At 50.6% G+C, this 121,896-nt stretch overlaps 2 protein-coding genes across 12 annotated transcripts; both read left to right on the top strand.

Annotated features, from left to right (window-relative positions):
- Positions 1 to 360: 360 nt before the first annotated feature.
- MAP2K3 (mitogen-activated protein kinase kinase 3) lies at positions 361 to 98,595 on the top strand. 11 transcript variants are annotated; one of them, XM_075899701.2, is made up of 14 exons: positions 56,252 to 57,384; positions 57,564 to 57,687; positions 70,221 to 70,253; positions 71,689 to 71,758; positions 73,992 to 74,040; positions 84,786 to 84,899; positions 85,599 to 85,718; positions 86,291 to 86,407; positions 86,704 to 86,755; positions 88,205 to 88,332; positions 89,345 to 89,422; positions 92,998 to 93,137; positions 94,377 to 94,422; positions 95,757 to 98,595. In XM_075899701.2, the coding sequence occupies exons 2-14, from the start codon at positions 57,672 to 57,674 to the stop codon at positions 95,838 to 95,840; spliced, it is 1,047 nt and encodes a 348-aa protein (XP_075755816.2). In that variant the 5' UTR covers positions 56,252 to 57,384; positions 57,564 to 57,671; the 3' UTR covers positions 95,841 to 98,595. The 11 variants fall into 11 exon arrangements, with proteins under 11 accessions (XP_075755823.1, XP_075755817.2, XP_089625428.1 ...); XM_075899702.2 differs by lacking the exons at positions 56,252 to 57,384; positions 57,564 to 57,687 and adding an exon at positions 23,394 to 26,777; XM_089769302.1 differs by lacking the exons at positions 56,252 to 57,384; positions 57,564 to 57,687; positions 70,221 to 70,253 and adding exons at positions 23,395 to 23,597; positions 23,777 to 23,898.
- Positions 32,458 to 34,740, top strand: LOC149523559 (uncharacterized). The gene is made up of 2 exons (XM_089769305.1): positions 32,458 to 33,138; positions 33,659 to 34,740. Exons 1-2 carry the CDS (start codon positions 32,649 to 32,651, stop codon positions 34,117 to 34,119), a joined length of 951 nt encoding a protein of 316 aa, XP_089625431.1. The 5' UTR covers positions 32,458 to 32,648; the 3' UTR covers positions 34,120 to 34,740.
- Positions 98,596 to 121,896: the final 23,301 nt, after the last annotated feature.

Raw genomic sequence — 121,896 nt, 5'->3', positions numbered from 1 at the left:
ACTAGTGAAATTTACATGCCCCTTCCGGAAAAGGGGCCAGTGTAGACGTAGCCTAACCCAGTGGTTCCCAAACTTGTTGGTATCACGCCCCCCTTTTTGACTTTTGAAAAACCCTCACTCCCCCCCTCCAAATAGCAGCAAAACTTGTTGAGCAAAAAAAAAGGGGGGGGGGGGGAGGTGTATGATGGGGCTAACCTGCCCCCACACTGAGCAGGAGGAAGGGGAGCCCATTTATTGGGTAGAACACGCCCCTCCCCCACAGCCCTACTGGGCATGCTCGAAGTGCAGCCTCGCTATAAAATACTGCTGGGCTGCTCAGTTGGGGCAGACCGCTGGGGAGGAAGGAGCTCTGGCCCAAGCTGCAGGCCTGCCGCCAGATCCAGAGCTGGAGGAGACGCCGTGGCTGCTACCACCAGCCCTGGGGCGAGCCCGACCCCAACACCGACGCCCGGCAGCCGCCCGCCCCGCTGCAGAAGATGCCCCCTGTGCTGCTGCCCCAGGGACAAGACCAGCGGACGTGGCCACCGCCGACAACCCAGCATCGCCAAGTGGGACCTCTGTAGGCCACCAGATTGGGGGTAGGAAGCAACCCAGGGCAAGAGGCTGGGAACCCCCCCCCAGTGGGCTTGGCATGTTATGGGGGAGGACCCCCCCCTGCTGAGCCGGTGGTGGGAACCACCCACCACCATTAGGGCCCAGGGTTGGGGTCCGGTGGAGAGGGAGGGCCTGGACCCCCCTACCCCAACCCCTCAGTGCTGGACTAGGCCTTTGGGCCTGCTGCGAGTGCTGGACTAGGCCTCTGGGCTGGTGGTTAATGCTTTGTTCCCAGGAGAAAGGGGGTGGCGGGCGGTACCCGGCCACAGGGGGGAACTGAAAAGGGCAACAAAACTTGATTGGGGGAGAGCCTGGTCGCCTCATCCCCTGGAATTTCTTCATGCCCCCCCCCCCAAGGGGGCATGCCCCCAGTTTGGGAACCCATGCACTAACCCAGTAGTCCTGAATGCTGTGCCCACGGGTGCCATGGCGCCCGCCGGGGCATTTATGTGCATCTGCTGAACAATCTGGGCCGGCCCTGGGCGCCCGGCGCATGAGCGGCCCCGGCTGCCCCAAAAGGTTGGGGACCACTGTTCTAACCTGTCATATGCAGCAGTATTCCCTCTAAACTGGGGGCAGTGCAACTTCACAGGTGATTAATCAGCCCTGCTGAGTCAGAGGCTCAGGGCTCCCTGCAGGGAGCTGACTCATCACCTGTGAGGCAGTGCTGCCCTGCAGCTTAGAGGGAACACCTGATGTGCAGTCCATACTTTTCCTGCAGTTGTTGCACCGGACAGCCTCTACTTACGTTAAAATAAGGGACTCAGATTCGAAGCTTGATGCAAGTTTTGCAGGGGGCAGCCTTCTGTACAGTGAATGCTTTAGTATGGCAACAGGGGATTTTAGATCTGACCCCACAAAAGCAGGAGCGTTTCCATGTTTTCAGTTTGTATTTTAATGTAGGGTGTATGGGATTCATTCGAGCACCAAGGCATAAATAAGCTCTCCCTCTGCACTCACGGTGCAGCTGAGTATCATCAGCTCAATGACTATTTCACAGACAGGAAGAACTTCTTTGGAGTCGGTACAACATTTTGCTTAGACAGCCTGTGTCTTTAATTGTGTGTGGATGCTCGGTTTGACTGGCTAGCTGGATACTACTTAATATTCATGAGGGCCAAACTTAGCCCAGGATTTTGACTGTGATGCAGGTGGAGGTGAGAAGACTGTGTGTTAAGCATTTGTTTGGCTGTGTAGTGTCTTCAGTTGTGGGATAGGGCATTAACTGGGCTTGGCTATCCCTGTCCATCATGCTGTTCCCTGGAATGGCTACAGCCTTGTCTCTAGAATGGACTTTTTAATTTTTTTTTTTTTTAAAGAGGACCAGTTGTTGGTCTGTCACTTAACCCCACCCTGGAGGACCAGTGGACTGTTCTTTGTCTGGCTTGGTTGGTCCTGCCAGCATAACTCTCAGGGAGACTGGGATGCACATGCCCTCCCATTGTATCAAGGTGCCAATCCCAAGGGGAAAAATTATAACCATTGGACCCTCCTGTTCTCTTCCCACCTTGTCAGGTCAGAAAACAGCCACCCTTCCTCTCCATCCCAGACTTCCTCTGCACCTGGAACATGTGAGACAGGAAGGTCTTGTCTTCCCTGCTAAAAACTGTGTTTTTTTTTTTTTTTTTTTGTTTTTTAACCTCCGAGTAATTAACATGCATGAGCAAAGATGGGAAAGGCCAGGCATGTGAGAGTTCTTCCTCACGGTCATCTCCCCCCAGGCACAGGGATGGTGCTAACCTTGTACTGTGCCTTGGCTGTGTTTTTTGTCTCAGGATAGCACCTGAGCGTTGGTTGCCCAAAGGTAAAAACCACAGCAGAGCGGGCAAGCCCTGAAACCGTGGAGTCATACTGCATGTCAATGCACATCCCTTGAAAAGGGCAAACATTCAGTACAATCTTGCTGCTGCTTTCATAACACTTTCTAAATGAGAAATAGGAAACCATTTTTGATTCAGAGATTTTTTTTTTTTTTAGCACATGATCATGTGGTCTGAGGTCCTGTGTTCCCCAGGCTGGAGAATTTCACCCAGGAATTCCTCTGTTAAGCCCAGTGGGTTGTGATTGAACTAGAGCAGACTATGTAGAAAGACTCATGATCTTAATGTTAAAGATTCCAAGAAATAATCGCCATGTTTCTTTTTATATAGCATTGTCCATCAACTGATCTCAGTACTTTGCCTCACCATGCTCCAAGAGGTATGGAAGAGCTATATTCTCTATTTCTACAGGTGGGACACTAAGGCTAAGGGACTCAACCAAGGACACACACGGGCTGTGGCAGAAAAGAGAATCGAACGGGGTGTCCCACATCCTAGATTAGTGGCCCAATTACTGGACCATCCTACCTGTTTCATAGAATTCAGTGGTGGAGTTTAGACTCTTTTCAATTATCTTTAATCTAAAACATTCTTCCCACCTGCAAACACTGCCAACTTAAATTGTTATCTGATTTGCGATGTCTCTGCTCTGGGTTCTGGCAGCAGCAGACTGGGGGAGAAAATGACACAACTTTGATACTCTTCCCATTCAGCCTCCCTTCTTATGGGACAGCATCGTGACTCTGTCTACCAGGAATCAAGGAGCAGAAAGTCTGTCCATGATGTACAGTGTAAAGGTGATTTCCGGGCTGTGGCCTGCTCTGGTAGAAACTTGAAATAAGACAAGGCGGGGTGCATAAAATGAGTGAAGTAGTAACACGCACTACAACCTCCCTCCTTCCCTTCAAGGGTTCATGGACTCTGTAGAGGCTATTGTGTAGACCTGGGTAGGGAACTCTTTTTTTTGTATCAGGCCATTGATGCACTAGAAAAAAATCAACAGCGGGTTGCAGAAGTTGAATTCACCTGCCCAGGAGAGAAGCATGGGGCCCCAGCCCTGTGAGAGGGGGGACGACACTGAGGCTTGGGGCTTCCTGCGGGGCTGGAGCTGTGAGTGCCAACTCGCCCTGCTGCGGGGGAAACCCCAAACCTCCGTGCTCCTTCCCGTCTCTCCGGGTGAGTGAATTGAATCGGTGCGGCCTGCGGGCCAGATGAAAATGAACAAGGGGAGAGATCAAGCCCCCGGACCATAATTCCCCATCCCTGGTGTAAATGCTCCCTAGATATTCCGGGCCCCATATCTTAAAACTATAACAAGATTGCAAAAGACATCTGGTTAGCTGAGAATTAGTTAACTCCAGGTTAAAGAGTGTCTAGAGTAAACCAACCCCCAATGGAAGGCAAGCTTGGGAGGAAATAAAACTTACGATATAGGTACCTCACCCCCCCACCACAAATAATTCTAGTGCTGGAAAGAAAGGAACCTCCAAAGTACACGATGCAAGTAATTTCCCAGAAGAGGTGGCTAACCGTAGGCTGTGGGTTTGGCATCCGTGTCTGTCAAAACTGAGTCCAGCTGCGTGTGCCAGATAAACTTCAGGAGTGTGATGTCTAAGTTGCATGTTTCCAGCAACGCCAGGGCTTTCCTTGCCCAAGCAGCTGCTAGGAGTAGAGACCTCTTAAGGCAACTTGTGACTAGGGATGTGAACTGGTTACAAGGTGATGTTTACTAGGCAACAGTTAACTGGTGCTCGAGAGTAGCCCCCTGCCTGCTGCAGGTGGAAGACTGTGCCAGGCCCACCGTGCTGCAGGTCGGGGCAGGAGGAGCCAGTTGCGGGCTGCTCCAGCCAGGTTGGAGCGGTCCCCTGCCTGGGATCCTGCCGAATTGGTTAACTGGCTAAACCTAATATTTAACTGGATAACTGATTAAACAGGGTTTTACATCCCTACTGGTACTGCATGTCCTGTTTGTATACTAGGCTAATGTCCTCTTGTCTGTCAGGTTGGCTTGTTGGTTGGGGGCACCTTTTAGGGATTAAAAAACGGTAATGCAACTTCTGATTTTTCTGGAGCTCTTTGTGCACCGAACAGAGCATGAGGATAAATATCTGATCTAGGGTGGGGCCTAATATTGAATCAGACCCTGATATTTGGGTAGCATTGGGTAAAACCTTCTGCTCCTTTATTTTTGGGGAAGGTGGATACCATGGGCACGTCTATGCTATGTGGAAGACAGATGTTGCCGCATTCGATCTTCTGGGGTTTGATTTAGCGGGTCTAGTATAGACCTGCTAGATCAAACACAGAGGGCAACCCTGTCGGCACCGGTAGTCCTGCTCCTCATGAGGAGCAAAAAAAGCTGACAGGAGCACTTGCTCCCTTAGGCCTCCTGTTGTATGGATAGCGGAGAAACGTGACGTAAGAAATGTCAACCTACGCTATGTAATTTACACAGACGGAGTTGCATATCTTATTCCAACCTTCTCATGTAGTGCAGACCAGGCCTATGTGAGTGACATGCAGGTGAAAGTCTTTTTAACACTGGGAATTGAGCTACAAGTACGGTATTTCACCATTGGGATCCTACACAGGATATGGTATCTTAGTTTTGGGTAGAGTAGTGAATGTGCAAGAGATCTTACCTGCATCTTCCTTTTCCTAGAGGCTAAGATGTGAGAGGATAAAGAGCCCTGCGTGGTTATAATAAGCCCTGATCTACATGCTGCGTTCTGACTGATTTGATTGTATTTTGGGTAGGAGTCCTCTTTTTTTTTTTAATTATTATTATTTTATCACCGCTTGTAGTCTAGTCAATTTACGAATAAGCTACACCAGTATACGCAGCTATTTACTGGTTTAATTGCAATCCACATTAATTGATTGTGCCGGCACCACTTTCTCTGTTCCTGCACCAACACAATTATGTGTGTAGACCAGTCCTCTGTAGCAGTACATCTGCTGGTTCCTCTGGTCCAGTTGGAAGTCTCTGAAATGAAGTTTCAGGGATGGAGAACATCTGAATGGAGTAGAGGGAAATGATCCCATAGTTGGGACCCTCCTTTCAGGTGATGTCGTGGTATCCTCTCTTTCAGAGGTTTACCTTTCTTCAGGAGGGAACTCCAGTTATTCAGAAAAGACAGGTGTTAGTAGTGGGGGAGATGATCATTAGAAACATAGCTGGGTTTGCGATGACCGAGAGAACTGTATTGTGACTTGCCTACCTGGGGTGAAGGTTGTGGATCTCTTGAGACCTTTAATTTGTGTAGTGCTGGGGAGGAGCTGCAGCTCTGCAGTTTAAATGTAGTAGGAGCCAGGTGTGCAGGGCCGCAGCGGTGATAGGTCTCAGATCAGTGTGAGCCGGGACTGCTGCAGCTCTGCATTTTAAATGTAGTAAGAACTGGGCGGTTCTTACTGCAGTTCTGGCTCTCGCCAGGTCCAGCAGTCCCTGTTCGCGGTGACCCGGGTGCCAGTGTCTCCTGCCTCCCTTCCCCCCCAGGCAGCAGCAGCATCCTTTTAAGCCAGCTACCCCCCAACACCAGCTCCTGTTCTCCCCCTTGCCCCTGCTTGCTGCCTATGGAGGCAGCGGGGGAAGGGGGGAAGCAAGTCATCAAGTACTCGACTCAAGAACCTGATAAGTTTAGGCTTATCGGGTAGTCAAGTACTCACTGACATCCCTACATGTAACGTCAGACAGCTAAATAGACAAGTTTTAAAGGTATTTATATTCAACCTCTCTAAGCTTAAATAATAAGATGGGTGAACTAGAGTGTCTAAATGAGGTTATTGATATAATAGCCATCACAAACTCAGTGGAAAGAAGATAATCAATAGGACACAGTAATACCGGGGTGTACAAAATAGGGATGCTAACTAACGATTAATTTACTAGTTGAGAAGTCGATGGAATTTCCATCAGCTACTCGACTAGTCGATAGGCACTTCCTCATGGGGCTCTTGTACATTTCAAAGGAGGAATGTGGAACTCTGCAGCCTGGGCCAGTGGGGCTGCACACAGGTATGCCTACTTTGAAATGTACAAGAAGTCCCAGCTGATTCCAGGCTGCATGCGTTGCTGCCGCTTTGAAATGCCAAGGCAGCATTTCAAAGGGGCAGCACCGCACAGCTGAGCCGCATGGAGCCCGGGGACAGCTCCTTGCAGTGCTGCTTTGAAATGCCAAGGCTGCTTCTTTAAGGAACCCCTTCCCCCACCCTCTTTTGCTGCCTCTGATAGAGGCAGGAAGGGGGGGGGGAATCGACCAGTCCTTAACATCCTTAGTATATAATAGATCAGAAGGTCATGCTGGTGGGGGAGTGGCAGTGTGTGTGAAAAATCATAGTATCAAATGAAATAAAAATCTTTAACTAAACTGTTCCATAGAATCTTTATGGATAGTAATTCCATGCTCTACTAATATGAATATAGCTTTAGGTAAATAATACCAACCTCCTGATCATGATGGTGATAATGACTATGAAATGCTAAGGGAAATTATTGTATTTTTTATTGTATAGCCTTTGTAATGGGGATTTCAACTAAAAGAGCACCCAAGGGCAATAAGATCATTGTGGAGAAACTAAGTGAATTCTTTGCATTGGTTTTCATGGGTGAAGCCATGAGGGAGTTTCTCAAACCTGAGCCCTTCTTTGTAGTTGACAAATCTGAGGAACTGTCCCAGATTGAGGAGCCATTAGAGGTTTAGGCTTATCTAGTAAACTAAATAGTAGTAAGTCAGCAGGAAGAGATGGCATTCACCCAAGAGTTCCGAAGAAGCTCACCTGTGAAATTGTGGAACCACTAACTATAGTACCAAATGACTGGAGGATAGCTAATGTGACACCAGTTTTTGAAAAGGGTTCTAGAGGTGATCCTGGCAATTACAGGCTGATAAATCTAACTTCAGTACCGGGCAAATTTGTTGAAACTATAGTAAAAAAAAAAAGAATTGTCAGACACTTAGATGAACAAACTTGAATACTGCATGCATATGTGGATACCTTGTCTCAGAAAATACCTTGGCATTGCAAAAGGTTCAGAAAAGGGCAATAAAAATGGTTAGGGGTATGGAATGGCTGCCAAATGAGGAGACTTTTCAGCTCGGACAAGAGATGACTAAGGGGGGGAGATATGATAGAGGTCTATGATGTTGTGACTGTTGTAGAGAAAGTAAATAAGAAAAAGTTATTTACTTACTCCTATAACACAAGAACTAGGGGTCACCAAATGAAATTAATAGGTAGCAGGTTCAAAACAAACAAAAGGAAGTATTTCTTCACGCAACACACAACCTGTGGAACTCCTTGCCAGAGGGTGAAAACAGGACTTTTACAGGTTTCAAAAAATGGAGGTTATCTAGCTCTAACTTATGTCCATTAATGGCTACTAGCCAGGATGGGTAGGAATGGTGTCCCTGGCCTCTGTCAGAAGCTGGGAATGGGCAACAGGGGAGGGATCACCTGATGATTGCCTGCTCTGTTCATTGCCTCGGGATCACCTGGCATTGGCCACTGTCGCAAGACAGGATACTGGGCTAGATGGACCTTTGGTCTAACCCGGTATGGCTGTTCTTATGTTCTTAGCTGATCGTGGCCTTGTGACTAGTAAAGACAATGGACCATGGCATTGCACCTGCCCACCCCCCCCCCCCCCCCATAGCTTCAAATAGCACAAAACAAAGGCTGCGGAGATGATGTTATGAAAGGGACCTGTTTTGCCATAAGAGCTGGCAAGTGGTTGTAATATGTTTGACACACACAAGAGTGTGCTGGGTCAGGTAATTGCATGAGTCAGCCTGCGAGCTGTCTGGGAAATATCTGCAAGTCTAGACTAAGTAGTCGAATAAATATCATTTTCCTGCGTGGGTCAAGAAAATCCATTTGGGCAGGTTTGGCTACAGGGGTGACTGTATCCAGGAGGGATGCTCTCTGGACTCCCTTGCTGTGTGTCTGCTGATAGTAATTGTTCAAGAACAGCCGTGCATCCCCTGGGCAAGGCATTTGTCTGTCTGCAGATCTCAATGCTGTCATGTAAGTGTCTGCTCTTACTGCCCTCTTCCCTGTGCTTGAGTGTCTCCTTCGTCTTTTGGAGCTGGGTCTCTTCCCTGGAGCCATCCTAAGTGTCAGATCTTGGGAGTGGAATAGGCTTAGCACTGGATGGGAGACAGCAGGGATCAAAGCAGGAGAGGGTGTTGATCGGAGTCGCTTCTTCTGAGCCCTGCTGGTACCAGTGCTTAGCATGCTGCGCTTCTGCAGGGAGCTGTGATGCAAGGCAAAGAGTGTTTCTTACTCCTTGCTAGTAAAGATGACACAACTCTCTTTCCGCAAGAGACCAATATGCTGACCCCAGTCTCTTGAAAAAGCACAGACTGGCTAATTAAATTCCCCCTCTGGGCTGTGGTAGTGGTCAGTTCCTGTCCCATAGCATTGCTACAGGTTGCATCGCAAGAATGAGTGAAGTGGGTTGTGATAAATCTCTTGACTACCCAGGGCTCAACAAATCTTTGAAACCCTTTGAGCTCCTTTGCATGGCGTCCTAGAAATGCATTGCTGTCACAGCTGCCTCCTCTGCCTCAGAAGGCACAAATGCAGCCACTGGACAGCCTCCAGAAAATCCTTTCCATTAGCAATAGTTGCATCCGGATGACTGTGGGTTTTATTTTTATTGGCTGGCATACTTGGCTTTGCTAGAAATAAAGTGGGCCCACCATTTCTGCCCAGCCTTGCCTGTTTAAATCCTGCCCTGTCAGCAGGCTGTCCTTCCTGTATTTCCTGTTGACTCCCTTCCCCATTGGTTGACAAGCTCTGTGTTCAGAGAAACCAAATAAAGCAACAGTATAAAAGAGGCTGCAAGCTGCCCGGATGAGTGGTGCGTGGGTGGAAGGGCTGTGAATGGGATCGGTGCAGCCCAGAGCGGAAGAGCCTCTGCCAGCGTTGCACTTTATCTCTCTGGCAGCGTTTGGATTTTTTAAAGCTCGAGGCTATGCTGCTATTCTGGCTGCTGATTTCTCCCTGACTACGTCTACACTGGCCCCTTTTCCGGAAGGGGCATGTTAATTTCAGAGATCGTAATAGGGAAATCCATGGGGGATTTAAATATCCCCCGCGGCATTTAAATAAAAATGTCTGCTGCTTTTTTCCGGCATTTAGAAAAGCCGGAAAAGAACGTCTACACTGGCCCCGATCCTCTGGAAAAGGGCGCTTTTTCCGGAGGATCGGGGCCAGTGTAGACGCTCTCTTCCGGCATTTAGAAAAGCCGGAAAAAAGCGGCGGACATTTTTATTTAAATGCCGCGGGGGATATTTAAATCCCCCATGGATTTCCCTATTACGATCTCTGAAATTAACATGCCCCTTCCGGAAAAGGGGCCAGTGTAGACGTAGCCCTTGTGTTTTAATTATTTGGGTTTACAGTGCTCCCTTAAGGGAGGTGACCGGTCTCCAGCCTACACAGTCCCTTCCTTCATCCTTTGTTACCTTTTCCTACAGGTTTATGGTCTCTGGCATTAAGTGTGGGGCTTACCTCTCAGCATGCCGCATGGTAGAGAGGGGCAACCTCAGACCTGAGAGCTGCAGCTGCCAGTCCAGTTCCTAATGTGTCCCACTGAGGGCCATGCATTCACTCTGAGCTCTTTGCTCTCATGCTGCAGTAAAAATAGGCCCTTTCCCAACTAATGCTTGTCAGGTACTGAATAGATCTCCACCACTGCCTTACGCAAGCATCTGAAGTCTTGGTCAGTAGCTATAAACTAGGGGTGTCAAAGGTTAACTGGTAAGCCTGACCCTTAGACAGTAAGACTTACTGTTTCTGGTTAACGGTAGGGGCTGGAGCAGTTCCCTGCTTGCCCCAAACTGGGGGCTGCTTCAGACCTGCAGAACCTGCTGGAGTTGTCCCTGTTCATGGTGGCCTGGCCCAGCCTCCCCACTGTAGGTTACACACTGGCTCCCCTGCTGCCAGCCCACTTCTAGGGAGGCTTCACTGCAGGCCCCACAGTATAAATTTTACTTAAGCTTTATAATGCAGAGCCCGTAGCGCGTGTACCTGCTATGAATTTTTAGCGGTTGCACGGTTACAATGCTTAATGTGTTTTTACATCCCTATTATAAACACGGGCAGATGGCTTGAGGATAAAAATGTCATGGCCAAAGGTATCTGAATATAAGCAGGGGAAAGTTGTGAGGGAATTTTGTTGGAATCCAAACGTTATTGGCCTTGGCCCGTTCCCCATTTGGACACCTACCACATTCCTTTGCAGACTGGTTGTCCTTCTACCCCCATGCGCTTTGTCACGTGTATCTGACTCCTTTTTTGTGTGTGGAGTCCAAGTTGCCAGGGAAGTTTTGCATGTGGATTTTGGCTTCACACAGAGTTTCTTGTGCAGTAATTGTGGGGTTTCCCACTTGGGATTTTACACATGGCTTCCCCTCATAAGCTCTGCCTGTAACAATTGTATGGAAGAAAGCCAAGGTGTGCGTTTTCACTTTAAAACATGGACTCTGTACATTCCATTCCAGCACCATCTCTTTATTCCAGTATCACATTCCTCCTTGCAGATCTGCCCCTAATTCTGGGCTTCCTTCATATGGGAGGCATTTTCTTTTTAGCCTCTGCATAGGGCTTCCCAGGTGTTGCAGGCTGCAGCCAAGAAAGCTGTGCTGACTCACAGCCTGCTAGACCTTGACCCAGGATGTGAGCTGACATGTTGGGACTAGTCTGCTTGCCTGGCAGAGGATATTTCCACAGAGCAAAGTGACAGGAACAGCTGTGTAGTTGGGATTTAATACAAAAATACCTGCATAGCTTATTCCTGCTTCACTGTCGAAGAACTCTCTGTTCAATTAAGAGGTTGATTTGAGAGACCGAAGCGATATAGGTGCAGGAAATTGACTCTGGCACGGTGAACTGCATTGCTCGCTATCCTCTTCCCCCAGGTGGTGAACCTTTTTGGCAACGGGGGCTGCTGAGCCACAGAAAAATCAGTCGGGGGCTACACACAAGTAAAAAAGCAAAAAACCAAATGCCCCCCACTGACGTGGCCCCGGACTGAGAAGGAGAAAGACGCTCCCCACGATCTTCTTGCAACCAGAGCCTAGGGGGCCCAGGATAGCAGGAGAACGATGGGGGGCTGGAGCAGCAGTTCAGGGTCCCCAATTCTGGGGAGGATCCCTGAGCCTTAGGGGCCAGATCCAGGCAAGTTGGGGGCTGCATACAGTCCCTAGGCCTTAGGTTCCCCACCCCATCTTAATTTTTGTTGCCTCATGGCCGATAAGGCACATGCACTGAGCTGGTCACCTACCTCTTTTATTGAGACCTGGTAACATTTTCAGAGGTTAGAATTAACGCCAACAACCTGGCAACAATTGAAGCAGGGCTTAGTATATGGGAATGGAAATGCTGATGTCGTAAGTCAGTGAGGAGCAACCTGGGCTAGTGAGTGGTGCGTATCAGTGGCCTCCTCCATCTCCGTGGACTGCAAAATTGTTGTACTGCCTCCCAAGATACGGGAGTTTTGCAAACAGTGCTTTGTGAGTGCACCAAGCATTTGCAGTGTGCACTAATTGAACCGTAGCAGCACTTTGACTGGTGTCAGGGGGAGCCCACAGCTCTCACAATGTCATGTGCAATCAGCGCACCGCTCACTTCATATGCCTTTGCTTTAAGTGTGTGTCATTTTGCTATACCAGTAGGAAAAACGATATGGAACAAAACCAGCAGAATCTGGCAACACTGTGCATGGACAACACTGTGCATGGGCAACAGTAAACAAAATATCTTGCGGGCCACATGTTGAACTCTACGGGGAAGGCCAGTGGCTGTTTACAGAGAACATTCTGTCCCAAATCCTCACTATCTCCTAAATGAGTCAGGGTTCCTCCAACCTCTGGCTGCACCCAGATGATGGGGGATATAGAGAACCCTCGTGAAAGCTTTGTGGCGAATTAGGGACTAAATGGGAATTCTAATTCCTTTTTCCCTCCATTGTGCATAGATCCAAGTAGAACTTGGTGGATGAGGCTTGACAGAGCCTACGAAAGTAATTGTGCAGAAAAGCCAATTAGAATGTAGTGGAGACAGGAAATTAAGTCGCAGCTAGTTTGATACGGGAAAAGAGGAAGTGTAGTAGAGCTCTGGTGTAAATGTGGTGGGAGTTGTACAAGATATTGTCAGTTATAAATTAGAGACATTTCATGTGGCATTGGTCTGTTGTGCTCAACGAACTGAGTTGTGCATCCCACTTTGAATCCTTTCCCTCTGTCATATATAGTTAAAGCCACTTTCTGCCTCCACTAGAGAAATGATGCAGCAAGATGAAAATGAATATAGTTTGTCCTCAGAAGATGTGAAGTGAAGTTCTTGGAGTTATGTCTAAATAAAAGTAGTACTGATTCGTTGGGTAGATTATCACTGGAAACAAGGAAAAAAAAATCCTTTGTAGTAAAACAATTAACCAATGTTCCTTCTCCATGCGCAGAATAAATTTTACGTGCACTGAGGCATGTGTGGATGTGCACTACCAGTAGATACACGTTACTGCTTCTGGGTGCTCTGTTAATCAGCTGGGCAGCATTTGCATCTCTCCTGGGTGACCTCCCGAGCTCACAGCTTAGAGGGAACACGGCTGTTAACGAAAAGACTTTCACTTGTGGTGAGCTCTGTTTGGTTTGTAAGTCTCCGTCTCGAGTTTTATGCACGAATGTACTAGTTGCTTCTTCCAGCCTTTCTTTTGCAGCAGGACCCATCTGCCTGTGAGAGTGAGCTAAACCCTGCACTAGCTTGCGCATTGCTGGAGGTGGTGTGCTGGCCCGGTGAAGTCATGAAGTTTACAGTGCCAGCAGTTAGAGACCAGACTAAAATGTGTCTAAATTGCATGTTGGAGCGAGAGTGCTAAGAAGCAACAACCACAGAGCCCAGTGACGTCCGTTTCCCAGAGGCGGAAACTTCCCTAAAAGCGCCACGCAGCTGCCTGCCTTGTTCTTAGACTGGAAATTGCTTTTTCTGAGGAAGAGCCAGACTCTGATCTCGGGCCCAGACAGAACACCTGTGTTTGTTTTTACTATGCCTCTGACCCACTTTCAGGGAACACAGCTGCAGATGGGAAAAGCTTTCTTATTTTTCACTCGGCTTCATTTGCTACTGCAGGTGTCCGGTCCGCTTCAAACTTGTAGCAAAAATGAGAATCCCTCTCTGCCTGCCCTTTTGGAAGGAGTCGAGATATAAACGAGCTTCTTGCTTTTCATACCACACGTTTCTGGTCTGCGAGAGCGTGCACCCTTAGTCTCCCTTGTCTTTGCGTAACAGTTAAGGCCCATTTGGGCTGGGATTGCTTTCTAGATTGTTGTCTTGCCCCATTTCTGCCTGCAGGTTCCCTCTTCCCCAAGTGTGTGTGCAGCTTGCTTGTCTTTCAGTCCCAAGTCTCTTAACTCTGAGGCGATTCTACTCTTTAGACTGGGGTGGGGAACCTTTTTTGGGTCGGGGGGTCACTGACCCACCGAAAAATCAGTCGGGGCCACACAAGTGAGAAGCGCAAAAGAAAAAAAAATTCACTGATGTGGCCTCTGACTGAGAAGGAGAAAGACACTTCCCATGTTGCTCTCTCACCAGAGCCTAGGGTGGCCTAGCCTAGTAGGTTTGTGTGCCAGTGCAGGCTCCCCAGTTCTTGGGGGGGAGCCCTGAGACTCAAGGGCTGAATCCAGGCAAGCCAGGGGCCATATCCAGCCCCAGGCCTTAGGTTCCCCACCCCTACTTTAGACTGAGTTAGCTGTTAGGTAAGTGTGGAGTCTAGAGATTGTGGACTAGTCATTGCCCTCGCGCACTCTGGGCTCTGTTTCCTGACTAGGCCTTGCTCTGGGGACCTTGAGAGGTTGGGTTCTGGAGTCAGCCTCTTCGGGTTGCTGACTTCCATGCCATAAGCAAGCCACCTGACTTCACAATAAGCCCAAGTCCAACCTCATCCCTTTTCAAAATAAGGCCAAAAAAAGCCACTCCCTAAATCGGGGGTAGGCAAACTTTTTGGCCTCCATTATGCATAGATCCAAGTAGAACTTAGTGGATGAGGCTTGACGGAGCCTACAAAAGTAATTGTGCAGAAAAGCCAATTAGATTGTGGTGGAGACAGGAAATTAAGTCGCAGCTAGTTTGATACGGGAAAAGAGGAAGTGTAGTAGAGCTCGGGTGTAAATGTGGTGGGAGTTGTACAGGATATTGTCAGTGTTAAAGGGCTACCTTGGGGGGGTTCAGAAATAGTAGGGTGGCCTGGGTAAGGAAGGCTAGAGGAGGCTGTGCCTCCCCTAACAGCCAGGTGCAGCCTAGCTCCTGCTTCCTGCCCCCTGACCGCCCAGTCTGCTCTCCGCCTCCTATCCAAACCTCCCCATCACAGCAGTTCCCCCGGGACATCTATTGGGCTAGCCGGGCCAGACAGAAGGGTCTGGGGGGCCAGATGTGGCCTGCAGTTTGCCCCCCTCTGTTCTAAAAGAACCTCAGCACTCGGTGTGGCTAGACACCCCTCTCTCTCCCTCTCCCCCCTCCCGGCATGCAGTCTGGGACTGTGCACCCCGGAATGCTCTCTCCTTGCCTGTGAAAAAGTAGCTACAAGTGCAGACCTAGCCAACGTGCATTCCCAAACCCCAAACAAGCTCACTTGCTACGGTTTTGACGTGGATTTGGCAATTTGAAGATGCTGAACTAGGTCTCTCTGTGAGCTTCAAGGAGGGGGCGGGGCATGCCCAGCTGGTTTGGGGGTGGAATGAGTAGAAGTGGGCTGGGGTTTTAAAGCTCTAGTGCTGTGCTGCTGGTGTAGAATGGTCATTGAGGTCACCTGGATAAGAGTTGAGTCAGAGTCCTGCTCTTTTGGGGAAAGGGATCTCCTGCGAGTGCCTTCCTCTCGGGGACCGAGCACTCGCTTGAAAATCCAGTCACGGAAATGGGCGTTGATGTCAGGAGGCATTGAAAGAACGCAGGATGCAGATGTGGGGCTGTCCTGTGTGTTGCAGGGCAGGTTGAGCTGTGGTTGGCTCTCTGCCTTAGTACACCCTAGATATTATCTGCCGTAGCTATTTATCTGGTCATCTTACTGAGGTTTTGTATAACCCCTTATTTATAAAGCTGTTTAATTCTTAGCATGTGTAGAGCAATATGGCAAATATAAGCTACTGTAGAAATGCCAGCTAGTGATTCCTCACTTCATCTCCTCCCAGAAGGGTGACCGGTCTCCACTACAAGTCAGAAGCTTCCTCACTGCTCTTCTCATCCCAGTAGTATACTCGCAGACCTATACATGCCATAGTCCTACAGCTGCAGAACCACCTCTGTGCTTGAGAATCCCAGCTTGCCTTCAAAAAACCAAACCAACAACCTCTTTTCCTAGCGCTCATGATTAGGCAGGTTGTGATACTGTGCCAGTGTATTTTTCATGGAAATGTGTTTTGAGTATGCTTTCTGCCAAATGAGCTAGTGAGCCCCTGAGTGTGTATAGTCTATTTGCATGCATATATCACTCTTGAATATGAAGTTAGAAATATAATTGTAAGCCTGTTTATTAATTTAGGTTTTCTAGTGAAAGCCATTAGTTATACTTAAGGAACTTAAGAGCTTGGTGTTCAAGGCAAGGATCTGTGAATAGTCTTGTTTAGGCTTACAGGAAAAACTGTGGTTGGTCCTCCAAAGATATGTGACCATGCTACCTGGTGCTGGAATCCATCTTAAGTTTGATCTTTTTCTACAGGGGCATGTGGGGGGAATGGGACAAAGACTTCCTGCTCTGGGGACATTCTATATAAGGGGTGGTAAGACCTGAAAAATAGAAGAACTCTAATGAGGGGAGAAGCTATTAGACCCAGGTCAGGAAAAAGATCAACTCCGGCCTGAAGACCTTCATTTGCAATGAGGTCTAGGGTGACCAATTATGACTTGTGGTAATTTCTCTTAGTGTATTCAGTTTAGCTGGAATGTTTTGTTTGTTTTAGCTTAGTAATTTACTTTGATCTGTCTGTTATCATGTGCAGCCACTTAAATCCTACATTTTATACTTACTACCATCACTTTTGTTTATTATTAAACACAGTGTAAAGAATTGTTACTGAGGAGGAGGGAGCACAACAGCTGTGCATATCTCTCATTCATTGATTGGGGGGGGGACTTTATAAGCTTACCATGTATAAAAGTTTTATACAGAAAAAGATGGATTTGTTTGAGGTTTTGGTCCCATTGGGGCTGTGCTTCTGGGTGCTGTCAAGTCCTTGTAACTGAGCCTCCTCCCAGAGCTGGGCTGTTCTCAGGGTCTATGTTACTCTGCTGTTACCCCCAACTCCGTGTCTTTGCTGGGGGAGACCAGAGCTTCTGGCTTAGCGGGACAGGGTGGTGGCGGTGCCCCAGAGGGTAGGTAGGCAGGCTCAGTGGTATGATCAGCCCATCAGGTGCCAATCTCAAGGGGATGTCTGTGATCTAACCCATCGGGTAGCTTGGACACTGAGAATGTTACCAGTGCACTGGGGTCTTCCTGGTAGTGCAGATGGACCACACCAGTAGCTCAGACAGGTATTACCTGCTCCACACATCTTGATGAGGCATTAACTCTGAAGCCTAAAGCAGGCAATTTCAATTTAAACATCAGTATTGTGAACTACGTTACTGCTGGTCACATTGAGCGAATGTGTTTATCCCACAACCCGGTGCTCCTTCCCAGTCCCTAAAACTCCAGCTGCATCTGCCAAAATCCCCAGGTTTCCCCTGACTTCCAGCCCCTGCCTTGTGGTCAGTACTGTCCCATGATCTGTTTATACTGAAAACTGGGAGTGTGGGCACAGCATAGCATTGGCGAGGCTATCCAGACCTCTTACTCAGAGATGACTGTATTTTCACATTGGAATCGCTTGAATTAAATAGCTTCAGGGGGTAGCCGAGTTAGTCTGTTACAGAAAAAAACAACAAATGGTCTGGTCACTGCTGCAGAACTTTGCATCCGTCACACTAGCGTGCAACAGAATCCACGGATTGAGGTGCATCTTGCCAGAGCACATAAGACTTCAAGTGTGACGTGTGAATTGTTGCATTTATTTTGCATGGGGGCATACTTGGGCCCTCAGGGGCATGAATGTTGCATCCTGTACAGAGAAAACTAGCTGCCTCATTTACACAAGTACCCTCCTTTTTTTTTTTTTCCCCTTTATAATACACCCCTACCTCGGTAACTTCCACTCCAGTGTATCTGATGAAGTGGATTTTACCCATGAAATCTTATGCCCTAATACATCTGTTAGCGTCTAAGGTGCCAGAGGACTTCTTGTTGTTGCAGCTGCCTTGTAGTCTGTATGCAGCGTTAAGTGCCTATTAGATTGTTAGAAGCCTAGTGCAGCAGTACATTTTGTAACACTGGGGATTGTCTGGAGCTGAGAATCCCCTCTCTGACTGCTATTTGGGAGGCACTGCATTTTTATTGGAGGGTAGAAAGATGTTGAGAGGTTCTGTTAAACACAGGCCCCCTTTCCATAAGTGGAACAGTTTTTTTGTTTTGTTTTTTTATTACCCATTTCTGTGTAGTTATGGGTTCTGAACGCAGCCAGCTCTGAGTAGGTATAGACGTGGAAACTGAATTTTCAGCTATGCAATCTCTAAAAGTGACCTTGCAATTTTGATAGTCTTTTAATTTCAAGGTCTTTATCCCATCTGGAGTTTGGGTCTGTGTTGTGGCTTATTCTCTTGCTCAACCCTGCTTGATGGTTTAATCCTTCCCCATATAATCAACTCCTCCGTGTATGGTGATAGCAACCAGCACCTCCAGGCTTAGACACCGTTGTGCTAGGCCCTATACAAACCTAGCATGAAAAGATGGCCCTGTCAAGTTAGTCTAAAAAAATTCCTGTGTTTGGACATAGAACTGGATGAAATTTTGGTCAAAAATGCAGATCTGGGTCAACTACAGCCTATATTGGAACAGGATACCATACTCCAAGAGGCTCTGGGAGACAGACCCATAGTCTCCTATAGACAACCACCTAACCTCAAGATGATTCTTACCAACCACCACAGGACATACCACACTAATACCAACCCTGGTACCTTCCCTTGCAACAAACCCCGTTGCCAGCTTTGTCCACATATTCATTCTGCTGATACCATTATTGGACCTAACCAAGTGAGCTATAAGATCAAGAACACATATTCCTGCGCATCCAGAAATATAATCTATGCTATCATGTGCCGAAAGTGTCCATCTGCTATGTACATTGGACAAACATCTCAGACACTTCGCCAAAGGATTAATGCCCACAAAACAGATATCAGACAAGATCACAAAGAGAAAACAGTTTCTTGCCACTTTAACCAGAAAGGACACTCTCTAAATGACTTAGCCACCTGCATTCTGCTACAAAGACCTTTTACATCTGCACTTGAAAGGGAATCCTCTGAACTGTCATTCATGTTAAAATTCGACACTTACCAACAGGGACTTAACAAGTCTTTGAACTTTCTCACCCATTACCAAGACAGTTTCCCCAATTATCACCTGTAATACCATTAACTCACAAACATCCCACTCTCCCTACCTTTAATATCAGCAATTCACAGACACTTACCTTCCTTCCTCCCCCTTCCCACCCCCCCGCATCCCCCTTCTGTTCTGCAATGTGATTTGTCCTTTTCATATTTGTTCATTTTTTTAAATTCTATCCTTTGGTATATATGGTTGTGACTACTTTCTTCCACTATTTGATCTGAGGAAGTGGGTCTGGCCCACGAAAGCTCATCATCTAATAAACCATCTTGTTAGTCTTTAAAGTGCTATATTGTCCTGCATTTTGCTTCAACTACCCCAGACTAACACGGCTACATTTCTATCAAAAATTTCATGAATCTGTCAGATTTGACCAGTTGAAAATGGGGTTGGGGAAAGGGAGGAGAAATCAATTTTGACTTTTTTTTAAACAAAACCTTTTGATTTGTTAGTTTTAAACAGTTTATTTGTTTTGAAGAATAATTGTTTTATTTAAAAAAGTAAAGAAAAAACAGCCCCTCCCTCTTCCCGTTAGTCAAAAAATGTTTTAGATTGAAATAATTGTTTAGTTTGACACCAACAGAGTTAGTTACTTTTAACGTTTTGGTTAGTGAACTGAAATATTGGCTACCTGCACCACTGGTGCTGGTAGATCTGTTTAGCATTACTTGATGTTTCTTCTTTTAAGGGACTCTTAATCAGTGTTCCCTCTAACCTTGTCCATCCATGGGCAGAATATTTTTTTTTTAATCTGTGCTGAGGCTCGTGCCTATGTGCATCACCAGTAGAAACAAAACCTAGCAGTGGGTGCTCTGCCAATCAGCTGTGTGGCTTTTGAGTGGCAACACAAGTGCCCAGCTTACAGGGAACACTGCTCTTAATTAAAGGATGTCAATATGTCGTTGATTATTGGATTAACTGAGAAGCCTAGGCTTATCAGTTAATTAATCTTGTTGACTACATGCATTCACCCTCCCCCCCCTTGCTGCCTCTGTATCAGAGGCAGCAAGGTGGGGAGCCAGTGCTAGGGGGGAGCCAGCTTAAAAGCTGGTTCCTCCCCAGTTCTGCATTGCTGCCTGCCCCCACCCCCTGCACTACCACTTCTGTCAGAGGCAGCAAGGGGAAGGGCAGGGGAGGTTGCCGCGAAGCAGCCTCTGTCCATGGTGGGCCGAAGTCCACATCCCACGGAGCAGCCTCTGTCTGCAGTGAGCCTGGGCCCGCTGTGGGCAGAGGCTGCTTTGTGGTAGCAGTTCCTGTCCGCGGAGGGGCCAACCTAAGACCCCTCCCCCTCCACGGACGGTGCTGTTGCCACTCCGTGCTGCTGCCTCTCTATTAAGAGCGCGGTGCAGCAGGCAGCCGGTCTGCATGGGGAGCTGGCTTTTAAACTGGCTCCCCTCGGAGACTAACTCCCTCTGCCACCCTGTGCTGCTGCCTCTGATACAGACAGCAGTGCAGGGCCGCAGGGGGCTCCCTGGGAGTGGGTCTGGGAGCACACTGGCTGCCGGCCCTGCCACTGAGGACTATTGAATAATTGTGGAACTGCTAAGATTTCATGTGATTACACGATTGATTATTCAGTTATCTGCTATCTAGGATCCCTGCTCTTAATGTGTTTCCCTCCCAAACATTTAAGGGGTGGAAAAGGGACCCTTCTTACCATGCTAAAGTTGTTGGTGTTAAGGGGCTAACCATTACTACTCTTTCTGAGTCTTTCCAAAGCCTCTGCATCGTCCACATGTGTCTTCAATTATCCTTGATTAGGTATGAACCCTGTCTCAGTATTTCCAGAGGCATATTTGCTTGCAGTTATTTAGAAGGGATTGGTGGTGGAACAGGCCTTTGTTGGGGGAGAAAGCTCTGTTTTAGATCACTACTGTGTTTAGAGTGTGCTCTTCCACTTATTGAGCGTTGACAATGTACACGAGGTAGCGTGGACTTTGACAGCCAAGAAGGCTGCAGTCTTGTCTACTGGTTAGAGCAGACTGGCAGGATGGCAACACCTTTTAACCCACCCGTGCCACAGTTTACCCATCTGAGAAATGTTGGATGCCTTACTCGCTCATGTGTTGGACATCACATGGCTTAAGTAACATTAAAAAACTTTAAAATACCTTTTGTTCCAGGGCCTAACTGCAGAGCAGTAAATGTTGGATGATGCATGTCAAGTTACTTTGCATCCTTTGTAGTGTAGGAGTCTGCAGAGCATTCAATCCTTTAGACTGGTAGTTTGTGACAATAGTATCCGTCTCACTAACTAAAGCATTGACTGAGACTCTTCTCAAGTTCTTCTCATTCACTAAGGTTGAAATTTTCTCAGCTTCATCCGGGCATTAGAAAGTAGATCCGGAGCGTCTGCCCATTGGCTCATAACACAAAACCAAGAGGACATTTAGTGAAATTGGATGTGTGAAATTCAAAGTGATTAAAAAAATGCTTTTCACACTGGATGTAAACAGACAGTGGAATTCATTGCACAGGAAATTAAGGCCAAGAATTTGATAAGCTTCAAAGATGGATGGAACGATTACATGGTGTAAGAGAATGAGAGTTATAATGGTTATGGCTCAACGTTTGGGAAGGGATTCTAAACCCCATGCTTCAGGCTCATGTGAGTCTCCATGTCAGATTAGGATGAGCTCACGTGTGAAAGGCAGGTTATACCACATCTTCCTCTGGAATCCTCCACTGCAGGCCGATGTCAAAGACAAGACTGGATTAGATGGATCTCTGGTTGCATCCAGTTTGGCTGCTCCTGTTTTAAGAAGCTTTAGAAATCTCAGCTCGAATCTATAGCCAGGGGATTTAACACTCTTCCACTCACCCCCCCACACACCTGACGAGAAAAAATCCTCTTTGGTCTTTCTGGGTTGGGGTTGCGGGTCCTTTTTTTGGGTTGAGGGTGCTGACCTACAGAAAAATCAGTTAGGGGCCACACATGAGTGAGAAGCGCGCAAACCACACCCCCAAAAAAACAACCTCTCACTGACATTGCCCCGACTGAGAAGGAGAAAGACACTCCCTCTCCCTCCCCCATTCCTCTCACACACCAGAGGCTAGGGTGGCCTAGCCTACTAGATTTTGTGTGTTCCAGCTCTGTGGGGGGGGGGGGGGCAGGAAGGGGGTTGGAGTGGCAGCACAGGTTCCCCAATGCAGGGGGGAGGAGCTGAGCCTCAGGGGTCGGATCTAGGCAAGCCGGGGGCCACATGCAGCCCTCAGGCCTCAAGTTCCCCACTCCTGCTATAAATGCTGCTTAAAATTAGAGCAATCTTGTTAAGCATGTAGAGTTGTCTCCATCTCTGACCTTTCTTCCTTTTGGTGCACGTGGTCCAGCATTGTCCTCATAACTAGCGAACATTTCACGAGTGACTGAGGCCCATCTTTCTATTCCTAGTGTAAGGTAAAGAAGGAACTTCGTGCACTCCCTTTCCCAGGCTGACTCATGGTGGAAACCAATAAAAGTTTGAATCAGGCACGTAAGTACGGGAACCGGAGTTGGCTTTGGTCAGTCTGGTTTGAGGGACCGGAGAGAATAAACATGTTTCGGCACCTGTTTTACATACAGGGGTGTAAAAATACTGCAGCTCCTGCTACCTCCGCCCCTTCCTTTATAGGCACTGTGATTTTTTTTTTTTTTTTTTATTTCTTTCTGCGATGCCACCCCCGAGGTCCTCCTTGTCGTCCTGGTATTGTAATGGAACAACGTTTCCACTATTTGTTGTAGTAATAGTTGTCAGAAGCACAGTAATTTGACTGTCACCTGCTCTATAAATAAATGCAAGCATCTTTCTCTCAGCGGACACGCACCCTGACCATAATCAGTGGTGTTGAAGTTGGCTTCCTTCAACATAACTACTGCAGGACTTGGTGCACCTTCCTCTTATTAATTTTAAACAAGATCTACAAGATCTTTGAGTCTTCTTCCCGCCCCCTCCACTGCATTGTTATTCATGGCAATCATTTGCTGTTCTTCGCTGCAGAAGCTGGCACTTGCCTGCTCCAAAAAGATTTAGTTTTATTGTTGACACAGTGTGGGCCAGATTGCAAGCTCTGGTAGGTAGGGTTGCCAGATGGTTGGAACAAAAATACCGAACTCTTCTCCCCCCCCCCTCCAAAAAAAAACACCGAGAAAAAATTATGGGGGGGGGGGGGGGACCAAAGTTGTTGAGCAAAAAAAAAATGATTCCAAGACCATTTTGTGCCTTGCAGAACCAGATAAGCATGGGGGCTGGGGGTGTTTGGAACCGGGAAGGAGGGGGGGGGGAAGCAAGTTGCTTCTCAGTTTAAATCTCTGTGGTAGTCACAGAGATAGGATCACTGCTGGGGTTACCAGGTAGTTATTTAAAAAAAAAAAAAAAAAACCCAGACACTTCATGGGGGGAGGAGCAGGAAGTGGGAGGAGCAATGGGACTGGCTGAGGGAGATGCAGGAGGTGACGGGAAGCAGGGCTGGTTGGTGGTGGGGGGGGTCGGGCAGAATGGGGCTGGCCGCAGAATATTGGGGGGGGGGGCGGTGGGGCAGAGCTGGCTGGGGGAGCTGAGGAGGAGGGGAGAACTGCACTTCTATGGCCTCCGTAACTGGCTCCCGTCCAGTTTCCTGTTTGACATCATGTGCTATTTCACGGCTGCAGCTTTTACAACTGCTCTCAAGTGTAATCTGAGCTGAAACGGGCCAACTTCAGCAGCTGCCTGTGGAGGAACTCTGTATGCTGCCATGTCTCTCTTTTCCTCTCGCGCACTCTTTTGCTGCGAAACTTAGAATGATCTAATTGCATCTAGTCCGTGCATGGGGTGTGGAGGGCAGGAAAGAGAGATCGGTGGAAAGGGCTGTTGAATACTTTGTACCATGCGTGCTTTTTTAAAATAAGCGGTACTCTTTGCAGCAAACGCTGTGGATCTTGCAGACATCCCCCCCCCTCCGCTCGCTCCCTTCCACCAACTGCTTCAAGGCGTGCCGTTTCTGTTCTTCATTTCTGGGAATTGGAAACCATGGACAAGAAACAAGGTATATGTTGCAATTTCCAAAACACGTATCGGGGAGATCTAAAGAGCCATTCAAATGGCAAAAGGGGTTGTGGAACTTTTGTTATGTCATTCCGTGTGGTTTTGCTTTGTGTCCTTGCTCGGAGGGGCTCTCTATTTGTGGCCAGGTAGCTATTTTGAAAGCTAATGGAAACTTGCATGCATTGGGTTGCAATACCAGCTGTAGGTGCACAGGCCGGCATGAGGACAGAAAAATCTGCAGCTAAGCTTGTCTTTTTTCCCTCTTTTAAGCATTTGCCAAACACAACTCTGTGTGTGTTTTTGCACAAGTCCTGTTGCACTACAGTTGAGTGCCCAACTTGGAGCCTGCTGCTGTTCAGAGCTGAGATTCAGCATAGGTTAACAGGTGACTTTTTTTTTTTTGGTCTGCAGTCGGCTCTGACTGGAAGGGGCTTTTTATGAACTGCTTTTTTCCTCCTCCTGGTTCACTGCTTGTGCCTTGTTTTCAACTTCTGCAAAAATGCAACAAAGCCAGCTTCTCATAGGAAATGCCCGGGGAGGGGGGGGGGGTGACCGACTCCACTCAGTGTTCTTTTTCCACTGCTTGGATTGCTCTCTTCAGGCTGCAGCATGGTGCAAATATTGCCCTGGCTTCTCTGCAGGGAGGCAACTCTTGTGTCTTTGCTTCACCTGGGCTTGAACAGAGACATTAACTGGATGTCCCATGATAATGCCAGACTTCCACACATTTAACGCCTCATTTACATCCAAAGTAAGTATGGAACACTCCCCGCCCACTCAGCCTCATTAGCACCGGCACTACAATTGACTGGTACCCCTCCCCCTTTCTTCTATTATAAATGCTGAGTTCCTGTCCCCCTCATCTGAAGTGGGTTTTGCCCATGAAAGCTCATGATACAATCTACGTATTTTGTTAGGTGCTGCTAGACGATTCATTGGTTTTTTTTAAAAGTTTTTACTATCTACTTTGTTAGTCTCTAAGGTGCTACTCGTCTTTATGTGAGGAGATTGTCACCTGATCTGTTATCTTGCCTTTAAAGCAGACTGTTATCTTACTGTTCCTTCGTGGCTTGGATGGAACAGCGGGTTTCCCATCTAGCCACCTCCTTCTTTTGTGTGGTTTTTTTTTTTTTTTTTTTTTATGCCCAAATCAGCAATCTGACGGAACAGAACGTGTTGGATGCAAAACCAAACCCTCTCGAGGTATCACTAACTTCCTTTCCCCCACCCTCAAGCCACCAGTCTTGTTAATGCTTCAGTTCTCTTCCCGGTTCCCCGTGTATGGTAGGGTTCTGTAGTGCTGCTGTCTTTCCTCTGCGCTGTGTCTGGGGCTGGCACATGGGAGTACAGAGGCTGTGAGGCAGCAAAGGTAGCATTTCAAAGGTCAGCTCAGTCAAATAGCTTTATTTACAGTTCTTAAGATTTTCCCTGCTCGGTTCCACCCACGTCAGCCCGTTGGGAGAGGTACCACACATACACGGAGGTCAAATTAAACCGCTCCAGGAAACACAGTTGTGGGCAGGGAGGATGTTAACTTTATCAAGGTTATGACAGGAGAAATTCAGTCAGTGACTTTTTCTAGGAAGGGAAATAGTTCCCCTCTCAGCATAAAGGGTGCAGAGATGCCGCTTTGGTGACGTACTGGGGACTGGAATTCTTTTTTACACAAGGAATTTGTGACCACTTTTCTCCTATACTGTTGCGACTAGTGGTAGGTCTACTTAGAGCAGCGTTCAAGGACATGGTCGTCAGCATGCCCGTTCCTTATTTGCAATGATGGTTTTCTGTCGGTAGCATCAGAGAACACTTTACTGGTGGTCCCTAAGGCAGCAGGTAATGAGGGCCTGGCTGCTGGACAGTTTCTCTGGAGCTGGCAGAATTAGATGAGGCTCACGAACCTTTTGAGCTCTGCTTCCCTGAAATCACATCACTCTCAGTGTGTCTAAACTACATCCCTCTGTCGAAAGAGGGATGTAAATTGGGCAAATCAAAAGTGCAAATGAAGCAGAGATTTAAATATCCCACGCTTCATTTGCATAATTGCATCACAGCGCTTTTTAGAAAAAGGGTATTTCTAAAGTGATACTGGAATTTGATGACCTCTTACTGTCATGTGATTCAGCTTGTTGCAACGGGGCAGCATTTTGAAAGCAATACGATGACACTCTGATGATGCAACACAGTGATGCTCTGTTGCAACGTGATGTTTTGCAGCACCGTGACCATGTTCTGACACGGTTCAGCTCCCTTTTTGCCTCGTCCCAGTGCCGCTTTGATGCTCAGCAGCAGTGTTTTGCTGAGAGGCAGCCGTGTTTGGGGATTATGCCTAGCACTTTTGGACGTGGCACGGTCACATTTTGCTGCAACGTGGTACTGATCTGCCATAGTGGACGGGCCAGGAGGGGGGGAGTTGACTTGTCTTAGGCCACGTTTTCGCATGGCACGTGGCCACTGTTGCACCAGGCTGGCTACGGTGCAATGTGCTAGCTGATCTTGCCCCCTTGGACCAGCCTCCCTGTGGTGGATGAGTGACTATCTGGGGTCAGGAACCGGGTCCTTTGTGGAATTTTGGGTAGAATTTTCGGGTCCCCGCCCCTCAGCCTCCAGTCTGGAGGTCAGCACCCTGTGGCTCAGGAGGGCGTGGCTACGGCGACAACGCCCCCTTCCCTGCAGGGACCCAATAGCGATCGAGTTCCAGCTGCGGAGGCGTGGCTGTCTGCGCTCCGCCCAGCTGCTTGCCTCATCAGTCCCGGGCTGAGTTTCTTGCTGTGCGCCAGCCGGGGACATGCTCCAGCCCCCGGCCTCCGCCAGCGCCTAACCCCGCTCAGCGCAGCAACCGGCCCGCGCCAGCCCCGAGACCAGCCATGTCCCTCCCCAGAGGTAGGAGAGCTGGGGGGAGGGCGGTTTCTCTCCAGCTGCAGCCCCTCGCCGGGTTACGGGCTGTGGGTCTCCCGGGGGTCCCCCCTGCCCTGTGCTCTGCTTCTGGGTTACAGCCTGGGGGCGGGCTCCCCTTTGTGGATTCCCCTTCCTGGTTACGGGATTCTCCTGCCCTCATTGCGGGTGATGGGCTGGGGGTCCCCCCATGCGTTGCTCATGGGGGGCTCCCTTGCCGTGCAGAGTTGTGTCTGGGGGTTCTCCTTGCAGTTCCCCTTACAGGTGGCTGCAGACCTTCCTGGAGCCAGCTTCCTGGGCTGGGTATAGTCTGTCTTTCACCCGCTGCCCCATCTGCATTCATTGTAGAGCCGAGGCGCCCTGCCAGCCTGCTCTCTGGTTCTCCTCCTTCCTTACAGGGCTGCCCAGCCTGCGGCCGGTTCACCTAAACTCCTCTCCCCACCTCCTCATCCCCTGTAACTGCATGGTGTTTATATTGGCTCTGCTCCAAAGCTCCTGGATTGACTACACTGCAGCCAGTGGTGCGGGGTGTGGATTCTGGTGTAAGCTCTGACAGCAGGACACCTGCCGCTGCTATTTGCACCTGGTGGCAGGTGTGTGTTTTGACATTTCACATCACTTGTTGTTTTACTCTTACCCCATCAATACTGGAGAATGGGAGGGAATTGGCTACCTGCAGGTGGAATACTGCTATTGTACAGGGCTGAGATAGGGTGCCCTTCTCAGTCTCAGCTGGTCTCTTGTTGGTATGGGGAAAATGGCATTCACTGGACAGGATCAGCCAGCGATGGAGGAAAGGGCTGGTTCACAGACAAGGCGAGTGACCAGCATGTGCCTTGACACTGCTAATCTGATTTACAGGGACAGACTGTAATAAGAGACCTTGAATGCAAAGTGGATTCACAGGGGGTATTGGTATTGCTTGCTCCTGGATGGGGATGTCTCTTGTGGAAACTTTTGCAGGATTAGCAACCAGAGTTGTAGCCTGGTTACAGTGAGTGAAGTCTCTGCAGTTCCGGTTGGATCAGACTAAATGTTTTCCCTCTGATATTCTTTGGACACTGTCTGAAAACCAAGGGCTGGAAGTGGTGGTTGAAGGAGCTATGGCATTTCTGAAGCTCTGGGCTTTACATTCATATTGAATGCTGTGTCAGAGTATTCAGCTGGAGGGTTTTGCATTGGTTTCTTTCTGGGTGTAGAGAGAGCGAGACAAGAAACCTTTATAAACATATTCCTCAGTCCTGATTCAGGCATTGAAATATGGATTGGATGGCCTGTGTATTACTTGTATCGAGTTACATAAGCTGGGAAAATACCTGATTGTTGTTGACTAATCTTTCACGTGTAACTTACCTGTTATCTGCATACTTGCTCTGCAGCCAGCAATTGATAGGTAGCAGTAGTTACAGCTCTCTTTTACTTTACCTCAGTAATGTAGAATAGAATCTTGAAAGTTCAATTCTCTTGGAATCAAGTTGTTTTTAAGGAGTCTGGCATGGTTGTAGTTCTGCATAAACAAGTATGTAAAGTCCTTGGAACAGGGAACCTATCTTTCAGTCTTGCTGTCACTTACATAAATGCATAACTTGAAGCAGGTGAATAGTTTTATAGTAACAACAAGCAGTCCTCTAACAAAGGTATAGGATAGTGAGCTTTTGTGGGTAAAACCCACTTCATCAGATGAATTGGGGAGAATGAAGTGGGTTTTTACTCACAAAAGTTCACGATCCTATGCCATTTTTAGTCTCAAAGGTGACACAGGACTACTCGTTTTTAAAGTTACTGACCAATACGGCTCCTCCCTCAGAGTTCTATAGTAGTCAGTGGGGAGGGGAATATGTGCATAGCACACACAAATATTCATAGGCTTGCGGCCTAAGGTGTTAGAAAGCTGCATATAATTAAAGTTGCTCATAGAGAGAGAGACTCTGATTGAAAACCTCAGAGCTTTGGTTTTACTGCATTAAGCTACTTACTGCTTTGGGTCAATTGCTTCAGTAAATTTGTGGCTGAATAAACAGCTGAGCGATTTCCATAGATGGATCAAAGGGGCAGTGTGCTTGGTCTGTCTGTCTGCTGAGGTGTTGCATATGTTCCAGTATAAAAATTGAGTAAGAATGACTCTGGTTTTTATTGGCAACGTTAGACAAAAATGCAGTAAGTAAGCCTACTGATTAAACAATTTGCTAAACTGAATAACTGTCTGCTAGAGACAGTATCAACAATAAAAACAAAATACGAATACAGTAGTAAGCGTACCTTGGTATATCAAAAGTTAGGGTTTGTATTGAAGTGCACACAAAACAATTGTCATCACTCTCTTTTATTCTGATCAGTTTGTAGCCAAGCTTGCTCAGCATTTTTTGTATGGCCATCATAATGCAGAATCCTTATTGTTGTGTATTTTGTATTTTTAAGAAAAATACAATGGAGAGTCAGGCCAATTTGGTATTCGGTCCCAAAGACTTGTTCATAAGTTCTGGAGGAAGTGTTCACTTGAATAGCATAGGCAAAAGTGCAATAAAAATAGTGTTTATTATGATATTACTTAAATAGATCTGTGGGAGAGATCTATTCAACAATTTTTTTTTCAAAAGAATCTCTGTTGCAGCTTAGTTAAATTTGCAGTGTCCTATGAATGTACATTTCTGTGGATGTGTGAGATTCAGGTGATGTAACTTTAATAGTGTGAGACAGAAGTGCATGTAAAAGAACATCTGGCTTTTGAGCAGAGCTGTGCTAGATATTTCACTGGATCTGACATAGCCTGGCTTTACACATGCACATCTGTAAGGCCTTGCCAGCATTGCCGCATGTGTACTTATGTGCAGCTGAGAAACGTGAGCATGTGTCATGAACGTTGTTATTTGTATAGGTCCAGTGGTATGCCTTGTGCCTTATTGATGAGTAAGAAGACAAGCTCTCTGGCCTGAGGTACTTGCAATCCTAAATTAGGCGACTTACATTTTGGGTACTTTGGTGTTCCGGGGTCTCATAAACAATATTTTTTTTATGCGGAACAGCTATGAAAATTTTCTTCCAGGAAAAAAAATTCAGACAAAAAAAGACACAAACAAAAGTGACAAAAACAAAGAAGAGATTGTGGCACACCTGCGAGTTGTTCACAGAACACCAGTGTTCCACGGAACATAGTTTAAGAAACACAGGCTTACATAATGAGAATTGACATTGGGGTGGGTTGAGGAGGAAAGGAAAGGGAGTAGGTGGAGCTGGAGAGAAAAATGATTCATGATCATTTTGGTGATGTCTTGCCTTGTTAAAGATGAAGAGGGAGCAGATGACATGTTAGTGATGGCCAGCAGGAAGGGAATACATGAGATTTAGTTGTTACTTCTCATTTGTCACTGGAATAAACTGGATTTAGATTTTTGGGGGACTTTTCTTCTCCCAGGATGATGCACAGGAAACTTAAAATCAGGGCTCATGTGAGTGGATGAACAGCACGTAAATATGACTTTATTTTAAATGACTGTCTGAAACGACTGTCTGAAACGGGGAATGCGGCCTTGAATTTCCTGTTTGCTGTGTAACCCTGGTATGAATCAGCAATGCTATAATGGTTCTGAATGGAGCTGCTGACTCATCTTCTAAGGAACATATGCTAGAACAAAGCTTCCTGGATGGAAGGAGGTCCGTCAGCTCAGCTGCTTAAAGAGGCAATAGTGAGCTGGCTTGATGAAAAGAGGGGCTCACCGCCCCTTTCCATTATCAGCCTTTCTGTCTGATGATAGTGCTGAGAGTCTGTTCTTTGCTGAGGAGCTGGATTAAATCTAGGGAATGAGCCCTGTAAGGGAGAAGGATTTGCAGGAACCATGCACTTATTGGCAAGGTTCTTTGCCTGTAGGCAGATACTGAATGCAGGGAGTATACTTCCTTCAGCACATGCCCATCCTTGCTTTGGGGAAAGCGGGTATTTTAAAACAGTCTGCATTTCAAAGCTGCTGGCTGTACAGATTGACTTTTCTAGTCTTTTGAGAAGAGCTGGTGCCTGCCTGCCAGTTGCTGCTAACATCCTTCCACGTGCCCTTCAGAGACATCTAACATATGCATAGCCTGTTGCTTTCTAGTATGTGTGGTTAATATTTTGAGTCCATTCAAATTACCCGGTTCTCTTATTGGTATGAGATTCACAGCTCCATCTCTGGCCGTTTAATTTACCGCCCTTTGTCTGACCTCAGGCATTTTCTTTGTCTGCTTCCTCTGTCTCCTCCAATACTGCGATCTGTGTGCGGATCAGCTGCCCAGTTAATTGACCAAGAACCTGCGTCCTCTACTCTCATTTCATGAGTGCTCAGCTACCGCCACTTTAGATCAGTGGTGGGAATCCTGCAGCCTATCGGGGTCCTAGGTGTGGCCCACGAGACACTGTGGTTACCGCTGCCCATGCACAGGCTTGCCAGATTCTGCTGGTTTCCAGCTAGTAATGCAAAAGTGACGTGCACTTAAAGCAAAGGCACGTGAAAGTGAGGTGGGTGCTGATGGCTCCCAACATTGTGAGAGCCGTGTGCGCCCTTTGCAGCCAATCAAAGCGCTGCTACGGTTCAATGGGAATATCCCACAGATTCTAGATATGCCAGCGCAGTTAGGAAAACTCCCCCGTGCCGGGAGAAGGACACTCCTGTGGCCCACTCGCTAGCCTAGGTTATACCTGTTCATGCCTTCAGGACCGGGGTTTACTGGTAGGTGAGCACTGCTCACCTGTTGTCTGGTGACATGTGTTTGCTCTATAAGAAAGGCTTCCTTTGCACATGCTGCCTTTGGGCGTTGGATGACTGTGGTTGTCCTACTGGGTAGGCTGAATTTCCAGCGTCCGCTTCTGTTTGGGGAAACTCGCTGAGTAGAGATTGATCAGAGCCAGTTTCCTCTTGTCTATTGCTTCCGTTTCTTGATCTTAATCTGATCAAGATATGAAACAGGGCCCATTTCTTTGTCACCCTTAAATGGGATTGTTCCAAATGCCCCATCGCAACTTTCGAAATTAGCTGACTGTCGTTTCTGTTTACTCGTAGCATCTTCCTCTGCTTCTGCAGGTTCTTTAGATGCTGGGTAACGTCAAACTGTTGCATGCCACCCTTGTGAATGGAAGGAAGCTGAGTCGGGAGGCTCTGTCCAAACATAAACACCTTGCATGGACTATGTATAAAGTATAACTATGCACTCAGCTTTGCAATGTGTGTAATTGACCCTTCCGTACACTTATATGGGACGCTGTCACGACGCAGCTTGCTTTTTACTGTGCTTTATTTTGGAAATCCATACTGTCCTTTGTTCTGCTGTGCAGATGCTTTAATTAAAAGAAGCAAGGCTGTCTTTGGGTTCTAAAACTGAGGGAGGGGGGAAGCAAAGAAAGTGCTTTTGTGTGCTCTGAGAAACAAACGTCCTGGTAGATGTCCCCCTATAAGATACGTACAATGTTACAGCATGGAAGGAGGAGAAATGCATCTGATATCTGGAAGAGAATCTGTAGGGGTATGTCTACACTACTACTAACGGACGTTAGTTCGAACTAACTTTAATAGGTGCTACACTAGCGCTCCGCTAGTTCGAATTTGAATCGAACTAGGGGAGCGCTTAGTTCGAACTAGTAAACCTCATTTTACGAGGACTAACGCCTAGTTCGAACTAGCTAGTTCGAACTAGGGCTGTGTAGCCCTTTAGTTCGAACTAGTGGGAGGCTAGCCCTTCCCAGGTTCCCCCTGGTGGCCTCTCTGGGCACAACCAGGAAAACTCTTCTCCTCTCCCCCAGCCCCGGGCCCTTAAAGGGGTAGACTCTGGCCAGACGGCACTTGAGACAGCCAGCCCTGCCAGGAGTCTCTGCCCCGAAGCAGTGGCCCCACCATGAGCCAGGCAGCCAGTGGGAGTGACATGTCCCCTGCCCAGTCCCCCAGCACCCAGGGGCCAGCCAGGGGCCGTAGACGGCGCGCGGCCTCCTGGACTAGTGCGGAGGTCATGGACCTCATTGAGGTTTGGGGGCAGGCCCCCAACGTCCATGATCTCCGCACTAGGAGGAGGAATGCGGCCGTCTATGGGCGCATAGCAGCCGCCATGGCCACCAGGGGACACAGGCGCACCCAGGAGCAGGTGCGCATTAAAATTAAAAAGCTGCGCCAGGCGTACGCCAGGGCCACCAGGGGTGGCGCCACAGCAGGGGCTGCCACCTGCCCCTACTTCTCTGCCCTCAACCGACTCTTGGGGGGCAGGGCGGTCCGTGCCAGCCTGGGGGACAGCGAGCCGGGACTGGAGGGCCCTGACCCGGGCACACCGGAGGGGCCACCGCAGGATGTCCCAGCACCGGAGTCGGCAGGGTCGTCCAGGGAGACCGTACCGGGTAAGTAGTTTGAATTAAGTAGTTCGGGGGGGGAGGTGGCAGGGAGACCAGGGACCGCGCGCGTGGGCCATGCCTTCCACGGATCACGCAGACACCTGTACACGTGCGAGCACGTGCCATGCCACCCTTGGGCAGGTGGCTCCAGCTGCGTGACACCCAGGGGCCATTGCCCAATAGGCACATGCTTGTGCAAAGAGACGTGACATGCTCCCGACCCCGGGGCAGGACCCAGCAGGATGATTTCCCTTCACATGTCCCCTCTACACGGAGGCAGGGGACATCTCCCCTTTCCCCCCACCGCCCCGGCCACACTATACATGGCACAGGGACATGGGTGCGGTCTTGGGGCAGCTTCCAGTCCCGGGGAGAGCCAGACATCCTGACCATGGCCTCTGTACAAGCACAGCGGCTGTGACGGTGCAGGACATGGTCACCCTCACGTTGCGGAGTTGGGGAGGGGGCTGGGCATCATCCTCTGCGTCCCCAGGGAGAACTGACCCCTTCTCTTCTTTCTCTACAGCTGCACCAGCTGCTCGTGCAGGGCGCACCACCCCGCCTGGGACATGCTCCCGCACCCGCGGCCTGCTCCGGACTGCCAGCACGGAGCAGGAGTACCGGGACCAGCACCTTGGGGCCCTGCGAGCGGTGCACCGCACACTGCAGGCCTGGATGCGGGAAGACCTGCAGGTCCGCCACGAGCTGCTGTCTGAGGTCCGAGGGCTGAGCACCAACCTGCAGCTCCTGCTGCAGAGCATGGTGCCCCGTGCTGATCCTGCACCAGCTGTCCCCCCAACTGCTGTCCCTCCTCCCACTCCTGCTCCCCCTCCCACCTCTCCCTCCTCAACCCCCACAACCTCTTCCTCAATGTCCACACCCCCCACCTCAACCTCCGCACCCTCCACCCCATCGCCCCGGGGACGCCGAGGCCCCCTCCCTCGCTGTACTGGGAGGCGGTCGGCCCGGCGAGACCCCCACCCCTGATCCTTCAGTTTCCCCACCCCCTCCTTTCCCTTGCTTCCCCCTTTCAGCTCCCTCCTCCCAGTTTTCCCCCTCCCCTCTCCCAGCCTCTCTCTTCCCCTCTCCCACCTCCTTTTCCCAGTTTCCCCGAGTTTTGTTAAATAAACAGAGTTTCTATTTTTGAACACATGTGTCCTTTATTTTGTACATCAATAAGAAGGGGGGCTAGGGAAGGGTAAGTGGAAGGAGGTGAGGGAGGAATGGGGCACGAGCCCCCGATGGGGAGGACTGGGCTGGCTCTGCGGGTTCTGGGGGTGGAAGCTCTCCTGCAGCCCCCCGATTGTCCCCTCTCCCCAGATGGCAGCATGCGGCAAGTGCAGCCGGGCTGATGGCCGAGTGGTGTGATGTGCCCAGTGTGGGTACTTCGGGCACTCCAAGCCAGGACTGGTTTGTAAGCGGGGCACCCCTGAGAACTGTCTGTCCGGGGTGGGGGTCGGGACCCTTTAAGCACAGCCCTCGGCTAGCCTGAGACAGCATCTCCACGCTCTAAGTCCTCCTCTGATGCCCTGCCAGCACTGCTTCCGGCCATCCTTAAGCCCTGTTCAGAGTCCACTCAATGTGGACTTGCTAGTTCGAATTAGCAAAACGCTAGTTCGAACTAGTTTTTAGTTCTAGATGCGTTAGTTCGAACTAGCTTAGTTCGAATTAACTAATTCGAACTAAGTTAGTTCGAACTAGCGCTGTAGTGTAGACGTACCCTAGGAGAACTTGTCTTGGGGGAATGTCTGTGGCACCAGCAACAAGGTAACAAAAGCACGCTCTTCTCTTTTCTGAGATTCTCCTCTAAGACAGGAAGGAACAAGTGACAGAGAAATGTCAGGTGTCATGCATGGGAGCATCTGCTTTTACTTCCCTTTTCATGCAAACTTATGTGCAGTGGTGGATCTCTTTTTCCTGAAGCAGTGACCCAGCTGTCTGACGATTTTGGTTCTTGTGACTTCAAAACTAGATTATAGCAGAGAGGGCTCCAAAAATGTGTAACGTTTTTCATTGTGATGGGGCTTGAATTGAAACTAGACTTTTATTAAAGAGCAGCTGCATTTCAAGAGATACAGAACTGCTGTTTTCCTGGCAATATACTCTGCGCGGGTGTGGGTAAATAGTGTGATTTAGCATTGACTAGTCCAGCCTGCATTTTTAGGCACTGCACCCTTTGGTTTGATTATTCACTGTCTTCCATGTGGAACGCAGCTCCGTTAGAGTTATGCAATTCAGTGGGCTCAGACTCCTGACTAGGGATGTTAAAAATCTTGGACTAGAGTAACTGTGCAAACCACTGAAACTCTTTGTGCTACGGGCTCTACCATTAGCTTTACATGGCAGAGCCTGCAGCGAAGTCTCACCGGGAGTGGGGCCGCCAACTTATCAGTTAATCAGTTATTTAGTTATACTCTAACCCAGTGGTTCCCAAACTTGTTGGTATCATGCCCCCCTTTTTGACTTTTGAAAAACCCTCACTCCCCCCCTCCAAATAGCAGCAAAACTTGTTGAGCAAAAAAAAGGGGAGGGGGGAACTGAAAAGGGCAACAAAACTTGATTGGGGGAGGGTAGGGGAGAGGCTGGTCGCCTCATACCCCGGAATTTCTTCATGCCCCCCCACGGGGGCATGCCCCCAGTTTGGGAACCCATGCTCTAACCCAGTAGTCCCGAACGCTGTGCCTGTGGGTGCCATGGCGCCCGCCAGGGCATTTATGTGCGTCTGCCGAACAATCTGGGCCGGCCCTGGGCGCCCAGCGCATGAGCGGCCCTGGCCCCGGCCACCCCAAAAGGTTGGGGACCACTGCTCTAACCTGTCATGTGCAGCAGTATTCCCTCTAAACTGGGGGCAGTGCAACTTCACAGGTGATTAATCAGCCTTGCTGAGTCAGAGGCTCCGGGCTCCCTGCAGGGAGCTGACTCCTCACCTGTGAGGCAGTGCTGCCCTGCAGCTTAGAGGGAACACCTGATGTGCAGTCCATACTTTTCCTGCAGTTGTTGCACCAGACAGCCTCCACTTACGTTAAAATAAGGGACTCAGATTCGAAGCTTGATGCAAGTTTTGCAGGGGGCAGCCTTCTGTACAGTGAATGCTTTAGTATGGCGACAGGGGATTTTAGATCTGACCCCACAAAAGCAGGAGCGTTTCCATGTTTTCAGTTTGTATTTTAATGTAGGGTGTATGGGATTCATTCGAGCACCAAGGCTCTCCCTCTGCACTCACGGTGCAGCTGAGTATCATCAGCTCAATGACTATTTCACAGACAGGAAGAACTTCTTTGGAGTCAGTACAACATTTTGCTTAGACAGCCTGTGTTTTTAATTGCGTGTGGATGCTCGGTTTGACTGGCTAGCTGGATACTACTTAATATTCATGAGGGCCAAACTTAGCCCAGGATTTTGACTGTGGTGCAGGTGGAGGTGAGAAGACTGTGTGTTAAGCATTTGTTTGGCTGCGTAGTGTCTTCAGTTGTGGGATAGGGCATTAACTGGGCTGGGCTATCCCTGTCCATCATGCTGTTCCCTGGAATGGCTACAGCCTTGTGTCTCTAGAATGGACTTCTTAAAAAAATTTTTTAAAGAGGACCAGTTGTTGGCCTGTCATTTAACCCCACCCTGGAGGACCAGTGGACTGTTCTTTGTCTGGCTTGGTTGGTCCTGCCAGCATAACTCTCAGGGAGACTGGGATGCACACGCCCTCCCATTGTATCAAGGTGCCAATCCCAAGCGGAAAAAATGATAACCATTGGACCCTCCTGTTCTCTTCCCACCTTGTCAGGTTAGAAAACAGCCACCCTTCCTCTCCATCCCAGACTTCCTCTGTACCTGGAACATGTGAGACAGGAAGGTCTTGTCTTCCCTGCTAAAAACTGGTGGTTTCTGGGTTTTTTTAACCTCCGAGTAATTAACATGCATGAGCAAAGATGGGAAAGGCCAGGCATGTGTGAGTTCTTCCTCACGGTCATCTCATCCCTGTGCCTGGGGGGGTGCTAACCTTGTACTGTGCCTTGGCTGTGTTTTTTGTCTCAGGATAGCACCTGAGCGTTGGTTGCCCAAAGGTAAAAACCACAGCAGAGAGGGCAAGCCCTGAAACCGTGGAGTCATACTGCATGTCAATGCACATCCCTTGAAAAGGGCAAACATTCAGTACAATCTTGCTGCTGCTTTCATAACACTTTCTAAATGAGAAATAGGAAACCATTTTTGATTCAGAGATTTTTTTTTTTGAGCACATGATCATGTGGTCTGAGGTCCTGTGTTCCCCAGGCTGGAGAATTTCACCCAGGAATTCCTCTGTTAAGCCCAGTGGGTTGTGATTGAACTAGAGCAGACCATGTAGAAAGACTCATGATCTTAATGTTAAAGAATCCAAGAAATAATCGCCATGTCTCTTTTTATATAGCATTTTCCATCAGGTGATCTCCATACTTAGCCTCACCATGCTCCAAGAGGTATGGAACAGCTATATTCTCTATTTCTACAGGTGGGACACTAAGGCTAAGGGACTCAACCAAGGACACACACGGGCTGTGGCAGAAAATAGAATCGAACAGTGTGTCGCACATCCTAGATTAGTGGCCCAATTACTGGACCATCCTACCTGTTTAATAGAGTTCAGTGGTGGAGTTTAGACTCTTTTCAATTATCTTTAATCTAAAACATTTTTCCCACCTGCAAACACTACCGACTTAAATTATCTAATTTGTGATGTCTCTGCTCTGGGTTCTGGCAGCAGCAGACTGGGGGAGAAAATGACACAACTTTGATACTCTTCCCATTCTGCCTCCCTTCTTATGGGACAGCATCGTGACTCTGTCTACCAGGAATCAAGGAGCAGAAAGTCTGTCCATGATGTACAGTGTAAAGGTGATTTCCGGGCTGCGGCCTGCTCTGGTAGAAACTTGAATAAGACAAGGCGGGGTGCATAATGAGTGAATTAGTAACACGCACTACAACCTCCCTCCTTCCCTTCCAGGGTTCATGGACTCTGTCTTTTAGTTGAGTGATCTGATAACACCCCTTGTAGAGGCTATTGTGTAGACCTGGGTAGGGAACTTTTTTTTGTATCAGGCCATTGATGCACTAGAAAAAAATCAACAGCAGGCTGCAGAAGTTGAATTCACCTGCCCAGGAGAGAAGCATGGGGCCCCAGCCCTGTGAGAGGGGGACGACACTGAGGCTTGGGGCTTCCTGCGGGGCTGGAGCTGTGAGCGCCAACTCGCCCTGCTGCGGGGGAAACCCCAAACCTCCGTGCTCCTTCCCCTCTCTCCGGGTGAGTGAATTGAATCGGTGCGGCCTGCGGGCCAGATGGAAATGAACAAGGGGAGAGATCCAGCCCCCAGGCCATAATTCCCCATCCCTGGTGTAAATGCTCCCTAGATATTCCGGGTCACACCTCTTAAAGCTATAACAAGATTGCAAAAGACATCTGGTTAGTTGAGAATTCTTTAACTCCAGATTAAAGAGCATCTAGAGTAAACCAACCCCCAATGGAAGGCAAGCTTGGGAGGAAATAAAACTTATGACATAGGTACCTCACCCCCCCACCACAAATAATTCTAGTGCTGGAAAGAAAGGAACCTCCAAAGTACACGATGCAAGTAATTTCCCAGAAGAGGTGGCTAACCGTAGGCTGTGGGTTTGGCATCCGTGTCTGTCAAAACTGAGTCCAGCTGCGTGTGCCAGATAAAGTTCAGGAGTGTGATGTCTAAGTTGCATGTTTCCAGCAATGCCAGGGCTTTTCTTGCCCAAGCAGCTACTAGGAATAGAGAGACCTCTTAAGGCAACTTGTGACTAGGGATGTGAACTGGTTACAAGGGGATGTTTACTAGGCAACAGTTAACTGGTGCTCGAGAGTAGCCCCCTGCCTGCTGCAGGTGGAAGACTGTGCCAGCCCTGCCAGGCCCACTGTGCTGCAGGTCGGGGCAGGAGGAGCCAGTTGCGGACTGCTCCAGCCAGGTTGGAGTGGTCCCCTGCCTGGGATCCTGCCTAATTGGTTAACTCGCTAAACCTAATATTTAACTGATTAAACAGTATTTTACATCCCTACTGGTACTGCATGTTCTGTTTGTATACCAGGCTAATGTCCTCTTGTGTGTCAGGTTGGCTTGTTGGTTGGGGGCACCTTTTAGGGATTAAAAAACGGTAATGCAACTTCTGCTTTTTCTGGAGCTCTTTGTGCACCGAACAGAGCATGAGGATAAATATCTGATCTAGGGTGGGGCCTAATATTGAATCGGACCCTGAGATTTGGGTAGCATTGGGTAAAACCTTCTGCCCCTCTATTTTTGGGGCAGGTGGATACCATGGGCATGTCTATGCAATGTGGAAGACAGATGTTGCCGCATTCGATCTTCTGGGGTTCGATTTAGCGGGTCTAGTATAGACCTGCTAGATCAAACACAGAGGGCAACCCTGTCAGCACTAGTAGTTCTGCTCACAAGCTGACAGGAGCGTTTGCTCCCATAGGCTTCCTGTTGTATGGACAGCGGAGAAACGTGACGTAAGATACGTCAACCTACGCTATGTAATTTACACAGCTGGAGTTGCATATCTTATTTCAACCTTCCCGTGTAGTGCAGACCAGGCCTTTGTGAGTGACATGCAGGTGAAAGTCTTTTTAACACTGGGAATTGAGCTACAAGTACGGTATTTCACCATTGGGATCCTACACAGGATATGGTATCTTAGTTTTGGGTAGAGTAGTGAATGTGCAAGAGATCTTACCTGCATCTTCCTTTTCCTAGAGGCTAAGATGTGAGAGGATAAAGAGCCCTGTGTGGTTATAATAAGCCCTGATCTACATGTTGTGTTATGACTGATTTGATTGTATTTTGGGTAGGAGTCCTCTTTTTTTATTATTTTTTTTATAACAGTGGAAAGGCGCTTGTAGTCTAGTCAATTTATGAATAAGCTGCACCAGTATACGCAGCTCTTTACTGGTTTAATTGCAATCCACATTAATTGATTGTACCGGCAGCACTTTATCTGTTCCTGCACCAACACAATTATGTGTGTAGACCAGTCCTCTGTAGCAGTACATCTGCTGGTTCCTCTGGTCCAGTTGGAAGTCTCTGAAATGAAGTTTCAGGGATGGAGAACATCTGAATGGAGTAGAGGGAAATGATCCCATAGTTGGGACCCTCCTTTCAGGTGATGTTGTGGTATCCTCTCTTTCAGAGGTTTACCTTTCTTCGGGAGGGAACTCCAGTTATTTGGAAAAGACAGGTGTTAGTAGTGGGGGAGACGATCCTTAGAAACATAGCTGGGTTTGCGATGACCGAGAGAACTGCATTGTGACTTGCCTACCTGGGGTGAAGGTTGTGGATCTCTTGAGACCTTTAATTTGTGTAGTGCTGGGGAGGAGCTGGGTGCTCGTGGTGCATTAGGTACCATTTAAATAGGGAAGGATGGGCGAGAGGTCCTAGAGGCCAAATTTAGGTTGCTAGGGAAGAGATTTGAAATCCAGGACCTCAATGGTGGTGTTATCTGAAATGCTTTCAGTTCCACATACAAGGCCTGGTAGGCAGGTAGAACTGCACGGTTTCAATGCATGGATGAGACAATGATGTAGAAGGAGGGGTTTAGATTTTTTAGGAACTAGGGAAACTTTTGGGAAAGGGGGAGCCTATATAGGAAGGATGGATGCCACCTAAACAAAAATGAAACCAGATTTCTGTCACCCTACATTAAAAAGATCGTAGGGCAGTTTTTAAACTAAGGGCTGGGGGAAAGCCGACAGGTGTGGAGGAGCATGTGGCTTGGACAGAGACATCCCTTAGGGAAGGATCTATTAATAGAGTTTCTATGTCCTAGTAAAGAGGAGTGGATGGAAGGTGATAAAATATGGATAAGGTCTGATGAGAAGCAATCAAATGAAAAATAATCCCATTCAATCACAGTATGTATCAATCACAAATTGTATCGACTACATGATTAGTCGATAAGGGAAGGTGTTCCGGCCCAGCTCGTGACAGTCCAGGAGTTACCCCCACTGCAGTTTAAATGTAGTAGGAGCCAGGTGTGCAGGGCCGCAGCGGTGATAGGTCTCAGATCAGTGTGAGCCGGGACCGCTGCGGCTCTGCATTTTATATGTAGTAAGAACTGGGCGGTTCTTAGTGCAGTTCTGGCTCTCGCCAGGTCCAGCAGTCCCTGTTCGCAGTGACCCGGGTGCCAGTGTCTCCTGCTTCCCTACCCCCCCAGGCAGCAGCAGCATCCTTTTAAGACAGCTTTCCCCCCCCCCAACACCAGCTCCTGTTCTCCCCCTTGCCCCTGCTTGCTGCCTATGGAGGCAGCGGGTGAAGGGGGGAAGCAAGTCATCAAGTACTCGACTCAAGAACCTGATAAGTTTAGGCTTATCGGGTAGTCAAGTACTCATTTACATCCCTACATGTAACGTCAGACAGCTAAATAGAGACAAGTTTTAAAGGTATTTATATTCAACCTCTATAAGCTTAAATAATAAGATGGGTGAACTAGAGTGTCTAAATGAGGTTATTGATATAATAGCCATCACAGAAACTCGGTGGAACGAATATAATCAATAGGACACAGTAATACCAGGGTACAAAATAGGGATGCTAACTAACGATTAATTTACTAGTTGAGAAGTTGATGGAATTTCCATCAGCTACTCGACTAGTCAATAGGCACTTCCTCATGGGGCTCTTGTACATTTCAAAGGAGGAATGTGGAACTCTGCAGCCTGGGCCAGTGGGGCTGCACACAGGTATGCCTACTTTGAAATGTACAAGAGGTCCCAGCTGATCCCGGGCTGCATGCGTTGCTGCCGCTTTGAAACGCTGAGGCAGCATTTCAAAGGGGCAGCACCACACAGCTGAGCCGCATGGAGCCCGGGGACAGCTCCTTGCAGTGCTGCTTTGAAATGCCAAGGCTGCCTGTTTAAGGAACCCCTTCCCCCACCCTCTTTTGCTGCCTCTGATAGAGGCAGGAAGGCGGGGGAGGAATCGACCAGTCCTTAACATCCTTAGTATATAATAGATCTGAAGGTCAGAGAAGGTCATGCTGGTGGGGGAGTGGCATTGTGTGTGAAAAATCATAGTATCAAATGAAATAAAAATCTTTAACTAAACTGTTCCATAGAATCTTTATAGATAGTAATTCCATGCTCTACTAATATGAATATAGCTTTAGGGAAATAATACCAATCTCCTGACCATGATGGTGATAACGACTATGAAATGCTAAGGGAAATTATTGTATTTTTTATTGTATAGCCTTTTTAATGGGGATTTCAACTAAAAGAGCACCCAAGGACAATAAGATCATTGTGGAGAAACTAAGTGAATTCTTTGCATTGGTTTTCATGGGTGAGGCCATGAGGGAGTTTCTCAAACCTGAGCCCTTCTTTGTAGTTGACAAATCTGAGGAACTGTCCCAGATTGAGGAGCCATTAAAGGTTTAGGCTTATCTAGTAAACTAAATAGTAAGTCACCAGGAAGAGATGGCATTCACCCAAGAGTTCCGAAGACGCTCACATGTGAAATTGTGGAACCACTAACTATAGTACCAAATGACTGGAGGATAGCTAATGTGACACCAATTTTTTAAAAAGGGTTCTAGAGGTGGCAATTACAGGCTGATAAATCTAACTTCAGTACCGGGCAAATTTGTTGAAACTTTAGTAAAGAAAAGAATTGTCAGACACTTGACTTTTCCACAAGTTATGTTTATTTAACATGGTTTCTGTAAAGGGAAATTGTGCTTCACCCATCTACTAGAATTTTGTGAGGGGGGCCATAAGCATTTGGACAAGGGAGGACTCCAGTGGATATAGTGTACCTAGATTTCCAGAGAGTCATTGACAAGGCCCTCACAGAAGACTCTTAAAGTAAGCTCTCATGGGTTAAGAGGGAAGGTCCTTTCATGGATTGATAACTGGTTAAAATATAGAAAACCAAGGGTAGGAATCAATGATCAGATTTCAGAAGAGAGAGGTAAGTAGGGGTGTCCTGCAGGGGTCCATACCGGGACCTTATCAACATAATGATCTGAGAGAGGTAAGCAGTGAGATGGCGACATTTGCAGATGATAGCAAACGGCTCAAGAGAATTCAGTCCAAAGCAGACCGTGAAGAGCTTCAGAAGGATCTTACAAAACTCGGTGACTAGGCACAAAACTGCAGATGAATGTTAATGTTACTAAATGCAAAGTAACACCCATTGGAAAACATAATCCCAACTATGAATGTTAAATTTCAATTAATCAGCTAATTGAGTAGTCGATAGAATTTCCATCGACTTCTTGATTAGTCAATAAGAGGGGAGGTGCAGCGGGGACTGCTTCAGTCCCTACTGGTGCTGGGTTCTCACTGCTCTCCCTCTGCCTTTGAAATGTAATAAGGGCCGGGCGGTGCAGGGGAGAGAAGGCAGAGGCACAGCAGGGAATCCAGCATGAGCATAGACTGAAGCAGGTAGTAAAAGCAGCTTGGCTCTTGCTACATTTAAAAAGGCAGAGGCGCAGCAGTTGGTACCCAGTGCAAGTGGGGACTGAAGTAGTGCTGGGTTCCCCATTGCTTCTCTAGCTCCCCTGCCCCGCATCTCAGAGATGGTGCTGGGAGGAACTGGCTTTTAAGCCAGCTCCCTCCAGTACCGGCTCCTGCTCCCCTTCCATCCATGCTGCCTCTGACATAGAGGAGGTGGGGGGAGGAGGGGTCGGGAATGTGAGTAGCCGACTCAATAACTCTTCTACATCCCTAATCACAAAGATACGTATAAAATGATGGGGGACTAAATTAGCTGTTGCCACTTGAGAGAGATCTTGGAATCGTTGTGCCACTCAATGTGCAGCAGCAGTCAAAAAAGCAAACAATGTTAGGAATCATTAAAAAGGGACTGAAAATAAGACTGAGAATATCTTCTTACCTTCGTACAAATCCATAGTATAGGCACATCTTGAATACTGCGTGCATATGTGAACACCTTGTCTCAGAAAATACCTTGGCATTGCAAAAAGTTCAGAAAAGACCAATAAAAATGGTTAGGGGTATGGAATGGCTGCCAAACGAGGAGACTTTTCAGCTTGGACAAGAGATGACTAAGGGGGGAGATATGATAGAGGTCTATAACGTTGTGACTGCTGTAGAGAAAGTAAATAAAGTTATTTACTTATTCCCGTAACACAAGAACTAGGGGTCACTAAATGAAATTAATAGGTAGCAGGTTCAAAACAAACAAAAGGAAGTATTTCTTCACGCAACACACAACCTGTGGAACTCCTTGCCAGAGGGTGAAAACAGGACTTTTACAGGTTTCAAAAAATGGAGGTTATCTAGCTCTAACTTATGTCCATTAATGGCTACTAGCCAGGATGGGTAGGAATGGTGTCCCTGGCCTCTGTTTGTCAGAAGCTGGGAATGGGCAACAGGGGAGGGATCACCTGATAATTGCCTGCTCTGTTCATTGCCTCTGGAGCACCTGGCATTGGCCACTGTCGCAAGACAGGATACTGGGCTAGATGGACCTTTGGTCTAACCCGGTATGGCTGTTCTTATGTTCTTAGCTGATCGTGGCCTTGTGACTAGTAAAGACAATGGACCATGGCATTGCACCTGCCTCCCCCCCCCCCCCCCCCACCCATAGCTTCAAATAGCACAAACCAAAGGCTGCGGAGATGATGTTATGAAAGGGACCTGTTTTCCCATAAGAGATGGCAAGTGGTTGTAATATGTTTGACACACACAAGAGTGTGCTGGGTCAGGTAATTGCATGAGTCAGCCTGGGAGCTGTCTGGGAAATATCTGCAAGTCTAGACTAAGTAGTTGAATAAATATCATTTTCCTGCGTGGGTCAAGAAAATCCATTTGGGCAGGTTTGGCTACAGGGGTGACTGTATCCAGGAGGGATGCTCTCTGGACTCCCTTGCTGTGTGTCTGCTGATAGTAATTGTTCAAGAACAGCCGTGCATCCCCTGGGCGAGGCATTTGTCTGTCTGCAGATCTCAATGCTGTCATGTAAGTGTCTGCTCTTACTGCCCTCTCCGTGTGCTTGAGTGTCTCCTTTGTCGTTTGGAGCTGGGTCTCTTCCCTGGAGTCATCCGAAGTGTTAGATCTTGGGAGCAGAACAGGCTTAGCACTGGATGGGAGACAGCAGGGATCAACGCAGGAGAGGGTGTTGATCGGAGTCGCTTCTTCTGAGCCCTGCTGGTACCCGTGCTTAGCATCCTATGCTTCTGCAGGGAGCTGTGATGCAAGGCAAAGAGTGTTTCTTACTCCTTGCTAGTAAAGATGACACAACTCTCTTTCCGCAAGAGACCAATATGCTGACCCCAGTCTCTAGAAAAAGCACAGACTGGCTAATTAAATTCCCCCTCTGGGCTGTGGTAGTGGTCAGTTCCTGTCCCATAGCATTGCTACAGGTTGCATCGCAAGAATGAGTGAAGTGGGTTGTGATAAATCTCTTGACTACCCAGGGCTCAACTAATCTTTGAAACCCTTTGAGCTCCTTTGCATGGCGTCCTAGAAATGCATTGCTGTCACAGCTGCCTCCTCTGCCTCAGAAGGCACAAATGCAGCCACTGGACAGCCTCCAGAAAATCATTTCCATTAGCAAAAGTTGCATCCGGATGACTGTGGGTTTTATTTGTATTGGCTGGCATACTTGGCTTTGCTAGAAATAAAGTGGGCCCACCATTTCTGCCCAGCCTTGCCTGTTTAAATCCTGCCCTGTCAGCAGGCTGTCCTTCCTGTATTTCCTGTTGACTCCCTTCCCCATTGGTTGACAAGCTCTGTGTTCAGAGAAACCAAATAAAGCAACAGTATAAAAGAGGCTGCAAGCTGCCCGGATGAGTGGTGCGTGGGTGGAAGGGCTGTGAATGGGATCGGTGCAGCCCAGAGCGGAAGAGCCTCTGCCAACGTTGCGCTTTATCTCTCTGGCAGCGTTTGGATTTCTTAAAGCTTGAGGCTATGCTGCTATTCTGGCTGCCGATTTCTCCCTGTGTTTTAATTATGTTTTAATTATTCGGGTTTACAGTGCTCCCTTAAGGGAGGTGACTGTTCTCCAGCCTACACAGTCCCTTCCTTAATCCTTTGTTACCTTTTCCTACAGGTTTTGTTGGAATCCAAACGTTATTGGCCTTGGCCCGTTCCCCATTTAGACACCTACCACATTCCTTTGCAGACTGGTTGTCCTTCTACCACCATGCGCTTTGTCACGTGTATCTGACTCCTTTTTTGTGTGCGGAGTCCAAGTTGCCAGGGAAGTTTTGCATGTGGATTTTGGCTTCACACAGAGTTTCTTGTGCAGTAATTGTGGGGTTTCCCACTTGGGATTTTACACATGGCTTCCCCTCATGAGCTCTGCCTGTAACAATTGTATGGAAGAAAGCCAAGGTGTGCGTTTTCACTTTAAAACATGGACTCTGTACATTCCATTCCAGCGCCATCTCTTTACTCCAGTATCACATTCCTCCTTGCAGATCTGCCCCTAATTCTGGGCTTCCTTCATATGGGAGGCATTTTCTTTTTAGCCTCTGCATAGGGCTTCCCAGGTGTTGCAGGCTGCAGCCAAGAAAGCTGTGCTGACTCACAGCCTGCTAGACCTTGACCCAGGATGTGAGCTGACATGTTGGGACTAGTCTGCTTGCCTGGCAGAGGATATTTCCACAGAGCAAAGTGACAGGAACAGCTGTGTAGTTGGGATTTTATACAAAAATACCTGCATAGCTTATTCCTGCTTCACTGTCGAACTCTCTGTGCAATTAAAAGAGGTTGATTTGAGAGACGGAAGCAATATAGGTGCAGGAAATTGACTCTGGCACGGTGAACTGCATTGCTCGCTATCCTCTTCCCTTAGCTAGCATGACCTGGTTCTGCAGACCCTGATTCACCCAGGACGTGACGCACGTGACCACTTGCAAGCCTGTGAGCAGTGCTCGATGTTGATGGGATTGTTGCTACTGTCAAAGTCAAACACATGTCTAAGTACCTTGCTGACTTGAGGTCTTGTTCTCTTGATTCAGGGGTGGTGAACCTTTTTGGCAACGGGGGCTGCTGAGCCACAGAAAAATCAGTCGGGGGCTGCACACAAGTAAAAAAGCAAAAAACCAAACCCCCCCCACTGATGTGGCCCCGGACTGAGAAGGAGACACACTCCCCACGTTCTTCTTGCAACCAGAGCCTAGGGGGCCCAGGATAGCAGGAGAAGAATGGGGGGCTGGAGCAGCAGTTCAGGGTTCCCGATTCTGGGGAGGAGCCCTGAGCCTTAGGGGCCAGATCCAGGCAAGCTGGGGGCTGCATACAGTCCCTAGGCCTTAGGTTCCCCACCCCATCTTAATTTTTGTTGCCTCATGGCCGATAAGGCACATGCACTGAGCTGGTCACCTACCTCTTTTATTGAGACCTGGTAACATTTTCAGAGGTTAGAATTAACGCCAACAACCTGGCAACAATTGAAGCAGGGCTTAGTATGTGGGAATGGAAATGCTGATGTCGTAAGTCAGTGAGGAGCAACCTGGGGTAGTGAGTGGTGCGTATCAGTGGCCTCCATCTCTGTGGACTGCAAAATTGTTGTACTGCCTCCCAAGATACCGGAGTTTTGCAAACAGTGCTTTGAGTGCACCAAGCATTTGCAGTGTGCACTAATTGAACTGTAGCAGCACTTTGACTGGTGTCAGGGGGAGCCCACAGCTCTCACAATGTCATGTGCAATCCGCGCACAGCTCACTTCATATGCCTTTGCTTTAAGTGTGTGTCATTTTGCTATACCAGTAGGAAAAAAACGATATGGAACAAAACCAGCAGAATCTGGCAACACTGTGCATGGGCAACAGTAAACAAAATATCTTGCAGGCCACACGTTTAACCCTACGGGGAAGGCCAATGGCTGTTTACAGAGAACATTCTGTCCCAAATCCTCACTATCTCCTAAATGAGTCAGGGTTCCTCCAACCTCTGGCTGCACCCAGCTGATGGGGGATATAGAGAACCCTCATGAAAGCTTTGTGGCGAATTAGGGACTAAATGGGAATTAATTCTTTTTTCCCCTCCATTGTGCATAGATCCAAGTAGAACTTAGTGGATGAGGCTTGACGGAGCCTACGAAAGTAATTGTGCAGAAAAGCCAATTAGAATGTAGTGGAGACAGGAAACTAAGTCGCAGCTAGTTTGATACGGGAAAAGAGGAAGTGTAGTAGCGCTCGGGTGTAAATGTGGTGGGAGTTGTACAAGATATTGTCAGTTATAAATTAGAGACATTTCATGTGGCATTGGTCTGTTGTGCTCAACGAACTGAGTTGTGCATCCCACTTTGAATCCTTTCCCTCTGTCATATATAGTTAAAGCCACCTTCTGCCTCCACTAGAGAGAAATGTTGCAGCAAGGTGAAAATGAATATAGTTTGTCCTCAGAAGATGTGAAGTGAAGTTCTTGGAGTTATGTCTAAATAAAAGTAGTACTGATGCGTTGGGTAGATTATCACTGGAAACAAGGAAAAAAAATCCTTTGTAGTAAAACAATTAACCAATGTTCCTTCTCCATGCGCAGAATAAATTTTATGTGCACTGAGGCATGTGTGGATGTGCACTACCAGTAGATACACGTTACTGCTTCTGGGTGCTCTGTTAATCAGCTGGGCAGCATTTGCATCTCTCCTGGGTGACCTCCCAAGCTCACAGCTAAGAGGGAACACGGCTGTTAACGAAAAGACTTTCACTTGTGGTGAGCTCTGTTTGGTTTGTAAGTCTCCGTCTCGAGTTTTATGCACGAATGTACTAGTTGCTTCTTCCAGCCTTTCTTTTGCGGCAGGACCCATCTGCCTGTGAGTGAGCTAAACCCTGCACTAGCTTGCGCATTGCTGGAGGTGGTGTGCTGGCCCGGTGAAGTCATGAAGTTTACAGTGCCAGCAGTTAGAGACCAGACTAAAATGTGTCTAAATTGCATGTTGGAGCGAGAGTGCTAAGAAGCAACAACCACAGAGCCCAGTGACGTCCGTTTCCCAGAGGCGGAAACTTCCCTAAAAGCGTCACGCAGCTGCCTGCCTTGTTCTTAGACTGGAAATTGCTTTTTCTGAGGAAGAGCCAGACTCTGATCTCGGGCCCAGACAGAACACCTGTGTTTGTTTTTACTATGCCTCTGACCCACTTTCAGGGAACACAGCTGCAGATGGGAAAAGCTTTCTTATTTTTCACTCGGCTTCATTTGCTACTGCAGGTGTCCGGTCCGCTTCAAACGTGTAGCAAAAATGAGAATCCCTCTCTGCCTGCCCTTTTGGAAGGAGTCGAGATATAAACGAGCTTCTTGCTTTTCATACCACACGTTTCTAGTCTGCAAGAGTGTGCACCCTTAGTCTACCTTGTCTTTGTGTAATAGTTAAGGTCCATTTGGGCTGGGATTGCTTTCTAGATTGTTGTCTTGCCCCATTCCTGACTAGGCCTTGCTCTGGGGACCTCGAGAGGTTGGGTTCTGGAGTCAGCCTCTTCGGGTTGCCGACTTCCATGCCATAAGCAAGCCACCTGACTTCACAATAAGCCCAACTCCAACCTCATCCCGTTTCAAAATAAGGCCAAAAAAAGCCACTCCCTAAATCGGGGGTAGGCAAACTTTTTGGCCTCCATTATGCATAGATCCAAGTAGAACTTAGTGGATGAGGCTTGACAGAGCCTAGGAAAGTAATTGTGCAGAAAAGCCAATTAAACTGTGGTGGAGACAGGAAATTAAGTCGCAGCTAGTTTGATATGGGAAAAGAGGAAGTGTAGTAGCGCTCGGGTGTAAATGTGGTGGGAGTTGTACAGGATATTGTCAGTTAAAGGGCTACCTTGGGGGTTCAGAAATAGTAGGGTGGGCTGGGTAAGGAAGGCTAGAGGAGGCTGTGCCTCCCCTAACAGCCAGGTGTGGCCTAGCCCAGCTGCCTGCCCCCTGACCGCCCCGTCTGCTCTCCACCGGGACATCTGTGGGGCTAGCCTAGCTAGCCAGGTGCTTGAGGACCAGACAGAAGGGCCTGGGGGACCAGATGTGGCCTGCAGTTTGCCCCCCTCTGTTCTAAAAACCTCAGCACTCGGTGTGGGTAGACACCCCACTCTTTCCCTCTCCCCCCTCCCGGCATGCAGTCTGGGACTGTGCACCCCGGAATGCTCTCTCCTTGCCTGTGAAAAAGTAGCTACAAGTGCAGACCTAGCCAACGTGCATTCCCAAGCCCCAAACCAGCTCACTTGCCACGGTTTTGACGTGGATTTGGCAACTTGAAGATGCTGAACTAGGTCTCTCTGCGAGCTTCAAGGAGGGGGCGGGGCATGCCCAGCTGGTTTGGGAGTGGAATGAGTAGAAGTGAGCTGGGGTTTTAAAGCTCTAGTGCTGTGCTGCTGGTGTAGAATGGTCATTGAGGTCACCTAGATAAGAGTTGAGTCAGAGTCCTGCTCTTTTGGGGAAAGGGATCTCCTGCGAGTGCCTTCCTCTCGGGGACCGAGCACTCGCTTGAAAATCCAGCCGCGGAAATGGGCGTTGATGTCAGGAGGCATTGAAAGAACGCAGGATGCAGATGTGGGGCTGTCCTGTGTGCTGCAGGGCAGGTTGAGCTGTGGTTGGCTCTCTGCCTTGGTACACCCTAGATGATATCTGCCGTAGCTATTTATCTGGTCATCTTACTGAGGTTTTGTATAACCCCTTGTTTATAAAGCTGTTTAATTCTGAGCATGTGTAGAGCAATATGGCAAATATAAGCTACTGTAGAAATGCCAGCTAGTGATTCCTCACTTCATCTCCTCCCAGAAGGGTGACCAGTTTCCACTACAAGTCAGAAGCTTCCTCACTGCTCTTCTCATCCCAGTAGTATAATCGCAGACCTATACATGCCATAGTCCTACAGCTGCAGAACCACCTCTGTGCTTGAGAATCCCAGCTTGCCTTCAAAAAACCAAACCAACAACATCTTTTCCTAGCGCTCATGATTAGGCAGGTTGTGATACTGTGCCAGTGTATTTTTCATGGAAATGTGTTTTGAGTATGCTTTCTGCCAAATGAGCTAGTGAGCCCCTGAGTGTGTATAGTCTATTTGCATGCATATATCACTCTTGAATATGAAGTTAGAAATATAATTGTAAGCCTGTTTATTAATTTAGGTTTTCTAGTGAAAGCCATTAGTTATACTTAAGGAACTTAAGAGCTTGGTGTTCAAGGCAAGGATCTGTGAATAGTCTTGTTTAGGCTTACAGGAAAAACTGTGGTTGGTCCTCCAAAGATATGTGACCATGCTACCTGGTGCTGGAATCCGTCTTAAGTTTGGTCTTTTTCTACAGGGGCATGTGGTGGGAATGGGACAAAGACTTCCTGCTCTGGGGAAATTCTATATAAGGGATGATAAGACCTGAAAAATAGAAGAACTCTAATGAGGGGAGAAGCTATTAGACCCAGGTCAGGAAAAAGATTAGCTCCAGCCTGAAGACCTTCACTTGCAATAAGGTCTAGGGTGACAAATTATGACTTGTAGTAATTTCTCTTAGTGTATTCAGCTTAGCTGGAATGTTTTGTTTATTTTAGCTTAGTAACTTACTTTGATCTGTCTGTTTTCATGTGCAGCCACTTAAATCCTTCATTTTATACTTACTACCATCACTTTTGTTATTAAACACAGTGTAAATAATTGTTACTGAGGAGGAGGGAGCACAACGGCAGTGCATATCTCTCATTTGTTGATTGGGGGGGGACTTTATAAGCTTACCATGTATAAAAGTTTTATACAGAATAAGATGGATTTGTTTGAGGTTTTGGTCCCATTGGGGCTGTGCTTCTGGGTGCTGTCAAGTCCCTGTAACAGGACTTCTTGTTGTTGCAGCTGCCTTGTAGTCTATGCAGCGTTAAGTACCTATTAGATTGTTAGAAGCCCAGTGCAGCAGTACATTTTGTAACACTGGGGATTGTCTGGAGCTGAGAATCCCCTCTCTGACTGCTATTTGGGAGGCACTGTATTTTTATTGGAGGGTAGAAAGATGGTGAGAGGTTCTGTTAAACACAGGCCCCCTTTCCATAAGTGGAACAGGTTTTTTATGTGCTGGATTATGGTCCTTTTTATTACCCATTTCTGTGTAGTTATGGGTTCTGAGTGCAGCCAACTCTGAGTAGGTATAGACATGGAAACTGAATTTTCAGCTATGCAGTCTCTAAAAGTGACCATGCAATTTCCTGAGTGGAACTTTGATAGACTTTTAATTTCAAGGTCTTTATCCCATCTGGAGTTTGGGTCTGTGTTGTGGCTTATTCTCTTGCTCAACCCTGCTTGATGGTTTAATCCTTCCCCATATAATCAACTCCTCCGTGTATGGTGATAGCAACCAGCACCTCCAGGCTTAGACACCGTTGTGCTAGGCCCTATACAAACCTAGGATGAAAAGATGGCCCCTGTCAAGTTAGTCTAAAAAATTCCTGTGTTTGGACATAGAACTGGATGAAATTTTGGTCAAAAATGCAGATCTGGGTCAACCAAAAATTTCATCAATCTGTCAGATTTGACCAGTTGAAAACAGGATTGGGGAAAGGGAGGAGAAATCAATTTTGACTTTTTTTTTTAAACAAAACCTTTTGATTTGTTTGTTTTAAACAGTTTATTTGTTTTGAAGAATAATTGTTTTATTTAAAAAAGTAAAGAAAAAACAGCCCCTCCCTCTTCCCGTTAGTCAAATGTTTTGGATTGAAATAATTGTTTAGTTAGTTATTTTTAACGTTTTGGTTAGTGAACTGAAATATTGGCTACCTGCACCACTGGTGCTGGTATATCTGTTTAGCATTACTTGATGTTTCTTCTTTTAAGGGACTCTTAATCAGTGTTCCCTCTAACCTTGTCCATCCATGGGCAGAATATTATTTTTTTTTAATCTGTGCTGAGGCTCGTGCCTATGTGCATCACCAGTAGAAACAAAACCTAGCAGTGGGTGCTCTGCCAATCAGCTGTGTGGCTTTTGAGTGGCAACACAAGCGCTCCGCTTACAGGGAACACTGCTCTTAATTAAAGGATGTCAGTATGTCATTGATTATTTGATTAACTGAGAAGCCTAGGCTTATCAGTTAATTAATCTTGTTGACTACATGCATTCACCCTCCCCCCCCCCTTGCTGCCTCTGTATCAGAGGCAGCAAGGTGGGGAGCCAGTGCTAGGGGGGAGCCAGCTTAAAAGCTGGTTCCTCCCCAGTTCTGCATTGCTGCCTGCCCCCACCCCGTGCACTACCACTTCTGTCAGAGGCAGCAAGGGGAAGGGCAGGGGAGGTTGCCGCGAAGCAGCCTCTGTCCATGGTGGGCCGAAGTCCACATCCCACGGAGCAGCCTCTGTCCGCAGCAAGCCTGGGTCTGCCATGGGTAGGGGCTGCCGCCACAAAGCAGCCTCTGTCCATGGTGGCCCCAAGCACCCTGCAGTCAGGCTGCTCCGCATCCCATGAAGCAGCCTCTGTCTGCAGTGAGCCTGGGCCCGCTGTGGGCAGAGGCTGCTTTGTGGTAGCAGTTCCTGTCTGCGGAGGGGCCAACCTAAGACCCCTCCCCCTCCACGGATGGTGCTGTTGCCACTCCGTGCTGCTGCCTCTCTATTAAGAGCACGGTGCAGCAGGCAGCCGGTCTGCATGGGGAGCTGGCTTTTAAACTGGCTCCCCTCGGAGACTAGCTCCCTCTGCCACCCTGTGCTTCTGCCTCTGATACAGACAGCAGTGCAGGGCTGCAGGGGGCTCCCTGGGAGTGGGTCTGGGAGCACACTGGCTGCCGGCCCTGCCACTGAGGATTATTGAATAATTGTGGAACTGCTAAGATTTCATGTGATTACACGATTGATTATTCAGTTATCTGCTATCTAGGATCCCTGCTCTTAATGTGTTTCCCTCCCAAACATTTAAGGGGTGGAAAAGGGACCCTTCTTACCATGCTAAAGTTGTTGGTGTTAAGGGGCTAACCATTACTACTCTTTCTGAGTCTTTCCAAAGCCTCTGCATCGTCCACATGTGTCTTCAATTATCCTTGATTAGGTATGAACCCTGTCTCAGTATTTCCAGAGGCATATTTGCTTGCAGTTATTTAGAAGGGATTGGTGGTGGAACAGGCCTTTGTTGGGGGAGAAAGCTCTGTTTTAGATCACTACTGTGTTTAGAGTGTGCTCTTCCACTTATTGAGCGTTGACAATGTACACGAGGTAGCGTGGACTTTGACAGCCAAGAAGGCTGCAGTCTTGTCTACTGGTTAGAGCAGACTGGCAGGATGGCAACACCTTTTAACCCACCCGTGCCACAGTTTACCCATCTGAGAAATGTTGGATGCCTTACTCGCTCATGTTAGACATCACATGGCTTAAGTAACATTAAAAAACTTTAAAATACCTTTTGTTCCAGGGCCTAACTGCAGAGCAGTAAATGTTGGATGATGCATGTCAAGTTACTTTGCATCCTTTGTAGTGTAGGAGTCTGCAGAGCATTCAATCCTTTAGACTGGTAGTTTGTGACAATAGTATCCGTCTCACTAACTAAAGCATTGACTGAGGTTCTTCTCATTCACTAAGGTTGAAATTTTCTCAGCTTCATCCGGGCATTAGAAAGTAGATCCGGAGCGTCTGCCCAGCTCTGTGGTGGGGCAAGAAGGGGGTTGGAGTGCAGCACAGGTTCCCCAATGCAGGGGGGAGGAGCTGAGCCTCAGGGGTCGGATCTAGGCAAGCCGGGGGCCACATGCAGCCCTCAGGCCTGAGGTTCCCCACTCCTGCTATAAATGCTGCTTAAAATTAGAGCAATCTTGTTAAGCATGTAGAGTTGTCTCCATCTCTGACCTTTCTTCCTTTTGGTGCACGTGGTCCAGCATTGTCCACACAACTAGCGAACATTTCACGAGTGACTGAGGCACATCTTTCTATTCCTAGTGTAAGGTAAAGAAGGAACTTAGTGCACTCTCTTTCCCAGGCTGACTCATGGTGGAAACCAATAAAAGCACGTGCCTCTCAAAGTTTGAATCAGGCGCGTAAGTACGGGAACCGGAGTTGGTTTTGGTCAGTCTGGTTTGAGGGACAGGAGAGAATAAACATGTTTCGGCACCTGTTGTTTTACATACACGGGTGTAAAAATACTGCAGCTCCTGCTACCTCCGCCCCTTCCTTTATAGGCACCGTGATTTTTTTTTTTTCTTTCTGCAATGCCACCCCCGAGGTCCTCCTTGTCGTCCTGGTATTGTAATGGAACAACGTTTCCACTATTTGTTGTGGTAATAGTTGTCAGAAGGACAGTAATTTGACTGTCACCTGCTCTATAAATAAATGCAAGCATCTTTCTCTCAGCGGACACGCACCCTGACCATAATCAGTGGTGTTGAAGTTGGCTTCCTTCAACGTAACTACTGCAGGACTTGGTGCACCTTCATCTTATTAATTTTAAACAAGATCTACAAGATCTTTGAGTCTTCTTCCCGCCCCCTCCACTGCATTGTTATTCATGGCAATCATTTGCTGTTCTTCGCTGCAGAAGCTGGCACTTGCCTGCTCCAAAAAGATTTAGTTTTATTGCTGACACAGTGTGGGCCAGATTGCAAGCTCTGATAGGTAGGGTTGCCAGATGGTTGAAACAAAAATACCGAACTCTTCCCCCCCCCCCCCCAAAAAACCACTGAGAATAAATTATGTTTGGGGGGGGGGGGGGAGACCAAAGTTGTTGAGCAAAAAAAAAAATGATTCCAAGACCATTTTGTGCCTTGCAGAACCAGATAAGCATGGGGGCTGGGGGTGTTTGGAACCGGGGAGGGGGGGGGGGATGCAAGTTGCTTCTCAGTTTAAATCTCGTGGTAGTCACAGAGATAGGATCACTGCTGGGGTTACCAGGTAGTCATTTTAAAAAAAAAAAACCCAAAAAACCAGACACACTTCATGGGGGGGGGGGGAGCAGGAAGGGGGGGCAATGGGACAGGCTGAGGGAGATGCGGTAGCTGACGGGAAGCAGGGCTGGTTGGTGGTGGTGGGGGGGGTCAGGCAGAATGGGGCTGGCCGCAGGATATTGGGGGGGGGGCAGTGGGGCAGAGCTGGCTGGGGGAGCTGAGGAGGAGGGGAGAACTGGCTGGCGGGGGGTGCAGCGGGGCTGGCCAGGGAAGAGAGCAGGAACTGCCAGCAGAGCTGGCGGGGGCTGGGGTGTGGGGAGGGGAGAGAGGGACTGGCCAGCGGGATGCAGAGCTGGCGGAGGGGGCAGGAGAGTGAATCAGCTGGCGGGGAGCAGGACTGGCCCGGGCTGTGCAGATCTCAGGGCGCTCCCGTCCCGCGCAAGTCAGTCCGGCTGTGGCTCCACCACGCACTTGACTAGAGCACAGGAGCACGGACCGGGCTGTCCTCCTCCTCCTCACCCGCAACCAGGGCTCCCAGCGCCGATCACGCCCCATCTCTCAGTCACTCCTCCTGCCCCTGCCAGGCTTCCGTCCGGCTCCCAGCCGGAAAACCAGGAAATACCGGACATTGCACTTGTCCAGAAAAAAATTCAGAAAATACCAGACAGAGGGCCCAAAAATTGGACTGTCCGGTAGAAAACTGGACACCTGGCAACCCTACGGGTGGATTGCTAGGGGGGAAGGCATTTTCTGTGAACAGGAACGTTGTCATTGCACAACTGTGTCGATTTTAAAACTGCCTCCCGAGAGCTACGTTTTTGGTTTGCAAGATAAGATTTTCATTCAGCGAAGGCCCTTTGAGAAGTGGAAATGTATGTGCGCATACAGCTTTATGTTGATCAGCCTGGTCTTGCATTTTCTTTCTCCTTTTGACAAGTACTCACTGTGTGTAGCTTGTTTCAGTTAGAATGCAAGCTGACAGGGATTGCTTGGCCTTTCAAATAAAGCACACGCCATTCCAGTAATGGTCTGTGTTGTGTGGTGTAGGATCCTTGCTGCTTGGTGGGAACCAGGATAGAACTTTAATCCGCTGTTCTCGCATTGTGCCCCATGGCCATGCATGGTGACCTAAAAAACTAACAGGGAGACCTGATACTACCCTGTCTCCACAGCTGTCAGGTTTCACTGTGTAACATTGCCCTTGTTCTAAAACTACCTTTAGTTTTGAAGGGGTGCATCTGTAAGAGCTGCCTTTTAAAATCCAGCTTGGATTTAACAACCTACTTTGTCCAGAAATGTGCCCTGATTTGGGGGGGGAGATGCATTTTAAAATTCCTGCACTTCTATGGCCTCCGTAACTGGCTCCCGTCCAGTTTCCTGTTTGACATCATGTGCTATTTCACGGCTGCAGCTTTTACAACTGCTCTCAAGTGTAATCTGAGCTGAAACGGGCCAACTTCAGCAGCTGCCTGTGGAGGAACTCTGTATGCTGCCATGTCTCTCTTTTCCTCTTGCGCACTCTTTTGCTACAAAATTTAGAATGATCTAATTGCATCTAGTCCGTGCATGGGGTGTGGAGGGCAGGAAAAAGAGATCAGTGGAAAGGGCTGTTGAATACTTTGTACCATGCGTGCTTTTTTAAAATAAGCGGTACTCTTTGCAGCAAACGCTGTGGATCTTGCAGACATCCCCCCCCCCCCCCACCCGCTCCCTTCCACCAACTGCTTCAAGGCGTGCCGTTTCTGTTCTTCATTTCTGGGAATTGGAAACCATGGACAAGAAACAAGGTATATGTTGCAATTTCCAAAACACGTGTCGGGGAGATCTAAAGAGCAATTCAAATGGCAAAAGGGGTTGTGGAACTTTTGTTATGTCATTCCGTGTGGTTTTGCTTTGTGTCCTTGCTCGGAGGGGGTCTCTATTTGTGGCCAGGTAGCTATTTTTAAAGCTAATGGAAACTTGCATGCATTGGGTTGCAATACCGGGTGTAGGTGCACAGGCCGGCATGAGGACAGAAAAATCTGCAGCTAAGCTTGAGTCTTTTTTTTTTTTTTCCTCTTTTAAGAATTTGCCAAACACAACTCTGTGTGTGTGTTTTTGCACACAAGTCCTGTGCCCAACTTGGAGCCTGCTGCAGTTCAGAGCTGAGATTCAGCATAGGTTAACAGGTGACTTTGTTTTTTTGGTCTGCAGTCGGCTCTGACTGGAAGGGGCTTTTTATGAACTGCTTTTTTCCTCCTCCCGGTTCACTGCTTGTGCCTTGTTTTCAACTTCTGCAAAAATGCAACAAAGCCAGCTTCTCATAGGAAATGCCCGGGGGGGGGGGGGGAACCGACTCCACTCTGTTCTTTTTCCACTGCTTGGATTGCTCTTTTCAGGCTTCAGCATGGTGCAAATATTGCCCTGGCTTCTCTACAGGGAGGCAACTCTTGTGTCTTTGCTTCACCTGGGCTTGAACAAAGACATTAACTGGATGTCCCATGATAATGCCAGACTTCCACATGTTTAACACCTCATTTACATCCAAAGGTAAGTATGGAACACTCCCCGCCCACTCAGCCTCATTAGCACCGGCACTACAATTGACAGGTACCCCCTCCCTTTCTTCTTCTATTATAAATGCTGAGTTCCTGTCCCCCTCCCCACTCCGGCTCATCTGAAGTGGGTTTTGCCCATGAAAGCTCATGATACAATCTACGTATTTTGTTAGGTGCTGCTAGACGATTCATTGGTTTTTTTAAAAAAGTTTTTACTATCTACTTTGTTAGTCTCCAAGGTGCTACTCGTCTTTATGTGAGGAGATTGTCACCTGATCTGTTATCTTGCCTTTAAAGCAGACTGTTATCTTACTGTTCCTCCGTGGCTTGGATGGAACAGCGGGTTTCTCATCTAGCCACCTCCTTCTTTTGTGTGTTTTTTCGTGCCCAAATCAGCAATCTGACTGAACAGAACGTGTTGGATGCAAAACCAAACCCTCTCGGGGTATCACTAACTTCCTTTCCCCCCACCCTCAAGCCACCAGTCTTGTTAATGCTTCAGTTCTCTTCCCGGTTCCCCGTGTATGGTAGGGTTCTGTAGTGCTGCTGTCTTTCCTCTGCGCCGTGCCTGGGGCTGGCACATGGGAGTACAGAGGCTGTGAGGCAGCAAAGGTAGCATTTCAAAGGTCAGCTCAGTCAAATAGCTTTATTTACAGTTCTTAAGATTTTCCCTGCTCAGTTCCACCCACGTCAGCCCGTTGGGAGAGGTACCACACATACACGGAGGTCAAATTAAACCGCTCCAGGAAACACAGTTGTGGGCAGGGAGGATGTTAACTTTATCAAGGTTATGACAGGAGAAATTCAGTCAGTGACTTTTTCTAGGAAGGGAAATAATTCCCCTCTCAGCATAAAGGGTGCAGAGATGCCGCTTTGGTGACGTACTGGGGACTGGAATTCTTTTTTACACAAGGAATTTGTGACCACTTTTCTGCTATACTGTTGTGACTAGTGGTAGGTCTACTCAGAGCAGCGTTCAAGGACATGGTCATCAGCATGCCCGTTCCTTATTTGCAATGACGGTTTCCTGTCGGTAGCATCGCATCAAGAGAGTTGCAACTGTTCAGAGAACACTTTACTGGTGGTCCCTAAGGCAGCAGGTAATGAGGGCCTGGCTGCTGGACAGTTTCTCTGTGGAGCTAGCAGAATTAGATGAGGCTCACGAACCTTTTGAGCTCTGCTTCCCTGAAATCACATCACTCTCAGTATGTCTAAACTACATCCCTCTGTCAAAAGAGGGATGTAAATTGAGCAAATCGAATGTGCAAATGAAGCAGAGATTTAAATATCCCACGCTTCATTTGCATAATTGCATCACAGCGCTTTTTAGAAAAAGGGTATTTCTAAAGTGATAGTGCCGTCTAGATGTGGGTCTTTTGAAGACCCTTCCCTTTTTCAAAAGATCCCATACTCCTTAAATAATGAAAAGTACAGGATCTTTCGAAAAAGGGCTTTTTTTTTTTTCGGAAGAACTGCATCTAGCCGGCGCTTTCACTTTTGAAATACCCTTTTTTCGAAAAAGCACTGAGATGCAATTATGCAAATGAAGCGTGGGATATTTAAATCCCTGCTTCATTTGCACTTTCAATTTGCTTAATTTACATCCCTCTTTCGACAGAGGGATGTAGCTTAGACGTACCCTCTGACGACCATCTCTTTGCCTCATTTGAATTCTGGCGTGATCCTTGCGGCACGTGGGCCCAGTTCTTGGCTGGCGTAAATCGATGTGGCTGTGCTGACGACGGTTGGAGCTGCACCGGTTTATTCTGGCTGAGAATCCAGCCCCATGTTTCTCAAGCTTTTAGTGCTAGAAGTCAAGGAGCTGGGATGAATGCAGGGTTCTCAGGCAACAGGAAGCATTTGTTTCTAGTTCTAGTGGAAACCTGGTTGGAATTGAAGCATGTGGGAGAGATAGGTAATCAAGATGACACAAGGTTCAGAGCTGGTATGTACAGTGAACCCTCGCTACTTCGCGGTTCGACTATCGCGGATTCACGACTTCGCGGACTTTTTTCATTACATTATGTATATACGTGAATCCGCGATGGTCGAACCGCGAAGTAGCGGTTACCAAAACTTTAAAAAGCCTCCGGGGAAGCCGGCGGGGGGGCATCCCAGGCGCGCCTGGGCTGCTCCCCCGCCGGAGCCCCTCCGCGGCTTTCAAAGCCTCGGGGGAAGCCGGCGGGGGGGCATCCCAGGCGCGCCTGGGCTGCTCCCCCGCCGGAGCCCCTCCGCGGCTTTCAAAGCCTCCGGGGAAGCCGGCGGGGGGGCATCCCAGGCGCGCCTGGGCTGCTCCCCCGCCGGAGCCCCTCCGCGGCTTTCAAAGCCTCGGGGGAAGCCGGCGGGGGGGCATCCCAGGCGCGCCTGGGCTGCTCCCCCGCCGGAGCCCCTCCGCGGCTTTCAAAGCCTGGGATGCCCCCCCGCCGGCTTCCCCGGAGGCTTTGAAAGCCGCGGAGGGGCTCCGGCGGGGGAGCAGCCCAGGCGCGCCTGGGATGCCCCCCCGCCGGCTTCCCCCGAGGCTTTGAAAGCCGCGGAGGGGCTCCGGCGGGGGAGCAGCCCAGGCGCGCCTGGGATGCCCCCCCGCCGGCTTCCCCGGAGGCTTTGAAAGCCGCGGAGGGGCTCCGGCGGGGGAGCAGCCCAGGCGCGCCTGGGATGCCCCCCCGCCGGCTTCCCCCGAGGCTTTGAAAGCCGCGGAGGGGCTCCGGCGGGGGAGCAGCCCAGGCGCGCCTGGGATGCCCCCCCGCCGGCTTCCCCGGAGGCTTTGAAAGCCGCGGAGGGGCTCCGGCGGGGGAGCAGCCCAGGCGCGCCTGGGATGCCCCCCCGCCGGCTTCCCCCGAGGCTTTGAAAGCCGCGGAGGGGCTCCGGCGGGGGAGCAGCCCAGGCGCGCCTGGGATGCCCCCCCGCCGGCTTCCCCCGAGGCTTTGAAAGCCGCGGAGGGGCTCCGGCGGGGGAGCAGCCCAGGCGCGCCTGGGATGCCCCCCCGCCGGCTTCCCCGGAGGCTTTGAAAGCCGCGGAGGGGCTCCGGCGGGGGAGCAGCCCAGGCGCGCCTGGGATGCCCCCCCGCCGGCTTCCCCCGAGGCTTTGAAAGCCGCGGAGGGGCTCCGGCGGGGGAGCAGCCCAGGCGCGCCTGGGATGCCCCCCCGCCGGCTTCCCCGGAGGCTTTGAAAGCCGCGGAGGGCTCCGGCGGGGGAGCAGCCCAGGCGCGCCTGGGATGCCCCCCCGCCGGCTTCCCCCGAGGCTTTGAAAGCCGCGGAGGGGCTCCGGCGGGGGAGCAGCCCAGGCGCGCCTGGGATGCCCCCCCGCCGGCTTCCCCGGAGGCTTTGAAAGCCGCGGAGGGGCTCCGGCGGGGGAGCAGCCCAGGCGCGCCTGGGATGCCCCCCCGCCGGCTTCCCCGGAGGCTTTGAGGATCCTACTTCTACTTCGCGGATTTTCATCTATCGCGGTCGGGTTTGGAACCTATCTACCGCGATAAACGAGGGTTCACTGTAGCCACTTGCTGGGGCTGGAAATGGATGCATTGCCGGGAGCTGGTCAGGATGGAAGGTCTTGAGTTGCAGAGTTTTGTAATTCTCATCCCACTGTCTTTAAAAAGTTCTTCCCCCCTCCCACCCCTTCCTTTGGCCTGAAATGGGGTGTCCATAGGCTCATTGAGGGGCATTCACAGTGCAGCTACGCTACCTAGAGCAGTGCCTGGCACTCAGCTGTCCAAGTCTTGTGCTTACAGAGAATACCCCAGCTCTGCTACGGCAGTGCCCTGGGGGTCCTTCCAGCCAGCTGGAGTGGGTCTCTGCTTTGAGGTCTGCTTTTGGCCTAGCATTGGGCTTATGAAGAGTGCTTTATGCCTCTGGAAGAAAAGACTGCAGCCAATGCACAGAGAGCCCTTGCACCAGAGGGTTACGGTTTCTCCTGTGTTACCTGCACACATTTCTCTCTCCCTTCCACGCTGTAGGGACACACACGTTTACCCAGTTCCTAGGGCTCAAGGTGCAACCCTATTAATTTATACACCCACCCTTACCCGATTCCTAGGGCTCAGGGCACATTTTCCTGCAGGTTTTGCAGGATCTTTAGCCACTGAAAGAGCCTCACACAGTAATATGCTTATCCTCTATTGATTGACAATTCCTAAACAAGCAGAATGCACGTGCTAAGCACACAGTGTCATGCTCACAAATCCTGATAAAGGCAGGCAGACTTCCTCTGTTGGCCAGGCAATACCAGTCTCTCTCTCTGGGCTTAGGCTGTGTCTCGGAAGTGAGTTCTTTTCCAGGTCTTCCCCCCCTCCCCTCCCCCCCCCCCCCGGGCCTCTTCCAGCCTTTTCTTCCTTCTGTTACTTCTGATGATCTTCTTCTCCTTCTTAAACCCCAGTTTATATAATGAAACCTGAGTCTTGCTTAGCTATACCGTAACCAATTTGCTTAACCAATCATAACAAAATTACCTAACCAATCATACCCCACCTTAATTGATTTACACCTAGCAAAATTAATTATACAGCAGACAGAACGTTACAAATCAGAGATCACACAGTCAAACAATAGGAAAGTGTAGTGACTGATCATAGGATGATGGTAGAAATGTAGTCGTGTTAGAGGATTCCACAACAGTCTCTATTGATAAGCAGTTTCTTGCCAGACAGAATGGTGTGACTTAAGTTTTCTTTACCCATCTTGAGATCTGTTTCTTTATCTGGTGACAGTGGGGGAGCTATCAGGGCAAAGTCCCCTCCTCACAGCCTGGTGTGACACTTTTCAATACAATTTAGATCAGGGGTGTCCAAACTTTTTTCAAAGAGGGCCAGATTTGATGAAGTGAACATGCGTGAGGGCCGACCATTTTGCCTGACATTCTTTGAACCATTAAAATTAAATGCAAATTAACTATTTTATGCAAAGTTTATTGCAAACGGCATACTTTTCATTTCGTCACATGGATGACAAATCTAAACAGGTGTTAAATCACTCTGCCTTTCATATCTGAAGGCCAGATGAAAAAAAAATCCAGGAAGCTGAAATATATGTCAGGAACATTGTAAAGTACATTACATATTATTGGTAATAAAGGTTGTCTGTCAACTTTTAAGTTCAAAAAATATGAACAGGAACATAACACCAAGTATACATGTTGTGTACAAATATATTTAACTGATTTAGACCAACTGACATTAACTGAGATTTTACAATGTATTCATCTCAATACATATGGATTTGTTGGGGGCCATTAAAGATAGATATTGCCAAATTACCTGGGGGGCCATATTAAAACCGGAACACGGGCCGCAATTGGCCCGCGGGCCGGACTTTGGACATGCCTGATTTAGATGGAACTGTGAGTGTGTGCCTCCAGGCCTTACAGTAATGGCTGCTACTCTTCAGTCTGGCTACAGAAGGCGGCTTTGGTTCAGGCCTAGCACAGGCCTTCCAACATGGCTACAGTAAAGCCATATTGTTAGACCTGGCCTGGAGAGAGCACTAAGGATCAAGCTAGAATGGGGGGAACCAGCTACAGGTCGCCAGCCCCCATGTGAGCGGTGTGTGTTGTAGCAGCTGTGCACATGGTAATTAGTGTGACTGGCGGTGAGCGCTGAGGGTGTGTTTGTATTAGGGATGTGATAGTGTAAATGGTTAACCATCGGTTAACCTTCAGGGTTACACACAGCTGCTCCACCCCACACTACAGCCTCTGTATCAGAGGCAGCAGCGTTAGGGCAGGCAGGAGCCAGGTACACATGGGGCTTTTAAACCAGCCTGCATGTGCTGCCTTATGTGGAGCTGCATTCTCCTCCCCCCTCCCCCTCCGCAGGACCTGTTCTTAAAAGCTGGCACCTCATGAGCGCCGGGGGAGAGCTGGCTTAAAATTTCAGCTGTTATACGTTTACCAAAACAAATGCATTTTAACGTCCCTAGTTTGTATCGGTGTTAACGTCACCACTGGAGCAAGGGAGTTGGGTGCAGAGCCTGCTAGTTTCTTCTCGATACTTTGGTTCAGTCATGATTTTCAGATCTGAGCCAGGAAGTCTCTTTGGGGCGTGCCTAGACAAGGGGAACAGTCACACCAGTGTAGGGATATTTTGCAGCATTCGCTTACGGGAGTAGGTCATTCCTGCACATGCCCATTCAGCACAGAGGTAGTGCGGTCGTGTTGCTGAGCTGCACCAAATAGCTACATTTAGGGGAAGGGGCGGGAAAGGGTTACAGAAACAACAAAGCCCCCAGGTTCACCAGTTCAGAGGGGTCCCGTGCTTGTCCTCTAGAAGAGTGAGGGGCAGGGATGTTTACATGTGGGATTTTCACCATTTGCACTGAAAACATTTCTGAGAGCTACCTCTTTCAGTCTGTTTTTAACACCCTCCCCCTGCCCACCCCTGGACTGAGTAGCAGGTGCATCAGTCTTAAGTGAGTTTGTCTGTGCAAAAACATTGTGCTATAGTTTCCACATTACTGATGGGAAACTGAGGCACAGAGTATGACTACACTGCAGTTAGACACCCGGAACTGGCCAGTGCCAGCTGACTGGGGTGTATGGGGCTGTTGAATTTCAGTGCAGATGCTCGGGCTAGGACCCTCCCATGTCACAGGGTTCCTGTGCCTACCGCCTGTGCCTGAATCTCTGTTCTACAATTAAAAAAAAAACTCCTTCGCTTGAGCAGCTGCAAGCCTGGCATGGGCTGTTTGTGTGTGTGTGTGTCGGTCGAGCCTGGCACGGGCCTACTGTGTGTGTGTTTGTGTGAGACTGCAGTGTGGACATACTCAGAGAGCAGTGTTCCCTGTAAGTTGTGCGTTTGTGTGGCCACTCAGGAGAGATTCCAGTGCCGCCCAGCACATTCGCACATGCCTCAGTGCACATAACAAAATTAATTCTGCGCCTGGATGGAAAAAATCTACACATGGATGGTAAAGATAAAAGGGAATATTGCCAGCGTGACTAAGTGACTTACCTAAGGTCACACGGGAAGGCTGTGGCAGAGTAGGGTATTGATCTCAGGTCTTGGAGTCCCAGAGACTCAGCTGCAAGCCTCAGTGAAGCCTGCAGCATAGAAGCAGCATTGTATATGCTGCTGGTAGTTACTATGGTAACTTCAGAGCAATACGGGGTGAATGGGCAGCAGAAGGATTAAGCAAAGTAGTTGCTTTTAAACCAGATCTGGCTCATTTCAGTTTCCAGTGGAGACAGACTTTTTAGCAGCCGCCTTCAGCTCTGACTCCCAATGGGCCTTACACCAGCCTCCCTTTTTGTGCCCACGGATCAGAGCAATGCACCTGCTAATAATAGTTAAAGGCATGTGGGTATCTCCTGGGGGCGTGCAGCAGATGTTGCCTTGCTCTTATTTGCAGGCACAAGACAATGGAGGCTGGTGTTTTGTATAGCCTGGGGCTCCCTGCTGGATCACAAAGGTGCTGGGTCCCCTGTGCAGCTGCGACAGCATCTTCTTCGACGGTCCCGTCCTCCCTCGCAGAACGGCATCGCTGAGCGGCAGCTTGGTCGCTGGAGCTGGAGTTTGTCCTGTGTGTGGCAGGCTGAGACCTGGAACTTCACTCCATCTAAATTAGCTCTGGGAGGCTTGCCCGGCCTTTATCGGTGAACTGGAATGGGTGAAGACACACAGCAGGAAGTGTGGAGCAAAGGGGGCTCCTTTTGGACAAAGATGCAGTTTCATTTTCGGGGCTGTGGGTAAGGAGGCAGAGTTTTCCTAAAAGGCCAGGACTGAGCAAAGCACTGAAATCCCTTTTTGTTGGAGCTTAAGTATGAACTCAAGGGCGGGATTTTCCAGGCATGCTGACTTTTTTTTAGCTTAATTAACCCTGCTGCTACAATTGACAGGTAACTTCTTTTGCTGTTCTGTATACCCCAGGTTCTATAATTTCCCCTCCAACTCTTCTGATGAAGCAGATTTTATCCACAAAAGCTCACGACCTAATACATTTCTTAGGCGCTAAGGTGCCACAGGACTGCTTGATGTCCCACTCAGAGTGAATTTGCCCTCCGAGAGCGAAGCGGACTTGTGCTCCCATAGCATTTAAGCCCATTTGGAAAAATTCCACTGAAGGGCTAGGTAGTGGTGGATTCAAGCATGCGCTTAACTTGGAGCACGTGCTAAAGTTTCTTGCTGATTTAAGGCCAAAATGAAGTGCTCGGAGAAGCTGTGGATCTTGGTGCGTTCTGTGTGCTGTTGCTGTCGGTGAAATGGGTGTAGCAGAGAGGGGAGCTGAGCTGTCTTTAGTGAGCTCCAGTTTGTGGTTGTGGGGTGAGCTCTCGACACCTGGAATAAGGATGTTAAAATGCAACGATACCGTTTGTATCGACTATATGATGAGTCGAAAAGCACCTCTGCAGTCCGCAGCGGGGGCAGCTCCCCCCGCCAACTCGAGCCAAGACTGAGCAATCCCGGCTCGTGCCGACTCCAGAGCCACCTGAGCTGCGGCTCTGCATTTTAAATGTAAGAGCTGCTGGGCTTTTACTACGTTTAAAATGCAGAGGTGCAGTGATCAGCGCAAGCTGGGACTGCTTGGTCCCGCGTTGTGCTGAGTCCAGCTGCCCCTGTTCATAGTGGCCAGCCCAGCTCCCTGCTGGGACCACTGCGGACAGCCGCTGCTTCCCAGCAGCATCCCCATCCCCCCTGCTGCCTCTGATAGTGTCAGCAGGGCGTGGGGGGAGGTGGCACCCCAGAGACCGTGCTGGGGGGGGAACTGGCTTTTAAACCTGCTCCCCCCAGCACCGGCTCCTGTGCTTCCTCTGAGAGGCAGCAAGGGGGTGCGGCAGAGAGCACTGGGTGAGCGGGGCTGCGTGAGTCCCTGCTCGCTCTGTGCTCCCTGCAGCACTTCTGCTTTTGCAATATACAAGCGCACCACAGGGCTCTTGTATGTTTCAAAAGCAGAAGCGCTGTTGCCCTTTCCTGCTGCGCCTCTCCCTCCCCACCCCCGCCGCAGAAATGCGGGGGGGGGAACCAGCTTTACTAGTTCACCCCAGCACCGGCTCCTGCCCCCCCTTGCTGCTGATAGAGGCAGCAAGGTGGGGGGAGTGACTAGTCGAGTTGACGATCCGATAAGCACTTGCTTATTGGATAGTCGACTAGTCGCTAACATCCCCAGCCTGGGAACATGTGGCTTGGGGCCTTCTCAGAGCTGGTGAATGGATTTGTGCTTTGTTTTGCGTTTGCTCCTATGGTACCCCAGCAAGTATTCAGAGAAGTATCATCAGCGTGTAAATCTCCCAGGGTTATTTATAGCTTCCCTCGCGCAGCTGGGTTCCAGCAGGGTGTGGTGGGGGGGGGGGGAAGCTGCACGCTTGCAAACCTGAAGCCGTGTCTGCTGCCGTGCTGATGGCTCGCGAGGCAGAAGGCAGGCTTGCCAGCGGAGCTTCTTGGGCTAGGAGCTGGCTGCTTGCTGTTGAGGTCTGTCAGCGAACTTGCGCGTGCTTGGGTACGCAGCCCCCCTCCACCTCCCAGGGCTGCAGGTTTCTGGTGGGGATTTCGCGGTGACACTGGCTGCCATCGTTTCCTTCTCTGGAGTGCTGCAATGGCACGACGGGAATAAAGGTGGGATGAGCGCCGGCCAGCAGGCTGGCTTTGTCGGTGCGTGATGGGGAAGGCGAGGCTTGTAATAAGAGGCTACTGCGTGAGCCCATCTCCCTCAGTGGCACAGGATGGGAATGCTGCCAGCGCAGTGTGCTTTTGTACTGGGTGTGGGAGGGGGAAAGGAGGTGGTTGCCTTGCACAGCTGTGCTCTGGTTAAGTCTAGGAGCAAAACTGACAGGTGGAAGGAAGAGGGTCTCCTCAGGGCTTGGATAGAAGTAGAGAACACACCTGCGGGGGTGGGGGGGAGAGCCTTAACCTTTCCATTGGACTGGGGCAGGTACCCCGCTGAGTGGGACAGATGGTCGTACATTAACCCAGCCTGCACAACGGGCAACTCCTGGCGTAGCTGCTACCAGAGCATCTTTCTGGGGGGACCCTCAGCAGCCTGAGTCCAAGCTGCAGCTGGGTGACCCGCGGGAGATGTCTCGCCCAGCGTTCTAAGTCGGTGGGTGAGCACACACCACCAGGCTGGCAGGGGCGGCCTGCAATGTGAGCCGGCTGCTGTGCCATGGGACGCTGGGGCTGGGGAGACGAAATGCAGGGGGTGGTGGAGGGGAGGCCTTGATATCTAGTGGGTCCTCTGCTCTGGTGGTCCCCATCAAGTTTCCCTCCTGGCACTGTTCTGAGCCGTCCTCCAGCATGCTGGGAAAGCAGGTGGCGTTCTGAAGCTCTTTGATTGGGGTGTTAGGGGCTGGAATCAAGCGCAGCCGCTCAGCGGCCACCTCCAGATCTGCTTTCTCCTCCCTTCCCGGTTCTGAGCCATGAGCGAGGCTGGGGTTTGCGGGGGGGAGGGGAGATCTTGTTGTCAGGGGTGCCTGGTGCCAGCTGGTGACACGCACAGCAGCCGTGTTCGTGCTGGGAACATTTTGTACATCTCCTCTGTCTGGTCGGGGCACAGAGGGCTGTGGCAGCCGTTGCCTCTCTGGCTCCGTTAACGCTACTGCAGGAATCTCCTCTCCCGGCAGCCTTGCTGCCCTTTGACGCCGATGTCCTGTTACCGCCATGCGCTCCTCCCCCTCTATCGCGTTCAGAGACCCGGACAAACTGACTCTGTCCCCAGGAGGGTGGGTACCATTCCCACTTTGCAGGGAGGTTGTAACATGCCTAGGGCCATTCAGCTGCTCGTAGCAGGAGAGAGAGTTCCAACCATCAGGTCACTAGAGCACTCCTCTCTTAGGGCATCTTCTAGGTCACAGTGTGCTAAAGAAGCTGTTGGCAGCAAACCTCAGTCTTCCTGTTTGTACTTTCACAATAATCAGGTCGGTGTCCTTAAAACACGGGGTGAAACCTCGCACTAGCGGCCAACTAGCTCCGCCTGGATGATGTCAGTGATACTCTTGCACTGAATGAATCTTGTAGGACAGGGGTGGGGAACTTTGCTATGGTCCGGGGGCCACTGAGATCAGTGGGGGGGCACACAAGTGAGCAGCAAAAGGAGGGGGAAAAAAAATCCCCGAAACCTCATTGACCTGGCCCTTGACTAAGCAGTAAAAACAAAACAAAAAAAATCCCAAAAAACAAACTCAGAGATGCTGCAACCCTGTGAGGGGAGAGGGGCATGCCGAGGCTCTGTGCTTCCCCTACCAGCGCAGCGAGCCTGCGTTCATGCTCCAGCCCCGAGGCTGGGAGACATGCACTGGCTTGCCCCTTTGCAGTGGGGAGCTCTGAGCCTCACTGCAGGACAGATCAAAGCAAGCCTGGGACTGGATTCATAGGTTCCCTACCCCTGTGTAGGATCTGGTAGATGGAAGGACCCCCTGGGCCAATGGGATCTGGGCTTCTGTGGTGTAACATTAATGGAGTGGCGACCTCATGTGGCCAAAAGATCCTGTATCAAGCAGCCTGGTGAATTCATAACACAAGGGAGTGGAGCTCTGCTTATTTCATGTCCTCTTCTGCAGAGCCTCCACTTCAGGCTGCAGTTTCCATGCCTACTGCAGTCTGCCAAGTTGGGCAGAAAAAATCCTGCAATAGGTTGATCGCTGCTTCTGCTGCAGCTCTGTTCGTGAGCATCTCCTACCTTTGTGGAAAATACAACCCGGGCCTCTTTCCTTTCCAGATGTGTGTTGCGTGCTGGAGTGAATTTTGTTACCCAGCAGCATGAAGGCTCGATCTGTACTAGGCCTTGTCCTACTCCATTAAAACTGATCTAATCTCCCTCCCTCCCTCCCTCTTTTTTTTTTTTTTTTTTTTTTTTTTTTTTTGGTAGATCCCAGAAGATCTTTAGAGTCTCCCAAGCAAGGTAGGTGCCCAGTAAAATGATTTAGTTAGCTGATCTGTGTAAGGCACTTTAAAAAAGCACACCAAGGTTAATAAGAGTAGTGTGATCTCACACAGCTTGGCCAAGTTCCTTTGCCACACCCCCTTTTAGTCTTGATGTCCTCAGATGCTGATGTCCTCAGAGAGAGGCAGTAAGTGGCAGGGGGGAGAGCAGGATCCGGTGCTGAGGGGAGCTGGCTTAAAAGCAGGGGTGCAGTGGGGAGCTGGTGGCGCTTCCGCCTTTGAAATGTAGCAAGAACAGGGATCTTGCTACGTTTCAAAAGCAGAAGTGCCATCAGGAGCACGGGACCAGTGGGGGCTCTTGTACATTTCAAAAGCGGGACCAGAGGGGGACTGTTTGAGTCCCCTGCTGTCTGCACTCCCCGGTGCTTCCACCTTTGAAATGTAGCAAGAGCCAGTAGGGTGGAGGGATAGCTCAGTGGTTTGTGCATTGGCCTGCTAAACCCAGGGTTGTGAGTTCAATCCTTACTCAGGCCATTTAGGGATTTGGGGCAAAAATTCATCAGGGATGGTACTTGGTCCTGCTGTGAAGGCAGGGGACTGGATTCAAGACCTTTCAAGGTCTCTTCCAGTTCTAGGAGTTGGGCAATCTCTATTAATTTAATGTAATTTATCAACTCATTGAATAATCAATGCACATTACATCGCCTGTTCGATTAGTTGATTAATTTAAATTTAACATCCTTAGTCCTACACTGGCCTTCTGTGAGGCAGACAAATGGCTGTGATGAGACCCACGGCCTGCTTTCACTTGTGACAGAGACAGCGTTCACCCTTGCCGTGGTCTCACCTACAGCTGGTAGCACTAGACTCGCTTCTTAGCGATGTTGATAAGATGCAAGGCAGGAAACAATCAGGACTCTGGTCTCCCTGGAAACGGAAGGCTGGTGCATCTGGTTCCTTGCACCCCATGTCCATTTGGAATGCCCTTCCAAGCCCAGTTGTGCTGGAGTAACCCTATTCCTTAGGCTCATAAGTGACGGGAGGGTGGTGAAGTGAGCGTTCCCTGCCAACTTGATCTTCAGTGTCTCTTGCTGGCTACGTTCTGCTGTGACCTAGGCTGCCCTCGAGAGTTAGGAGGAGGAAGCCACCAAACAAGGAAGAGGAGGAATAAAAGACTAGACTAAGGAGCAGCAGTGCAGAAGACTAGGCTAGATGGGTTTCCCTTAGGAGGCCAAATGATCTGGCACAACCCCCTCCAATTTCTTTCTCTTCTGCTTGGATCAAGCGATAGTGAAAAGCAGCCAGCCAGCCCTGGAGTTCAAGTGGCCATGGAGTTGGACAGTAGCTTTGTAGTAGCCAGTCTGTTCATGCAGGGCAGGAGGAAGTTTGGGGGTAGAGGAAGGACTGAACAGACCTGTCTGTAGCTGTTGGATGTATCTTTTTTTTTCTTTCAGTGAAAGGCAAGAAAAAACGGGATCTGAAAATAACATGTGTCCCCATCAAGCAACCTGTGGTGAACCCAACGTAAGTTGCTGCTGCTGAGTTCTGATTTTCCATGTTCCTGCAAGTCTGCCTTGAGATTTCAGACTAATGATGGGCCAGTGCAAGAGGAATGTCCCGTTTCAATTTTAGAAGTCCAACTTTCTTTTATTTTCAAGTCTTTCCCTCCATGTTGTGGTAGCATCTCAGTGTCTGGCTTGCAGTGGCATTGGCTTCTGAGGTGACCAATCCCTGCAGCAAGCCACTGATTTTGATGACGTGCTGTAGTTTTGTGCATGTTCAGCTTAGAAGCACCCTGGGACCTGTGAGCTGGCTGCTGGCATCAGAACTAGGAAACATTATTTAATGGGCTGAAGGAATCTTGCTGCATCGGTGTTAATTTAAATCATGCCTTGGTAGAAGGAGGGCACAGAATATCTTGTGTTTGTTGCCATTGCCCGGTGCCTTTGTTGCCCACTTGGAATGTGTCTCTCCCCTGTTTACTCTGGGAGTTGCTCTTTGAAAAGCACAGACACGTACAAGACCCTGCCAGCCCTTTGTCCTGACTTGCACACCATACCTGGCTTATTCTGAAACTGCCCTGAGCAGAGGCCACAAGCTGGAAAACCCCCAGGCTCATTCAGATATGCTCCCGTCAACATACAATTCTCCATAGGGAAAAGCCTAATGTGTAAATGCACCATGATCGGCCCGTCTTCGTCCTCACACCTAGAGCGCTCCTGAAGAAAGGGCTGCTGTCAGTACCTTTGAGCCCAGGCTCTGGGCCACTGACAAGCTGCTCCAGCCGGGCAGTAACAGAAATATTCCATGTGCTTAGAGTGGCCCAGAGCTTTTTCTTTGGGATGAAACTGTTCCTTGGAGACAGACGTTGTGTTAGCAAATGAGAACCTGGAGGCTAAACTTACTGGCTGTTCTTATTCTCCAACTGGGGCTGCGAGTGAGCAGGGGAAGTAACCACGCATGAGTGTGGAAAGTAAACCTAGATTTTAAAATCGATTTTTAACAATAATGGAAGGTGAAGGATAGAAACAAGTGAGGAATAGGGGTGTTAAATTTAGATTAACTAATTGAATATCGATGGGATTTCCATCGATTATTCGATTAGTGTATAAGGGCACCTCCACCTTTGAACTATAGCAAGAGCCCTACTGGGCTCCTGCTACAGTTGAGAAGCGGAAGCCCTGCAGGGAGCGGGGGACCACTGGGGGACCCTTCTGGCCCTGCACTCCCTGTGGTTCTCCCTTAGCTTCTGAAATGTACAAGAGCCCCAGCAGGGCTCTTGTACATTTCAAAAGCAGAAGCAAGCGCCCTGACAAGGCTCTTGTATATTTCAAAAGGAAGCTCTGCAGGGAGTGCGGGGCCAGTTCCCCGTTGGTCCCTGTGGGGCTTCTGCTTTTGAAATGCTGGGGCTCTTGTACTTTTCAAAAGCAGACTCGCAGCAGAAGCGGCACAAGCGGAGTCGGCTTCAGTTCCTGCTCACGCCGTTTCTGCTCTGCCTTCATCTCCCCTGCTTCCCGCGGAGATGGTGCTGGGGGGAACCAACTTTTAAGCTGGCTCCCCCAGCACTGGCTCCTGCTCTCCCCCCCCCCCATTTCTGCCTCTCTCTGATAGAGGCAGTAAGGGTGGGGGAAGCAACTAGTCACATCACTGGTCGACTATCTGAGAAGCTTCTGTTTATGGGATAGTCAACTAATCACTTACATCCCTAGTAAGGAACCGCCCAAAAAACCATTCAACTAGCTAGTGTCCATTACAGCATAATGCCACTAAAATGTTCTGCCTGCTTGCATGTCAGGGGTGCGTGAAACGGGCTCTTCCGCAGAAAGATCATCTCATCTAGAAAATAGCTTCTCTCTTCTGGAGCTGGGGTTTTCATCCTGTATGTCGTGTGGATGGGTAGATGCCATGGTGTGACTGGCTGGTCTAGTCCATTATGAAATCTTAGACTCCTATATTGGTGTCTCTGGCTGATCTCCTGGCGTGAGAGACTCTGTCCCATTGCTTGTCTGCTCACCTGAAGTAATTGACTCCTCTTGGTGGGCTATGGCCCAGCCCCAACAGACGCTGGTGCATGTGCATGGCTTGAATCCTGCGTGGAAGCGCCGTGCGTGAGGAAAGCTACGTATGTGCTGGTGGGAGAGAAACCTGTATTTGTAGAGGACCGTGGGATGTGGACAATTTGCACTCTGTTGTGGTGTGGCAAGGAGGTCGGGGATGTGTGCTGTAATGTGTTTCTCTCTTCCCCCCCTCCATGCAGGCCTCCAAGGAATTTGGACTCCAGAACCTTCATTACGATTGGAGATAAAGTACGTTCCAATGGTTTTTCCTTCTTCCGGTCCTGGCTTGCGCTTCACTACTTGAACTTGTCAGATCCGTCTGTCTGTCTCGCCAGTTGTCAAATGTCCAGAGAGCTGGTCTTGCTTTTTCTAAGAGCATTGAGTTCGGTCTGGTAGCAACGTGTCTCCTGCTGCCTCTGGGGTGGGGGTGTTTCTACAAATGGGTTCCTTTTTCAGTCAGCAAAACCTTCTCCAGCAGTTAAGAGTATCTACACCGGGGGGGGGGGGGGGAAGAGGAGAGAGAAAAAGAGAGAGAATTTTTGGCCTGAAAGCCTCATGAGGGTTCCAATATTATATGGAGGGTGGGTAGGGGAGGCTGTGCCTCCCCTAACAACCAGGTGTGACCTGACCTCTGACCCCCCCACCTTATTTAACCCCCTTGCTCCCCATTCCGTGACCTGCAGCCCCCCCACTTCCATCCCCCAACCTTGTTACCCGTTGCACCCCGGCATGTGGCACTGCGCTGCCCAGCAGGAGCTTGGTAGCATGGCGAGCAGAGGGGCGAAGGAAGGGGAGGGGCAGGGGCCTAGCATCCCTGGGCAGGAGTTTGGGAGCCAAAGCTTGTCCCTCACTGGTGTAGAAGGTGAATGACTGAATGGGATGGGGAGCTAGTGAACCTTGTGGTAAAATCTGAGACACTGCCCAGTGCTGCTGAGCAATTTATTAAGGCCAGAAGGGACCATTCCGATCCTCTAGCCTGACTCCCTGCATGGCACAGGCCGGAGAACTCCATCCGGTTTGGGGTAGGTGCTGAGAGTCCGAGCAATGGGATGATGCAGCTCACAGGCCAGCTGGAGTGGAGTCCTTGTTCTCCAGCATGGAAAGGAATAACCCCAGCAGTGATTCTAGCGGGAGGTGGGCAAGGAATCTGTATAGCAGGACTGCAAAATCCTGTGGTCTTCGGAAATCCAGAGCAGGGATGGAAAGGGTTAAGCGGTTACCCAGTAAGCATCACCCTTACCAGGCCCCTGCCCTGCTGTGGTTGGGGAGGCCTCCGGCCAGGCCCACGGCAGCATGACATAGCTTGGGGAGACCCTGGCTGGCTGGAGAAGGCCCCTGCGGGCTGTCTGGTCCCCATTTAACCAGTTAAATGATTAAAATTGTATCTGGTTAACATTTTAAAGGCGCATTTCCATCCCTAATCCAGACCAGGCTGACACACCCCATTGTGCGGTGCCTCGGGCGGGACCCCTTCAAGGCAGCACCGTTCAAGAGAGATGTTGTCGTCTTCTGTGCGTGGACACGCGGGGATCCCCTGGCCCCTTAGTGTGAGAGGTGGAAGCTTGCCCAAAATACCTCCCCCATTTTGCTGTCCTATGCACCCACCTTCAGCCTAGCCACCCCCTTCACCTCAGAGGTGGGGGCCATCACCAGGGCTGTGTAGATAATACATCTTTGGCATGTTATGCCTCAGACAGGAACCTTCAGGTGAAGCAGCATTGTCTCTAGGGATGTAAAATCCCGTTCAATCAGTTAAAAATATATGGAGATATTCCTCTCTTATAGGGCTGGATGGGACCTTGAGAGGTCATCAAGTCCAGTCCCTTGCCCTTACAATAGGACCAAGTACAATCCCTGACAGATTTGCCCTAGACCCCTAAATGGCCCCTCAAGGATTGAACTCACAACCCTAGGTTTAGCAGGCCAGTGCACAAACCACTGAGCTATCTGTAGTGCTTAATCAGTTAACCCATTAAAAGGTAGATGAGCTGGAGTGCGTCTCCCCCACCCTCCACCCCAGCTGCATGCAGGAGCTGCTCCAGCCTGGGAGAGGGGGCAGGGAGGAGGCGGTGCTGGCTGCTCCTTCTCGCCCCACACAGAGTGGGGCTGCTGAGTGCAGATTAACCATTACCCATTCACATCCCTGATTGTCTCTGTCTCTTTTCTACACGGCGAAGCTGAGGGACAGAGAAGGGCAAGAGGCTTGTCCAAGATCACACAGAAAATCGGTGACAGAACTGGATCTTCTGGGCCCTAGTCTGTCTCCTTTACGCCATCAGCCCCACAGAGTTCATGAGAACAGAGCCGAGCTTGGCGGGTTCCCTCTTTCTGTCCCAGATAGCAGACAGCCAAATGTGCTGTGTGGATTTGAGAGACTTTAAAAAAAAACAAAAAAACAAAAAAAACCATGAAAAGTATGAGCTATGGGTAACATTATGGGCTGGAGAAAGTTGCATGCTGGGAACTTGACCCTTAGTTTCCAGAGATCCCTGGGCAAGTCATTTCTGTCACACAACACACATGCAAAATTTCTCCCGAAGACATTGCATAGAATGGTGGCGCGCTGCACCCAGCGTGCTTCACACTTTCTATTGATACTTGCACCCTTCGGGAGTATGCCCAACGGTCAGCCGTGCATCCGTCTGCAAGGCACCAGCCATGCCGGCTGAATGCCGTCATCACTTGGGTCGACTGCTGTCCATGTAGGTGCAGCTTTGTTTCATTAGATCCCGTGGGACCCCTCAGGATAGAAACTTTTGCTGTGCATGTGCAAAGCTCTTGTGCTCCTGAAACAAAACCCGTGGGCTGCAGAGAACAGACCTGATCCCTCACCTGCAGGACTGGTATTACAGCCCTCCTTTCTCAGCCCCCAGATGTGAGCTCTGCCTCCCCTGGCAGCAGTAGTAGGGCTCTTCTCTCTGCGGGCAGTCCCTGCAGGGCAACATGGCATGTGTGGCCTGCTTCAATGTTTGCCTTCTCACAGGGCCAGTGGACTGCGTTGCAGCCCTGTGTGAGGGAGTGAGCTTGCTCTGCAGAAGGGACAGAATGTGACCTCACCCCGAGGTGAAGGTCCCCACCCCCAGCGTGCACAGAGCTGCAGTCAGTCGGCATGAGCTCAGTGCACGCTCCCTAACAAAGCCCTGCTTGTGTTGCTGATTGCCAGGCCTATTCATTGCAGGTCTCTAAAGGGAAGCCATGCCTGGGTGTTGGCACCATAACCCTTCCGTGGCTCCACGCCTTTCCTCTCCTGTCTCCCTTGGATTTACCCTGCGATGCCTTGTGAGCTAGTGAAAAACACCAGCTGGAAATAGTTGCTGCCTCTGCTAGTTGGGTCTCTTGTTACTAGCCCTCTCGGGGCTATGTCAGACTGTTTGCAGGGGGGGCTAAAAATAGTGCCTTGCAGAAGAGCTAAAACTAGCTGCTTACCTTTCTCCCCGGGTGAGTGGCAAGACAGACAAGATCTAGATCTTCTAACCCTGCGTGCAGCTGCTTCACCTGCCTGCCCAGTCAGTTTTGCTCCCTTCCTCTGCTTAGCCCCTTTTTTAACCCCACTGTAAAATGTAGTTAGCAGAAACTTACGTATAGTGTGGGCACAGAGAAGGGCAGTGGCTTCAGCAGAGCTACTGAGCATGCTCAGTTCATCTTAAATCTGGTGGGCAAGACAGACTCTGCAGGCCAGATCTGGCCCAGTGAATCTGTCCCACAGCCACCCTGCTGCCCTCCAGCCCCCAGGCCAATCGAGACCTGGGGATGGGGGTGCACGTGAAGTCTCCTCCCCCTGCCAGGGGTACACCGCATCAGAGGGAACTGCTGGCTGTTTTAAAACAGTTGGTGGTTCTCTCTAGCCACTGTGTGCCCCTGGCAGGGCGGGGGCAGGGAGCGAGGGACTTCACATGCTCCCTGCACCTGCAGGTCCTGATTGGCTTGGAGGCAGGGGTAAGCATGCAAAGTCTCCTCCTTCTGCAGCGCCTAGAGGGAACTGCCAGCTGTTAAAACAGCTGGTGATTCTCTCCAGGTGGGGGGAAAAGACTTCACACACTCTCCAACTCCCAAGCCAATCAGGGTGTATGGATGGGAGTCCCAGTGCAGAGCTGGAGGCTGCCCCCCTTGGGTTTAGGGACCTGAGATGCTTCTGAGCATGCAGCATTACATGGCACTTGCCACCTGCTTTTCATGCAAACAGCTCTGATGGAAATGGCTGGACATTAATGTCCCCTCCCTCTCTGGCAGATGCCAGCAGCTCCTTTCCCCTCCTTAGGCTGCTGTATGAACATGCCAACGGGCCCCTTTCTTCCCTGCTGTGTTCAGGAGTCTTGTTTTGGCTCCCTGGGACGCAGGGACTTTGGTGTTGGTTGCACTTGAGACTGGAGCAGCAGGAGGCAGGGAGTCAGCCTGGGCCGAGAGGAAGCATTGAGGCACCTTGCGATTGTGCCTTGAAACCCCTGTAGTCGAGTGTGTCATCACAACCAATAAAAAATGTGCCTTGTGACCCCAAATAGGGAAGTTAAAATGCGTTTATTTAGGTAAACGTAACCGCTGACATTTTCAGTGGTTTTGTGTTTACACCCAGCAGGGAAGTGGCTTTTAAGCTGTCTCTCCATGTGTATCGGTTCCCATGCCCCCCTGCAGTGCTGCCTCTGTATCAGAGGCAGCCGTGCTGGGAGAGGAGAGGGCAGGCAGGTACCAGCTTCCGTGGAGTTGCCTGCCTCTCCACCCCCTCGCTGCTGTCTCTTAAAAGCCGGCACCCTGCGAGTACCAGCTCCCTCTGTGCTGCTTCCTCTGAGACAGAGGCAGCAGCGCCAGGTGAAGCCTGTGTGTAACCGTGAAGGTTAACTGACGAGGCTCATCGGTTACATGTTCACACCCTGACCCTAAACCACCCTATCGGGCATTGGCCCAGCATGGAGGGGGTTAGTCATCCTGGCGGGTGGGAGCTCAGACCATGGCGAGCAGCGGGGAGGACGTTCCTGGCAGAGCGCTGTGTGGGGAACTCCCTCGGCCCTTCGCAGGGAAGGAGCGGCTTTTGGAAGTGGTTCATGCGAATGCCTGAATAAATTGGAGCACTCACTGGATGTCTGCTGCAGAGGCAGTGCGGACGCTCTCCGGGGAGCCTATGGCTGCATCTGCGTCTGGTGGCATCAGCCCCCTTGGGCTGTGATTTGCGCAAGTCTTCGGCCTACCTCGCTCTGTTTGCTGGCCTGTCCCCTTCCAGGATGTGCTCATTGCGTGGGAAGCGGCTGGCGTCTTCCTTTGCCGGGCAATACATGCCTTATGGCTGAGCTCAGGCGTGGAACTCCCCTGCTTCCTGGACCATCTGGGTGTCAGACATCTGGATTTTACTGGCCTGTGTTCGGGGTTAATATGTAGCACGCAGCAGAGCTCTCCTCTGACACAGCCTGGTGTCGAGTGCAAAGAGGGCTCTTTATGGCTGGACACCATCGGTTGCATCATGGGCTTTGCTCTTCAGCACCCAGCAGGGTTCCCCCTCCGCTCTGGGTGTAACTGTCAGGTGTTGCTTCGGGAGCAGAGCCCCCTCTTGGGTAACAAACGTCTTGCCTTACCAACCCTTCCTCATCACTTCACCTATGTAAATAGTTGATTTCCCGAAGACCAAAGCAAAACCTGGGGCCATTCCAATCTTGCCTGGCAAAGGGAGGGCTTCAGCCGGCTTGGAGGAGTGCTCGCGGCTTCCTTGCACGGGTCTTGGGGGTGAGGAAGGGGTTGGTCTCTATGGTGCTGAATTGGTGTGTGCAAAAATCTCAGGGTAGAAGCCAGCCCATGAACACGTAGGGGAAGAAGGCCGATCTAGCAGATGGAGCCGTGGGGTGGGCTCGAAGGGGGGAATCAGCTTGGGCACATGCACCCTGCATGACCTTAGGCAAGTCACTTAATCTGCCTTGGGTCTCCATTCCCTGTCTGTTAAATGGGGCTCGCATGTCCCTACCTCACAGGGGCGTTGTAAGGATAAAATCCGTTCCTAGCTGTGAGGTGCATAGATACCAGGGTGACGATGGTCATATAATACCTAGATGGAAAGGAGGAGAGACTTGGGGAGGGAGAAGAGGGTATTCTGCCATCACCAGCAGCCATGCAAATGTCCTACTTCACCAGCTACGTTCCCCTGCTTAAATCCTGCTTTGCCTGGTAACGAGAGCTGTAACGTAACAAACTTCACTTGGGGTTGGCCCTACTTTGAGCAGGGATTGGACTTGATGGCCTCCCGAGGGCGCTTGCAACCCTAATATTCTGCAATTCTAGTCTATGCACCTGATGATGCAATGAGCAGAAGGGGGTGTCTGCCTTTCTGCTCCTCACTGTGTATAAAGATGTCCAGAAAGGTGTGTTTAAAAAACCTCTCCCCTTAGAAATAGCTGGAACATCAAGTCTCGTCTTCATCACTTTGGAGGAGGCTCCCCTGGGTGCCTCTCAGAGGTGCTAGAAGCTATTCGAGCCCACGTTAGAAGGGATAAGTGGAGTTGACTCTCTTAGATGTTAAATGTAACACAGTTGAACAGTCTCAATTAAAAATCCCTTCCTTAATTAACCAGCTTTCACTTCCTCGGTATGAGAGATGTTGCAGGAGTTGCTAGGTTGGATCAGACCTGGGGATGATAAATTTCCATTCATCAACTCATTGAGTATTTCCATCGACTACTCGATTAGTTGGTAAGGAGGGCTCTCTCTATCCCGCTGTGCCGCTCCCTTCGAATGTACAAGAGCTGCCTGCGACTCTTGTACATTTCAAAGGGAGAGGCACAGCACCAGGGATGCCTCTGCCTCCCCTACCCTCTGCAGAGATGGTGCTGGGGGAACCGGCTTTTAAGCTGATTCCCAACCAGCTCCTGCTTCCCCTCCTTGCTGCCTCTCTCTGATAGACAGCAAGGGTGGGGAGGGTGAAGCAACTAGTTGAGTGACTACTTGACTCCTACTTGATAGCTGACTAGTCACTTACATCCCTAATCAGTCCACCTGGTCCAGTATCTTGGATCCAGCAATGGCCAGTGGCAGGGCTTTCAGAGGAAGGAGCAGACCCCACCTGCCACCAGGGAAGTCTGTCCCTAGTCCTATTTATGTAGAGTTTGTTTTGGACCTTTTCAAGACCACGTTGTTCTAATGGTGTCCTCTTGTTCATCTCCAGTTATCTTTTTATTCGGGACAGTCTGGCTGGTTCTGCAGCTGGCCAGACTCTCCTAGTGTAGGCAAGATTACATTTTGAGGTGTCACCAGTAAGACAACTCTTGTTGGGTTTTTTTGGGACGTTTGGGGAAGAATTAACTTTCAGGCCTTTCTTCCAAGGAAGAGTAAGTAAGACAGAAGTCCATTTTTTCCCATTTCCAGTGGCCTTGAATTCATGGGGTTATATGCTGAAAACCATGTATTGTTCCTTGAAAACAGGGGTTCTCAAACTGGAAATCATGACCCTTGCAGGGGTCGCAAAGTTATTAGATGCGAGGGGGAGTTGCGAGCTGTCCGCTTCCACTCCCAAACCCTCTTTTGACCCCAGTATTTGTAAGTGTTAATCATTTTTAAAAATGCTGCTTTTAATAGATAAAGGGTTTCAGTTCAGAGCCTTGCTGTCTGAAAGTGGTGGCCAAACCGAAAGCATGAGAGACTTTCCTTTCAAACAAGGGACTTATGGATGTCTTAGGGCTGCAGGGTAACCTTTTTCTCTCCTTAATCCATTTTCACAACTAGAAAAACATAGGCCCTTATCAGTGCTGAATGAGATTCCTTGTGTGTCCCAAGGTTAAGGTTAGGGGGAGGGATAGCACAGTGGTTTGAGCATTGGTCTGTTAAACCGAGGGTTGTGAGTTCAATCCTTGTGGAGGCCATTTAGGGATTTGGGGCAAAAATTTGTCAGGGTGGTACTTGGTCCTGCTGTGAAGGCAGGGGACTGGACTCAATGACCTTTCAAGGTCCCTTCCAGTTCTAGGAGATAGGTAATCTCCATTATTTAAGGTACACGTCTGTTTAAAGCAGCAGCAAGTGGAGGGTTTCTTGGAATAGTTTCTCTGTGCATGCCCCTAGATAAGGTTCCCTAATGATCTGTTGATTGTGCTTCTCCCTACTCCTTGGCTGGTGCATGAAAAGTTTGCAAAGCAGAATGGGGCAGGGGATGGACAGGGTTAGAGTTCTCAGGGCTGCTGGAGGTCTTGTTAGGGTCCCAAGGATGATGTGTGGCTTCCCTGAACTTCCTCTGGAATGCAAGATGACTCAGGATCGAGCAGACCCAGCGTTTAGCTCAGATTGCCAGCGTTTAGCTCAGATTGCAGCTTGCAGCTTGTGTTGCCAGAGGAGCAATTTCAGTGTCCTGAAACTTTGAACCAACAGCTTCAGCTGCCTCCTGCAATGGCAGGTTGCCCTGGCTCTTAAGGGATAAAATACTGGGCTTTGCCTGCCAAGTATTAGTGGAACATTGGGCTTTATACAGCTCCTGGGGAGGGAGGGAGGCAGCTAAGAATCTGCTTTTCCATTTTACCAACTCTCTCAGACGTGGGGCCTGGAAAACCTACAGGACCCAGGCTGCTCTAGTAGCCAGCATGTGTCTGTCTTAGCCGAACAGCGTGTCTCCCCTGGCATCAGCAGAGTTCACCTGAGGTGGCTGTGAGGTGCCAGTCTGTGTTTAATTGATTTCACAGGCTTGAGCAAAGCTTTTCGGTGGGCCGGTGGTGCGGAGGCCCTCGGGCTATGCTGAGCCCAGTTCACTGTCCTGTTTACATTAGGGATGTAAAATCCCATTTACTCAGTTAACTGGTTAGACATTAGGTTTAGCCATGGGCAGGGGCTGCTCTGGCCAGGCTGAAGCACCCGGCATCAGGCCCCTCTGGTCTGGATCCAGCCCCACCTGGTTAACCATTCACCTCCCTAGTTTAAATTGCCTACCGAGGCGATAACCTGGCAGCGCAGTGGCAGGCTTCCGAGGACGCTGAGTAGCAAGTGAGGTGCCGCTCTCCCAGTGAAATCTGCGTGCGCTGACGTCTGTGACTCCTGTAACGTTGCAGACGCCCACCCTGCGGTGGAGAGCTGGCCCAGTCCATGCTGCCTCCACGGTTGGGAGTTTGTCGAGGTGAACTGTCCCCAAGCCAGTTGAGGCAAAAGCCCAGCACGGGTCCCCACATCTCTGACTGCAGTTCGGGTGTAGTGGGACTGTGGATTCACGTGGGGAGTAGGGTAGCCAGGTGTCAGGTATTGACCCGGACAGTCGGGTATTTTCGCCTCTTGTCTGGTTTAAAAAAAATAATCAGAAAATACCGGACACCTAAAATGCCCGGTATTTTCTGATTTTTTTTTTTTTAAACCAGACAGGAGGCGAAAATACCCGACTGTCCGGGTAACTACCGGACACCTGGCTACCCTAGAACACATTCAGCCCCCGAACCCCTCGGGTCCCCCGCCAGACACCCCCCCTCACCCCGCTTACCTGGTTCCACAGGGGCTTGTCTTGTGATTGGAAAGAAAAACAAAATGACTGCTGGCAAAAAAAAAGCCTCTTCTTAAAGGGGCCATGCTGATTTTTTAATTTTTGTTGTTGTTGTTGCTTAACTGCTGTCGAGGTCCTATTCTTTTTTTTTTCTTTTGCTCAAAAACTTTGGTCTCCCCCTTTTTTCCTCAACAGAATGTTTTTCCTTGTGTGTCTTTTGGGGCTGGGGAGTGGTTTGGTGGTTTTGGTTAAACCATCTGGCAACCCTAGTGGGGAGATGTTCATGTTTTGATGCATTTCAGTTAGCTGGGACATAGCCAGCTTCCCAGGAGTCTGGGGAGGAGGAGGTTCTCTGAGGCTCTCAAGTCAGACTTCAACCCACTGGATGCTGTTAGGCCTAAGGGGCGGGGGATGTCTTCCTTTTGCATGGTCGTATCTCCCGTGCCATGGTGACAACACGTACGGAGCCGGTCTCAACCGGACGCTGCTGCTTTCCAGCAAGGCTGGGCATGCCCAATGGCAGTGCCACCGTGTTTCTTCTCATAGGAAAGTTGTGGTGGGACAAGTGAAAAACAGGCTGCTTAGCACTTTTGGAAAGGGCACGCTTGCAGCTTCTCCTGCCCTGGTCCCCTCTCAGATGAAGTCGTTGGGTGTCTGACCTACTTACAGACACAATGGTCCATGGGTATGAAACCTGGAACCCACGGTACAGGTCTGCCACTTGAGGAGTAACTTCACCAGCGGTGCCTAGACTAGGGATGTCCACGTGTCGTCGACTACATGCACTACCCTCCCCCCTTGCTGCTTCTGTATCAAAAGCAGCAGCAGTGGGGAGGAGGGGAGTGGGAGCTTGTGAGGTGAGGAGCAGGATTTAAGCAGGCTCCCTATGAGCACTGGATCTGCCTGCCCCGCCCCCCTTGAGAGGGGGCAGGGTGGAGCCGATATGCTCAGGAAGCCAGCTTTCAGGCAGGCTCCCTATGCGAGCCAGCTCTGCGGACCCACCTACCCCCCCCCTTTTTGCTGCCTCCTACAGAGGCAGTGAGGGGAGCTGGCTTGAAAGTGGGTTCCCCCAGCACCAGCTCCATGGTGCTGCCTTGCCCCTCCCCCCCACGCTGCTACCTCTACAGCAGCATCGGGGAGAGGGCAGGGAGGCAGCACAGGGTGGTAGCGGTTCCCTAGGAGGGGGGCCAGGAGCCCACTGGCTGCTGGCCCCACCCCCAGGGACTATTGAATAATCCTGTGACCGCTAAGATTTCATGCGGTCACACAACTATTCCGTTACATACACAATATCTAACATAGGCAGCAGGCTGTTAGTCCTGGAATGCCGCCTGTAGCAGGACTCTTGACCAAACGATACTGGTGTGCTGCCATCCCATCAAAGGGAATGTCTGGGGTGGATGCTTCTGGTCAAGGCCCGGTTCGTGGTTGATGCCCGTTTTTTCAGTGTGGCAACGTGTGTGTGTGCGCGTGTGTGGGGCGGGGAAAGTTTATAGCTGCTCAGCTCTTAGTCTTGTTTCTTCTACTTCCTGTCAGTGTTGTGGTAGCCTGTAACTTGCCCTCTCTCCTGCAGAACTTCGAAGTGGAGGCCGATGACTTGGTGACCATTTCAGAGCTGGGTCGTGGGGCCTATGGAGTGGTGGAGAAAGTCCGACACGCGCAGAGTGGCACCATCATGGCTGTCAAGGTGAGAACAGCATGCTGGGCTCTCCTGTGAGGGGGGGTGTGAGGATCCAACCAGCAAGGAGCCGCTAGAAACCCAGCTCCGCTCCTGTTGGCGTGGATGCAATCCAGGTGACTCTACCGGCTGTTGGGCTGAGGCCCTGTCTCTGGGAGAAGAGCTCCTTGGGCCCTTAGATGTGAGCGAGACCCCGCCTAGCTCCATGTGGGACTCCGCCATTCTCTTTGCTGGGGGTGGATTTTGGGAGGCTCTTCCCAGGTGAGGGGGAAGGCCCGACCAGAACCCACCTTTCTGCAGGGAATGGAGCACTGCTCCTGGAGGACATGAAGCAGACTTTGAAACTCCAGCCACTCGGACCTTCCATGTCGGCCACTTGAACGGGCAATGTTGGCCACTTGGACATCCAAGTTCCCTTCAGGTGCTGGCATGCTTCAGTACCTACCAGGGAGTCAGCCAATGATAGTGGAGACTCTTATCCCTTAGATACCCAACTACATGTCCTTGAAATCGGGGGCCCATGCACCTCTCTAGATTAAAGTGTGGGGTAATTCTGTGCCCCTCCAGCACTGCAGATGCATAATGAAAGGCCCAGTGAAGGTTAGGCTAAAATGCAGCCCTGAAAACTCCAGGCACTTAGTGGGAGGTCTAAGGTGTCACATGTGGGCCCAAGAGCTTCACCATTGGCTCATGATTTTCCTTCCTCAGAGAATCCGAGCGACCGTGAACACTCAGGAGCAGAAGAGGCTACTGATGGACTTGGACATCTCCATGAGGACAGTAGACTGCTTCTATACAGTCACGTTCTACGGAGCCCTCTTCAGAGAGGTAACAGGGCAGCATTAGCTGTGGCGCGTTCTGGCAGCTCAGTTCTCAGTTGGCTTACGGGACGGGCTGGAATGGCTTCTTGAAGGACCCCGTATCCTCGTATTCTGTGTGGGCTGTGTGTGTGGATGGTTGGACTCCACCAGAGCACAGATCTACCCATTTTCCAGGAGTAGATCCTGGGCCACCGTACTGCATCCACAAAGTGTCAAGGAAACAGGGTGGTGGGGTGTGTGTGTCTGCTCCACTGTCCCACCTCCATGCTAAAGCTCTGGTTCGGAGCACATTGTGTCTGGCTCCTGGATCCATTCAGCAGAAGCTGCTCAGAATCTTTCCATCCACTTCACTGTACTTTGGACTGGGCCCCAAATCTGAATCCATCGTACGATCCTTGCAGCTTTGGCCCATGCGTCTTCATGCCCCAGGCAAACTTGATGCTCTGATACAGCAACAGCTGACAGGTTTGCCCACATCAAAAGGGCAGGGACTGCCACCTTGTTTTGATCTCCAGATGAGTCACTGCAAGAGAATTCCTCCGGCTCGTCTTCCTCACAAACTGTTTCTCTCGTCATCAGGGCGATGTGTGGATCTGCATGGAGCTGATGGACACCTCTCTGGATAAATTCTACAAGAAGGTGCTAGAGAAGATGATGACGATCCCCGAGGATATCCTCGGGAAGATCGCTGTGTCGGTGAGTGGCTGACGTTTGACCAGAGAACTCCGCGTGGTGTCTGTCAATATAATCCCCCTGCCCGTCCCATCTCGGGCTCTGGAAGCTTGCAGTGCCCCAGTGTTTGGCACTGCACAGGACCTAAGCATTGTGATGTTCATCTGTAGGCACGGAGACCATGCGTTGCCGGCTCTGTTGCCCTGAAGCTAATCGTACGAGCCACCTGCTTGTGCACGTGCTCGTGGCTGTTTTGCGTGGAAAGGCTGCTGCTGTGAGGTTCAGTGTGTCTAAAACATTCTTTCTCTTCTGATCCCTAGATTGTGCGAGCCCTGGAGCATTTGCACAGTAAACTCTCAGTGATTCACAGAGGTAAGCAAATGCTGAGGGATTAGAATGACGTGCCTGCCCGATTCTCGCTCCCAGGAATCCGCCTTAGAAGGGCACAATTTCTGTAGGGTGCTGGGTGCGTCTGGCTTCTAGCTTCATTTTGCAGAAAGGGCTCCATCTCGAGAGGGGCTTCAAACCTCAGGGCCTGACCCTGATGTTTTGCACTCACTGAAGTTGTTCCTTACAACCCACCACAGGATTCTGTGCCTTTTTCTCCTTCCCCGTTTGAATATGTTCACAATTGCATTTCCACATACTTCTGACTCTCAACCTCAGTTCCTGAGCATAAATTGCAGACTGCTGTTAGAAAAATGCCCTCCGATTCCTAGCAGCTGGTTGAAGGATGAACTCGTGGTTAAAACTCTGGGACTGCAAGTCAGGAGACCTAGGTCCTCTTCCTTGTGGTGTTGGAGTAGACACACAACCATGGGCAAGACACTTAATCTGTGCTTCAGGATCTGTCTGCCACTAAGGAGGTAGAGCAGGGGTGGGCAATAACTTTTGCCTGGGGGCCATTTCAAAATTTTTTGAAGTAGCCCCAGACCAACCTGGAAGGGGTGGGGCCTAAATGGGAAGGGGTGGGGTTACCCCACTCCCAGACCATGATTGCCCCCCCCCTTCCCACTAGGTACCCATGCCCTGGAAGAGGCTTGGCATGCTCCTCCACCCCCGGGCCAATCGGGACCTGGGGGTGGGGGAGCGCGGAATACCTCCTCCCGCCCTGCAAGGAGCCTGTGGCACTTTGAAGTGCTGCGGGCTCCTCACAAGGCTGGGGCAGGGTGAAGGAAGCTTCACGCAGCTCCCCCGCCCCCAGGCCCTGATCGGCTTGGGGGTGGGGGAGCACGCGAAGCCTCCTCCGGTTCCCCCTCCTCTCCCCCCGCCCTGCGAGCAGTGCACGGTGCTTCAAAGCACCACATGCTCCTGGCAGGGCGGGAGGAGGCTTCGCATGCTCTCCCGCCCCCAGGCCAATTAAGGCAACTTTGAAGTGCTGCTCACAGGGTGGAGGCAGAGTGGAGAAGGCCTCCGGCGCTCCCCCGCCCTCAGTCCTGGTGACGGAGGAGCAGCAGAGCCTCTGAAGGCCAGATCCACCCCCATTGGTGGGCCGGATCCAGCCCGCGGAGGCCTTTTTACCCACCCCTGCGGTAGAGGCTTAGGTCATTGTACTGGGGAATAAGATGCTGTAGAAGTGCGATGTGAGCTAAAAATAAGAGTGAATGATCTTGAAATCCAGGGTCTGTGGAGTGTTTGAGTTCTGGTCTTATTTCCTTTGGCTTATCCTCTCCCCCTTGACTCAGCAAGGATTCCCTGCAACGTCTCTAAGCAGCTAGAACATTGACTTTATGGTTGTAAGCCTCCTGAACTCTGTAGCCCACTTCTTTTGAGCTTTCTAAACTGAAGGCGTAATCCGCTCCTCCTCTCTAATCCTGTTAGATGTGAAGCCTTCCAACGTCCTCATTAATAAGGAGGGACACGTGAAAATGTGCGACTTTGGAATCAGCGGCTACTTGGTGGACTCGGTTGCTAAGACTATGGATGCTGGCTGCAAACCCTACATGGCTGTAAGTGCGTGAGAATGCATGCTCTGGTCCGGCATCGTGAGACGGCATTCTGCCTTGGGTCAGCTGGGGATGGGTCTGTCCCCTCCCTAGCGCCTAGTTTTAAGTAGGAACAGAATGGGGGAGTTTGAACACAAGCTGCCTGCCCTGAAATGGAACCGGTCCCGGAATGTTCCCCGGAGGCCCCGATTCAGCAAAACACTTAAAACACTTGATTAACGTGCAGCATGTAATTGGCCCTACGCAAGTTGCTGTGCAGCCATATAATTGAGTCAGTGGGATACTCATGTAGTTAAGCGTGGGCTGTGTTGGCTTGGACACAAAGTGTTGTCACTGTAACCCAAGTTACTCCCCTGCCATCTTTGGTCCTTAGAATAGCACAATCGTCTTAGCAGCCTGGCTGTTGGCAGCAGGTGCCTGTTGGCTGGCTGGCTCCTCACTGGTTAGGGACTTCGTGGGCTGACCTTGCTAGTTAGCTCATGAGGATTGTTTCACTGTTTTGCATGGTCCTCCCAGCTTTCCACAACCGCCCCCTCCCTCCCGCTGTTGCCGCCTCGTCTTATGTACTGACTGTAAGCTCCTTGGGGCAGGAACTGTCCTTTTCTCTGGTGCTTAGCACCCTGACCGCCACCATATCCGATAACAGTGGCAATTCCAGGAGAAGCCATTAGTGGGAGGTGGCACGTGGGGAAAGAACATTAGCAAAATCACTCACGTTCATCTGAGGAAGTGGGTTTTGCCCACGAAAGCTCATGACACTTTATATGTAGTTGTTAGTCCTGTGGCACTATACAGACTACTTCTTGTTAAAATTAAGTTGGATAAAGTTGCTTAAGACGTTGCTTTGATCAGTCACATTTAGAGACCACCGTTCTTATTCGCTAACATCAGTGCCTGGGGAGCCCACCCAGGCTGGGTTTCGTAGTCCAGGATAATACACTAGTAGGCGTCTGTCTGTCTTCTATGCTGGGAAAAGGACAGTTGAGTTGCACTAACTTCCATCTCGTTGCTGCAGCCAGAGAGAATAAACCCGGAGCTGAACCAGAAGGGGTATAACGTGAAGTCTGATGTCTGGAGTCTTGGCATCACAATGGTAAGGGTGCGCGCACTGTGGTCTGGATGACAAGGTGGGGGAAGGCAGAGGCAGCTGGATCTGGCTTCTAGCCTGGTCATGCTTAACGTGTTTTGGAAGCTCCCACCCCAGGGAGACACATTCCAGTAGAGGCCAAATCCTGAAGTCTTACTCGGGCCAGTTCCTGTTCACTACAACAGGAGCATGACTGGATGAGGGCACGGTAGAGTCTTCAAGTATTGGCCCTCAACAGGCTGGCCAGTCTCTGTACTTTCCCCTGTACCGCTGATTTATTGCTCGTGGTTTTCACAAGTGCCTTGTGCAGCATCCAAGCCACTCCCCTGCTCCAGGGGGTCTTCAATTCCTTGGCAGAACACTGAAAACGTCAGGCTGGGCTGTAGACTCCTTGGGTATGTCTAGACTTCATGCCTCTGCTGGCAGAGGCATGTAAATTCGACTACCCGACATAGTCAGTGAAGCAGGGATTTAAATATCCCCCGCTTCATTAACATAAAAATGGCCGCCGCGTAGTGCCGGCTCAGCTGATCGTCGACACAACGCGGCAGTCGAGACGCGGATTGGTCGGCAAGGAAAGCCTTTGCCGACCGATTCTGTAAACCTCGTTTCAGGAGGCATAAGGGATCGGTCAGCAAAGGCTTTCCTTGCCGACCAATCCGCATCTCGACTGCCGCATTGTGTTGACGATCGGCTGAGCCGGCACAACGCAGCTGCCATTTTTATGTTAATGAAGCGGGGGATATTTAAATCCACGCTTCACTAACTGTCGGATAGTCTAATTTACCCCTTAGGCTAGACATACCCCTTGTGTTCAGGCTGGCTCTGCTGATGCAGAGGGTGCTGCTTGTGTGAAGCCAATTACAGCCCTGCCTGCCCTCTAGTTTCCCTCTTGTCAGTTGGGGGCATAGCTTCCATAGCAGGTTACGAGGAACATGGTTCAGTTGATACCTAGGTGACAGCCTTTCTGCCAGCGCAGCTATTTGTGCCATGTGACTGATCTGTGTAGCAGTGCATTCTGGGAATATCAAACCAGGCCATAGTGCCTGGACATGCACACAGAGCAGCCTGTGGGTCACTACAATGTGGGATATCCCACTTGACAGAGAGGTAGGAGGGAGGAGGGCCAGGCAAACTGGTTACAGAAAGCACAGCTTTTGGGGCCCGGGTGTTGCAAGACGTGAGTTGCGCCCATCTCAAGACATCTAACTAGGGAGGGTGGGGAACACACAGCTCTGATGATATTAAGCCACATGATGTGTGGACACGGAAGGTTTCGAGCCAGTTATGATGCTAACTGGCTGCAAATTGGATTCATAGTAGTGGCAGCGCTTTGGGTAGCTTATCTGCCAAGTGTAAGAAGCTTTTGTTTTCAGTGAGCATCTGAACCCTCCTGGCACCGCAGGGCAAAGGAAATCCCTGTTCTTGGCTCAAAGAAGCTAACTCCTGGGAAATGTTTTTTCCCTTTCCAAGAGAAGGAGAGACTGAGTGGGTAGAATTTTTTTTTTTCTTTCAGGATTTCCCCCAAGCTTTTAGCAGGTATAGTCCATTAAGTTTCAGAGGGGTAGCCATGTCAGTCTGAGTCTGCAAAAGTGACGAGGCGTCCTGTGGCACCTTATAGACTAACAGATTTATTGGAGCATACGCTTTCGTGGGCCAAGACCCACTTCGTCAGATGCAAGTTTGTGCATGCTGCCTTAGCAAATGGTCTCTCCCTGTCCCTCACAACAGCAGCAAAACCCCCGCCACAGCCTCCAATTCTTGCCTCTTCTTCCTATTGGACTTTGCATTCAGTCTGGAGTTGAGCTGAGCTGACGGGACATCTGTGCAGCAGCCTGGAAATGCGATCATGTTTCAGTTTTCCTCCCCACAGGCAGGAAGCCGTGCGACCTGAGATAGTACAAATGAGGAAATCGATTCTCTCATTTAAAAGCCACAGGGAGGGTTCTGCTGAAATGCTGCCAGCGGGCAGCTGATTGCTCTCCCCCCCCCCCCCCACCGGCCCCTCCCCTGGGTGATTCTTACTAATATCTTCCTCTGGGCTGGCTTCCTGTTTTTGTAACCTAAGGGGGCTTGATGACTCCAGACCAGCACCTTTTCAAGATAGTTGGCCAGCACTCGGATGGGGCTTTCTGTGGGTGGGTTGCAGACAGGTTTCCGGCAGCAAGGGTCAGAACCCAGACTGCTCATCAAACATGAGACCGGAGCATCCTGCTGCATTGTGTGCCCGGTGCCCCTGCAGGGAGTCCATAGAGAGCTCTTTGAGGGCTTGTTCCTGCCTTCCCATCCTTGCATGTGCCAGCTATTTAGTGACTCTTCCACTTGTACCATTCCTGGCTGAGGGCAGTAATGAAACCTGTGTAACGAGGTGCCAACCCCGCCACCCCTTGCCGCACCACGTAGAATATTTACAGGGCATCTCTCGTGGTAGCTAAGGACAGAAACAGCAGAAGCTAAACTTTGCCCAGCTTGCATCGGGCTATGAAATCAGCTAGACTCTGGCTTCTACGCATTCCAAACCCTCCTGGGGCTCGCTCTGCCACGGGACTGCTGAGTTCTCCTTTAGGAACCAACCGCACACGCTCCCTGACTGACCTTAGCTACAGAGACTGGGTGTGTGGTGATGTACCTTAAAGGTACAGCTGCGGCCGTGACCAGCAAGGCAAGAGTCTGGAGATTTTTATTGGCTTTAAAGAGGCAGCCTAGTTTTGACCAAGAACGCTTGAAGTTATGCGGGCCAGGGTACAGGTAGCTGAATCTTCCAATTCTGGGCATAGGCCTATCACCCAAGAAACACCCTTTCTCTGTGTGATCAGTGTTACGTGGTGCCACTGGGTGCCTGGTAGATTTTGCTTTCCTCTGAATCATGCAGCAAAGACTGCTGATAAAAATAGTAGGTCCAAGCTGGCGCATAGCTGCTTCTCTGCTAACTAATTCTCTTCCATTGGCTTTCCTGTTCCATGGGCTGTACTTTTTGTGTAGTAATATTCCCAGTGGGGGATAGTGTAAATCTCAGGAGGGTGTCAGGAACTGGAAAAGATGCCCAGATGCAACACTGAAAATGGGCAGAGTAATACTTAGAAATGCCTTGGCAAAGTATATGGCAAAGTAGCTCAGAAATACCTTGTGTTCGGCTTAGAGAACCTTAAGAAAATTCCTGTCTTTCGGCATGTCCTAGGAACATACAGAATATATGTGGCTGAGAGGCCAAAACTGAAGGGGGAAAAAAAGTGTTGTGGAAAAGCATTTTGACTTCTGGCTTCATTTTTATAATGAAAAAACTGGAAAATGTTAGCAAGAAATGTTCATTTAAAAATCTTATTGTTTTTTTTTTTTGTTTTTTTTCTGCCCACTGAAACTCTGCTAGCCATCAGGGCCTGGGGTATTCCTGGGGGCTGTCAGTATGAAGCTGGTATTGCTGCATGTCCAGGAGTCTGAGTCACCACTCAGCAGCCCGTTTTCCTAGGTGCTGTACAAACCCAACACAGACTCCCCACTTCAGAGAATTAGCAATCTGAGGATATGACTATTCCACACTGCCAAGGCCTCATGGCTGCCTTTTCTCTCCCTTGCCCCCCTAGATTGAGATGGCCATTCTCCGCTTCCCTTACGAGTCCTGGGGCACCCCCTTCCAGCAACTCAAGCAAGTGGTAGAGGAGCCTTCGCCCCAGCTCCCTGCTGATCGCTTCTCAAAGGAGTTTGTGGACTTCACAGCACAGTGGTGAGTGTCTAAGCTGAGCCCCATCCATCTCCTGCCTGAGGCTTCCCTATGTTGAATGCTCGTCTCTTGTACCAAAGCACCAAACGTACCTTTACTCTGCCTCAGGACACCACCTCTGTAAGTCTTTCCCATCTCCTCATCCCGAATGACCAGCCACCTGCAATCTGTGCAGCAAACGCTCCGCAGATGGGTGCGGGTTCCTGCCCGTCGTCGCTGGACTGGCTGTAAAGGGCTCTTGCTCTTGTGCTTTGTACGGTTCACACTAGGGATGTTAAATTTTTATTAATCGACTAATCAAGTACTTGATGGGGGGGGGGGGGGAGACTGACTTTTAAGCTGGGTCCCACTGGCTCCTGCTCCCCCCTTGCTGCCTCTCTGATAGAAGCAGCAAGTGGGGGCGGGGGGAGAAGCGACTGGTAGAATGACTACTCAATTATCCAGTAAGCTTATCAGGTAGTCGACTACTTGACTAGTCACTTGCCTCCCTAGTTCACGCTGTTGAAATGTCAGTGGGGACTTGTTCCGCTGCAGGCACCCAGCCCAGAGCGACTGGCTGTAGCATCCTGGTGCATCTACCGCCCAATGCTGCCTTGGGCTGCCGCTTTGAATTGGGTGAAGGCTGAAGTTGGCCGTCTCAGCTGGGAGTCTTCACCTGCTTTGGCCACTATTTTAAGCTGAATCTGCCCTTTAATCTGCCAGCTCTTGGCTGGGCCTGTGGTTCTGGAATAGGTATTAGCAGGGCTTGACAAACCGCTGCATCTACTCGCCCATGGCGAGTAGATTTCAGCCGGTTGCGCTGCGAGCCCCATTCACTGGCACTTCGCACATGTGCAGTGCAGAGCTGGTGAGTGCCTTTCACCGGGGTTTGTCTAGCCCTGGGTATTAGCATGCAATATCTTCCCGGTTGGGTGGTACCAGACTCCCTTCTCTTGGGCATATTTTGCGCCTGTTCTGGCCGCACAAGGGAAAGAGCGAGGGTTTCATCTGACTGATTACCAGGCTGTGTGCTGTCGGACAGCACTCTCCTATTTGCCTGCCTCATTGATTTGCTAGGCGCTCTGGTTCAAAGCCAACACTTGCATAATCCAAGAGAATGAAGAACTGGGAGTTGCCGGATGGAAAGAAGGGGATGCTGGCTTAGAGGTTTCCCCCTTCTCTCCCATCTTGAGATGCTGGTTAGTCCATGGACAGCAAAGATGAAGCCACCGTGTCATGAGCCATTTTATTTTTCTGTTCCAGCTTAAGGAAGAATCCTGCGGAACGAATGAATTATTTAGAACTTATGGTGAGCCTGGATTTTTATTTTTTGATGTCACGTAATCTTGGCCTGTAATGAAAGCTAAAGGAACTAAGCAGGGAAGGTTCCATGCTCCTGGAAGGGGTGGGGCGGGGCGGGGCCTCTGGTCGAAGGGGCGGGGCTGGGGGCAGCTAATCCTCTGTGCTGCTCCCTCAGAGCCGCATGGAGCTCATGGTGTGGCGCTCAGGTGGCAATTTAAAGGGCCCAGAGCTCCAGTTGCTGCCACAGTAGCAGCGGTGGCAGCTGGAAGCCCCAGGCCTTAGGCAATTGCTCTCTTCGCCATCCCCCCTTTAGCGGGCCTGTCATGAAGCGTTAGAGCAATGGTGGGGGTGTCTGCACAATTTGAATTTTTTTTTTTTTTTGCTAAATCCCAAGTCAGTGACATGGAGCAAGTGGAGGGGGAACAGGAATATTGAAGTGTCTGCCAGCCAGGTGCATTTGGCCTCCCCTCTCTGCCCCTAGCACCTCCGCTTCTGGCTGGCTTAGACCCATCACAGCTGCGGGTTGAAGTGGGGACCAGTGGAGCTAAGAGCATGAGCTGCTACAGCTTGAGCTAGTGACCGAAGGCTCCCTAGCTGGGGGCTGTAAGAACTAGGGATGTTGGCAAACGTTAATTTTTGTAAACGTGTAATCATTGAATTTTTCAGCAGTTACATGGTTACACGCTGGGGCGGGGCGGGGGGGAGACAGGCAGGAGCCAATGTTTGTCTCCTCCCCTCCACTTCCTCTGGCACCGCTGCCTCTGATAAAGAGGCAGCATCACAGGGGATGGTAGGGCAGCTGACACCACGGAGCCAGTACACACAGACACTGGCTCCTCCCACTCCTCCCTCCCCCCTGCTGCCTCTGATACAGAGGCAGCAAGGCAAGCGGGTGGGGGGAGGTGTGTGTAGCTGTTAAGTCTGGGCTCATCGGTTAATCCTATCGGTTAACCATGCAAACAGCTACATGCTAACATCCTTAGTAAGAACCCTGTAGCACACTTAGCAGCTGGTTATGCTGGCTTCTGCCATCTGTGGCTCAGTGTGGCTGAGTCATCCAGGCGGCAGACTTTTCTGCCCTACACTCTTGCATGGACTTCAAAAGCAGAGGTTGCAAGTGTGAAATGAATCTGTCCAGTTCAGCTCCTGTGGCCTACAATCTGGAGTTTTAACAGGATGGATGTACCAGTCTGGGACTTTCTAACTGTATTTGCCTAGGGTTGTGGTGGTGGGGGAGAGAAACCCCCCAATGTAGTGCTGGCTTTGTGACTCCTGCCAGCGATCGTGTTCAGTTTTATTTCTGCATGCCCACATTGATGCCGTCCTGGTTCTCGTTGGCAGGAACATCCTTTCTTTACCTTGCACAACACCAAAGAGACTGACATGGCCTCCTTTGTGACAGAGATCCTTGGGGAAGATTCCTAACTCGCCAGCCTCGCTGCCACGTACAGTCACTTCAAACCAATGTCCTGGCTTCCCCCCAGAAGAGAAAACGAGGGCTCATGTTCACGGTGGTTTGCACAAATTGCCTCTCCCCTGCCCGTGTGCCTCTCCAAGCCAGACGGGCAGGGGTGTGCTCTGGCTTTTATCACCTGTACACTGAAACTTACACAGCAAGGACCTTTGAAATCGATGCATGGAGTGGCCAGTGCCGTTGCTGACTCATCCATGGGATGGAGTGGGCTCAGGAGATGACGTCCTGGTTCCAAACATTCCTCCTCAGTTGCGTCAGGAGAGCCAGATGCCTGGCATCTGAGTTGAGGAGTCTGTTCCGTTCAAGGATGGGGCAGGGGGAGAGTGAAAGTGCCCCCCTCCTGAGCCATTTTGGCGAAGGGGCCAGAGAATATTTGCACTCGCTCCCTCCATTGTGCGGCAGAGCCAAGAGATTCTTTTTTGCACTCTCCAGTCTCCTTCTCTGTTCCTCCCAGGCCTGGGGGAGTGTGTCTCCTTCAGCAGTTGGGGGGCCAGGGGATGCCTCCATCAGAGTTCAGTCCTGTTCTGCCTTCCCTCAAGGCCTGCCCTCCCCACCAGGTACCATGGCTGCGGGGATCCCACGAGACTCTGTCCCAAAAGTGGTCTGAGGAAATCTCTGCCCAGCTGCAGTTGACTGCTGCTTGTGGAAGAGGGGTGACACCAGGATCAGACGTGTGTGTCATTCCAAGGCCACTCGATGGCTGAGGCACCTCCACCCTTGCCAGAACCCTGTTGGGGCAAACCCACACACAGGTCAGGTCTCCCTAGACTGTTACAGTGACCCCCAAAAGCCTGTTTTAACAATCCCAGGCCCATGGCATTTGGGGGAGGATTCCATATGCTGCCCCTCCCCCCCCCCAAAAAAAAACCTCACCCCACCCTGCGACTGGATAGGTATTTAGGTGGCCCGCTCCCATTGGCAGACAGTGACGTAGGTGCCGAAATCCCACGTTTCAGCTGTTCGTAGAGGCTAGGACTTGCCACCCTCCCCGCCCACTTCCTGAAGCTGGAGCTCAAGAACAGACCCAGCACTGTGACTCTTGTTGGCTTCTGAGGTTATGTTCGTTCTACTTGGTTCCACATTAACCCCCCCCACCCCCCAAAAAACCAAACCCATCCGCGATGTGAAGCCAATGACGTGTCAAGTGGTGTCCGTAATTGTACATTTGATGTGTGTGTATATATAATGGACTGTAGAACTCATTTCCTAGTTTTAATTGAATGAGCTGTAAATTAAAACCTTTCCTTGAGGGAGGAAGGGGACAAGCCCCCCCTTACTTAACAAATCCACTGTGAAAACCGGAGGACGGGTTTCCCCTCCCCATCCAGCCACAGAGGCATTTGAAAGGGCCAGGGAACGGAGGCGTTATCTGGCTTGTGCTGTATGTGAGCACAAAATGCACATGGCATATGTGGATAATGTTTTATAATGAATAAGCTTTCTAATTTTTTTTCCTTTCTAATACATATTTGTGTGTATATGTATATATATATTTTTAAATCACGGATGAAGATATAAAAATTAATGGATATGTGGCTAGTGGGTTTGGTGAATGACTAGCAATTTTTTGGTTACATGTGAGGTAGCCGGAAAGGGTCACACCAAGGCCTAACAATTGTGGGGTGTTTTGGTGGTTGTGTTTTTTTTTTTTTTTTTTTTTTTTAAAATGCATCTTTTTAACGGAACCTCTTTAGGGACACCTTCTGGAGCTTTGTACATGGGACATCTGGCTTTCTGGATCAGCTCCATTAACTTGGGCTCTGCCCCTTTACAGATCAGCTTCCCTGAGTTCATGACCCTTGGTATTCTGCTGCATAGTTAATCTAAGGGCTTGTCTACACGGGAAATTGACTGAAGTTGCTTTGCAGCCTCTATCCTGGAATGAGCCACTTTTTATTTCACTGGAATTTTGTGCACTTCCAAAACAGAGCAGTTATTCCAGGATAAATTGACTGCTCTTGAATAGTGTCCTTCAGTAGCTTTATTACAGGATAGCGTATTCTGCAACCGCTATTCCAGTGGATTGCCCGTTCTAGAACATCCCTTCCACAACCAGCACAGTTGATCAGTGGCTAAGCCCTGTTCTGTCATTCAAGAGCCCTTTTAGATGTACCTGTTGTAAGAAAGTGACTAACGCTTTCAACTTTATTTTTCCTTGTTGGTTAGTGGGGATTGTTTTTTTTTTTTTTTTTTATTTTTTTTATTTTGACTTTTTCCTCTCCCCCGCCCCCTGGTGTTTTGGGGATTGACTTTCATTTATTGCATGGGTTTCGGATGCCTTTCCTGCTGCTGATAAAGCTCTGCTTGGATTCCAAATCTTCGCCTTATGGCCTTTGAAGGACTTTTCTTCTGCCTTAGTATAGGGGGCATCCTATCTGGGAATGAATCTCGCCTCCTGTGACTGACCTAAGGCCTGGGTATGGTTCTGCCAGCCTGCACCAGGAATCAGTTGTGCTTTGGGTTAGTTGCATTTTATTTCAGCTTTACCATTCTGGTATGTGCCCTTGTTTTCTTCCTCTCCGAGGTCTTTATTCTGCTTTCCCTTCATGGATGGTTGGAAGAATGCCAAGTAACTGCTTGGAAGCCAGCTGAGCTTGGAGACAGTGTTGTTGCCATGGGAAAAAGCCCTCTCACCTTGTGCTTAGGAGAATGGCCTGTAACCATTAACTAAGTGATTGTTTGCAATAAAATAACCCTCCAAATGAACTTCTCCTGAGCTTTTCTTTGAACAGCAACACGTGCTCATTCCAGCTGCCCCTAATATCGGTCTGTATTTTCAGTGTCGGCATTGGTATTGAAACAAATGCCGTATTGTAGGAATGCCCCTGCCTGTTGGAGCTGGGCCCCATGGTGCCAGGTCCTGTACAGACATGTACCAAAAGACTGTGTCTCCCCCGGAGGCTGCAATCTTAGTTTAAATGTGACAACATGGCCATGCCACAGCTGGGGAAAGTCAGGGCGCCAGCAGCGTGTGCCAGTTGTAGAGGTACTGATATAAGCAATGTGTAGGCTAGTGGGCAGAGCACTCATGGTCTGTTCCTGGCTTGCTGAGGGACAGTGGGCAAGTCTCTTTGCCGCTCTGTGCCTCAGTTTCCCCTCCTGGGCAATGGAGCTAGTGACACTCCCCACCTGCAGAAAGAGCTCTGAGAACTACAGCGAACAAGTGCTTGTTCTGTAACCTGAGTCCCAGCCCTGCCTGTCCTTGCCAGGTAGAATCTTAAGCCGGTTGGAGGAAGTACAGAGCTTAAAGAGGGAGAGAATGGCCTACACCAGTTAGCAGGGACTCCAGCCCTTGCCCTGAAGAGCAGGATCCATGAATTCTGTCCTCCGGGGCCGAGGGTGGCTGTGGAAGTGGTTCAGTTTTGTCTGGAGCGATCCAAACCCCTCTTCACTCCTGCCAGGAAGAGCAAGGAGATGCAAGGGGGCTTTCGGACTTCCCCTGGGCCACAGCCATTGCATCCCCCAAAGGCTCTGGATCAGCACCTAATGCAGACATGCCTCCAGTGCTTGGTTTGTTCAGAAATTGGCGTCAGACTGAGGCTCTTGCCTCCTGCATCAGCTGTCAACCAGGCTGCTCCAGCCTCCTTCCTTTCCTTAGCCCTTCAGTCGCTGTGTGGAAACCGTAGCACCAGAGCATGGTTATTTTTAACCGCTTGAGCCAGCAGTGCTATGAATAAAAGATCAGTAGTGGAGGGAGCCTAATGCGCCGAATCTTTCTGAAAAGTCCCTTGGGTGGGGTCAGGCTGACAGAGGAGGCTCTGGAGGAAGCAGGCAGTGAAGACTCTACACCTTAGTGCCATGTAACAGTAGTGGGGGTTTCGCCTCCGGTAGCCCTCCAGCTGTTCATGAGAACACACAGTGCTTTTTTTTGTGATGGTACTGCCCGGTACGAAGTACTGGCACCTCCAGACGCAGTCCTGGCACCTCCAGTCAGAGTTTACCTGGAAAGAACGGAGTGTACTGGTGCACCTGTACGCAAATATCTGACAGTCGACTGGGCTGTGTGTCTTAAAAGGGCAATGCTGGCCCTACTCTGGCTTTTTTTCCTCTACCTTTCCCCTGGAGTACCAGCACCCTTTTTTTTTATATACAAAAAAAAAAAAAAGCATTGAACACAGATGGAAGAGGCTAGCTCTGTATTCAAACAGGCTCCAAGACTGGGACCCAGACCTGATCCCCTGGCTGCCTTCTGAACAGCAGTTCTTGGACTAATCACCCACTTCCTGACTAACCCTTCTCTACTGGGAACGTGTTAGTTTCCCGTTGCCTTACGACAGTGGTGCCCAACCTTTTCGAGCATTCGTACCCCTTTTCCATCTGTTAACATTTTACAGATTTCCTCCAAGGGAAGCGGCACCTAGCGTGTCCCTTAGCCCACACCTCTTCCTCAACTCCTGCCCCCTCCATTCCCTGCCCATCCATGGAGAATAGGGCGAGGGGGATCTCGTGGCTAAAGGCAGCTCCTGCCTTGGCCAGGCAGGGAGCCCTGTGGAAAGAAAACGGAAAGAAAAGTAACGACCGGCCCCACAGTGGGAGAGGGCTGGAGCGAAAATGGCAGGATGACGGCCGGTGCCTCCTGGGGTATCAAGATCCCAGCCTGAGGGGGGAGGCAGCATGTGTGTGGCCGGTTGCAAACGGCGAGGCCGCGGTGAGAATCATCTGGTGGAAGGTCCCAGGCCCGTGGAGGGGCCGATTCTTCCTTTTCTTTCCTAAACTTTCCGCAGACCCCTTCCCCCCCCCCCCATACACAGTACCACTGCGGCCCACAGGGAGGGAGCCACTGCCTTATGGGGTCTGTTCAGCTGATGACTTAAATTTAGGGTTTGCTTCATGGGCAGCAAGTGAGCCCCCTGTTCAGGGAGGCTGGTCCCCTGCCCTGCTTTCCCCTCCCTGAGTAGCCCCAACACCCCCATCATGGCTCATGCTGCCCCGGACAGTCCAAGCCCTGAGCACGGGGCGGTCAGGCTGATCGGAGCCCCCTGCTGGCTGTGGGAGGAGTGAGGGCAGGTCTTTGGAGCAGAGCCATGATCTGGGGTTGAGGAGGTTGGGTCTCCCCTGGTCTATTAGATGCACCATCCATGACTTATTCTTGTCATTTCTCACATGCAACGTGTATAGATCGGGCCTCCCTCCCATCCCCAGCCATTGCCTTCGCTGGCCCTCCTGTGTTGATCTCTTCTTGCTTACACCAAACCTGCCCTCCCCACTGAGGCAAGATGAATTTCAGTTGAAAGCTGGTTGAAGGAAGGAGGACAGAGTTCTCCCAGCTCTGGGATCCCTTTGTGCCTATTTACCCATCTGTGAAATAAGGCCATCTTCCCGATCAGATCCCTGACCTGATGAGGTCCCATAAGACGTGGTGTGAGCTGGAGGGCATTGAAAAGAGCAGCCACACGGCTTATTTCACACATTTGCACTAAGAGCTCTATAAAGATGCCCTGCTGAAACATTCACTGCAGTGCGGCCTTTTCTCTTTAAATCTAAGGCAGCTGTAAAATTGCTGGTTCCTCATTTGTATTACAATAGTATTGAGAGGGCCTAGACACAGCTAGGGCACTATTGTGGCAGGCACAAATGCCCACTAACAACTTACAAGGTCTTCAGAGCAAGGGCTAAGTAATCAAGAGAGAGTGTGTGTGTGGAAACCAAGACAGAGTCAAAGTGACTTGCCAAAGGTGATACAGCCCATCAGTGGCAGAGAGCTCCTATTCCACTGCCTTATCTGCTAGCCTGCCTCATCAAGCCAAGCTATGACTGGACATTTCTCATCCCACCTCATGCTGCAGTGACCAGCGTTGCCCCATTTCGCATGAAGTAGCAGTCCAGGAGCGCCTGACAGATTCTAAGATGAGGGAAGAGAGGCCCAGTCTATAAATGAGGACAACCCCTAATCTGATCTTTTTGGGAAGCTTTGAGGGGTAGGAGGAGCTCAGACACAGATGAGCTTCTGCCTAAATGCTGGGCCCCTAGCACAGGGACACAACTATCCTCCCAAAGAGCCACTAGATGGAGGTAGTGGCTAGCATTTGCTCTTTATAGTCCTGTGCTTTTTCATTGCTTTCCCCTGCAGCAAGACCACCTTTATCTCCTGCCAGGCCACGCTGGGAGCAACCACAAGGCTGGGGCCTTAAGCGCCGATATGCTGCCTGGAGGGAGAATTCGACAAGATGCCCCTTACAGCAGCACCGAATTCACTTCCAGCCAGTTGGACCCTCCATCAAGTTGTATTCCACCGTGTGAACTTTGGCGCCAGCAGCAGGCTCTTTACGGCCTGGCCCTCCTGCTCTTCTGGCGGCAGAGGGACGCAGGTGGCTTCCTGTGTTTCATGAACAGGAGCACACATAAGGCAGCAGGGTGGCTGTACGGCAGGGCAGACTCATCCACTCCTTTGCCTCGCTGTTGTGCACCTGAGCGGGGAGGCAATTGAGCCCCTGGACTGTGCTAGGGAGCAGCCCCCAGAAACAGGTGGTTGCACGCCCAGAACCAGTGCAAAGAGCACGGCCTGTTCCAAGCTGCAACAGCCCAAAGAGCTGGTGTTACTGCCAGCCGGGAGGGAAAGGAAGGTAGAAGTGCTGACTCAGCACGAGGGTGCAAGCCAGCCAGCAACGTGGCCTCTCTCTCTTCTCCGAGCAAGGGGCTGTAACAGAGCCGCCATCGTCTCCCATGAGCACCTCCCTGCCGCCACCACATGCATATGCCTGCACTTGTAGTTCAAAAGCCTCTTCGGCTACTCAGTCCTCCGGCCAAGTCACACCCTGTGCGAGTCAAACATCCCTCCTTTTGGAGTGTACCTCTAACAAGGGCCCATCTTTGTGCCCTCTACTAGTGCCCCTTTTGGTCTGTTCCCCACTCAGAGGCTATGTCTACACTCGCGGCTTCTTGCACGAGTAATATGCAAATGAGGCTAAGCGTGGAATATGGCCGAGCCTCATTTGCATACCTAATGAGCCACCATTTTTTTCAGAAGAGGCTCTTGTGCCAGAAGGAGCGTCTACACTGCCCCTTCTTGCGCAAGAAAAACCCTCTTGCGCAATGCTGTTATACCTATTACTTTTCAGGAAGAACGGCATTGCGCAAGAGGGTTTTTCTTGCACAAGAAGGAGCAATGTAGACGTTCCTTCTGGCACAAGAGCCTCTTCTGAAAAAAATGGTGGCTCATTAGGTATGCAGATGAGGCTCAGCCATATTCTACGCTTAGCCTCATTTGCATATTACTTGCGCAAGAAGCCGCGAGTGTAGACATAGCCAGAGAGTGGTGCCGTCAGGGCTTCCCTTTCTGGAGGCAGCTTCCTCGTCCTTATCACAAGGCTTTGTCTCAGTCCCATAGTTTCCATCATCTCACTAAGACATGGTGCTGTCTACAGAGCTGCTGCTCTCCCAGCCAACCAATCACCAAGTTTTCATAGCTTGAGGGATCTCTGCCTGCTAACTGGTCCTTCAGCTCCTTTTATATGCCTTCCTGGCTCCTGACTGGCTGCTTCTCTTGCAGCCACTCTAGCTTGCCTGGAGGACTTCTCTATGGCTTCTGGTCTGTGGCTCCAGCAGGGGGCCTGTTCCATACTGTCACGGGGGCCAAGCAGAGGAAGGTGCTGATCAGACACTGGGCTGGTTCCCCGTGGCCCCCAAAGGAGCTGGCAAGAGGCACAATCAGGCTATTTTGCAGCCCCGCTCCAGTCTGTCTTTCAAACCAGGAGCTTGCAGTGCTTTACAAGCAGGGGCAGACTCCCGCCCCAGCCTCACATGGCCAACGGTGCAAAGGGCACAACACTGCTGCTCAGTTTGGGGGCCCAGGTCAAGATGTCCTGGCTCTCGTGTCCGAGGTGCCGACCAGCCACCCTGCCTGGGCTTGGGACCTCTGCAGGGACAGGCTTGTGGTGGCTCCAGCTGGGCCCCCCGTGGCTGCTTTTGAGAAGCTGGCAGAGATCTCCCTGGGAGTCAAAGTGCAGAGCCGGCTACGGATCCAGGAGTCCTGACTCCCAGGCCCTGGCTTTAGCGGCTTTGCCCCTCTCTGGTCTTTACAATCAGGCCTCTGTCGGAAACATACCAGCCTTCCTACACCGTTGTGCCCTGGAGCACCCCGCCTCCCGCCCCAGCCTCTCCCTCCCCACCTGCTGTGGGCCAGCACCTCTCGCAGAGCAGTGTCGAAGGAGGTGACCCCAGCTGCCCGGTGGGCATAGGGGAGGGGGAGGAGTTTGCTTTAATACAAGTCATTTCATGTTAATGTCCGGGCCGTGGAAGTAGGGGGGAGTGCGGGGGAGAGGGGGAGCCGGGGGAGGGATCAGCCATTGTCATCTGCAAACCGACGAGGGGGGTGGCGGAGCAGCCACCAGACCGTGTAATTAGAGCGAGACGTTCTCATTGTCTAGGTGATTGAAGTGGCTGTGCGAGGAGGGCGATGTCGCCCCAGGGGAGAGGCAGCCGGGAGCAGGTGCTGGGGTCACATTTGATTTGCAGCTCCGCTTGCCTTGCTCCCATTATCTGAGATGAAAGGCAAAGGAGCGTCGAGGGCCGGGCAAAGGGGAATAGGTGGGAGGCAGTTTCCCCCTCCTGCCTCCAGGGGTGGGGAGGGTGGACAAGAGGACAGTTCCCTCTCCCCAAGGCCTGAGTTCATGTCCTGCCTCTGTCCCCAGTGCCTGCAGTCCTGCTTTCAGCCCCCCCCACTGCCCCATCTGTCCGGTCCGGTCAGGTGGGGCCCGCCAGTGGGTGAATGCTTCCCCATCAGTGAATGGCTGGCACTGGGGGCGAGGGGGGTGGGCACCGGCCTGAACTGGGACAACTAAGGAAAGTCCCATATGTACATTTCCTACTTCCAGCAAGCTGGGCGGTGCAACTTCACCTCTTTGATGAGGGAGGTGGGAGCTCTGCCAAACGCCAGCAGGAGCAGCCCTAGTTATCGAGGTGGGTGAGCACGGCCCACCTAGCCCAGCCGGCTGGCTATGCCTCCCCCGGGTTAGCGTCTGGATGGGACGGGTCTGGGGAATGGCCAGGCGGCACTGAGGCAGGTGTGATAAAAGGCCTCCCCGTGGTAAGGTGGTGGGTTCCTGTCTGGCCTAGGGGATAGGGTGCTTGTCTGGGGAGAACATGGTCCTGAGTTCAAGTCCCCCCTCCCCCAGGTTGGGTCTGGGGAACAGCCAGGCAGGCAGCCTGCTGCCCTCCAGGGGAAGGCACACAGCCCTGGAATATATCCAGCAAAAAGTCAACCTGGAAAGGACCTAAGGGCTCCTGGAATACATCTAGGATTGGCCACTATGGTGATTTTTCCTACAGCCTGTGAAGGGGGGTTGCTCTAAAGCTAAGCAGTGGGCTTGGATGGGAGACAGAGACTAGTGGTGCAGGAAGTACCCTTGGGGAGTCGGGAGGTGCTGCTCCTGTCTCTGCTGTTAGGGGATGCTGTGCTGCAGGAAGAAAGGGAGAAAGGGTGGGTACTGCTTGGCTTGCAAGGTGCTCCCTGTCACATGGGATGTCAGCATTCATACACACTGTCCTACAGAGGGGGAAACTGAGGCAGCAAGCAGGGCACCCAGGATCACTCAGCTGGCCACTAGAAGAGGCAGGAATGAGCCCAGTTCTAGTGCTGTGCTCTATTTAGGCCATGAACCCAGAGAAAGATGCTGCCCCCAGCATTCTGACCCCACCCTTGGCAAACACACACTCTGCCCAAGTACCTTAAGACCATCCCCCACAGCATCACCAGCTTTTTTCACGTCTGTGTCACATGACCGTGTGCCGTTAGAAAGCTGCAGGCCTGCACCCCAGAGGCAGCTGCATTACAGCTGTAGAACTGATTCCTGGTTCGCCAGTGGAATCCTAAGCTGCAGCGGTAGAGAGGGGCCAAGTATTATCAGTGTCTTGCCCAGGCGTGTTTTAATGGTGCTAGTGACAGGGCTCTCCCCCGCCTGCCTGGAGCAGACCTTGTGCTCTCCCCGAGCCAGCCTCCACTTGGCTGGATGCAGAGCTTCAATCAGTTCTTGCCAGGGTTTGAGTGCTAGAGGTGGGCATTGAGAGACCCCCTCCGATAAGCAATGCAGGCAGGACAGTGCGTGCTTTGCTGGAGAAGCTCTTTCGGCTGTTTGAGAATCCGAATCACCAGACAAAGACTGGTTACTAGCTCTCCATCCATCCATCCATCCATCCGCCCCGTCTGTTGGCTCTTGCCTTCTCCCTCTGCTGCTCTCTGCATGGGCCCAGGGGAAGGCAGGAGAAGTGGGAGCCCCTCAAACACATGCAACCAGCTCACCTCTGGGTAGAGTCTGACCCAGGGGGTTGCTTCTGGGGATGGACATTATGGACGTTTTGCCTTCAAGTCAGCCCCTAATACTAGGGCTAGGTGACCCACAGAAGAAAAAGAAGCTCTCACTGATGTGGCCCCAGACTGAGGAGAGACACTCCCCACATTCCCCTTCCGCACCAGAGCCTATGGAGGACTCAGGCTAGTAGATTTTGTGTGCTCCAGCCCCATAAGGGGATGGCGGGGGGGAGGCTGGAGTGCCAGTGCAGGCTCCCCAAGGCTGGAGGGGGAGCCCTGAGCCTTGGGAGCTGGAACCAGGCAAGCTGGGGGCTGCATCCATCCCCCGGGCCTTAGGTTCCCCACCCCTGCCCTAACATGGTCAAAGGAGGAAGAAGCTCAGTGTGAGGTCAGTGGATACAGAACATGCAGCCGGCGTACTTGCTCTTAGGAGCCAGAGGAGTGCCTGCATGCCCGGGAACAGCACATGGCCCCAGACCCATGGCAGGGGAGGGCATGTGGCAGGCTGGGCCTAAATTTGCCTCCACATTGGCTGTGGGTCAGGAAAACCCCTAGAGCAGTGGTCCCCAATCTTTTAAAGCATGAGATCACTTTTTGAATTTAAGCACAATCTACCTCAAACCCAAATACCCTTGCCCCGCCTCCTTCCCACCCCTTCTCTGAGGCCCTGCTCCTGCTCGCTCTGTTCTCCCTCCCCCATCTTCATTTGCTTTTATCAGGTTGGGGGCAGGGGTTTGGGTTGCAAGAGGGGTTCAGGACTGGGGCCAGGGTTTGGAATGCAGGCTCCAGCTGGGCACCACTTACCACAGGTGGCTTCTGGGTGGTGGTGCAGGGGGCTAAGACAAGTTCACCCCTACCCTGTCCCTGTACCACTCCCAAAGCAGCCAGCAAACTCTCTCCATCCCTGCCCCGCTCTGCTCCATGGAGAAGGGGTACAGGATGGAGGGAGGGGCACCCTGACATCAGCACTCCCTCTTCTTCTTCCTGTGCCCTGCACAGCAAACAGGAGGCTCCCAGGAGTAGAGGGCAGGAGCAGCACGGCAGTGCTGAGAGGGGAAGATAAAGTGCCAGCACTTGATAGCCTCTTGGCCAACCTCTCAGGATCACCCGTCAGAGGTTCCAAGATCTACCAGAGACTGTCTCCAGCCCCATTACACAGCACGGGCTGTGGCGTGCCTGGGCGAGGTCAATGCTGCCCTCTAGTGGCCGATGCGTGTTCTGCAGAAAGAGCCGGGTTCTACTTTCCGTGCCGCGTGTGCACAATTTAGCTGGGCATGGTCCTCTCTGGGCCACATTCCCACCACCGGCTCTCAGAATGAAGGAGGAGACAAGACAACACGAGCCGCGTGGGAAGAAACATGCTTTCCAGGCAGGGGTTTAGCAGCACACCCAAGTGGACCGCACGTACAGCATCTTCTGAGGGAGCACTCGGGGAGAAAGGGTTATGCTGGGCCGAAGGGAGAGTCATCAGTCTTCTGGGATGGCTCCGGGTTGGGTCCCACTCAAAGCCATGGAGGACTTTCTGTTTCAATTACACCCTTAATAGCTCCATCAAGGAGCATTAAAAATGTATTAGTGCCTCCAAGGAGAGGGCTTCAGCCAAAGTCAAAATCCATCACCGAAAGTTACCTAATTAGGGCAAAGATTTTTCTCTTTCCTTTGAAAAAGCAAAAGGAGGCTATTTCCTTCCTCCCCTCTGCTCTGTCTTGTCCCCGCTCGCTGGTTTACCTCAGGCTGAGCCTGCCAAGACAGCAGCATTGCCTGGAGCCTTTCTCATAGCCCTGAACATAACTGGACAGCAGTCCCTAAACCAATGGAGAAATAAGAAAGACCGAGCCTAGCAGGAGACAAGAGCATCGCCAAGCCCGGAGGAAGGGAGAATGGTAACACTAAGGCTGCAGCTGGCTCGTTCGACTAGGCTTAAAGGGCCAGCCCGGCCCAAGGCACAAAAGCTTCTATAAGAAGGCAGCAGAGCGGAGGTAATAGGAACCAAGGTGTGCGCAAGGAAGGGGCGGCCGCTTCTGTGTCATCCACGCTCATTGTATCACAAAAGGGTCTCGCACTTTGCTGTAGCTAGTGTCAGTCTGATACAAACACTGCGAAGGGGGCAGGTTTCCTGTCTCTTGCATTCAGCTCTGATGGGCTACGTCTACACTGGCATGATTTTCCGGAAATGCTTTAAACGGAAAAGTTTTCCGTTAAAAGCATTTTCGGAAAAGCGCGTCTAGATTGGCAGGACGCTTTTCCGGAAAAGCACTTTTTGCGGAAAAGCGTCCGTGGCCAATCTAGATGTGCTTTTCCGCAAAAAAGCCCCGATCGCCATTTTCGCGATCGGGGCTTTTTTGTGGAAAACAATACTGTGCTGTCTACACTGGACCTTTTGCGCAAAAGTCTTTCAGAAAAAGACTTTTGCCCGAACGGGAGCAGCATAGTATTTCCAGAAAATCACTGACAATCTTACATGAGATCGTCAGTGCTTTTCCGGAAATTCAAGTGGCCAGTGTAGACAGCTGGCAAGTTTTTCCGGAAAAGCGGCTGATTTTCCGGAAAAACTTGCCAGTCTAGACACAGCCATGGTGTATTGCTGTGGTAGTAGAGTCTGTGAAGCCTCTGCCAAGATCAGAACCCTCTATCAGATAGAGGCAGCAAGGAGGGGGGAGAAGAAGGGGCTATTTGAAAGTGGCAGTGCCGCATGGAGCCCAGGGTCTGCTGCTCCATGTGGCACTGCCGCTTTGAATGCTGCAGGGAGCCTGGCGTCAGGTTCCTCATGGCATTTCAAAGCAGCAGTGCTGCATGGAGCCCAGGATCAGCTAGGGACTCCAGCTGACCCCAGGCTCCTTGCGGCATTTCAAAGCGGCAGCGCCATGTGGCACCCGGGACTCCCCAGCTGACCCCGGGCTCCACACAGTGTGCCAGCTTTGAAATGCACCAGAGCCCTGGCTGGGGACTCTGGTACATTTCAAAGAGGAAGCGCAGCATGGAGCCTGGGGCCAGTGCAGGATTCTGAATCCCCTGCTGACCCTGGGCTCCATTTGGCGCTGCCACTTTGTAATGCACAAGAGCCTCCACTGGGGGTCTTGTACATTTCAAAGCAGAAGTGCCTGCGTGGAGCTCAGAGTCAGCTCGGGCTTTTGTACATTTCAAAGGCGGAATGCAGAAGTGCTTATCGACTAGTCGAGTAATTAATGGAAATTCTATTGACTACTTGACTAGCAAATTAATCATAAGAACGGCCGTACTGGGTCAGACCAAAGGTCCATCTAGCCCAGTAGCCTGTCTGCCGACAGTGGCCAGCACCAGGTGCCCCAGAGAGGGTGGACCGAAGACCATGATCAAGCGATTTGTCTCCTGCCATCCCTCTCCTGCCTCTGACAAACAGAGGCCAGGGACACCATTTTATCCCCTGGCTAATAGCCTTTTATGGACCTAACCTCATGAAATTATCTAGCTTCTCTTTAAACTCTGTTATAGTCCTAGCCTTCACGGCCTCCTCTGGCAAGGAGTTCCACAGGTTGACTACACGCTGTGTGAAGAAGAACTTTCTTTTATTCGTTTTAAACCTGCTACCCATTAACTTCATTTGGTGTCCTCTAGTTCTTCTATTATGGGAACTAATAAATAGCTTTTCTTTATCCGCCCTCTCCACACCATTACTTAATCGCTACTTAACATCCTTACTATGAGGTGCCGTAGAAATGCCCATGCTGTATAGCTCTTAAATAGTCTGGTAGCATTTTATAGACTAACAAAACATGTAGATGGTATCATGAGCTTTCGTGGGCACAGCCCACTTCTTCAGATGACTGGAGTTAACCGGAGTATAGCTCTTGAATAGCCTTTTGCTGAGGTGGTGGTGAAAGGGGGTTTAGCTAACTAGGTGTCTTCATAGAGGGTGGGGTTAAGGATCCAGAGTTCTGGGGTCATGGCTTGTTTATAGGAAGAAGAGTCCCAGTTTCAGGGTATTTTAGATCTACAAGGGCTTTGGGCACCTTTTCAGTAACTGCTCTGAATCAGTGTTCACTCAGGCCAGAGATCTATGCTACTTGTGCAATTATTGTTCTTCTTTCCAATCTCTGTCAAGTTTAGAAACTTCGAATACACCCTACATTGTAGTATCGAGGTGCCAAGCTTTTCTCGTGAAACCAGGCTTACCTGTGTCGATGAAGAAAGGCTTCTTTGTCGGGGCATCGCGTCCAGACTCTCCCGATCTGCCGACAAACAGCTGATCGGCAGATCGGGGCAGCCATTTAAATTTAAATGAAGCCGCGATTATTTTAATCGCGGCTTCATTTCCCTCTTCCGAGCTGGCTAATCTACATGCCTCCGTCGACGGAGGCATGGAGTCTGGACACAGCCTTAGAGAGGAGCATTTTTAGCTTGTCATGTGTTACTATCCCTGAATCTGACCTCTTCCCGAGAAGGTAGGTTCTGTAGTCCCCAGCCTACAGATGGGTAAATTGTTGTGAAGTTAGCTATCCATGACTGCTTACTAAGATTCAGGGTGTACTGAGGCTAGACAGCACAGGCTGTGAGCCACAGGGAACCACCAGGTGCAGATGTGTCCTGCAGCTTCAATCAAGAGCCCCAATGATGGGAACTTTTATGGTTCATTTCTCCCATGAGAGAGGCTACATAGGTGAAGCAGAGACAAAAGCAAGTGCAGTAAATGAGAGCAATGACAGGTGGTCTTGACTAAGGTCATGGCAGCAGAGAAGTGTCAGAGATGGGTTTAGAATTCTGTGACTGTTGCTTCCCCGGCACTTAGTCTTTGAAGTGCTGCATAGTCCTGTCTTTTGTTTCAGCAAGACCAGACTAACACGGTTACTTCTCTATTACTGGTCAGGAGGAGTGAGGACTGAGCAATCATGGGAAAGCTGCAGGGCTAACAGGATGGTTTATTAGGTGATGAGCTTTCGTGGGCCAGACCCACTTCCTCAGATCAAATTGTGGAAGAAAATTGGCACAACCATATATACCAAAGGGATACAATCAAAAAAGGTGAACACGTATAAAATTGACAAATCAGAATTTAGAACAGAGGGGGGTGAGGGAGGGAGGTTAGTGTCTGGAGCCCTGCGAAGCAGCCTTGTGTGATTATTCAGGCTGGTTTTACCTCCCAGCACCGGGTCGTCTTCCCCAATAAAGATTCAGCCCCTTTGCTTTTCCATGCTGGGCAGAGGGGCCCACACCTGATCCTGGGAAGGTACAAAGTGCAATTGACAATCCCCGTGGAGAGGCGCTGAGCTTCCTACCTTGCAGGGCATGTAATCGCTGTGTAAACACGCAGCAGCTGCCATGTAAACCCAGCCACTCCTTTCACTCAGGCGATGGATCGATAGCGGGCTGGCATGGTGACAGCGACATCAATGGGAAGCAGCAGGGCACAGCCGGGACAGCACGCTAGGTAGCACCAGTTGGCCGTCGGGAGCAGCCTGGTCTCTGAGTGTTGAAGTCACACAGAGCCTGGAGGAAGCTGTGGGACCTGCGGGCCTGGAGAGCTGGGATGGAGAGGAGGATGCTGTGTGTGGCATGTGTCTGGGGGGGATGGAGAAGTGGGCTGCAAGGGGCCCATGGGCAATGCGGGTTCAAAAAGAAGAGGGAGCTGCGGTAGCTTGAGTTCATAGGCAACCCCCCCCCCCACTGAGCCCCTCTTTGCCAGTGGAGGGCAGTATGGTCCTGAGTACCAAGCGCAGCCCTGCACCCGTTAGTGGCCAACCAGAGAACAGGCCGGGGTGACGCCTCTGGGGGCAGGATCAGGCCCCGTGCTTGCAGGAGGTGAGAAAGGCGCCCAAGCTGAGTGAGGAGGATCACTTAAGACGACGGCGTCACCCCGAGAGGGAGCCGGCCGACAGCGCTGTACAAATATAGAGCCGCAGCTCACACAGCAGGACTGGCTGCCCCTGAGGCAGCCAGGGACAATGAGGGAAGCCCTCAGGGCTTCACAAGTTGGGATTGGTCCTGCCTTGGGCAGGGGGCTGGACTCGATGACCTCCTGAGGTCTCTTCCAGCCTGTGGTTCTATGATTCTAGGACACAGAGGGCAGAGGGTAGGTCTGTGTGAAGGGGGGGAGAATGGAGCCAGAACCCAGCAATGCCTTCTGCAGGGACCACCCAGCCGACACGAGAGCAATCCCCTCCCTCCTGCAGGACGCATCTCCCTCAATTCTGCGTCCAAGCGGCCAGCCCTCCTGTGGATCCCGCTGGGTTTGTACGAGTAGGAATCAAGGGCCAACTTCTATTAAGACATCAGGGCTATGTCTACACTGGCGCGATCTTGTGCCAGAGCTATGCAAATGAAGCTAAGCGTGGAATATCGCCGAGTCTCATTTGCATATCTAATGAGCCGCCATTTTTGCGGAAGAGGCTCTTGCGCAAGAAGGAGCTGTCTACACTACCCCTTCTTGCCCAAGAAAAACCCTCTTGCGCAATGCCGTTAGGCTGATTATTTTCAGGAATAACGGCATTGTGCAAGAGGGTTTTTCTTGCACAAGAAGGGGCGGTGTAGACAGCTCCTTCTGGTGCAAGAGCCTCTGCCGCAAAAATGGCGGCTCATTAGATATGCAAATGAGGCTCGGCGATATTTGCATGGCTCTGGTGCAAGATCGCACCAGTGTAGACATAGCCCAGGTCTTTCCAAAGATGGGGCCAGTGGGAGCCTGGGCCGACTTGGACATGAAGCTTGTCTCCCGCCCTTCCTCTGTCCATAGGGGCTCCCGGGACACGGTTGTGCCTCATGCCTTGTCAGGCCTCTGAAGCAAAATGGAGGCCCTCCAAGCAGAATCCTGTGTGGTGCGGAGCCCCTCCCGCCTAGTGCTGAGGACCCTTAACTCCCATGGAAGTTGAGCTGTGGGGGTCCAGGTCTTGGCAGGACCTGGCCCTGTTCCCACAAAGAAACGGAGCGATTCCCCCCCGGTGAAGACAGTGAGACTTTTTAGGAAGCAAATGAATCTGGGTGATGGCCTTAGTTGTGCGCCAGCTGGCTTTTAGCTCAAGCACTAAGCTCCAAAGGTCCTGGGTTTGATTCTGCCTGTTGCTGACACACAACAAGGACTGCCTGGGTACGTCTATGCTGCACGCTTATTTTGAAATCAGCTAATCTGGAAGAAATACTCTGAAATAGCTTATTTCGAAATAGCACGTCGGCACTACAGGGAAGCCTCAAAATTAGTCCGAGGCAGGTTTCCCTAATGGGGATGTGCTACCTCGATTTAGAGCCCCAGGAGGCACCGGGAAGTAATTACTCTGAATGGCCCTGAGGTGGAGCTATTTCGAAATAGCAGCAGTGGAGCATCCACACTACTGCTCTTCCGAAACAGCTATTTCGGAATAGGCATTAGTCCTCGTGGAATGAGGTTTACAGAAGTTGGAATAAGCAGTCCATTATTTCAAATATATTTCAAAATAAAGGAATTGCTGTGTAGACGCTCGCATAGTTATTTTGGAATAACGGCCGTTATTTTGGAATAGAGGCACCCTCTGGCAGCAGGTTGGCTGGCTGACACCACGCATCCTGGGTGTCGTGCGGCGGGCGCCCGTTCTCCAGGTGGAAGAGTGGGAGTGGTCCTATAAGTCCCCCATGAATCTGGACCAGGAAGATCCCCCACTCCGTGATTTCCCTGCTCACCCCAGCAGCGGGCAGTAATCAAGCAAAATACCAGCTGAACAGACTATCTCTGGATAGGGTTGTCAGGTGTCCGGTATTGGCCCGGACAGTCTGGTATTTGCAGCCTCTGTCTGGTAAAAAACCCAGAAAATACCGGATATGTAAAATGTCCAGTATTTTCCATTTTTCTCGGACAGAAGGCTGCTTGGGACATTCTTCCCCTGTGGGGGAGCGGGGAATGTGCAGATTTAAAGGCGCAGCACCTCTTTTTTTTTTTGGTGCATTTTTTTTTTGACTCAACAACTTTGGACCCCTGGGTTTTTTTTTTTGCTCAACAAGCTTGGTTTCTTTTTTTTTTTGCTCAACCAATTTTTTTCCCCGCCATGTTCGGTATTTTTTGTGAAAGTATCTGGCAACCCTATCTATGGACCCCAGAAAAGAACCTGTTCCTCTGGATGGGTCTCGGCCTCCGCTACTCAGGGATGGAGTTGGGAGGGGCCCTGCGTTAATGACCACGCTGGTGTTAACTGGATTTTTCTGCTGAATGTGCCTCCTGCCGCTCGTCTGGACAGCTCGCCATCCTTCATGCACTGAAAGTGGGCCAGCATGTGGCAACTTTCAATGCAAATGATGTGACCGGGGCGGCCGGCGGCGCCGGTGAGACCGGGGCCCCATCGATCAGGCTGGCAAGGCTGGCTGGGAACGCTGAGTCAGGCACTTTGCTGCTGCTCTTAGCCTCAAACAATCAGCTGCAGTAAAAAAGCAATCGCTGGTCCCTTCTGCACCAGTTTCCAGCTGCCACGTCTCAGGGGCATTCGGTTCTCTACCTAGCGCCTCACTCCCGGGCTCCTGGGCTCTGAATATTGATAAGCCGCCAGGGACCAGACCCACTCAGCTCAGAGCTTTGGAAAGATTCTGCGTCTGGCTCTGCTCTCAACCCGCTTTTCCTGTCCTGGCCCATCCCTAGCTGCAAAGGGCTCCCCGGTGCCCCGGGCACCCGCAAGAGGCCCTACAGTTCCCCAGCCCGATGAGGAAGGAGGGGCTCATGTTCCGCTTCGAGACACAACCCAGGGCCAGAGAACATGGGAAGTTTGGACCGGCTGGCTCTGCAGGGCAGGCAGGGAGTCAGCCCTACACGTGTATCCGTCTCCCTCGTGCCGGGTCGTCTTGTTTTAACTGATCCAACCAGCAGGCCCCCTCTGTCGCCTGCCGCACTGCCCCCCGGTAGAGTGGCCAAGGGGGGATTCACTCTTCATGGCCCACTCTGTCATGGACGGCGGCTACCCTAGGCAGGGGAAGGCCCTGCCTTTCCAAACTGCCTCTCCAGGCCCTGCCCAGTGCCATGCCTGCTGGCCAGCTCCCCAGAGCTATGGGGATGGGTCAGGCTGGGGCCGTGCTGCCCGCTGGCTCTCCAGAGCTATGGGCCTGGGGAAAGCGGGGACCGCATTGCCTGCTGGCTCCCTGGAGTTCTGGGGCTGGGGGAGGTTGGGGTGTGCTACCCTGGGGCAGGGAAGGGACAAGTGCCAGCTGCCACATTGCAGGGGTGGGGGAGAGGAGGCTGGGCAAGGACCATCAGGCCACAGTGTGGTTGGGGACCGGGGGGGGGGGGGGGAAGCATGGGCTCTGGTGGGTGGGATTGCAGGGGTTTGCCTCCCTAAGCCCATGGTCACCCACTGCCCATGCAGTCTGTCCTTGGCCTGTCTGCTGAGTCTGCCAAGAAGGACGCCCATCCGGGCCTGTCGGGGAGCTGGTGTCTAGATCATTGGCTGTGTCTACACTGGGTCACTTATTCCACAAAATCAGCCGCTTTTCCGGAATAAGCTGCGAGCTGTCTACACTGGCCCTTGAATTTCCGGAAAAGCAACGACGCTCTACTGTACAAAATCAGCCGCTATTCCGGAAAAACTATTCTGCTCCCACTCGGGCATAAGTCCTTATTCCGGAACACTGTTCTGGAAAAGGGCCAGTGTAGACAGCCCAGTAGCCTTTTCCGGAAAAAAGCCCCGATCGCGAAAATGGCGATCGGGGCTCTTTTCCGGAAAAGCGCGTCTACATCGGCCACAGATGCTTTTCCGGAAAAAGGGCTTTTCCGGAAAAGCAGCCTGCCAATGTAGACGCTCCTTTTCCGGAAAAACTGAAAACGGAATAGTATTCCGTTTTAAGCAGTTCCGGAAATTCATGCCAGTGTAGACACAGCCATTGTGTCTCAACCTTTTTTTTTATAAAGTACCCCTTTAAAACAAAACTATAAGGACCCCCAGTCCCTACAGTTTCAGACACACAACACATTCATTTAAACAACTTAATCGTAGCCGGGCAGGCGATGACATTTTTGGGTTTGAAAAGTACAAAAATAATAAAGTGCTGTAAAACCAAATTTCAGTTTTCTCCAAATTTCAGTTGTACTGAGGTACCCTCTGGACTTCTCTCGAGTACCCCTAGGGTACTTGTCCCACTGGTTGAGAGACACTGGTCTAGACTTTGGGCCTGCTTCCCCCTTGCTTTGTACCTGGCAGGTTGTGAGAGCTAGGAGGAAAAGTTTCCCAGAGTGCAATTGGATACGCCTGGTCTGTTGCTACTGTACAGGGACATCTCTGCTCGGACAGAGGTGCTGCCTGACTTGGGAGGTTGCTTGTGACACCCGCTGGACCCTTTAGAAGCCTGGAGCCTTGTAGGCAAGTGTTCTGCCGACAGCCCGGGGTGGAGGTGCAGCCCGGGGAGATGCTATTCACTTAGCAGCTCTGTAATTAATGTAAAGAATTGTGTGTTGCCAGGGGGTTCTCCCGTCTCTAAAACTAAAGCAAAGGAGAGAACTGGGGGAAGCGAGGACCCGAAATAGCAGGGGGCGGAAGCAACGTGCAAGCCCAGGAAAGGGTGCAGTAGGGTACAGGGTGGCAGGGAGGGCGTAACGGGGTGTGTGTGTTTGGGGCGTGGGGGGAATGAGAAGGCCCTGCCAAAAGGGGCTGACAGGTTGTGGTACTTTTATAGAGCTCTCACCCGAACAATGCTAATTAGGATCATTTTCTAGGCGGAGCCCCAGCCAAACTGAACTTGATTCCCCCCCCCACGCCGTGTGAATTTAAGTGCTCGTGAAAGTGAGGGATGGACAGCCGCCCTTAGAGCCGGGTGTGGGGTGCAAGGGACGAGTGCAGGTTTGTCAGACCCCACCTGACCAGCTGCATTTCAAACCCAGCTTACCCGTCCATGTGATTCCAGCTCTGGGTTCCCCGCAGCTGCCTTCTCTCCCAGCTTTCCCTGTGTGTTCCAGTCCAGCGTCCTCCCTCAGCTCTCCTCGGTCCCAACCCACCACCCCCTGTTATTCCAGGCCTGGCTCCCAACGTGGTCCTGCCAGTACACGCCAGTCTTGTGCTGCCATTGCCCCACCATCCTCTTCGAGTCCTGGGTCTAGGGCTGAGGGAGGGATTCACTCACTGGGGCTGCTACTGGCAGCTCAGACAGAGCTGCTGAGCAGAAAGGCCTGGTCCGTGATCTGATTCACCAGGACAAGGTGGGCGTGACCCCTGCCTGTTCTGAGCTGGGAAGGTCCCATCCCCTTTGCACTGACAGCGGCGAATGGGCCCAGGAATCCGCTCCCCCGCTGACCCTGTCCCTCTTTTGAGTCCCCTGGCTGGACAAGGCCCCACCTCGCTGCAAGGGAGGTGCACGGAGCAGGCTTTTGAGAGCCCTGCTGGGTTTCAAAGGGCCTCTCCTCTCTTGCGCGTTGCCTGCCCTGCTGCGTGAACAGGCCGCCCCGCCCCATTCCTCCGGGGAGGCTCAGCCGTCCTTGTTTTAATGACGAGGCTGTAACCCTGGCAGTAATTGCTCTTCAGTGGGGAAGGAGATGACTCAGGAAACCTGCGGCAGGGAAGGGAGGGGGGCGAGGCACCAGGGCTGGTGGGGGGTTGAAAAGTACCAGGGGAGTCTGTAATTGGGACATCGCTCATCTCAGCAGCACCCGGCAGGTTCCCGAATTGTCCTTTGCGGCCCATGTGAATGAAACCCGGGCGATGGAGCGGGGCTGCACAGACCTAGGGATGTGAGAGCCTGGGGGAGGGGTGCAGCAGGGTTAACCCAGGCACTGCCAGGGTCTGAGGCTGTGGTGCTGGAGGGGCTGAATAGCTAAGGGAGAGGGCCGGCGGGATGAGGGGTAAAGGGCTGAGGTGCAGGCGAGGCAGCAAAAAGCCTCTGGGGGTCTTGCAGATCAGCTAAGCAGTGGGGTGTGGGACACCAAGTGGCCACTGGCAGCCTCCTTGGGTGAGCAGCCTGAGGTTAAATACCCTCAGACACTACTGCTCTGTGCTCCACGGAGCCTGGCTCGCGTGAAGAATGGCCTGGATCCTGCCTTTGCTCAGCCCCACAGAGTGAGCCCCACCATGTGACAGGGGCTCTCCAAGCCAGGCTGCCTTTGCTGGTGCATTAAGCCAGGCAATGTGGCCTAGTGGCTAGAGCACTGGAGTAGGTGATGGCAGCCTTTAACTACCTGAAGGAGGGTTCCAAAGAAGACGGAGAGAGGCTGTTCTCAGTGGTGACAGATGGCAGAATGAGGCGCAATGGTCTCAAGTGGCAGTGGGAAGGTCTAGGTGGAGTATTAGGAAAAACGACTTCATTAGGAGGGTGGTGAAGCACTGGAATGGGGTCCCTAGGGAGGGGGTGGAATCTCTATCCCTAGAAGTTTGTAAGTCCCGGCTTGACAAAGCCCTGGCTGGGATGAGTGAGTTGGGGACTGGTCCTGCTTTGAGCAAGGGTTGGACTCAATGACCTCCTGAGAGCTCTTCTAACCTTAGGATTCTATGACATAGGTGCACTTCCCACCTCTGCCACTGGCCTGCTACTTAACCTTGGGCAAGTCACTTCCTCTCAAGGCTCTGCAACAGCAGGGCCCCTCCCCCCTGGGAAATCCAGAAAACTGCAGGTCTTCAGAGGCCATTGCTTAGGAGAGAGCTATGTGCCCACGCCCAGAGAGCAGCCCTCTAGCTGTCTCCACTCCATCACTGTTCCCTTTTGACTGGCTCTTAGTACAACTCCTGTATTGCCAATGCACTTGGAGCTGCTCCCCTGAGCCGTGGCTCTGTCATAGCGAAGCCAAACCGGATTAAACAGCCAAGCTACCAGAAGGCGTGTACCAGGAGCGGACTTGTAACAAGGAAGCAATGCCTCGGGGAAGGCTGCCCCGCTCTTTGCAGTTACCATCTTCTCTTTCCAGTTGCCAAACTCTTTGACAAACTGTGATCAGCTGGAGTGATGTTTTCCAGGCTTGCTCCCGTGCTGCCCGTTTGGAATTGCTCAAAACTGGTGTGTGTGCCCAAAGATCTTACCCCTCAGGATGCAGCATTACACTCTCCAAAGTTAGGCCAGGCTAGTCTATGGTGGACAGTGCCACCTCGTGACAGCCTCCCAAGCTTGTGCATGAGGATGCAGTCTTTAACTGTGAGGGCTCGTCATTTTTGTATGAGAGGGCTCCCTGCCTCATTCATTCACTAAGACAGGTGTGGGGGACAGTAAGGGATCGGCAATGGTCTGCAGAGCCTTTCACCTCCAGCTCACTGGTTCAGATCTAGCCTCAGAGGGGTAGCTGTGGTAGTTTCTAACTTTAAAAACAATGAACAGTCCTGTGGCATCTTAGGCTATGTCTACACAGCAGCATTATTTCGGAATCACCAATGTTATTCCAAAATAACAGTCTGCGTCGACACACAAGCAGTTATTTTGACATAATGTTGAGCTGGAGGACTGCTAACTCTGACTCCAGTAACCTTCATTGTACAAGGAGTGGGGGAAGAGTGCTCTAACTCGAAATAACTGCTGGGTAGACAGCACCAAAAGTCGAAACGAGCTATTTGACTTAAGCTATGCAATTAGTGTAGCTCAAGTTGTGGCGTTTAGCCCTGCTGTGGAGACATGCCCTTAGAATCTATCTATCTATCTATCATATAATGAGCTTTCATGAGCAAAACCCATTTCCTCAGATGAGCCTGAGTGGAGAAAAAAGAACCTCTAGATTTTAGCCATTTAAAGCAAATGCAAGGAGGTGGTCTGGGGTTTATGAAGGAAAGTCACTTATGGTGGAATCTAGACTCCTCGGCTGCATCTAGACTGGCATGATTTTGCGGAAATACTTTTAACGGAAAAGTTTTTCCATAAAAGTATTTCCGCAAAAGAGCGTCTAGATTGGCAAGTGCCTTTGCGCAAAAGATTTGCTTTTGCGCAAAAGCATCTGTGTCCAGGATAGACGTGGTTTTGCACAAGAAAGCTCCAGCGGCCAGTTTCACCATCGGGGCTTTCTTACGCAAAAAATTCCTGTCCCTGTCTACACTGGCCCTCTTGTGCAAGAACACCTGCGCAAGAGGGCTTTTTCCCAAGCGGGAGCATCAGAGTTCTTGTGCAAGAACACTGACAATCTTACATTAGATCGTCGGTGCTCTTGCGCAAATTCAAGTGGCTAGTGTAGACAGGTGGAAAGTTTTTGCGCAAAATCTTGCCAGTCTAGACGCACCCTTCTTGTATGGGAAGCTGTAGGCCATTTGTAAGGCTAGAAAGAGGTAAGTGAACCCTGCTGCTGAGTCCATGTTCATAGCTCATGTTATTTATTGTCCAATAAAGGCTTTGGAAGCCCCTGTCATAGAATCATAGAATCCTAGCGCTGGAAGAGAACTCACAAGGTCCTCAAATCCATCTCCCTGCCCAAGGCAGGACCAGTCCCAATTAAATCAAACCACCCAGGGCTTCGTCAAGCCGAGACTTAAAAACCTCCAGAGATGGAGATTCCACCCCCTCCCTAGGGACTCCATTCCAGTGCTTCACCATCCTCCTAGGGAAATAGTTTTTCCTAATATCCAACCTAGACCTCTCCCACTCTAACTTGAGACCATTGCTCCTTGTTCTGCCATCCCTCACTACTGTGAACAGCCTCTCCCCATCCTCTTTGGAATCTCCATTCAGGAAGTTGAAGGCTGCTATCAAATGCCCCCTCACTCTTCTCTTCTGCAGACTAAACAGACCCAAATCCCTCAGTCTCTCCTCATAGGTCATATGCTCCAGCCCCCTAATCATTTTGGTTGCCCTCCGCTGGACCATATCCAATGCGTCCACATCCTTTCTACAGTGCGGGGCCCAGAACTGGACACACTACTCCAGATGTGGTCTCACCAGAGCCAAATAAAGTGCCTCTAGTCTCAGCCCTTACTGGCTTTATTATGTAAGGCAGTGTTACCTACTGGCTGGAGCACAGGTCTAGGACTCAAAAGACCCGGTCTCTGTTCCCACCACTGGCCTGCAGGGTGACGTTGGGCAAATCATGTCTTTGTGCTGTGCCTCAGTTTCTCCATCTATGCAGTGGGGCTGTCACCTTCCTAAGTTGCAGATGGAAAGTGCAATGTAAGAGCTACTTATTATTACAGTAGAGATGTCCAACCCCCTGTCCCTTTCCCTTAAAAGAAGCAGCGGCCCTCTTGTTCCAGTCCCTGGTCCCAGCTCAGGGAGCCCTGTGGCCCTTCCTCTCCTCTGTCTGTCTTTGTAAATCACATTCCGTTAGAAGTACAAGTGCCAGGCAGCAGGGGAGTTCTCCGCCAGTCCGCCCCGAGGGCCGAGTCTCCAAATCAAATCAATCTCCTCTCTCCTCGGTGCTCGGCTCATGTCCCCAGCTTCCCCTCGCGCGCCACCTAATCATAACGAACAGTCCAGCGAGCGGGACGTTCAGGCAACGTGTGTGCTGACAGGAGAATAACCGGGAATGAGTCCCGGACACGGCTCTTGAGCCTCTGGTCTGCTGTGGGAAGAGTCCCTGTGGCTCACGGTGGTGTCGTGGCCTGTTTACTGGGGCTAATATGGGCCACAGCGCCTTCTTTTGGACTCTACCCTGCAGGGATCCAGCAGGACACAGGCTAGAGAGAGACCTGGAAACAGCGTCTCACTGAATCCAGTGAGATGCTGAATCTTGCTCCATCTGTCAAGGCCTCCCAACTTGGGGGGGAAGGGGTCAGTTGCCCCAGGGCGCAGTGATTCAAAAGGGCTTGGAGCTCCCAACCGCTGCCACCACCACTACTGCAGGACTGGGGCCCGGGGCCCTTTAAATCACCGCCAGAGAGCCACGCAGAGCGCTCCGGGTGGCTCTGAGGGCTGGCTGGGGATTGGAGGCTAGCACAGCATGCTCCAGGCAGTGC

The sequence above is a fragment of the Pelodiscus sinensis genome, chromosome 15 (genome assembly GCF_052426305.1).
Source record: "Pelodiscus sinensis isolate ZL-2025 chromosome 15, ASM5242630v1, whole genome shotgun sequence".
In the NCBI taxonomy this organism is placed as follows: Eukaryota; Metazoa; Chordata; order Testudines; family Trionychidae; genus Pelodiscus; species Pelodiscus sinensis.
Note: the sequence above shows the minus strand (reverse complement) of the source record. Positions and strands in the feature narration are given on the sequence as shown.

What these genes read in the sequence shown, in the direction of transcription:
- MAP2K3 (XM_075899702.2), top strand. An exon ending in ACGGAGCCCTCTTCAGAGAG is followed by an intron (nt 85,719 to 86,290) that starts GTAACAGGGCAG and finishes TCTCGTCATCAG; the next exon opens with GGCGATGTGTGGATCTGCAT. An exon ending in GGAGTCTTGGCATCACAATG is followed by an intron (nt 89,423 to 92,997) that starts GTAAGGGTGCGC and finishes TTGCCCCCCTAG; the next exon opens with ATTGAGATGGCCATTCTCCG.
- LOC149523559 (XM_089769305.1), top strand. Translation starts at nt 32,649, where the DNA reads ATGAGCCAGGCAGCCAGTGGGAGTGACATGTCCCCTGCCCAGTCCCCC. An exon ending in GTCCAGGGAGACCGTACCGG is followed by an intron (nt 33,139 to 33,658) that starts GTAAGTAGTTTG and finishes CTTTCTCTACAG; the next exon opens with CTGCACCAGCTGCTCGTGCA.